Source organism: Pelophylax lessonae, assembly GCF_965119305.1.
Source record: "Pelophylax lessonae genome assembly, chromosome: 2".
Taxonomy (NCBI): Eukaryota; Metazoa; Chordata; class Amphibia; order Anura; family Ranidae; genus Pelophylax; species Pelophylax lessonae.
In genome coordinates, this window is record NC_138769.1 from 375,091,054 (window position 1) to 375,235,232 (window position 144,179).

The 144,179-nt window shown below is 44.7% G+C and overlaps 1 protein-coding gene across 2 annotated transcripts; it reads left to right on the forward strand.

Moving 5' to 3' along the window:
- Positions 1 to 823: 823 nt before the first annotated feature.
- Positions 824 to 120,701, forward strand: DHX40 (DEAH-box helicase 40). 2 transcript variants are annotated; one of them, XM_082247382.1, is made up of 18 exons: positions 824 to 999; positions 16,788 to 16,933; positions 19,706 to 19,825; positions 25,317 to 25,547; positions 26,164 to 26,230; positions 26,807 to 26,938; positions 31,068 to 31,167; positions 35,919 to 36,005; positions 36,093 to 36,275; positions 44,332 to 44,412; positions 65,537 to 65,694; positions 81,460 to 81,574; positions 89,758 to 89,866; positions 108,124 to 108,218; positions 111,089 to 111,158; positions 117,106 to 117,334; positions 119,836 to 119,975; positions 120,571 to 120,701. In XM_082247382.1, the coding sequence occupies exons 1-17, from the start codon at positions 867 to 869 to the stop codon at positions 119,952 to 119,954; spliced, it is 2,175 nt and encodes a 724-aa protein (XP_082103508.1). In that variant the 5' UTR covers positions 824 to 866; the 3' UTR covers positions 119,955 to 119,975; positions 120,571 to 120,701. The 2 variants fall into 2 exon arrangements, with proteins under 2 accessions (XP_082103508.1, XP_082103509.1); XM_082247383.1 differs by having other exon boundaries at positions 119,836 to 119,957.
- Positions 120,702 to 144,179: the final 23,478 nt, after the last annotated feature.

Here is a 144,179-nt window from a genome sequence, read left to right on the forward strand (position 1 = left end):
CCCTCTTCGGCTCTCCCAGCCCCCCCCCCTCCTGTTGAGTGCCCCCACAACAAGCATCTTGCTATGGGGGCACCCGAGCCGAGTTACAGCTCCCTGTGTCTATTCAGACACAGAGTCGTGACCCAGCCCCGCCCCCTCTCTCTCCTGATTGGCTAGCTGACTGACTTTAATTGGCAGCAGCCGGAGCAAATCGCACCACCCTGCTGTCTCACCCAATGAGGGGAGTCCTGGGCAGCTGAGACACTCATGCAACATTGCTGGATAACGATGGGGCTCAGGTAAGTATTAGGGGGGCTGAGGGGGGGGCTGCGGCACACAAAAGGTTTTTTTATCTTAATGCATAGAATACATTAGGATAACAAAACCTTCTGCCTTTACAATCCATTTTAAACAAGTGCTACTGTTTATTGGATTGTAGTTCCTTGTTAATGTATGATATCAAAGTTCATATAATCCCAAACTGTGTGATCATGTGAATAAATATTGGAGCTGAAGCTGTGCATTATAAAGTTCTCTAAATTAACACTGTTCATTTTCACAACTAGACAGGTGTTTGGTAAATGTCTGCCTTATGTTTTCAATTGCTTCAGTTTGGCTAATCTGCTGCTTGATGGGAAGGTTTGTATAACAATAACTGTGCTCTGTTTTCCTGTGGATATGTCGAAATTCACTGAAATGGTGCCTGAGTATGCATACAGCCTGCATGCTGAGAAAGTGCAGGCACAGATAGTGATTCGAATAGCCTGTTATGCCATTTACTGACATTGTCACCCCAAATGTTTCAGAACAGGAAAATGACATCTAAAGGGAGACTGGAGACATCTAAAGGGAGACCTAGTAAAAGCTGCACTGTAGAACAGGCCTACATGCCCCGACTCCCTATTGAAAGATGCAAAGAAAAGCTTGTCAAGGCGGCAAGGGATTCTGCATTCTTTATTGTGACTGGAGACACTGGCAGTGGGAAAACTACACAGCTTCCTCAGTATCTCTACAAAGCAGGTAAATGTTTTCTTGCAATCATTGTATTGTGTATGCCCATGATATCCCATAGCTGTACTGTTGCGCTTAGTATTCTCTTTTAAATATTTATAAATCTTTAGTTTCACAAATACAATTTTGCACGCATTACCTTTGTTTCATACTATTATCACCAATTTACCAATTTATTTTATTATCACCAATTTACCTTTCCTTAGGTTTTTGAGTGCCCCAGGAGCTCTCAAATCTGTGGCATTTAATTTGCGAGATATCTATGTACTCCATAGTTAGGGCTTTGGCAAATCCACAAAATAGGGTTAAATTGTAGATTAATATATAGGAATAGTGACTGCACAAAGTGAATGTTCTCTGAGCTTTGTAAGTATCCGGAAGCTGTGTTTTGAGTTTAACAAGCAGAAGAAAGAACAGCCCCAAAGGAACAGGCTGAGCCCAGGGCCATGTCCTCCCTATACTGTCTAATGAAGGGATTTAATGTTTGGGGTATTCCTATTGCCTGCTTAGCAAATCCATTTCTTTAGTTAGAGTTCTAATGATTCAGGCCAACATGACTCTAGTGGAAGCATCAGTACCGGTTTTTGGACCCCTAGGTAGAATAAAGAGCCAATCTGTTTTTCCTGATGGATTTGGTCCTGCTCAGGTACAGTGGGGATCGAAGGTTTGGGCACCCCAGGTAAAAATTTGTATTAATGTGCATAAAGAAGCTAAGGAAAGAGGGGAAAAAATCTCCAAATTACAGTTTAGACTTTCTTTTTTTTAAATCAGAAAACATCTTTATTGAGAAATTCACAGCACCATCGTAAAACAGCAATATACGGTACAAGCATAAAAACATAAAAGCACCAGTACCTCACAAAATTGCTTACAGAACAAATGCAACACAACCCCTTTAGAGCAGACAACCCCCAACAACCGTGCCTGAAACAGTATCAGTATTATTACAGTCCTCCAATCCACCCCCAGAGCGTCAAGCTATCTTCCCCCGGCAGTCCCAACCTATAGTTACACATTTAAGATAACAAACGGTCCAGGATGAGGTCAGTAGGGGCCATTCCCGGGCAATTCAACCAAGCACCCCAAACTTTAGAGAATTTTTGTGGAGATCTCCTGTGTTGGTAAATAACCTTTTCCATTCTGAGAGTGCCCCCTACCTGTTCTAACCACATCCGATAAGTCGGTGGCTCAGGCGCAGTCCATAGTCGCAATATTAGTAAGCGAGCCTGGAACAGGGCGCGGGAGGCCACCTCACGCAGATATCTGTCTTCCACATGTTGGTCCAGAATGCCTAGAAGGCAGTGTTTAGGATCCCCAGGAATATCTGTTCCCAGGGTACTATTAATAGCAGAGCGCACCTCAGTCCAGTATCTGTGCAGCTTTGGACAGCGCCACATCAGGTGAATCAAGTCACCCACCTCCCTTCGGCAACGACCACACATGTCGTCGTCACGGACACCCATAGAATACAGTTTCAGAGGAGTATGGTGGACCCTAAGTAATATGTATAATTGAGATACCTGATGGGTAATATTTAGAGAACATGTGCGGACTGATTCTAGGGCCTCTTCCCACTGCTCACCCGGGATCTCTCCCACATCGGTGCTCCATTGGTCACAGGCTTTGCTAGGGTATTTTGTATGCGCTCAGCAGGGCAGTATAGCAGCTAGATATGAACCCCTTAGTGTCAGCAAACTGCTGCATGAGATAGAATATAGGAGTAGGTGACATGTGGAGCTGTCCCGTGGCAGCCTGAGCCCGCAGCGCGTGTTGTAACTGTAAGTAGTAAAATTTCTTGTGGTCGGGTAAGGAGAATCGCTCCTGTAACTGCGCAAATGGTAGCAAGACTCCTCCGTTGAGGACGTGCCGCAAATGTGTCACCCCAAAGCCCGCCATCTGTCCGCCTGATCTAATTTGCACAGTTCCGGGTAAGCGCGGTTGCCCCAGATCGGACTAAATTTGGTATATCCCGTCACTTGTTGCATCTGTTTAGTCTTATCCCATATCTTCTGTAAGAGACGGTACGTCGGGTATCGCTGATTGGGTTTGGTGAATAGCTGTGCCTCCAGACCCTCCGGCACCCCAGCAGCCCCTGTAAATTCCTGCATAACTGTTAACGCTGCACCAGTCGGAGTCCCCGACAGCGCGCCCACCAGGTGTTGCAGCTGGGATGCCAGATAGTACAGCCAGGGGTTGGGCAGGGCAAGGCCCCCCCCATCCCTGGGCTTCTGCAGCTGCTCCAAGCGGATCCTAGCCGCCTTTCCCTTCCACAATAGGGATCGGAAGAGGGTATTTACAATACGAAAAGTTTTCAGGGTAATAACAATCGGGGAGTTGTGCAGGAAGTACAACAGCTGTGGCATCAAGATCATTTTTATAAGGTTTACCCGTCCCGCCAGTGACAGCCAAAGCTTAGTCCAGATCCTAATTTTATCCCGGAATCGCGTAAGTAGAGGGCTAATGTTGAGCACACTATATTGATTTGGGTCCGCCGATACCACCACCCCCAGGTATTTAAACTTATCAACCACCGGGACCGGGCATTGAGAGTCCAATGGTTGAGCAGGGTTCGCATCCAAATGCAGCAGCGCCGATTTGGACCAGTTTATGGTGAGGCACGAAAACCTCCCGAATTCAGTGATCTCAGACATAACCGCCCGTAAGGAGCCACCCGTGTCCCCCAAGGTCAAGAGCATGTCATCCGCGTATAGGAGTATTTTGTCCTGGAGAGGACCGTATTTGAATCCCACTATGGAGTCCTTGTGTCTGATAAGCGTCGCAAGGGGTTCGATTGCAAGTGCGAATAACAGAGGGGAAAGCGGGCAACCTTGCCGCGTTCCCCTACCCAGGTTGAAGCCCTCAGATGTCCTACCTCCCTCTCGTATCAAAGCCCGGGGCTGATGGTATAGCAGCCGCACACATGACAGAAACACTGGGCCAAACCCAAACTCCTCCATCACCGCCCACAGATATCCTCATTCCACGCTGTCAAACGCCTTGTTGGCGTCCAAGGACAACGCTCTTTCTCCCACATTATCCGCAGGCGTTTGAATCGCAACGAACAGTCGTCTAAGATTAAGGGCCGTGGACCTATTGGGCATGAAGCCCGCCTGATCCTCATGAATAATATGAGTGATCACCGAGTTCACCCGCCTTGCCGAAACCTTAGCTAGCAATTTGACGTCCGCCTGGAGCAACGAAATGGGTCTGTACGATCCCGGGTCCGTGGGTGACTTCCCGGGTTTAAGCAGAAGCACAATGCTCGCCCTAGACATGGACTCCGGAAGTGCTCTAGCCGCCCGGAACACCTCCAGCAACTTCGGCATCAGCAGCCCCGAGAAGGTTTGATAAACCTCCACGGGGAGGCCATCATCCCCGGACACCTTGGCTCCCGGAAAGAGGGCTAACGCCTCCACCAACTCCTCCACTGTGATGGGTGCCTCAAGCCCCTCCCGTTGTTCGGCCGTGAGTCTCGGGAATGGTATGGTACCCAAATACTCCTGCAATTCCTCTGAAGAGTACGCTACCCTCGTGGAATAAATGTCAGTGTAGAATCTGGTAAGTTCTGCCATAATCTCCTCCTGCCTATTCACCAGCTGCCCTGTTGGTAACCGTAGTGCTCCTATAGGGGGAACCGAGGGGCGCGCCCCCACCAAACGAGACAGCAAGCGGCCCGTCCGCTCCCCCTCTTCGTAAAACGTGGTCTTGCTGAAAAAGCGTTTCTTGTCCACTTTAGAGCGGACTTCCCCCAACCATACCGATTGAGCCGAGGGCCATGCAGCCCTCTTCTCCTCAGTAGGGTCAACAATATAATCCTCCTCTAACCTCCTTGCGTCACCTGCTAACTGTTCCTCAAATTGCTTAGACCCCGTCTGAACCTTCCGGATCTGGGTAATCAACACCCCACGGAGGAAGCACTTGAAGGCATCCCACCTCGCCAGCGCATCCCCGTGATGGTCGTGGATCTCAAAGAACTCCCAGATGGCAGCATCAATGCCGTTGTCTTGTGGGAACAGCTTCAGCCAAAACGCGTTGAACCTCCAGGGGGGCCTAGTTAAGGCCACCCGGGGGCGCACCGCCAACTGAACCACCAGCGGAGAGTGATCAGAGATTCCCCTAAGGGCATATTCCGTTTCCTCAACAGGGAGGGCGGCCCTATTACACACACAAAGATCAATCCTAGACAGGGAGGAGTGCGTTTTAGAAAAACACGAAAACTGAACCACTCCGGGATGCTTAAAACGCCAGGCCTCCGCCCATTCCACCTCCTCCAGGAAGCGTGAAAGGGCAGTGCCCCTGTCAGCCATCGGAGAGGGGGATGGCGGATGCCTATCCCGGGCGGGATCCAAGATACCATTAAAATCCCCCACCACAATCAGCGGGGTGCCCATTTTGTCTAGTGTGAAATTAAGCAGTTCCCTAAGAACGAAAGATGAGAACGGGGGCGGAATGTAAACCACCGCCAACACACATGTAAATTGGAATAGTACAGAATGCAAAAAAACAAATCTCCCCTCAGGGTCCACCTGCACCCCCAGTTCCTGGAAAGCCAGCGCCCGGTGGATCAGAACGCTGACTCCCCTGGAATATGAGGAGTGGGTGGAGTGATATCCCCACCCCACCCAAGAATACCGCAAACAGCTCAGTGTCCCCCTGCAGATGTGTCTCTTGGAGGCCTATGATGGCTGGGTGGTGTTTCTTCAACTGTGTAGCAATCATAGCCCGTTTTACCGGGCACCCAAGGCCACGGACATTCCACGAAATTACAGCCATGACGCAAGAGACATTGTGGGGCCTCGGCCCACCTGTACCTCCACCGTGCAGCAGAGCAGGGAGCGATATCCAGCAACAAAAGTAAAAGAGGCAAGTGGTGCGGAAGCATAGAAGCCAAGGAGTCCGACGTGGGTGAAGATCTCTCAAAAACAAAAATAGGAAGTAGAATGAAAAGTCTCAGTCCAGCAAGGCACAACGGCGCCTCGTCCAAAACTGAACCCGACAGTGTCCGGACAGTCCATTGATGTCCACCCGCCCAAAAACGCACAACAAGCCACACCAGCAGTGTGGGCAGATATAGCAAAATCCAGGTATGCATACCTTACGTAGAGCTTCATCTTCCAAACTGTGAACTGTAAACGTCTCCGGCCGGGTCAATTTGTAATCCAACATGTAGGCACTTGTAGAGGAGAGCAAACCCCCACACTCATCAGGAACCCGTCACGCCACCACCCCAACTCAGTCTCCCGGATCTTCAGGGCGTCTGTGACGGAGAGCGGGCTCGTGCACGTCCAGCCAATTCACCGCATCCGCGGCCGTATCAAAAAAATGTGCCCTTCCTTCAGCCGTGACACGGAGACGAGCAGGATACAGCATGGCGTACACCAGACCCAGGCGGCGGAGCCGTTGCTTTACTTCAATAAATTTTGCTCTTTGCTTCTGTACCTCAGCCGAAAAATCAGGGTAGAAGGACACTCTGACCCCATTGAAACGTATATCCGCCTTTTCCCTGGCCAGTCGTAGGATCTTCTGTCACGGTAATGGAGTATTTTTGCAAGCATTGGCCGGGGGGCATTGCCAGGCAGGGCCCTAGTGGGGACCCGGTGCGCCGTTTCCACAGCAAATAGGGGGGAGAAGGAGGCCCGGTCAAAAGTATCGCACAGCCAAGTCTCAACAAAATCAGTGGGGTCCCGTCCCTCCACCTTCTCCGGGAGCCCCACTATGCAGACATTATTTCTGCGCAGGCGGTTCTCAATATCATCCGTTTTTATTCCTATTAGCCTGAGCCAGCCTGGCCGTTTCCCTGGACTCCGAGAGTAATGTGGGCATCTGATCCTCCAGGTCGCAGATGCGACTTTCAGCAGCAGTGGTTCGTTCCCGCATTTTTTGCAGATCTTGCCGCAAAAGGGCCACCTCCTCCGTGAAACCCCCCAATCTGTCCTTGACAACATTCATGGAAGCAGTGCACTTCTGTACAGCCATCAGGATATGTCCCAAGGTGGGCTGGGACCCCTCCAGCACATCTCCCTCCAGCTCAGTCCCAAACTCAAGTTGCCCAGGTGGTTCCAGAGCTCCCAGGTCCTGCTGTGTGTCCCCCAATGCCTACGCACCCGGGTGGGGTGCAGCCTCCATTGCGCTAGGGCCCGGGATGTCGCATAGTTTCTTTGCGTACAGGAGGATATCGCCCGCACTGTCCTTTCCCCCGGGCGCCCTGTCTTGGGTTTAGTGCCAGTTTCCTTCAACTTATCAGGGCCCCTAGAGGTGGGCTGCGGTGTCCCCCCACCGGCGCCATCTTGGCCGGCCAAGCCAGGGACAGAGCCATCCTTCTGTTTACTCCCACGGGTCATAGCAGCACCCGAGCGGGACATTCAGGGTATAGGGAGGCAGGGCCTGAGCTGTTGAACAGTCCCTGGTGGTCAGTGGGTCGGCAAAGGAGGTCCGCTGCCGACCGGATCCGCGCTGGTACGAGCGGGCGCCTGCCGCAGGAAAGGCCGCGGCTTCGGCCCGCGACTAGGCCGCAACCCGGAACTCAGGCAAAGTCAGTCCGCCACCAAAACTAACGATAGTCCCGTACCTCAGGAGGGTCCGCAGTGGCAGGGATGGCGATCTGGGTCCCAGGGCCTCAAGGATGAGGAAGGATGGCTGAGGATGCTAGTCCGGCGGCGCGGCCTTCCCTCTGCGATCCCTAGCAGCCCCACGCCAGGTGTCAATACGGGGGTAATGCGGGCAACTCGTGCAGCGGCAGGGGGACCCCCCAGGAAGGGTTCGGGTCCAATATGGGGTATGCCGGTCGGGGAAAAGGGCAAAATATCTGGGTAATGAAGGGAGCTAGGTGAGTTGCTGCTACTCACATGCCCGGTCGGCCACGCCCCGCTAGATTAGACATTCTTATAATATGTCAACAAAAGTTAATTTTATTTCCATCATTGACACTTTCAAAATTACAGAAAACATAAAAATGGCGTCTGCAAAAGTTTGGGCACCCTGCAGAATTTATAGCATGCACTGCCCCCTTTGCAAGGCTGAGACCTGCCAGTGTCATGGATTGTTCTCAATCATCGTCTGGGAAGACCAGGTGATGTTAATCTCAAAGGTTTTAAATACCCAGACTCATTCGACCTTGCCCCAACAATCAGCACCATGGGATCTTCTAAGCAGTTGTCTAGAAAACTTAAACTGAAAATGGTTGACGCTCAGAAAGCTGGAGAAGGCTATAAGAAGATAGCAAAGTGTTTTCAGATGTCAATATTCTCTGTTTGGAATGTAATTAAGAAATGGCAGTCATCAGGAACAGTGGAAGTTAAAGCAAGATCTGGAAGACCAAGAAAAATATCAGACAGAACAGCTCGCAGGATTGTGAGGAAAAAAAAATCCAAAACCCACGTTTGACTGCACGATCCCTCCAGAAAGATCTGGCAGACACTGGAGTTGTGGTACACTATTCCACTATAAAGAGATACTTGTACAAATATGGTCTTCATGGAAGAGTCATCAGAAGAAAACCTCTTCTACATCCTCACCACAAAAATCAGCGTTTGAACTTTGCAAATGAACATATAGACAAGCCTGATGCATTTTGGAAACAAGTTCTGTGGACCGATGAGGTTAAAATTGAACTTTTTGGCCGGAATGAGCAAAGGTACGTTTGGAGAAGAAGGGGCACAGAATTTAATGAAAAGAACTTCTGTCCAACTGTTAAGCATGGGGGTGGATCAATCATGCTTTGGGGTTGTATTGAAGCCAGTGGCACAGGGAACATCTCACTAGTAGAAGGAAAAATGGATTCAATAAAATTTCAGCAAATTTTGGATGGTAACTTGATGCCATCTGTGAAAAAGCTGAAGTTAAAGAGAGCTGAAGTTAAAGAGCTTCTACAAATGGATAATGATCCTAAACGCACCTCGAAATCCACGGGGGATTACATCAAGAGGGGTAAACAGAAGGTTTTGCCATGGCCTTCACAATCTCCTGACCTCAACATAATTGAAAATCTATGGATAGACCTTAAAAGAGCAGTGTGTGACAGACAGCCCAGAAATCTCAAAGAACTGGAAGACTTTTGTAAGGAAGAATGGGCAAAGATACCTCAAACAAGAATTGAAAGACTCTTGGCTGGGTATCAAAAGCATTTACAAGCTGTGATACTTGCCAAAGGGGGCAGTACAAGATATTAACTCTGCAGGGTGCCCAAACTTTTGCAGACGCCATTTTTTTGTTTTCTGTTATTTTGAAAGTGTAAATGATTGAAATAAAATCAAACTTTTGTTGACATATTCTAAGAATGTCTAATCTGTAATTTGATGCCTTTTTGGAGATTTTTCCATCTTTCCTTGGCTTCTTTAAGCACATTTAATACAAATTTTTACCTGGGGTGCCCAAACTTTTGATCCCCACTGTAAGTTGAGAATCAAGGTACTAAGTCCAGCCTTTGTAAAAGCACACCTGCCAAGGATGAAACGGAGAAATCAAAAAAAGATGGCAGAATAATTTTTCAAATTTGAAATGGAATTCCGAAGACCTCTTTAGCAAAAACTCCGGGATGGTCTTAACATAACTCTGCCTGAGTACAATTGACAGAACAGCTTCCATCACAAGAAGGCTTAAAGTTGAGAGACTCTGTGGGCCAAAGTTTTTTTGTCAGGGAAAGATGCCAAAGGAAACATGAAATGATCGAATAATATGCTTCTGTAACGAGGCTGTTCAGCACCAGAGGAAGAGGTCTATTCTTCGTGACTGCCTAGAGAAGTTTCACGACCAAAGAGTTTATGGCCCGGTAGGTTGAAGATGACAGTGCTTAAACCTGAACTTTAATGGTGTTGTAGCTCTACTCCAATGTGAACCCTTCTGCTTGGAATAATTCAGAAATGTTTTCCGGATTCTGTTGTGGATACATTTCATATAGCTATTTGTTGCCTTGAATAGCGTGTAACTGGGGTTGAGAAAGCTAACCCTTGAAACCTCTCCCTCTCAACCTACTTAGAGCCCACATCAGCTTCTCAGTACGTTTAACCATAAAGCTCTGCGGCTTGTGACAGAAATAGCCATCATATGAGTAAATCGGCAAGTAAGATCATCAGAAGCCTCTGCACTGAAATCAGAGGCTATTTTGATTCCTTCTAATGCTCAGATAATCAAGTTCCTAGGTAAGTCTGTGGTAAGGGGATATTCATTGTTAGTAGTCCACATTTGCAAAGCCCTAGAGATTGTCATTAAGGCCAAAGAAGGCCTGCAGGCTTCCCCTAAAGAAGTATAAATCCTTTTTAGGTCATAATTGTATTTTCTTCTTTTTTCTAGTGGGAGGATAACCTGCTTAGGCATGGGGTGCCGAGCCGCATCCACTTTGGGAGGTAAATCCCAGGCCTCTGAATCTGATTAACAGAAAGGGTAAAGCTTAGTCAATCTGTTTGAGACTGGGCCTTTTGTTGGCCTTAGCGCTCACCTCTTCTCTCAGCTCTTTGATCTCAAACATAAATGAAAGATGGCAATGTCTTTTTCATGCTTGGAAAGTACTTCCTCCTTCTGTGGGGGATCTTCTGCCTCTTCCTCCCATCCTATGGCCTCTTTGAGCTCTGAGACAAAGGGAGACGCATTAGAAATTTCAAAATGAAATGGCTCAACTACTGGTTCATCTGACCACTAGTCCTCCCCCAAATGATTGCCCGTCGGAGGCTGTGAACAGTATTCCCTTTGAGTGTCTCTCTGCCTATTTTAGGTGAGTAACCCTACATAGGCTCATCCACTGCCTCACAGATAAACTATTGCATGTCAACATTTTCAAATTGCCTATTTGCGGACATTTCCCTTGCAAACAGTAGTTCTGTAGTTCTGCAGCTCTGCATTCTCACAGCCTTTGCTCCAATACATTGTTAAAGCACCTTTGGCACCAATACAGCCTCAAGTCTTTTTGAGTATGATGCTACAAGCTTGGCACACCTATTTTTGGGCAGTTTCTCACATTCTTCTTTGGAGGACCTCTCAAGCTCTATCAGGTTGGATGGGGAGCGTCGATGCACAGCCATTTTCAGATCTCTCCTGAGATGTTCATTCGGGTTCAAGTCTGGGCTCTGCCTGGGCCACTCTAGGACATTCACAGAGTTGTCCCGTAGCCACTCCTTTTTTTTTTTTTTATCTTGGCTGTGTGCTTAGGGTCATTGTCCTGTTGGAAGATGAACCTTCACCCAGTCTGATGTCCAGAGCACTCTGGAGCAGGTTTTCATCAAGGATGTCTCTGTAGATTGCTGCATTCATCTTTCCCTCGATCCCGACTAGTCTCCCTGTTTCTGCAGCTGAAAAACATCCCCACAGCATGGTGCTGCCACCACCATGCTTCACTAGGTATGGTATTGGCCAGGTGATGAGTGGTGCCTGGTTTCCTCCAGACATGATGCTTGCCATTCAGGCCAAAGAGTTTAGTCTTTGCTTCATCAGACCAGAGCATTTTGTCTCATGGTCTGAGAGTCCTTCAGGTGCCTTTGGCAAACTCCAGGCAGGCTTTCATGTGCTTTTACCAAGGAGTGGCTTCTGTCTGGCCACTCTACCATACAGTCCTAATTGGTGGAATGCTGCAGAGATAGTTGTTCTTTTCTTCTCCCCTCTCCACAGAGAAAAGCTGGAGCTCTATCAGAGTAACCATCAGCTTCTTGGTCACCTCCCTGACTAAGGCCCTTCTCCCCCGATCACTCAGTTTGGCCAGGCGGCCTGCTGTAGGAAGAGTCCTGGTGGTTTCAAACTTTTTCCATTTAAGTACGGTGGAGGCCATTGTGCTCATTGGGACCTTCAATGCTGCAGACATTTTTGTGTCCCCTTCCCCAGATCCGTGCCTCGATACAAACCTGTCCCCAGGTCTACAGACAATTCCTGGGACTTCATGGCTTGGTTTGTGCTCTAACATGCACTGTTAACTGTGGAACCTTATAAAGACAGGTGTGTGCCTCTCCAAATCATGTCCAATCAACTGAATTTACCACAGGTGGACTCCAATCAAGTTGTAGAAACATCTCAAGGATGATCAGGGGAAACGGGATGCACCGGAGCTCCATTTTGAGTGTCATGGCAAAAAAAATACTTATGTACATGTGTTTTTTTTTTTTTTACATTTGCAAAGATTTCAAACAAACTTCTTTCATAATGTCATTATGGGGTATTGTTTGTAGAATTTTGAGCGAAATATTGAATTTAATCAATTTTGGAATAAGGCTGTAAAATAACAATGTGGAAAAAGTGAAGTGCTGTGAATACTTTCTGGATGCACTGTACAATGTACACCATAGTTGACATTTTAACATTTTAAGTTATATTCTTATAAAACATTAATCCTCAAATCCATAAAAATACATGACATTCTGGTCATATACTCATCGGACACTTTATTAGGTCCACCTTGCTAGTACTGGGTTGGACCCCCTTTTGCCTTCAGAACTGTCTCAATTCTTCGTGGCATAGATATAACAAGGTGTTAAACATTCCTCAAAGATTTTGGTCCATATTGACAGCGTAGAATCCCGCAGTTGCTGCAGATTTTTCAGCTGCACATCCATGATGCAAATCTCCCGTTCCACCACATCCCAAAGGGGCTCTATTGGATTGAGATCTGGTGACTGTGGGGGCTATTGGAGTACAGTAAACTCATTGTCATGTTCAAGAAGCCAGCGGTGAGATTATTTGAGCTTTGTGACATGGTGCATTATCCTGCTGGAAGTAGTCATTAGAAGATGGGTAAACTGTAGTCCTGAATGGATGGACATGGTCAGCAACAATACCCAGGTAGGCCATGGCATTTAAACAATGCTCAATTGGTACTAAGGGGTCCAAAGTGTGCTTGGAAAATACCCCCCACACCATTACACCTCCACCAGCCTGAACCGTTGATAGAAAGCATGATGGATCCATGCTTTCATGTGGTTTATGCCAAATAATGACCCTACCATCTGAATGTTGGAGCTGAAATCGAGACTCGTCAGACCAGGCTTCTATTGTCCAATTTCAGTAAGCCTGCGTGAATAGAAGCCTCAGTTTCCTGTTCTTTGCTGACAGAAGTGGCACTCAGTGTGGTCTTCTGCTGCTGTAGCCCATCTGCTTCAAGGTTCGATGTGGTATGCGATCAGAGATGGTATTCTTTATACCTTGGTTGTAACAAGTGGTTACTTGAGTACTGTTGCCTTTCTTTCATCTCAAAGCCAGTCTGCCCATTCTCCTCTGACAGCAACAAGGCATTTTCCTCCACACAACTGCCACTCACTGGATATTTTCTCTTTTTTTGACCATTCTCTGTAAACCCTAGAGATGGTTGTGTGTAAATTATTCCAGGAGATCAGCAGTTTTTAAACTCAGACCAGCCCATCTGGCACCAACAACCATGCCATGTTCAAAGTCCCTTAAACCCTCTTTCTTCCCCATTCTAATGCTCGGTTTGAAATTTAACAAGTCATCTTCAGCACATCCTAGATGCCTAAGGGCTCTTTCACATGGGCTTTCCGTGTGAGAGCTCCGCTGCGGTCCTTTTTTTTTTTTTTTTTTTTTTTTTTTTTTTTTCACGGAGCGGATGACATTTGTCATCCCCTCCGTAGGTCCGCATATCATCCCATCCGTTTGCGGATGATATGCGGACCTAATGTAAGTCTATGGGGATTGCGGATGTCAGCGGATGACACCGCTGACATCCGATTTTCCTTCCTTTCCGTTTTTTGAACGGAGGAAAAATAGGGTTCTGTTCCGTTCCAAAAAACGGAACAGAACTGAAAGGAAGAAAATCGGATGTCAGCGGATGGTATTCCGCTGACATCCACAATGCCATTGACTTCCATTATGTCCGTAAATCATCCGCAAAAAAATAGGATGATTTGTGTACATACGGAAAGCCCGTGTGAAAGAGCCCTAAGTGCATTGAGTTGCTGATTAGCAATTTGTGTTAAGCAATTGAACAGGTGAATTTAATAATAAAGTGGCATGTGAGTGTATGTGGCCCATTAACCACTTCTGGACCGGAAGGATTTTCCCCCTTTAGGCCAATTTGTTGGTCAGCTACATATGTTTGGTAAAACAAAATTCCCAATAAGTGTACTTTGATTGGTTTGCGCAAAGTTATCGTGTCTACTAACTACGGGAAAGATTTATGTCATGTTTTGTGTGTGTTTTTTTTTTTTTTTTGTGCGGGACTGCGATATTGCGGTGGACAGATCGGACCCCTAACTGACATTTTTGACACTTTTGGGGGGACCAGTGACATTACTACAGTAATCAGTGCTATAAATATGCACTGTTACTGTAATAATTCCATTGGCAGGGAAGGGGTTAACCCAGGGGCGATCGAAGGGTTACATGTGTAGCGTGTTTCTAACTGTATGGGGGCGTGGCTTGTGAAATGATCAGAGACCGGTGTTCCCACATAGCAGGATCACAGGAGCTCTTTGATCATTCCAGAGAGAACAACGGTCAGCTGTGTTTACAACAGCTGACCGTTGTTCTCTCTCAGCGGGGAACGATCGCGCTCGCCCCCTAGCTGCAGGCAGGCGACTGACATATACCTACGGCAGTTTGCGCAGGAGGACCAGCCTGCCGCAGTATAACTGCAGCGGGCGGTCCTTAAGTGATTAATAAGCCTATAAAAATAACTTTTACAGTACATAAAAAATATATATTTGTGTAGAAGTAACTGTTGTGCTTTCTTCTCTTAAGCTGATTACTGATATCTTTATCATTTATGAACAGGGTATTTCCCAAGCGCCTGCTTGATGGTAAGATCAGGGGGTATTTTGCAATCGTTTTTACACAATGCATTTTTGTAGGTTTAGGAGGCCCCACTTCTTCAGGTTCTGTGAAACACTTAGGAATCCCAACCAAATAAGTGAAGCAACTTACCACTCTAACACAAACCAGGTCATTCCCAGAAGGTTACACTCAATTTCTCTTGGGCAATTATGCCAGGATGCTCTAACTTCATGCATAATTGGCCAAGAGGAAACCAGTCTACTACATTGTTTGAGGTGGTTGTATACTAATCCAAAGTCTCTCTCCCGCCCCCCCGCCCCCCCCCCCCCCCCTTCCCTTAGGGCATATGTGTCAAACACAAGCCCCGCGGGACGAATGCGGCCTGCCAGGCCATTTCATGTGGCCGTCACACCTCTCCTGTAGCTGTGGCCCCCCCCCCCCCCCTCATCTCCACCATACATTGTGTCAGCAGTCAGCAACAGAGAGGAGGACAGGACTCTTCCTACAGATCCTGCACTTATCTAAGGAGCTGCAGCATCCCCTCATCTCCTCCTCCATTGGACTCATGCAGCTGACTCCAGCCCTCCTCTGATTTTACTGTGATGTAACAGTGGGTGGGGGACTCTTGACTTCTGATAGTGAGGGGGATCTTTACATCTGATCTAGATTGGATGAGGTGCTCTGGACATCTAATCTTACAGATACAACCGGCCCTTTGGGGGCAATCATAATGCTGATGCAGCCCTCAGTGAAATTGAGTTTGACACCCCTGCCTTAGGGATTGGGCACAACCTACTGGGAATTAACTGGTTTGTGTTAGCAGAGTGGCAAATTGTTTTTCTTTTTATTTGGATGGGATTTCTTAGTGTTTCCCAGAACCTGAAGAAATGGGACCTCTCAAACCCACAAAACTCATTGTCTAATAACCTTTTAAAAATACCCCCCTGATCGTGCAGGACCTTGGGAAGTACCTCTTCATACAAGCAATTTGCTTAAGGGAGGAAAGCACAACAGTTAACATCGAAGCAAAAATAGTTTACATACTGTAAAATTTATTGAAATGTGTTTTGTAAATGCAAAGTGATGAAAAGGATGCGATAGCCCAAAAGCAAGTAGGCAGCACCTAGAACTTCTTGAACATTAGGAGAAAAATTAAATCCTGAAATAAACTAGTGCACTCAAAATAAATGTACATAAATGATTGTGATGAATATTGACAGAAAAATAATCATATAAAAGACATATATTAAAAAATGTTCTTATAATAGCTATCAATAAATTCACATGAGAATTAATTTAATGGGAAGGAATTACCTGTTGAACTTCACATGAGGATTTTATTTACATCACACTGTTTTACTAGAGACTTTTTTTTATATATATCTTTTTTGCATGTCACTTTATGGCACCATTTACTGTTCACCTCTTTGCATGTTTGATTTATTGATAGCTTTTTTAAGAACATATTTTTATATGTCTTTTATATGATTATTTTTCTGTCAATATTCATCACAATCATTTATGAACATTTATTTAGAGCGCACTAGTTAATTTTCACGATATGTTTATTAATGGGCTGTCTTTTGCCAGAATGTAATTCAGTTTTATGGATCTGAGGATGTTTTAAATTAAAATGCTGACATTTTATCTATTGTGTACATTGTATACTGTATAGATAGGGTATTTGTAAAATTCCATACATGTTTGGTTTTCTATTTTCCTAGGTTATCATGGCAGATATGTACTTGGGCAGAAGTAAGGGTTCATTCCCTAAATATAGGGGTTGATTTTCTAAAGGCTAATAGACAGTTGCACTCAGTCGGGTCACAGAAATATAAACCTGATAGAATATTTAACTCTTCCACATTCTTTCCAATATTTAAAAAAATGATTGGAGCTAGACTTTAGGAGTTTGGAGTAATAAAGCTGAAATCTGTTCTGCAGCATGCTAAGAAGAAACTGTACTGTGGGACTTTGTGCATATAGTATATTGATTTTAATTACTTGTTTTTTGTGGGTAACGGATTAGCTGTACTGTGTTATTACCAGGTCCCATGGAAATAGTCATATAACTCTAATTTTAACTTTATTTAAAGGGTTTGCAGAGCATGGCATTATCGGTATCACACAGCCACGCAGAGTTGCCACCATATCTGTAGCAGAGAGAGTGGCAGAAGAAATGAACTGCTCATTGGGAAGTACTGTAGGTTACCAAGTACGATTTGATGACTGTACATCCCAGGTAAGAACCTGTTATTTCCTTAATGTGTGCTATATAATTGTGCAAAATCTGAACTTCTGACAAACTTCTAAATACACTGTTTAACCACTTCCGGCAGGAGGCCCAGCTGTGCAAAATCATGAACATGTACGTGATTTTTTTGCACTGGTTTTCGGGGATGCGCTGCTCCCGCTGTGATTGAACACCGCGGGAGCCAATCAGCGAGTCAGCCGGCTGCGATGGCCGCCAAGACCCGCCGATTGTTCGGCAGAATGGCGGTCTGCCTTTGTAAACAAGGCAGACCGCTGCTCTGTCAGAGAGGAAAAGAGAGATCTTGTGTTTTAGCTAAGCTGAAACACAGGTCTCTCTTTTCCTCTAGTGCAGGGCTTCCCAAACTTTTTTGGGCCAAGACCCACATCTGAATACAGTTATTTTTCGGGACCCACTTGCTTGCAATTGAATATTGTAAAGTGCTACAGAATTTGTTGGCGCTATATAAATGCAAGTAATAATAATGGATATTTTAAAGGGAGGGGGTTGTTAAATTAAAAATATCAATTTACTACTTTTCAATTTTATTATTGATTACACTTGCCAGATGTTCTAAGTGAGGGGTCAGAAACCTGTGGCATATAAGCCGAGTTATAAGTAATCAGCACCCTCATAGACAGTATAAGGCAGGCAGAGGACCGAAATCAACCACCCCAGGACAGTGATCAGCAGGCTATATGGCACTCACCCTCCTTCCTCTCCCAGTGGTCCAAAGTGAAGGGGAAGCCCCTGTTTGCCCTCTCCAGGGCCCAGCACACCTTACCCAGAATATCCATGATGAGGAGCTCTATGCTGGACTCAGTGTCCTGGCTCTTCTCCTTCAGATCCTCTACTGGGGTCACAGAAGCTGCCATGAGCTCCTGACACTGCCAGCCCACCTGGTCCTCCTATGACACCAAGGCTGCCGCCTCTGCCCGCTATAGCTGAGAGAATCCCGCCGCCAGTCTAGCCACCACCGCTGCTACCAGCAGGACCAAGGAGCTGGCTCTGCACCCCATAAACCTATCCTACATAACAGCCCACATACGTACTTACTGATGCAAGTATCCTCCTCGCGGGAAATGCAGACCAGCCTCCGTAACCTGCGTGGGCAGGGTCCTGAATCCATTGTGACTTGACTACTCTGGCTCTCTGTAATCTGCGCGGGCTCGCACAGCACAATTTAAGTGGGCCCGCTCTCAGTGATTTCTGGCTCAGCGCGATCCACTCAAACGCAGCTCACGACCCACAGTTTGGGAACTCCTGCTCTAGTGCATCCAGCCCCAGTACAGTTAACACTCCCTAGGAGCACACTTAACCCCTTGATTGCCCCTAGTGTTAACCCCTTCCCTGCCAGTGTCATTTATACAGTAACAGTGCATTATTTTAGCACTGATCTCTGTATTGGTGTTACTGGTCCCCAAAAAGTGTCGGTGTCATATTTGTCGCAGTCCCACTAAAAATCGCTGATTGCTTTCATTAGTAGTAAAAACAATAAAAAAAATGTCCATAAATGTATCCCATAGTTTGTATACACTACAACTTTTGCGCAAACCAATCAGTATACACTTATTATGATTTTTTAACAAAAATATGTAGCAGAATACATATTGGCCTAAATTTAAGACTAAATTAGATTTTTTTTAAAAAAATTTTATTCGGAATGTTTTATAGCAAAAAGTAAAAAATATATATTTCTTTTCTTTTTCAAAATTGCAAAAAATAAAAACCGCAGAGGTGATCAAATACCACCAAAAGAAAGCTCTATTTGTGGGGAAAAAATGACAATTTTATTTGGGTACAGCATCGCACAACCGCGCAATTGTCGGTTAAAACATCACAGTGCTGTATCCCAAAAAATGACCTGGTCATTAGGAGCTAAAGGTTACCTTCAGTCAGTCACGGAATTGTTGATTGATTAAAAAGTTAGTGTATGCATAGCCAAAAGTCGTCTGTGGTGTGGTGTTTTTTTTTTTTTTTTTGGCATAGAGTAGGAGAGGGTTAAATCATCTGTCAGATTACTTTTTGCTGTGAAGATTTATTTTCACTTCCTGTCCCAGAGACTCGACAGTGTAAATCTCTACAAAATGAAAGAATCCTCTTAAATAGTTGTCACTAAAAGAGTAGGTGTCCCTATTTTACCTTCTCGCTTCTGGTAATAGCTTTGGCAATTGTCACCAGGACAAATTTATAGGGTGAATCTACCCAACAGGGACACGGAAAGCAGGAAAATCCCAACAAAAATATTAAAGCTGGCTAAACAAAAAAAGTTGAACTGATTCCTTAATAATCACATTCAATGAGGATATGGGAATCCTCCCTGCTGTGTCATTGTATTCTGACAGTGGGACTCCCCTGCCATCAGAATACACTGATCAGTGCTGCAGCTGATTGGCTGCATGCGCTGACTGATAAAAATATACAAACAAGCTGGTTCAGGAGGGGTCGATTAATCGATAGATTGAACTCTCATGAAGGAAAATGGCCATACAAGGATCAAAATTCGGTGGGTTCAGCAGGAACCAGACGAATTTGGATCCAGGTATGGCCAGCTTATTTCTTTGTTTCTCTAATGTCTACATACATTTACAAACTCGACAAAGCTACCTGGTATTTATTGTGTTAGTTTTTATTGCTGTATGGGTTTACTGTAGGTTAGAACACTATACAACAATTTGCTCAGTGAAACAACAAAGAATGTTGTACAAATGTGTGAAGTGACTGCATACATTTTAACACTATAAACCATTTTATATACTATAGAAAACGGACATTATGTACCTGACTGACGGATGTTTATTGCGGCACACTCTAACAGACCCTGATCTCCTAAAATTCAGTACAATTGTTTTGGATGAAGCTCATGAACGAAGTTTAAGTACTGTAAGTATATGTGCATGTCCACACTAACCAGATAGCTGATTTTATTTATTTATTTATTTTTTCTTATATCCAGTACTTTTTCTGTTTTTATATGGTTTGTTATCAAATAATAATAATTGACATGTATGTGCTCTGATGAAAACTACTGTTCAAAAAAACCTTGATTCTGTATACAGTTGTAAATATGCGTGTATATGTACTGTAAGCCTCTATATTTGCTCATGACAGACATGTAGGCTCTCTTTTTTTTCCGTAATAGTAGTAGTAGTAGAACATACCATAACAAAGAAATTCAAAACTGAACTCCATGTATAAATGTAATGAAGATAAAATTCACATCCACCTGCCTGAACTATTACATCTAATGTGTTTCTCCCATAATGGGACTCATTTGTAGCTAATCTTTATAATGTTAACTTAGCTTGTTGCAGCAAGAAAAATTGTTGGGTCCTACAAAAGTGTAACAATGCTTCTTAAGTACAATTTGGTGCAAATGTGGTACCTGTATGTACTTTTTTTATAGTCTTTAAAACGTGTAATAATTTCCCTTGGGGTTAATAAAGTAATCTGAATTTGAATTCTGAGAATTAGAGAAACTCGGCATTCCAGGCCTAGCTTTAGTCGGGTCTAAAGAATTAATTATTTTGCTCAGTCATGCCATTTAAAAGTCCAGTGCCTGAGCCACTAAAGCTCTCCTATTTTAAATGTATATTTATGCAAAGCCTTGTTAAGGTATTTGGATAGATTTGGGAAGGGTTAAATCTCAGTCAAGTTTTTATTGCTATCTGTGTCTCACTGGGGAGGTTTACCCCTCTGTTTGTCCTTGTACTAATTCTAACCAAGAAATGCATGAGGGGGAAATCTGAAATGTTGGAGTTGTTCTTAGAACAAAAGGTAAGGGGAGATTTCCCAATGGGGACACCTATTTCAGGGACAGCTGTCTAAATGAGGAATTGCCTTCACTTTGGAAAATTTTCTTTAACTTCCTGTTGCATCCTGGAGGCAGGTAGTAAATAGAAGTTTCCCCAGTAGTGCACAAACAGCAAAAAAAAAAACTTTGTAGGGTTTTAACCCTTCCCTACTAATTTTAAAAATAAATGTATGGCAATATATGCAAGGCAAATGGAGCGCTTTATGTGTAATACAGTATCAAAAATTGAACGGCAAGCAATTAGTGTGAAAGTAATTTAAACAAAATTACTTTCAGTTGCTTGCCATTTATTTGAAAAGTAAGTACTGTGAACTGTAAACTTTTACATCAACAAAAGCTGTACCCACTGAAAATCTACCATAATTTCTAAACTTGCTTCAGAGATAACATCTCTTGGCCAAACCACAGTTCTTTTTATGAGGCCTTGGAGGACTTGAGGACATGGTCATCTCATTCCCTCTCATGGATGGGCAAAATAGTCACTATCAAAATTATTCTGTTGCCAAGAATATTGTACAGTACTAGTTTCAGACATTACCCATCCTTCTCTTTTCCTCGCACTTAAAGAAATTCCAATCTTGTAGATTTAAATACATTTGGGGGTCTGGTGGCTGAAGAGTGGCCCATAATATGTTATATGCCTTCAAATCTTCTGGCAGTTTGGATGTATCCCACCTTCTGAGATATTACAGACTGGCACAATTGATCGAACTATCACAAATTTACTCCACCTTCTATAAACAGGACTGGATCTAATTAGAATCATAAGAGGGACTCCCACACCCTATAAAACTCCTCATGTGGCTCACATCTAAACATCACAGAGCTATTTTGTGCCCCACCCTATCTCATTCTCTCCACCTATGTATGGGTTATTATTTGCAAAATATCCCATTTGTGAATCTATATACATTTCAGTAAAATCTAAAAAGTAGTGCGCTCAACAAAATAAAAAAAAATAAAAATGCATATATAAATGTACAACAAAAAAACAATGTGGGTAATGTGATAAACATAAACCAAAAGAATAAGTGTCACAAGAATTGTGCAAATAAAGAAGCTCCAATCTTTAGAGTCTCTCAAAGGAATACATAAGTGTGACAGTGCTCTAAACCAGTGGTTCTCAATTCCGGTCCTCGGGACCCACTAACAGGCCAGATTTTAAGTATTACCTTGGGGGATGCAGACTAGAATACCACAATCACTGAGCAGCAAATGAGATCACCTGTGATGTAATTTAGTTATCTTGCAAACCTGGCCTGTTGGTGGGTCCCGAGGACCGGAGTTGAGAACCACTGCTCTAAACTAATGTGAAACCAAGTCTATAAATGGATAGAAGTGATGTCTTCAGACCTTGCAAATGTGAACCAAATAGTCAGTGATACAGAAACTGGTGAAGTGGCCCCTTACCAAATTCCACTTAAAATCAGATAGTGTGGTGACCACAAATTCCACTTGCAGTGATGAAAACGTGTCTGGTGTCACCCAAGTGATAACATAGGCTTCTTACCAGAAATACATGGAGGGTAGGCTTTGAACCATATGTTGGTGTATGGATTCCTATATACAGATGGTGCACAGAACCGACTCAAGCTCATGGGGCATATGAAGCTCTTCCTTTTTACAGGGGCACATCAGGCTCTGATATGTGGATGATAGTATCTGTCACTTGTATAGCTCCCCCAGAAATAGGAAAAATAAAGTGCCAATAGTACATTACCCTTAAAACTCCTTTATTACACAAGAAATAACACTTACATGGCATCAGATGGAAACACGCAAACAATGATTCCTGTTGAAAGACGCGGCCGCCTGCAGTGCAGACTCCGCCCCAATGCGTTTCTCCTCACAAGGCGTCAGCTGGGACCGGAGCAATCAAGACATCACTTCTATCCATTTATTTATAGACTTGGTTACATTAGTTTAGCACTGTCACACTTATGTATTCCTTTGAGAGACTCTAAAGATTGGAGCTTATTTATAGTATTTTCACAATTCTTATGACACTGTCTATTCTTTTGGTTTATGTTTATCACATTACCCACATTGTTATATTGTTGTACATTTATATATGCATTTTTATTTTTTTAATTTTGTTAAGCGCACTACTTTTTATATTTAACCAATTTTCATTTCTAGTGCTACCACAAATATACACAGGTTAGAGCACCTTTCTTTTCACACATACATTTCAGTAGCCCCTCTTATTAATAGCCCCTCTTATTAATAGCCCCTTTTTCCCTTCCATGGCTGTGTTTTTTTTTTTTTTTTTTTTTTAAACCGTGGGATCAGGCATCCCATTACTTTTTTAAATGCTTCAGATGCCTTCCTCAGAAATAGTCCACATGCATCAACAAATAGATGACATCACTTCTAGAACTTTGTTTGAAAACAGATGCATGAGAGATAAAGGTTCCCTGGCCGACAAATTGGCACTGTAATGACTCCTTCAAACGTTACCTTCTAAATTACCCCATCATTTGGTGTTGGTGAAAAATTTGGGAAGGAAAATGTCAGATGAAGATTTGGCTCTGACAGACAGGTTTTACAAAGGCGTTATTCACACTAATTGAGGCGAATTACAAGATCCTATCCTGGTGGTGTTTAGTCCCCTCCAAGATTGCCAAAATCTATCATGAATCCTCTTCCCTTTGTTTCAGGGCAGGTAGACAAGAAGGCACCATGTCCCATGTCTAGTGGGCTTGTCCCAAAGTCAAATGGTTCTGGACAAGAATGTTTACCTCCTCGACCAATCTCAGTGTACCTAAAAATGCGAGAATAGCACTTTTAAATGAACCAATCATGGACATTCCTAGACATGGGCAGCCCTTATTCATTTTTTTTTTTTATATTTTTAGCAGAAAATGTCAATTGCTAGAGCATGGAAAACACTATTTCAAATAGCTGCGACAAAAAAGAACATTTCTTGGATAATTCTCCATGAGAAGCTAGCCAGTACCCTTAGAAAAAAGAAGTCTAGATTTGAAAGGTCTGGAATCCTTGGCTAAGCTATTTGCAATTACACATTGATGATGATGAATATGTTGAGTGTCGGGGCACTGTGATCTGACAGTGTTTTTTTTTTTTTTTTTTTTTTTTTTTTTGTAGATGCCATCATCCTATTGAATTTTGATCACAGATATTACTTTTTTTTTCCTTTTTCCTTTTAGTTGTTAGTACTTTCTTACATTTGTTACAGATGTCTGTTAGTGGACTCATTTAGGGCTTCAGAGGTGTTTAGATCATGCCTACCCTTGCTAGGCTATTTGTAGTTTGGGGTACAGGGTTTTCAGTGCCTTTTACTACCTGTTACATCTAATGTTTTGTCCTGAATTCTGATCCAAATGAATGTAGGCAAATTACAGATTTTGTTAAAATAAACATATTGCAAAAGAAAAATATACCATAATTTCTTTTAAAAATGTTAACTTTAAACTTTGGCTAATATTTTGACTAGAATCAGTGCTTTAGAACACATCAGTAAACTATACTAAATATACATATTGTGGCAGAGCGAGCCCGTGCCACTGTTTTAAAATGGTGGTTTACACTAGAGTTTTGCAAGAAGCAAGCACACTAATGGCACAGGTGTGGGCTGGCTTCATATAAGAGTTAGAGCTCAGAACCCCACCCTCCTTAGGGGGTCAGTGTGTGAAGGGAGCCATGAGAGTTGTTCATATGCACCATGGTGTCCAGGTCAGGACAGACCAAGGCTCGAACCAGAGAGAGTCCATGAGGGACAGAGCAGCTGGGAAGCTGCAAGGAAAGACCCAATGCAGAGGTGCAGCGTCTGTGCATGAACACTGGGATGTGTTTGATGGTCAGGAGGACCAAAAGATACTAATGGTCAGGAGGACCAAGAGGTGCTACTCGGAGCAGTAAAGCTGCAAAAGAGCCAGGAGGCTGAATGTTACATCTTGTTCATATTGATGGTAAGAACCCCCGGCATGGGAAGACATACCTGTATGAGCTTTTGACATTTTTTTAAAGAGGAAGTAAACCCTCCTCTACAAGCTTACCTATAGGTACTGTAAATATCTCCTAAACATGCACCGTTTAGGAGATATTTACCTTACATGCAGCCAGTGACGTCACTGGCGCATGCGCTCTGAAGGAACGGGCGCTGGTGCGTGGGAGTGACGTCACCGCGGCTCCGGCCAATCAGATGGCCGGATGCCGCAATCCCGGAAGACGGGCGACTGGACATGTCGCCCGTCATACAGGTAAGCGGGCGTCACGGCGGGGGCTCGTTCTTAGGTAAGTATTTCATAATGACCTAGTATGCGATGCATACTAGCTCATTATGGGTTTCTCTTTCAGAAAAAAAAAAGTTTCATGGGTTTACAACCTCTTTAAATAAAAGTGGGCTGGAAAGCCCTGAAAACTATTTCTGACGTGGGGTAAACTCACAGTTTTTGGCATTACCACTGAGCGAAAAAACCCCAACATGTCACAATATGTAAATAGGTTACTTGCTTTGCACGCTGATAGAATTCTTATTTGCTTTCATTTTGTAAATAATGTTGAAAGTCATTATGTGTTTTTTTTATTTTTTTTAAGGATATATTATTTGGTCTACTAAGAAAACAGTTCCTATCAAAGAATCCTCCAAAAAGGAAGTACCCTCTCAAAGTTATCGTGATGTCTGCCACATTGGATATTGAACGGCTTTCTGAGTTTTTCAATAACTGCCCAGTAGTCACAATTCCAGGAAAAGTCTTCCCAATTAAAGAGAAATTCCTTAACCTTATCGGCCCACGAGACAAGGACAACACTGCATACATTACAGAGGTGTGTGATTCAGTACTTTTTCCACATAAATAAAAATAGATATATTTAAAAGCGATCTAGTTCAGCCTGCACAGTACAATGACAAAAAATACAGTGTATGATTCCCTTTGATTTACCTAGTCAATAAAATCTTGTAATTTTTACTAATTTTTAAGTTTGCAGCTTTCATTAAAATAAACTGTGATCTAGTGATCATCTATGAAAGTGGTCCTTCTTCAGGCTCTCCCTGTTAGAGGACAACGGTGCTGTGTCCTGTGGCTATAATCCTGCATTTTTATTATGTGGGCTTCTGATGGAGACTACGTGGCAGTTTCAGCACACATGCATGCCATTGTCCACTTTTGTCACCAACAGCAAACCTGCCCTGAGAAATGCCATGCAGCCATCACTGGAGTGCATAAATGTAGACAGGAAGTGACTGAAAAGAGGCTGCAAGATATTGGTAGCATTGATTTGCAATAAAGGATGAAAAAAGTTAAAACCTTTTTAATTAAAAAATGCAAATATTTTATAGCAAAATGCTTTCTGTTCAGCTACGGTTTACATCTGCTTTAATTATGGGGCTTCTTTTGTGTCAGCACTATTTTATATTATGGTCATTTTCTTTTTTTTCTAGACTGTAAAGGTCACAATAGAGACACATTTAAATGAACCTGCTGGGGACATTCTTGTGTTTCTTACAGGTAAGATGATTGAAAAGAACTGCAAAATTGTATATATTTAAATAGATCTGTTTATATGATTTATCCTATAATTGGTAACAAAGTATGGTGCTTTCCCCCTTTTTTGTTGACACAACAGGAAGTGATAGGAAATCTCCCCAAAGCAGGCGAGGACAGCCATAATAACCTTACAGAGATTCTAACTTGTACTATTTTGTGAAAACTACAAAAAAAAAAAATTATACAGTAGTTTTGCACTTGAGGAATGCACTGTGTGACACAATACTGATGTTAATCCTAGCACATTGCACTGCCTGTTTGTTTTTTCACAGAACTTTACTGGAATCACAGTAAAGGGATATTTCTTTAGAGCTCTATTCACCACAGCATCTTTGCGATACAGTGGTTCTCAATGTAACCCACTCCACTGGAAAAAGTACTGCATGGTGTCATTTTTTTTTTTTCAGCGCACACCACCATCACCGCATCTAGTGGGAATGGGTCCCTAAAGTTGATGTACTACCTGTCTCATTGTCAGCTTTTAATAACTCTTATATAATTTTATTGCAGTTACAATAATTGTCCCTTGTTTTTTAGGCCAGTCAGAGATTGAGAAGGCCTGTGACAAGCTATTTGAAAAGGCTGAACGGATTGACTATCGCCATGATGTTTATGACTTTTCAGTGGAAGGCCTGCTAATTTTGCCATTGTATGGCTCCATGCCAACAGGTAACATGTTTTTGTTAACTTTTTTTTTAAAAGCATTATGACAATAAAATGTATTGTATTCTATTAATCAATTTCCTAAACCTAATACTATTGTATGTTCAACCCTGAGAATTCTATTCAGTAATTTAAAGTACACAAACTAGGAAACATGCATGGCTTGCCTATGATAGCTCCTCCTGAGAAAAGTACTTTGTTGTCCTCCTTCAACACTTTGACTTTCTAATTGGCATGCTTCTTCCAGGCCAGTGACTCAGAGTAGGGGTAGATCTGATCTGCGTTTTTTGTTTCAAGTAGTAAGTATTGAAGCGTTTGGATCAGAATGACAGCCAGCGTTTTCAGAAAGAGGTCAGCAATGGCAGCCTTTAGTATTTTTTTTTAATATACTTCCTTTAACTACTTCTGGACCGCCTGCTGCAGTTTTACATCTGTACTTTGACGTTAAATACCAGTATTTTTTTACCCACTTGCCGATCACCCCACGCAGATTTACTGCGGCAGGGCGGCTCAGCTGCGCATAATCACGTAGATCTACGAACGTAATTATGTGCACTCCATCTTGGCGGGGCGCGCACGCTGCCGGAGCCTCGCTCCTGCTGTGATTAGACACACCGGGAGCCAGACTATGGGAGGAGCGGGCTCGATCGCCGCCGGCCTCCCGCAATCTTTGGGAAACTGACAGGAGAGCCACCGGCCTATGTAAACAAAGCAGGCGGCTGAAGCACCGATCTCTGTGTGCCTGTCACAGAGCCCCCCCCCAGTTAGCAAGCACATTTAGGCTTACATTTAACCCCTTGATCATCCCCAGTATTAACATCTTCACTGCCAGTGTCATTTATACAGTAACAGTGCATATTATTTAGCACTGATTACTGTATTAATGTCACTGGTCCCCAAAAAGTGTCAAAGATGTCAGTTAGGGGTCCGATCTGTCCACCACAATGTCGCAGTCCCGCTAAAAATTGCTTATTGTCCAATAAAAAGATTTAAAAAAAATAAATCAAAAATTGCTGATCGCCGCCATTACTAATAAATATAAAGTCTAAAAATCTATCCCATAGTTTGTAAACGCTATAACTTTTGCGCAAACCAATCAAAATACGCTTTTTGGGATTTTTTTTACCAAAAATCTGTAGCAGAATACAAATTGGCCTAAATTGATTAAAAAAAATTGGATTTTTAAAAAAAAATGTTATTGCGAATGTTTTATAGCAGAAAGTAAAAAATTTTGTGTTTTTTTTTTTCTTTTTAAAATTGTCGCTCTTTGTTTATAGCACAAAATCTAAAAACCACAGAGGTGATCAAATACCACTAAAAGAAAGCTCTATTTTGTAGAGAAAAAAGGACATCAATTGTATTTGGATACAGCGTTGCACAACCGCACAATTGTTGGTTAAAGTAACGCAGTGCCGAATCGCATAAGGGGGTAAAATTTTCCAGAGCTGAAGTGGTTAAACTGCGGGCGTTCCGCTTTAACTTAAAAGTGGTCCCAGCGGCGGATTCGCCTCCCGCCGCTTCCCGGTCATTTTTCCTCGCTTACCAGAGCCGTTGGTAGCGGGGAAAACGATCCGGTCCGATGGAGTCCTAGGCAGGAAGTCGAGTGAGGGCAAGCTGGCCTCCACTCAACTCTATGGTCTTGGAGGACTGGAGTGACGTTATACGTCGCTTCCTCCCAACGGCCTTAAAGGACCCTTTTTTTTTTTTCCTTGCAAAAACAAAAATTACTTTTTTGTTTTTAAGTTTAGATGTGAGATCTGAGGTCTTTTTGACCCTAGATCTCACATTAACCACTTAAGCCCCGGAGGATTTGGCTGCTAAAGGACCAGGGGTTTTTTTGCGATTTTTTTACTGCGTGACTTTAACGGACAATTGCGCGGTCGTGCGACGCTGTACCTAAACGAATTTGACGTCCTTTTTTTCCCACAAACAGAGCTTTCTTTTGGTGGTATTTGATCACCTGTGCGATTTTTTGATCACGCGCTATAAACAAAAAAAGAGCGTAAATTTTGCAAAAATAACAATATTTTTCACATTTTTTTATATGAAATTCCCCAAAAAAAAAAGTAAAAATCAAAATTTTTTAACATTTTTCGGCCAATTTGTTTTATGCTACCTATGTTTGGTAAAAAAAAATTGCAAAAAGCGTATTTTGATTGGTTTGCGCAAAAGTTATCGCGTTTACTAACAAAGGGAAAGATTTTTGTCATTTTTGGTGTTTTTTTTTTTTAACGCGTAATGGCGGCGATCTGCGATTTTTTTTTTTTCGGTACTGCGACATTGCGGCAGACAGATCGGACCCTTGACTGACATTTTTGACACTTTTGGGGTTACCAGTGACATTACTGCAGTAATCAGTGCTATACATATGCACGGTTACTGCAAAAATGACACTGGCAGGGAAGGGGTTAACTTTATTGGACAGGGAGGGGTTAAGTGTGTCCTAGGGGCGTGATTCTAACTGTGTAGGGACATTCCTATTGGTGTAAAAGCAAAGATCAACCGTTCTACATAGTAGAACGGACAGATCTTCACTTTTACACAGGGAGAACTGACAGGCAGCTTGTTTACACAAGCTGCTCTGTCTTTCTCCCTTCACAGGAGCGATCGCAGTGTGACTGGCGGACATCGAGTCCGCCGGTCACACGCACGGACTTGCCTGTGAACGAGCCGCGGCGGGCGCGCGCCTCGGCGGGCGCGCGCCCGCCCGCGATAGGCTCGCAAGTCAGTGACAGGCGAGTGACGTACCGATACGTCACTCTGCCTGGCCGGGGCTGACCGCCGCAGTATATAGTCGTGCGGCGGTCGGCAACCGGTTAAAGAGGACCTCTCCTGCTTATTTCTGTTAAGAGATGTTTACATTCCTTGTAAGAGGAATAAAAGTGATCAAAAAACTTTTAGGGAGGGTGTAAAAATAAAAAAGGTAAAATAAATAAGAAAAACATTTTTTTTAAAGTGCCCCGTCACTTCAAGCTCGCGAGCAGAAGCGAACGCATATGCAAGTCATGCCCACATATGTAAACGGTGTTCAAACCCCACACGTGAAGTATCGCTGCGATTGTTAGAACAAGAGCAATAATTCTAGCCATAGACCTCCTCTATAACTCTAAACTGGTAACCTGTAGAAATTTTTAAAGCGCCACCCATGCAGATTTTTAGGTATCAAAGTTTGTCGCCATTCTACAAGCGTGCGCAATTTGGAAGCATGACATGTTAGGTACCAATTTAACATTCTCTTTCACATTATAGAAAATAATTGGGCTAACTTTACTGTTTTTTTTTGTCAGACATGTAGCTAAATACATTTTGGCCAAAATATGACATAAATTGAGTATATTGGATATTTTTTAAAAAACAAAGTTGAATGTCATTTTTTTTCTCAAAATATTTGCTCTTTTTTTTTTATTAATATCGCAAAAAATAAAAAGCGCAGAGGTTATCAAATACCACCAAAAGAAAGCTCTGTTTGTGGAAAAAAAAGACGTAAATTTCGTTTGGGTACAGCATTGCATGACCGCACAATTGTCAGTTACAATCACGCAGTGCCAAGTTGAAAAAAGGGCTTTGGTCTTTGAGCAGCCAAATCCTCCGGGGCTTAAGTGGTTAATTAAAAAAAGTGTATTTTTCCCAAACAATTTGCATTTGTAAGACCGCAACGCAAATACAATGTGACAAAGTATTTCAATGATCTTCATCTTTTTCTCTAGGGTCTCTGCTAAAAAAAAAAAATAAAATGTGTGTGTGTACATATATGTATATGTGTGTGTGTATATATAATTATATATATATATATATATATATATATATATATATATATATATATATATATATATATATATATATATATATTGTATATGTTTGGGGGTTCTAAGTAATTTTCTAGCAAAATATATAGATTTTAACTTGTAAACAACAAGTGTCAGAAAAAGGCCTGGTCTTTAAGTGGTTAAAGAAGAAGTTCTTTTTTAGACATTTTGTCTAATATTTTATTCTAGTATGTTAATACTAGATCTCTTTCATTGACTATGCTATTGTCTGTTCTGTGCCCATGTGAATTGGCAGTACTTCTCAGTGTTGGTAGTATAATATTTGCTGAAATAAAAAATATAGTCATTGTTTTAAATTTGTTTTCCAGATCTGCAAAAAAGAATATTTCTCCCTCCACCTAAAGGGATCAGAAAATGTGTAGTAGCCACAAATATTGCTGCAACATCTGTGACCATTGAAGGGATAAGGTGCAGATTTTTTATATTGTTTTAGTCCTTTGATGTTTGTCTCCAGATTGGACACTGGTACTGGTATGGATGTAGTTTACACCAGTTGCATTTTAGTGAGGCACCACAACCAGGAAAAATAGACACATTCCCATTTATATGTACATTTTACAATGCAGCAGCCCCAGCCCTGCAAAAAGACCAGTAAATTTCACAAAAAGTGTGGACTTGTTTATAGCGGACATCATATGGCCACTGCGAAGAGAGTGCTTTTTTTTTTTTTTTTTCCCCTGCAAAAAAGTGAGCTTGCACTTTAATGTATACCTATACAACTATTTTTTTTTGGCCTCCAGAATATTTTACTGCTGGTGGTTAGGTGACTAGCTACTCCAGTTAGTAATTGAACTCCACACACAATTATTTTAGTTTTGTGTGGTTGCTAGCAAACAGAATTATACTGGCTTATTAAATCGCTCAGGAACCCCTATAGTGAGATATCTTTAACAGAAGTTCCGTGCTGACTACTCTGTCTGTTATCCAACAGTATGATGGCGTTCTGCTTACTCAATGTAGAATGTGAAACCAGTTTAAACAGTCTCAGCTGTGAGGTACTGACACTTCTTTATGACTTTAGCAAGTTATGTGTCACACATATTCCACAAAGAGTTGTCTAGCCACTGTTTTTTTTTTTTTTTTTTTTAAAGAGAAAAAAAGCTAAATATTGATGCATTCCACTGAAAGGTCAGTCTTTAGTAAATGCCACCCAAAACAGACCTCCAGGTTGGGTATCATTTACTAAAGATTGACTTTTTGGTTATAATGACATTATATGTGGTGGCATCATATGCAAATAGTTTCACCGCAGCAGCAGATTTCACTTGCAGGCGCTGTTGCAGCTTCATTTGTGCCTACTTGTTAAAGGAAAACCTGTACTGAGAAACATATACGTATGCTGTCATTGCTGTCCATTTTCTGAATATGCTACTCCACTTGCTTTCATACGGATTCCATAGCTTCAATACCTTGAGTCACTTGTTTAGAACAAATATCCAACATAAGGACTTCTAACTTTTACTAGCTGCTTTTTCACTGTTTTGGAAATTATGTCTTGTACCCACTTGCTTAGCAAGTTTGCACAAAGCATTTGCAAAGTTTTTAGACTGCTTCAAGCTACCCACTTAAAGCTTTTAGGGCAAACTTTAATTCAAGAAGAAGGAAATGCTCTCTACTAAGTAAACTTTATTTTTTTTTGTTCAGCCACTGTTCATAATGTATAGCTATTCTTTCTGAAATATTACTCTAATATTTATTTCAAGACAAAGCTTGTATTTCCACTTCTTCTTACAATGTGGCCTAACCAAGCTACTTACATACTGCCCAGCCACTGTACAATACTTTGTAGCTTTTGCCTTCTGAAGTAATTTACTTATTATTATTTTGGGGATAAAACGAGCCTCGTGTCTCCCTCTCACACTGCGGCCTTACCAAGCTGCTAATATACTCTCCAGCCACTGTACAATATGTATGGCTATTGTCTCCGAAATTGTACTCTCTAATGTTTCTTTCAAGTTAAAATCTGCTTTGTCTCTCCCTCTTACACTGTGGTCCAAAGAAACTGCTTACACACTGTCCAGCAGCTGTACAATATGTGTGGTACTTGTTTTTCAAATGATACATTCTAAACTTTAGTTAAGCATTAAAATAGCTTTGTCTCTCCCCGCCTAATCAAGCTGCTAACCTACTGTCCGGCTACCATTCAATAATTGTAGCTATTGTCTCCCAAACAAAATCTAATACTTCTTTCAATCTAAAAACAGTCTCATCTCTCCCTTTTTTTTATTTTGTAGCCTAACCAAGCTGCTTAAATACTGCTTAACCGCTGAACAATATTCTGGGATAAAAGAAAATACAGAATCTGTATCTGAGACCAGGGAAAATACACTCTTAGAGACAATACAAATTTTGTGTACTACTAAACAACTTTTTATTGCAAGACAAAATCTGCCTTTTCTCTTATTTTGCTTGCTATTAAAGTGCTTGTTTACTATCCTGGGACTAGCCAATTTCTATCCAACACATACCTGAAGATTATTTTTGGAATACCTTGGGAATTAAGAAATAGGTGTGAGTGTGGATAGGAGGAGAAAATTGGATTTTTGACATACCGTAAAATCAATTTTTCTGATGTTCATTGACAGACACGGCTCCTGATATTCTTAACCATTGGGTTATACTGCCCTCTACAGGAGTAGGACACTAGGCAGAAAAAAAGTTTGGCTTTGAACATGGGCAGTCGCAGGGGGTGTACTCCCTCTCTCTGCTATAGGCACTCAGTTTAGTTACAAGCAGTGTCAGGAGAATTACAACTCCACAGAGTGGTGGATGCTGTGTCCGTCAATGAACATCAGAGAAATGGATTTTACGGTAAGTCAAAAATCCCATTTTATCTTTCGTTCATTGACGGACACGGCTCCTGATGATGATAATCATTGGGACATCCCAAAGCAGTGTAAAACACGAGGGGTGGGAACAGCGAAAAATAAATTTCCAAGGCTAAACTGTAGCCAACCAGGAAAAACAGGAGCTCAATTAAACTAACTGGAGCCCACCTGAAAAAAACAATATACCCTCAAAGAGGATCAGGTCCTCTTAAACAGCAGCCTGCAAAACCTTGCGGCCAAAAGAAGCATACGCAGATGGTAACACCTCCGACGACCAGGTGGCCGCCTTGCAAACCTGCGTCACTGATGCCTGATGGAAAGCCCAGGAGGCACTAAGTGCCCTAGTAGAGTGCGCCTCGACAGGGAAAGGAGGAACCTAACCCCTGATGGAATTGGCCTGAATCACCATCTGTCTGATCCATCTGGATATGGTTGCAGAGGAAGCAGATAACCCTTTACGAGGTCCACCCGTGAGCACAAATGGAGAGTCTGACTTCCTAAAAGATGCCGAAGCTGCCAGGTACACCCTAATTGCCCAGACCACATCCAAGGTATGCAAGGCAATTTTTCTTCAGATTTTTAGGCCTGGGACACAGGGAAGGCAACACAATATCTTCATTCAAATGAAAAACAGAGACAACCTTTGGAAGGAACGACGGACCAGGGCGAAGAACCACCTTATCCCTGTGAATCACCAGGTAAGGTGAGCGACAGGATAACACCGCAAGTTCCCGACACCCTGCACGAAGAGGTGATAGCCACCAAAAAGGCCAACTTCTGGGACAGCGTGAGCAGAGGAATCTCTGAAGTTTCTCCAAAAGGAGGCTTCTGGAGAACCGAAAGCACCAAATTGAAATTCCAAGGCTGCAACGGAGCCCACACTGGAGGAACCAATGTCGGACACCTTGAAGTAAGGTACGCACCAGCGAGTGTGTGGCCCAAGGTCGTTGAAATTTAAAGAAGCCTGCCAAAGCCGATGGTACTCAAGGCCAATTTTCTGTTCAACCCCCCCGCGTTGAAAGGAGGTCAAGATCCGAGCCACCGAGAAGGAGCGAGGATGAATCCCAAGAGACTCGCACCACGCAATGTACATCGTCCACGTACGATGGTAGATCTTCCTAGAAGTAGATTTCCTAACTTTCAACAGAGTAGAAGACTCTGACCCTAAGCACACAGCTAAAATAACGGAGTGGCTTCACAACAACTCCATGACTGTTCTTGAATGGCCCAGCCAGAGCCCTGACTTAAACCCAATTGAGCATCTCTGGAGAGACCTAAAAATGGCTGTCCACCAACGTTTACCATCCAACCTGACAGAACTGGAGAGGATCTGCAAGGAGGAATGGCAGAGGATCCCCAAATCCAGGTGTGAAAGACTTGTTGCATCTTTCCCAAAAAGACTCCTGGCTGTATTAGATCAAAAGGGGGCTTCTACTAAATACTGAGCAAAGGGTCTGAATACTTAGGACCATGTGATATTTCAGTTTTTCTTTTTTAATAAATCTGCAACAATGTCAACAATTCTGTGTTTTTCTGTCAGTATGGGGTGCTATGTGTACATTCATGAGGAAGAAGAATGAACTTAAATGATTTTAGCAAATGGCTGCAATATAACAAAGAGTGAAAAATTTAAGGGGGTCTGAATACTTTTCGTACCCACTGTGTGTATATATACACACACACACAAACAACGCATTAAAGTAAAAAACCTTCTGTGCTGCAAAACAATTGCACAGAGCAGGTAAGTATAAAATGTGTGGTATTTTTAATTTAATAAACCTTTTTTGTTTTTTTTTAACACTTTAAAAAATTATTTTACATATCCAAAATATGTGATGCTAGAATACAGTATTGCAGATGCGGTCTGGGAGAATCTTCTGTTTCCATTTTTTTTTTTTCACCCTCCTCCCCTCTTCCATTGGAACCAAACCCAGACACATTCGCTCATCCCCAATGCCCAAATGTCATGCTTACTGTTCCTTCTCACATTGCTAGTCTGAGTCTGCAGACCCACTGATAAAAGTGTACTCTGTGTGGCTGATCTCTTTCCGATGAACATAAAGCCCCCTCTACTGGCTACTCTACAAAACTTTATATTTAATACAAAAATGAAATGAAAGCGTAAGTATGTAAAAATTCATCAGTCAAATAATAAATAATGCCAAATGTGCAAAGTACATTACATACTTTCCCTTTAAAAAAAGGGTAAGACGATTAGGAACTAGGAAATGTTAAGTTCCACCAGAGAACCCATGTATAAACATTTTTTGCTTAATATTTATTTTTCCCTTTAGCTGTTTACTTTAAACGTTTTTTTCCATTTTGTTTCAGGTATGTAATAGACAGTGGATTTGTGAAGCAGTTAAACCACAATCCCAGGGCTGGACTTGATGTTTTAGAAATAGTTCCCATTTCAAAGTAAGCAACAGAAAGAATATACTGTTGGCTAAAATTACATTTTTCTTTCTAAATCTGTAACTCTTGCTCTGATTCCTTTTCCTGAAGAAGTGAAGCTGTGCAGAGAGCAGGGAGAGCGGGCAGGACGGCATCTGGAAAATGCTACCGAATTTACAGCGAGGAGTTCTGGGATAAATGTATGCCAGATCACATGATACCTGAGATTAAACGCACCAGTCTAACATCTGTCATTCTAACCCTTAAATGCCAGGAAGTAAATGATTTTATCAGGTATTCCACAATGTTCACTTTATTTCTTTATTTCACTAATCAAATTATATTAATAAAATAATAAAATAGTACTGCGCTCCTAGGATTTTTAGAGGTAAAACAGGTGCTCCAATTTTCTACTAGTCACAAAGATATATATATATATATATATATATATATATATATATATATATATATATATATATATATATATATATATATATATCTCAATTTAAAACTATGTACTTCAAAATAATACTCAAGTGTGTGTGTGTGTGTGTGTGTGTGTGTGTGTGTATATATATATATATATATATATATATATATATATATATATATATATATATATATATATATATATATATATATATATATATATATATATATATATATATATATATATATATATATATTTAAAAAAAAAAAAGTGCTCCAGTATTTGGTGCAAATTGTGCAAATATACAAACCAAATTATAAATACATAAATAAATTCAACAAAGAATACATAAGGTTCAAACAATTGTGCTGAGTGTCCAACCAATTTCAGACTTAAGTGACTCTTCAAAATATATTTCTTTAAAAAGTGATGTCCTTTAATCGTCTATTAAAATCCTCCACCAGTATTCCAATGATCAGGGGTGTTCTTCAGTGACAACACCTATATGTGTGCGAACTGCTCACCTCCAGCTATAAACAGCAAGGCCTGTGGGTATTGGGAGTTTGATGGCTTGTAATCCTCCTGTGTGTGCTCTGTTTTTCTTGCCCCAGAGTTTGGTGGGGAAATGGGAAACTTTTCACCTTGAAGCTCCAGACTATTAAACAAACCCAATGGCTCCAGATCATATAAGAAAAAGCCATCATGGTGTAGTTAGTATATCACAGATTTTATTATTTATTTCCCCTGATAATTCTCGGTATATAGGACTTCGTCCAGCACAGTATGCACTTCTTATAGTTTTCCATCATACACTGGAGCACTTTTTTTTTTTTTTTTAAACTCTCTATATATATATATATATATATATATATATATATATATATATATATATATATATATATATATATATATATATATATATATATATATATATATATATATATATATATATATATATACACAGACACACACACTTTAGTATTTTGAAGTTAAATTGATATATATCTTTGTGACTAGTAGAAAATTGGAGCACCTGTTTTTACCTCTAAAAACCCTAGGAGCACAGTACTATTTTATTCATTTACACTGTTTGGGTAACCAGTTCAGTATTCGCAGCACCTGGGAAGGTTTTTTTTTTTTATTTTAACAGCTTTATTTATAATCCGATAGCGCGAGAGTCATCTTGCTTTTTACTCGGCTTAATCAAATTATATTGTTTTAGTGTGTTTTTATGAGCATATTTAGCATGTTTCCAGTAGACACTTTGTTGGTGATATTCTCAGCTGGTGTCTTGCCCCTAGTATTTGCCTACAATATCATATGGCTGAATTATTATTATTATTATTATAGCAGTATTTAAACATAATCTTTCATATGGTATACAATGCTCAAGAATGTATAGCATTCCCTTTAGCACTATCATACGCTGCTACACATTTTTTTTTTTTTTTACAATAACTAGTACATGGATCAGTGTCTCATTAAGGCTTACAGTTAATGTTCTGCTCATATTCACACCATGCAATAGTACAGATAATGGAGCAATTTACAGCAGAAGCCTTTTAACCTACCTTTTTTTCTCTATCGCTCATTGACAGACGTAGTCTTCTTGATTCTCAAGAGCTGGGTTATGTTGTCTCCGCAGGAGTAGGACTAGGCAGAAAGACAAAACGTTCTGGCTCCACCTTAGGGGCAGTCCCTGAGGGTATATCCTCCCTCTCTCTGCTACAGGGAATCAGTTTTTTTCTGTCTAGTCAGGAGTAAGGACCTAAGTTCCTTGCTGGGATCTTTTGGTCCTGGCAAGACTTTTTTTCTTTAAGAAAAAGACATTTTTTAGGTAGTTTTCTCCAGTGTTTTTTTCCTGTGAGATCTTCAAGCAAAGATGCCGGACTGGGCGACACTTGTGGTCACCCCAGCCGGCCTACGAGCGCGCGCAGACCATGGCATTGCGCTTGGTCGGCCGCGACATATTCAAGTAAGTATGCGGGGCCGGGCGACGGGCTGGATGTTGAGATCCAGTGGTCACCCCGGTTTCTGCCTACGAGCGCGTGCAGACCAGAGCTCCGCGCTGGGTCGGCCGCGACGGAGTCCCAGTGAAGGGACTGACTTTGCGAGTTAAAAGTCTCGCTTGGACGCCAGGTACCAGAGAGTCGAGGCGTCCACAAACCCCCACCCCGGTGGAGAGGGTATTGTGAAGAGAGGGTGCCTGTCGGTTCGGTATGGTGAGTAAACGTTCCCTTTTTTCCTCGTTATGAGGCAGTATGTATTATGGGCCCCTCCATATATGGTCAGTATATATCTGATACTTACAAGTCCCCCTTGTAATACAGCATGTGTTTGTGGGAAGTGGACTTGGTTTAAGAGCTAACACTCTACCCAGCAGACTGTAACATTACAGCAGACATAGGAGGTATAATCCTACCTTATGTGTAGTGTATCTCTGTAGATCCATATATCACCTCTTAGCAGAGTGCAGGTGGATGTGCTGGGAAGACGATTTCGGCGGTCCGCCGCCATTTTGCCGTAGACCGAATGCATGTATGTCCTCAGGTCACGCCGGCCGCCATGTTTTTGGAGTCTTATGTCTCTTCTATGGGGGCGGCCATGTTTTGTGAGCCCAGCTACCTCGTGGAGGGCTGGGAACGCCGGAAGGCGTACACAGGGGGCGGAGCCACGCCTTCTACCCGGGAAAAAGCAAACCGCTCCTTCCAGTCTGTGTAAGACAGACGCTGACTGCAGTTGGTTGGAAACTGCACTGCATCGGTTGGTGAGCCTTGGGGGTCCCTCTCTCTCTCTCTGGGATCGAGAAGCAGGTACTCTGAGGGGCGCTATTGCGCTAGGGGGAGACACACAAAAAAAAAAAAAAAAAAGAAAAAGTTTTTTTTGTTTTGCTGGCAAAGGTGTCCTGTATTAACATGGACCCTGCCACTCATGTATCTCCTCCGGATCCCCTCGAGGGGTCTGCGGGATCCTCCAGCACCCCATTGACAATTGAATCATTGTCAGCTATTATGGAAACTTTTGTGTCCCGGGTGGAAGTGGCTTGTCAGGGACAGGGCGCAAGAAAGCGACCCCCGCCTAACCCCTTATTATCTGAAACCTCGGATTCAGACTCTGAGCCTATTTCTGCAGTTGCAGGTACTTCATCTGGGATTGGTGTCTCGGGTCCTGTCTCTTCAGACAGTGAGGAGGATGTTTCGGCATCCGCCATAGCCCGAGAGGAAGCGTTGGTAAACGCACTCATTGTATCTGTTCAAGAGACCTTAAGGTTACAGGGTATTCCATCGGAAATAGCTGAAACTGAAATCCCTTTTGGGACTAAAAAACGCATCAAAGTGGCGAAGGTTTTTCCATTGCCCAAATGTTTTGGCAATCCAATCGAAGAAGAATGGTGTCTGCCAAAACGCACTTTTACTATTTCTAAACGCATTGACAGGCGTTATCCGTTTGAGGAAACCCTTATTAAGAAATGGACAGAACCACCTGTGGTGGATTCACCAATTGCTAGATTGAATAAAGCCACGGTTATTCCTTTAGAAGACGCTCCGTCTTTTAAAGATCCAGTGGATCGCAAGATAGAAGCTATGTCTCGCACCATGTTTTCCTTGATTGGATCAGCTTTCAGACCTATAATAGCTATTGGTCTGGTTTCGCAGGCTGTAACTGAATGGACCAAGTGGTTACGCCGGGACTTAGAAGAAGTCCCTCAGGCGGTATCAGATTTGTTGGAACAAATGATACAGGGGTTACAGTTTGTGTGTGATGCGGCGTTAGACGCCACTCCATTAATGGCGCGAGCATCAGTCTCAGCAGTGGTTCTCAGGCGTACACTGTGGCTAAAAGGTTGGTTAGCCGACCAAGGTTCCAAAAAAGCATTGGCTAATATCCCCTTTTCAGGAGAGCGTCTATTTGGAGCCAACTTAGATGAGATCATTAAGGATCTCACCGGTGGAAAGAGCACCTTTTTACCGCAAAATTTTAAAGGTAGAGGAACTCGTCAAAGACGAGGGCCTTCTTTTTCTGCTCACAAGCGGTTTTTTCGTCCAGCGGGTGAAAAAACTAAGTCCTCCAAAGCTCCTGCAGGAGGCGTCAGGGGTCGTTGGTCGGGCAAGCAAAAGCCCGCCCCCTCCAGACCTGAAGATAAACCATCCAAAGCCTGAAGGTGCGCCCCCACCCATAACTGGGGTGGGGGGACGTCTTCGCCGGTTCCCGGATCCATGGCTTTCCAGAATCCCGGACAAATGGGTTTGCGAAGTCATAAGGTCAGGGTACAAGATCGAGTTTCGATCTCTCCCACCGGCGCGATTCTTCCCTTCCAATATCCGACTATCCTCAGATCGTTTAGAAGATCTGCGGAGAGCAGTCACAGATCTACTACAACAAGGAGTGGTAGTCCACGTTCCTTGGACAGAACGGTTTCAAGGGTTTTATTCAAACCTGTTTACAATACCCAGGAAAGAGGGCAAAGTGCGTCCAATTCTGGACTTAAGAGCACTCAATTCTTTCGTCAACATAAGAAGATTCAGAATGGAGTCCATTCGCACGGTAGCAGCCTTCCTGCATCCAGGGGATGTCCTAGCGTCCATAGACATCAAGGACGCCTATCTTCACATTCCCATTTTCGCAGGACATCAGCGGTTTCTACGCTTTTCCGTAGGGGAGAACCACTATCAGTTTGTGGCGTTACCTTTCGGTCTCGCCACGGCTCCGCGGGTCTTCACAAAGGTGTTGGCCCCAATGTTGGCACTTCTGCGCCAAAGAGGTATATCGATCCTTGGTTACCTAGACGATCTTCTGCTTCATGCAGAGTCTCCTCAGACCTTGCTACAAAACATAGAAATTACTATGATTTCTTTACAGGAATTCGGGTGGCTGGTGAACCAGCAAAAGTCATTTCTGGTTCCCACCCAGAGGCTCGAATATCTGGGTCTAATCCTAGACACAGTCAGGACAAGAGTTTTTCTTCCGGTAGGGAAACTCCGAAAGATTCAATCAGCAGTCCAGTTGTTACTGTCCAACAACTGGTCTTCCCTTCGGACTTGCATGAGGGTTCTGGGGTTGATGGTGGCTTCATTCGAAGCAGTCCCATTTGCCCAGTCCCATACCCGAATTCTCCAGCAAGAGATTCTTCTCAGATGGAATCGGAATCCGGAATCCCTGGACAATCAGATACGATTGAGCAAACAGACCAGAGAGTCTCTGGTTTGGTGGCTTCGGTCTCCGATGCTCAGCCAGGGAAAGTCATTTCTGCCAATATATTGGACGATAGTGACCACGGATGCCAGTCTATCCGGATGGGGAGGAATTCTCTGTCAGTTATCTGTCCAGGGACTTTGGTCCCCGGAAGAATCCAGGTTACCGATAAATGTATTGGAACTGAGAGCGATCAGACTTTGTCTGATTCACTGGACCGAGCAGCTCCAGGGCAGCCCGGTTCGGATCCAGTCGGACAATGCCACGGCCGTGGCTTATGTCAATCACCAGGGGGGCACCAAGAGTGTCCGAGCGGCCAAAGAAGTGGCTTGCATTCTTCGCTGGGCGGAACGATTTGTTCCAGCAATCTCTGCGGTGTTCATTCCGGGGGTGGAGAATTGGCAGGCAGATTATCTCAGCCGTCAGACCCTGGATCAGGGGGAATGGTCCCTCCATCCAGACGTTTTCCACCAGTTGTGCCTACGGTGGGGCACCCCGGATGTGGATCTGTTGGCATCACGATTCAACAGGAAAGTTCAGAGATTCGTGGCTCGCTCCCGCGATCCTCTAGCAGAAACCGCAGACGCACTGATCGCCCCGTGGGGGCAATACCAGCTAATATATGCCTTCCCTCCTCTCGCGTTACTGCCAAGACTTGTTCGCAGGATAGAGGAGGAAGGAATCCCAGTAATCCTGGTAGCTCCGGACTGGCCTCGTCGAGCTTGGTACGCCGACATGGTCAGGCTGGTGGCGGACGTCCCGTGGAGACTTCCTCTCAGGGAGGATCTACTGTCTCAGGGACCGATCTTCCATCCTGCTTTACGATCGCTGGCTTTAACGGCCTGGCTATTGAGACCCAGGTGCTGAAGGACAAAGGTTTGTCAGCTTCAGTTATTCCTACTCTAGTTGAAGCAAGGAAAGCGACTTCCAGAAAGATTTATCATCGCACATGGAAGTCCTACATTGCATGGTGTGAACCTTTGGGGTTCCGTCCTCGGTCTTATTCGATTAGTCGAATATTGGCTTTTCTGCAACAAGGGGTTGAGCAGAAACTGGCCTTGAGTACTATCAAGGGTCAGGTCTCAGCATTAGCCATCTTCTTTCAGAAGCCTTTGGCTACTCATTCCTTGGTGCGGAACTTCATCCAGGGGGTGCGACATCTGGCTCCGCCAGTGCACGCGCCGTTACCCCCCTGGGATCTTAATTTAGTGTTGTCGGTTCTTCAGAAACCTCCCTTTGAAGATATTAGGGAGATTCCTCTACCCACGTTGTCCCAGAAGGTGGCCTTCTTGGTGGCTATTACTTCTGCACGCAGGGTGTCAGAACTGGCCGCATTATCTTGTCGTTCACCATATCTGGTGGTTCATAGAGATAAGGTGGTTCTTCGTCCGAATCCATCCTTCCTACCAAAAGTGGTTTCAGAATTTCATCTGAATGAAAAAATTGTATTACCTTCCCTGTGTCCTAAGCCCAGTCATCCTCGGGAGTTTGTTTTACACTCCTTGGATGTGGTCCGGGCGATCAGGGTATACTTGAAAACGACAGACTCGTTTCGCAAGACGGATTCACTTTTTGTGATCCCAGATGGACCCAAAAAGGGGTTGCCTGCATCTGCCGCGACCATTTCCAGATGGATCAGACAGACGGTAGTGCAGGCTTATTCTATTAAGGGTCGGGAGCCCCCGTTCCCTGTTAAGGCGCACTCCACTCGGGCACTTAGTGCGTCATGGGCCTTTCGCCATCAGGCGTCAGTGGTCCAGGTGTGCAAGGCGGCTACCTGGTCGTCGGTGCATACCTTTTCTAAACATTATAAAGTTGATGTAATGGCATCGTCTGATGCCTCGTTTGGCCGCAAGGTTTTGCAGGCCGCAATTTGAGGAGACCAGTGGTCTACCTCGAGGGTTTTTTTCCGTTGGAAAATTTTTTCTTTAGTCTCATTCTTTGTTTATAATGAGCCTTTAAAACTTCTAGTTTGGCACCGGTTGGGCCTTCTAGATTGGATTTGATTTTGTCAATCCCACCCCTCATTTGTGGCACTGCTTCTGGATGTCCCAGCTCTTGAGAATCAAGAAGACTACGTCTGTCAATGAGCGATAGAGAAAAATGGATTTTTGTAAGATCTTACCGTAAAATCCTTTTCTCTTAAGCTCATTGACAGACGTAGTACCCGCCCCTCTATCATTGAGTTGGGTTGGGTTAAATGCTCTGTACTGCTTTAAACAGAACTGATTCCCTGTAGCAGAGAGAGGGAGGATATACCCTCAGGAACTGCCCCTAAGGTGGAGCCAGAACGTTTTGTCTTTCTGCCTAGTCCTACTCCTGCGGAGACAACATAACCCAGCTCTTGAGAATCAAGAAGACTACGTCTGTCAATGAGCTTAAGAGAAAAGGATTTTACGGTAAGATCTTACAAAAATCCATTTTTTTTTTTTTTTTGAGTGTAGCACCCTATACAAACACAGGGCAGGGATAACATACAAACTCCATGCAAATAGCATCCTAATGGTGGTTGAGACCAAAACCCAAAGCAACCGTGCTAACCGCTTCACCTCCATATTGCAGAGTGATGCTGATACAGGTGTATAAAATCACAACAATAGGTTTGCACTGAAGAATTTGGCATTCTTTTGCTATTACTAGTAACATGATTTATCAGAAACAAATTATTGCTACATACAATTCCTAGCAAATACATTTTAGCTGATTTAACTAAATTTTTGTCTGCAGGTTCCCATACTTGGACCCCCCTGAAGAAAGATTTATTTTAGAAGCGCTCAGGAAGCTCTATCAGTGCAGCGCAATTGACCGGTAAACAATCTTTTCTACAGTTTTTCCTAAATAAGAGGAAATCTAACACATTTTTTCTTAACCACTTCAGTCCTTGCACTTTTTAAAAAATTGACTATGATCCTGTTTATTTTGTAGGATAACAAAGTAATAAATACTTTTTTTGGAGCGGAGCCATTCTTTTTGGCAAAATTCTATAGAAAATAGTATTTCTCTTACGTCCTCCGACAGTCGCCGCCTCTTCATATTCGTCACATATGGGGTATTAGACTTTGCTCCGAAGGAGTAGCTAGGCAACAGAATATGTTAACAATAAAGCTTTAACATATCCCACCCTCAAGGGGTGGTCCCCTCAGTCAATACCCTCCTACTTCCTGCAACCATATCTCAGTTTTAATGTCTAGCTTGTCAGGAGTGGCTGGCTCTCTCTGTGCTGGGACTTTCTGTCCCAGACTCTTTCTTCTTTTTAATATTTTGTTTGAGTTTTCTCTCTATCTTTACTTAGCTGTTATTTTTGTCAGCATTAGTTAGTTCTTCGGACGAAGAGGATCATGCGGACTGGGTCTCGGGCTGATCCCCCTGGTCGCAGGTCGTGGGTCAGTGGCTTCCCAGTCTGCCATCGAGCGTTCAGCCAGGTAACGCTCCTGGCACAGTGAACGACCCATCCCTGTTCGGTGCAGGGATGATTGGTGAGGTGGCTACCTCACCGGACGCTGTGCGGTTTCTTAACCTCCATTGTGTGCGTCTTGAATTGCGACTCTCCCTGCCTCATGTGCAGCGGCTTGTTCGCCTGTGCGGGTTCCCCACGCCATGTGAGGTAAGTGTATTTATGTGGGGACCTGTCTGTCTGGGGGGGTCTCAGTCTGGGACTGTGTAACCTGCCTTTAATCACACTGCTTGTCTCCCTATCTCTCGGCTGCATGCTGTGGGCTGCAAGGGGGGGGGGGGGGAGCTGTATGACACTGTGTGTGTCAGGCTGGGAAGTGTGAGAAGCTGTGTGCTGTGGGGCATGTTTTGTCTTGGCATGTTTGGGCATATACAGCGATCGCTGCGGCGATCTAACATGTATCCTTATATTGGGATGTAATGTGTGTGTTTTTATGCACTGTGGAGCGGCGTTTTCGGCGCCAAACGACGCCATTTTACCGGCACCCGCTCCGGCCGCATGGTTTACATGCACGGCGGCCATTTTCTTGTAGCCTCCATAGGCTTACATAGAGCGCCCTGGCAGCATCACTTCCTCTTTCCAGGAACACCGATCGAGGCAGCAGCAGCAGCGGGGTCTCCTCAGGTTTTATCCTTCTGTTCTTGCTATCCATTGCCTGTATTCAGTTTGTATATTCCCTATGGGGGTCTCATTGTGCCTGAGTGTGGTGCGGTGGGCTGCGCTTGCCGCGCTTGCTAAAAGGGGGCAGTTAACCCTTGGTTGTCTGGCATTACAGGGGCAATGGATTCTCAGGAGGGCAAGTTTCCTACAGTATTGGTGGAAAGCCAGGGGACCGCTGTTTCCCCCCCAGGGGGGGATTTAGCCACTATTGTGGCTGGCCTTGCTGCCCAGGTGCAAATGCTGGTGGCTGCTCAATCTACTAAACGGCCCAGAGTTGCTCTGTCCTCTGATTCTGAGGGTGAAGGTGATGGGGCTGTTCTGGCAGGGACCTCCTTATCGGGGTCCCGCTCCTCTCTTGATCTAGTGGGGTCTGAGGTAGAGGCTGAAGTTGAGGGGGTTGATAATTCTCCCCCTGGCTCGCCTGAAGAGCTTGCAATCATGGATGAGTTGATTGCTTCCATTAAGCAGACGCTACGTTTGCAGGACGAAGTGTGTCCCCCCCGCTGCCTTGGCGGCTTATGGGACGCAGAGGAAACGCAGGACGCCACAGGTTTTTCCCTGCAATGCTGATTTTCAGCGCGCTGTTAAGGATCAATGGCGCGATCTGCGCAAGCCTTTTGCGGTACCAAGTAAATTCAAGCTGCGTTATCCTTTCTCGCCTGCCACGGATGAACGGTGGTGTGTGCCTCCGCCAGTGGATCATGCAATTGCGGTTTTGAACAAAGCCACTGCGATTCCTGCAGAGGGTTCCCCTGTTTTCCGTGATGCCACGGATAGGAGACTGGAGTCTCTTGCCCGTCATACTTATTCTGTTACGGGTTCTATGCTTAAGGCTCTGTTTGCTTCTCTCATGGCGGCCCAGGCGATCGCAAGTTGGACGCAGATGCTTAGGCGCGTCCTAGTGGCCGATTCGGCCTCGGCGGCGACCCTGGATATGGTGGATCAGATCCACCAGGGTGTCATGTATCTGTGTGATGCGGACCTGGACCTGATTCCGTTGGCTGCACGTGTGCACAGCGTGGCGGTGTTGTCTCGCCGCCTGGTTTGGTTGAAATGTTGGTCGGTGGACCAATCTTCACGTAAGACCTTAGCCAATCTGCCTTATGATGGGTCTCGCCTTTTTGGGGAGTCCCTGGATGTGTTGATTAAGGGGATCACCGGGGGTAAGAGCACTCTCTTGCCCCATTTCCCCAAGGCTAAGGGGGCTTCTGGGAAGAAGCATGCTAATTTTCGGCCCCCTCAGGGGTCCTTTCGTGCCTTTCGGCCGCACTACAAGGGCAAACCGTTCAAAGGCCAAGGCTCTCAGAAGAAGCCCTGGTCTGGGAAACAGAAGTCCGGCCAATCCGGACCTGCAGCCCATAACAGTTCGGCCTGAAGGGGCGCCCTCACCCAGTTTTGGGGTGGGGGGACGCTTGCTCGGTTTTCTTCAGCCCTGGTTGGCCCGTGTGCGGGACAGATGGGTTCTGGAAATCGTTCGATCTGGTTACAAGATCGAGTTTCTCTCTCGGCCGGAGAGCAGATTTTTTCCCTCAAATCTTCAACTGTCTCCAGAGCGCCTGCGGGATCTGCACCTGGCGGTGCGGGACCTGAGGGCTCAGGGTGTGGTGGTTCCGGTGCCTCATCGGGACAGATTTCGGGGGTTTTATTCCAATCTGTTCACCGTGCCCAGGAAGGAGGGCAAGGTTCGTCCGATTCTGGACTTGAAGGCTCTGAACCGCTCTGTGCGGGTTCGCAAGTTCCGCATGGAATCCCTGCGCTCGGTGGTGGCTGCCCTCGTTCCGGGGGAATTCATGGCCTCCATCGATTTGAAGGATGCGTACCTTCACATCCCCATATTCGAGGGTCATCAGAGATACCTTCGATTTGCCATTGCGGAGGATCACTACCAGTTCGTGGCGTTGCCCTTTGGTCTCGCCTCGGCTCCGCGGGTCTTCACCAAGGTGCTTGCACCGGTTCTGGCATTATTGAGGGCCCAGGGCATTTCTGTCCTGGGGTATCTGGACGACATTCTGGTTCGGTCTGCGACCAGACAGGGTCTGGAGGAGGACCTGTCTGTCACAATGCAAACTCTGCAGGAGTTTGGTTGGACGATAAATGTTCCAAAGTCGACACTGAGTCCGTCGGTTCGTCTCCCCTATCTGGGAATGATACTGGACTCGGTGCAGGCGAAGGTCTTCCTGCCGGAAGACAAACTCAGGACTCTTCAGGAGGAAGTCAGGTCCCTCAGGGACGTTCCACACTCGTCTCTACGGACGTGTATGAGATGTCTGGGATTGATGGTCTCGGCCTTCGAGGCGATTCCTTTCGCGCAGTTTCACACGCGGGGTCTCCAAGCGGAGATCCTGTCCAGGTGGGACGGGCGACCTCAATCTCTGGATCTTCAGATCTCGTTGAGTCATCGCACCAGGGAAAACCTTCTGTGGTGGCTCCAGTCCCCGTTGGTGTCCGGGGGCAAGTCGTTTCGTCCGATCTCGTGGACGGTAATCACCACGGATGCCAGCCTGTCGGGCTGGGGTGGTGTTCTGGGCGTTCTGTCCGCCCAGGGGACCTGGTCGGAGGGGGAGTCTTCCCTCCCGATCAACATTCTGGAATTGCGTGCGATAAGGCTCTGTCTTCATCGCTGGACGGACCGGCTGCAGGGCTGCCCGGTTCGGGTGCAGACGGACAATGCCACGGCGGTGGCCTACATCAACCACCAAGGGGGCACCAGGAGTGCCCGAGCGGCTCGAGAAGTGGCCGACATTCTATCTTGGGCCGAGACTCATGTCCCGGCGATAACGGCGGTTCACATTCCGGGAGTGGAGAACTGGCAGGCGGACTATCTGAGTCGCCAGACCCTGGATCAGGGGGAATGGTCTCTCCACCCGGCTGTCTTCCAGATGTTGTGCGCGAAGTGGGGTCTTCCAGATGTGGACCTGTTCGCGTCTCGCCTCAACTACAAGGTGAAGAGGTTCGTGGCAAGGACGCGCGACCCTCGGGCAGACGCGTCGGACGCGTTAGTGGCCCCGTGGCATCAGTACAGGCTGATGTACGCGTTTCCACCGATTTCAGTTGCTGTCCAGGTTCCTTCGCAGGTTACACTCGGAACGCAGCACGGTGATTCTTGTGGCACCGGACTGGCCTCGCCGGTCCTGGTACGCAGACCTCGTGAATCTGGCGGTCGACGCCCCTTGGCGTCTGCCTCTTCGAGACGATCTACTGTCTCAAGGACCGATTTACCATCCTGCTTTACAGTCGCTGGCTTTGACGGCCTGGCTGTTGAGACCGAGGTCCTGAAGGAGAAGGGTCTCTCTCCAGAGGTCGTTCATACTTTGATCAACGCGAGGAAGTCTTCCTCGGGGAAGGTTTATTACCGTACTTGGAAGGCCTATTTTGCCTGGTGTGAGTCCAGGGGGTTTTCACCCCGCACGTACTCGGTTTCCCGTGTGCTGTCTTTCCTTCAGACGGGTGTCGATCAGCGTTTGGCGCTGGCTACGATAAAGGGTCAGGTGTCTGCGCTGGCCGTTCTGTTTCAACGTCCCGTGGCTTCCAACTCCTTGGTTGGCACCTTTATTCAGGGTGTGCGGCATCTGGTTCCTCCTAGGAGGGATCCTTTGCCCCCTTGGGACTTGAATCTCGTTCTATCTGTGTTACAACGTGCTCCTTTTGAACAGATCAGGGAGATCTCGTTGTCTATGTTGTCCAAAAAGGTCGCCTTTTTGGTGGCGATCACTTCGGCTCGCAGAGTGTCGGAACTGGCGGCTTTGTCCTGCAAGTCTCCGTACCTGGTTGTTCATTTGGATAAGGTGGTCTTGCGACCTAATCCTTCTTTTCTGCCGAAACGAGTTTCGGAATTCCATCTTAACGAGGATATTGTTTTGCCTTCGTTGTGCACGAAGCCTAAACATCCAAAGGAGATGAGATTGCACTCTCTGGATGTTGTTCGGGCGATAAGGGTTTACCTTAAAGCGACTGAGTCTTTTCGTAAGACGGACTCCTTGTTTGTTCTTCCAGAGGGTCCTCGGAAGGGCATGGCGGCTTCGGCCTCTACCATCGCCAAATGGATCAGGCAGACCATTGAACAGGCCTATGCCTTGCAGGGGAAGGTTCCCCCTGTGCCTGTGAAGGCGCACTCTACTAGATCTCTGAGTACGTCTTGGGCCTGCCGTCATGGGGCTTCTGTAGCCCAGGTGTGTAAGGCGGCGACTTGGTCGACCGTGCACACTTTCACAAAATTCTACAAAGTAGATGTTCAGGCATCGGCGGAGGCTTCCTTTGGCCGCAAGGTTCTTAGTGCGGCTGTTCCCTAGGGTCCCTTGTTGGGGACTCCTGGCTGTTGGGATAGTTTTTTTGTATCCCCTGGGTTTTTTGTCTTTTCCTGGGTTGTTGCTCCTGTTGAGCACTTATTTTTGCTGTTGCCCAGCTGGTTTCCTTCCTTTGGTAAGGTTCCTTTCTTTGATGTGGAGACTGCGTTGCCTTTCGGCGCGGATGCGTTTCCCACCCCTCATGTTTGCACTGCTTTGGGACGTCCCCATATGTGACGAATATGAAGAGGCGGCGACTGTCGGAGGACGTAAGAGAAAACGGAATTTTTGTAAAATCTTACCTGTAAAATTCCTTTCTCTGAGTCCTCCGACAGTCGCCGCCCCCGCCCCTCTTTTGGGGTTTGAATGTATACTCTACTGCTATTCCACTAAAACTGAGATATGGTTGCAGGAAGTAGGAGGGTATTGACTGAGGGGACCACCCCTTGAGGGTGGGATATGTTAAAGCTTTATTGTTAACATATTCTGTTGCCTAGCTACTCCTTCGGAGCAAAGTCTAATACCCCATATGTGACGAATATGAAGAGGCGGCGACTGTCGGAGGACTCAGAGAAAGGAATTTTACAGGTAAGATTTTACAAAAATTCCGTTTTTATTTTCTGTGTAATCTTTATATACTCTATATATCAAGGGCCTGTTAACACCATGAGCGGTAGGATGGCGTTGGGCAGCTATTCCAGTGCAGTCCCACCACAAAACAAGGCAAAATGCCTTGTCTCCTACCTGGCCAATTCACACAATCGGTGGTGTGAGCTGGAGAAAAGTATGACATGCAGTACTTTTTTTTTTATTTTTTTTGTTTTGTTTTTCAGCACAGTGCAGTGCAAGTCATCCCTTTACCTCACATCACAGGTTCAATATAACCTAATACAATGTCACAAAAGTGACATTTCAATAAGGTTTGTTTAGAAAAAAAAAAGTCAATGGTGCTATGCACTGCTATTGACGCATCAGCACTGCTGCCATCCTACAGCACACCAGTGGCCACTGGTGGGAACAGGTCTCAATGTAACAGGTAAAATAATAGAAAAAACAGCAGACAAACAGCTAAGGGGAGGAATGCACTTAGGGCTGATTAGTGTGCATATATAGATAGTGTGTGTTTGTATGTGTGTATATATATATAATATAATGTGTGTGATCTGTTTAGATAGGGTGTCAGGGCTTCCAGATGTGCCTGCTGAGGGGAGAAGTATCCCCACTGGCTCCTGTGAGAGGCTTCTCATAGGGCAGTATAGGAAGCCCAATCAGGGGACACATCCCAGCTTGTAACTACCCCAGAAGGCAGATTATGCTGCAAAGGATTCTGGGAGTGGCTATAAGTTTGGAGGGGAAGTGCATGGCACGGTGTCTTTGGCGGGAGCAGAGCCCCAGGAAGGAGAGTACGGCTGTCTCTCCTCCTGTCTGAGGAAGGCGGATGTCTCAGGGTGTCGCCTGAGTGTCCAGAGATTGCTGAGTGAGCTGAGGGGATCCGGTGTGCCGAGAGCCTGCGGAGAGAGGGGTCCAGTCCCAGGAAAGCCTACATAGGTCATGAGTACTGAGGATTGCCCCTGGGGGTCTGCCTGAAGTTAGAGGGGACCGCTCTGGAGGAAGTTCTGGGATCCAGTGTCAGCTAGCTGTAAATGGGGTACCTAGGTTGAGGACCCTGAAACTACAGAGGGGGTACATAGTCAGTGGACCCTGAAGAGTTCGAGGTTAAAGGGCCCTGAATTGTACAGAACGTGCCAGTTACACTGACAGCTATACAGAGTTCTACTATATACTACCTCAAGCTGTGCCAGGCGGGGGAAAGTATTCAGTGACTTTCACAGTGCAACAGTGTCAGGAGTTCTACAGTTCTCAGTCTTGAATCTTCTGGACTATAAATCGGGGATTCAGCACTTCTTCTGTTCTACAAAATATTCTCAGTGTCAGTGAGCGTTGGCTGGTGCCGGCCAACGTCAAGGAAGCGCCAACGGGCATTTCAGAAGTAAAAGTCCCAACTGTAATTAGTTTGTGCCTCAAGGAGTATCCCACTCATTTCCTTCTCCCATCCCCTAAATTCCAATAAAAACCACAAACAAAGATGCCGGAGTTGTCGCTGCTTCAGTTATCACACCCAGGGTCACAGCTCACATGGGCTGGAGAGATTACCGGTACTAATGGCAGACCCACAACAGGTCATAGGCCCGGAAACCTTGCTATATATATATATATATATATATATATATATATATATATATATATATATATATATATATATATATATATATATATATATATATACACAGTATCTCACAAAAGTGAGTAAACGTGTAAATTTGCTGTCCCCTAAAAATAACACAACACACAGCCAATATTGTCTAAACCGCTGTCAACAAAAGTGAGTACACCCCTAAGTGAAAATGTCCAAAGTGTCAATATTGTGTGTGGCCACCATTATTTTCCCGCACTGCCTTAACCCTCTTGGGCATGGAGACCACCAGAGCTTATGGTCTAAGCAATGACAGGCTGACTCCTCACCCCTTCAACCTCTGCAGCAACGCTGGCAGCACTCATACATCTATTTCTCAAAGACAACCTCTGGATATGACTCTGAGCATGTGCACTCAACTTCTTTGGTTGTCCATGGCGAAGCCTGTCCTGTTAAACCACTGCATGGTCTTGGCCACCGTGCTGCAGCTCAGTTTTAGGGTCTTACCAATCGTCTTATAGCCTAGGCCATCTTTATGTAGAGCAACAATTCTTTTTTTTTCAGTTCCCCAGAGAGTTCTTTGCCATGAGGTGCCATGTTGAACCTCCAGTGACCAGTATGAGAGAGTGAGAAGGATGGCTGTGTGTTGAGTTATTTTGAGGGGACAACAATGTGTGTGTGTATGTGTGTGTGTGTGTGTGTGTATATATATATATATATATATATATATATATATATATATATATATATATATATATATATATATATATATATATGTGTGTGTGTGTGTCTCATTCCTCCCCCCCCCCCCCCTCGCCAAAGATAGAAAAAGAAAACACTTTTGGTGGCAATGGCAACTGGTGCACATGCAAAAAGGGTTGGGTATCACGTATTGGTGAAAAAATTTAAGTGGAACTGTGGACAAATCAAGATTGACCTATTTGATGCAGTTTGCCATTAATACAGCAGGAGTCCCCTTTTCCCCATGTATTTTATCTGTTGATCTTGCTTGGGGTTTTTTTTTTTTTTTGCTTCTTGTGATAGGTGGACAACTTTGTTCATTTTGTAGTAAAATTGCACAGCAGGGTAAGCTTCAATGGACATTTAGTTTAAATATAGGATCACACAAATTAACCACTTGCGGACCAGCCGCCGTACTTTTATTGCTGCAGGTCGGCTCTGTCCTGCGAAACTACGTACCTGTACATCGCTTCGTGAGAAAGGTAGTAAGGGTGCGTGCACGCGCCGATTAGCCACAGGGGGAGCCAATCAGCAGGTTCGGCAGACGCGGTGTCCGCCAGGCACCTGTGATTGCTCCCCATGAAGACAGAACGTCGGTCTGCCAATGTAAACACGGCAGGCCGCTGTTCTGTCATAGATGAACACAGGGATCTTGTGTTCCTCCTATTTAGGAACACAGGTCTCTGTGTTCATCCAGCAAGTCTATCCCACACAGTTAGAAAGCACCCCCTAAGGACACACAACCCTTTGATCGCCTTTGGTGTTAACCCCATTCCCTGCCAGTGTCATTATTACAGTAACAGTGCTTATTTTTAGCACTGATTACTGTAGTAATGTCACTTGTCCTCCCAAAAGTGTAAGTTGTGTCCGATCTGTCCGCCGCAATGTCACAGTCCCGCTAAAAATCACTGATCGCAGCCTTTACTAGTATAAAAAATAAATACAAATTAAATAAATCTTTCCCCTAGTTTGTAGATGAGATACCTTTTTGCGCAAACCAATCAATATACACTTTATTGGGATTTTTTTTACCAAAAATATGTAGCAGAATACATATTGGCCTAAAATGATGAAACAATTTGATTTTTAATTTTTTTTTATTATTAAGAGTGTTTTATAGCAGAAAGTAAAAAATAGTTTTTTTTTTTCAGAATTGTCACTCTTTTTTTCGTTTTATAGCACAAAAAATAAAAATCGTAGAGGTGATTAAATACCACCAAAAGAAAGCTCTATTTGTGGGGGAAAAAAGGACATACATTTTATTTGGGTACAGCGTCGCACAACCGTGCAATTGTCAGTTTAAGTAACGCAGTGCCGTATTGCAAAAAAAGGCCTGGTCGTTTTAAGGGAGTCCTTAAGTGGTTAAAGTGCAACTCCAGCCAAGATTTTTAACAGTTGCAGCAACGTGTTTTTGGGTTTGTTTTTATTCTAGTTTTGAATCTAATGAATCAAAGCTGGCAGTTTTAAGCACCCTATTCTTGCTATGTAGTTTGTTCCAGCTCCTTTATTAGAAACACTTGCAGGACAGCTTGCCTGTCTACTAGCAGCACAAATAGGTAGGATTACATTACAGGGGGACTTAGAAAAACAAAACAGCTCTTTTAATGCTATTGACAGACTGCATCATTTGTCATTTTTATTTTTCCCTTAGTTCCACTTTAAAGCCTAGCTCCAGAAAAAAAATGAGATTGAAATTTGTTCATCAATTACCTTACTCCTCAGTCTTGATTCCCAACATCTCTTCCTAAACCATCCTGCAGTGTAATGGACCAAAATCGCAGTTTCTTCTATGAGCAAAGCTAATATCTAACCCTAGGAACCAAGCATTTTCCCCTACTCGTTATCTTCTTGGGCACTAGTCCTATGGACCGTGAAATGACTGTTAATATAATGCAGCATGATGGGTAAAGGAAGTGAGATGTGGTTTTAAAGTCTGTTTTAAATTGATCCTTGGGAGAAACAGAACCAGTGGATGTGTGTATATTGTGTTTATGCCAAATACATAAATCATAGAAGTAACAACCGCACTAAGTTAAAAGTTTTTTTGTAAATATACTATCAAATAAAAAAGACTACTGTATTACAGACACCAATTACCATCATTATTTGGTCAAAAAGACTACAGTATTGCAGACACCAAGAACCATCATTATTTGGTCACTGGTAGTTTTATTTTTTTTTTTTTTTGCAGCCTGCTTTTTACACTACATGTTTGTTTGGTGCTACACTTTCAATTTTGGGTATTTTCTTTTGGCTAGCAGTAGCTAGTCGCATTCAGCTGGACTTGTTCTGTAATGTTTGAATTTTCATTATTCTTCCATGCAGCTTTCTTGGTTTCAATGATAGTCAGGAACATACTCAAACATTTTACCTGTGTGGCTATAAGTGCTGGGGTGTTTTCTCCCTTGCACTCTCACAAGAAGTGAAGAAAGATACTTGAATGAGTGAACATGTCCACTTTAAAATCTGACTAACTATTACAAGGAATAATGTATCCTGGATAAATAAGAAGCTTCTTGTATGTTTGTTTTGCTACCTACCAGATGTCATACTATTACTAGGGTTTATGCTATACAATACAGTATATTGTAGCTTTTCTTGTCAGTGTAAAAAAGGCTTCCATGTTAGTGAACTGAATGAAGCAAGACATGAATACTCCAAAGTTAGCCATTAAAGTAATAATTATCTCCAAAATGGATATGAGCAGTTAGAAAGGATCACTGCAGCCATTTTAAGTTCTGTATTTATAGTTACTCATTACAAATCCCCAATCCATAATGATGAGATATCACCTTCTATTATTTATTAAACTACTGCAGTAATGGCTGAGGGAAGGAAATGCTGTGGTTGTTCTGCAGTGTCATCAGAAGAACGAATTCACAATTTAACTAAGTTAAAACCTCTCTTTATACATAGAACTTGTGATGAGATACATATGTGGGCTGCCATTGCTTAATGCCTGGTAAAAGATGTACCTGAGCAAGATTGCAGCAAGTGAAATCAAAACTTTTTTGATTTGCATACCTGTTATAAGTCAGTGATACAGAAATTACTGATGTTGTTGTGTCAGCATGACAGCCACACAGCTAGTATTTCCAGAAGGAGAGATCAGCAATAGCATTCTACATATTTCTTCCAGCACAAGTGTCCTTTTAATAACATTTGGCCACACAGAACACATTTATTGTTCAAGCTCTTTTAGTAGCAAGAATTATATTGCCTGAAGGTCCACCAAAACAACCCACTCAGTCCTCCAACTGCATGGTTGTTTGTAAAACGATGCATTTTGGTAAGCAACTGCAGCATGTTAACACAAGCCCAACATCACAGACTGTATGGAGCTTGCACAATCAGATTGTATGTTTGGCCAGATTAAGGCTTTTATTCACTTCAGAACAGCTTCTTGCCTTGTATGTATGTGGAAATGCAAAAACAGCTGAAAGCGGTAAATACAGGTCAACTGCCCGGCAATGAATTTTAAATTTATTTTAGATGCATCTCAAATTGATATCAAAAGCCCGCTACATTTGTCTAGTGGACATTGGCCCTAGGGCACATTTAATTTAACCAGATATATAGCTTTTTTTTTTTTTTGCAAGCCATTTAAAACTGAAGCGATAACATGCAAAGTACAATAACCTGTGATTGCATGCAATGCTGGATGTACAGCCACTTTGGGTGATCATTTTTATGTTCATGGGTATTTTGGGTATTTTTTTTTTTTTGACATGCACAGATACCTCCCATCTAACTAGTGTCTCCTGGGGCATTAATGTTTGGGTAACATGGCTTCCCCTATTTTGCACACCTTGTCTACATAGAAGTTCATGTACTTATGTGTGCGTTGTCCGAACTCCATTTGATGTCTGCCCAGATTTTGTCAGATAAGTAATGGATAACTAAGGCAAGCTATCTATAGATGATTCATTTTGCTTTCATGTAACCACGGTTGCAGGAAAGGAAATTGCTCGATTCCCCCATCAACACAGGCGGTGTTGATGAGGGAATCCTTCCCACAGGGAGCCTTCCCTGCTATCAGAACATGATTACTGCTAGCAGCTATAGCCACCGGCAGTAATCGCATGCCAAAAATCCCACAGCCAGTCTCTCACTTCCCTGCTGCACTACTGGCTGTGAATGGTTTGGCTCTGTGTGAAATACCCCTCGCCCCTGCTCCCCCTCTCTTCTGGCAGAAGCGGCTTGAGCCAGTCAATAGCTGCAGAGAGGACTTGCTGTGCAGCCTTTGAGGATCTTGGGATATATAGTCCATAAAAGTGCTGTGCATTGGTGGCTACTTGCTGCAAACTATGGTGCCCACAATTCCCTGCTACAAGGAGGAAGGAAAAAACAGAACGTTTCTGGGGCTTTGAGCTATAGAAAGGGGCAAACAGTGTGAGGAACCCAGTGTGTGGGGACCTGTTCCTGTGCATACTTACACAGAAAGCAGAATCTTTTGTGTGGTGACTGAAGCTGGACCAGATCCATTGAGCTAGATAAAGAAAACTTCAGAAAAATTTCTACTGACCTTGGATAAGTATATGAGCATTTACGTTGTCCAAACTAGAGCCACGGTCTACTGTACAGTTGCATGTATTACACAGATTAGAGAGATCACTTCAGTATGTGTTTTTGACTTTCATCTCATGCCAAGATTATCTATTGCGATAGCTCTCTATTTTCATAAGGACTTGCCTTATGTCACAATTACTTTCAGTGCACCAGTGCAATAACACCGTTAATGTGCTCACAACAAAGACTATGCTTTCTATAGCCCATTGTATGTTAATACCCACTATTAGGTGAGATTGGACTTATTGACTATAAGCGTTAGTATAGAAGTTGTTAATATATGGCTGTTACAGGGTTAAATATTAACCATCTGGTATATGAGGTACATACTTCCATGATGAAAGCTCATATATGCTAGCCCAGGGATTCCCAAACTTTTTTGGGCCGAGACTCACTTCTGAATACAGTTATTTATCGGGACCCACTTGCTTGTAAAGCGCTACGGAATTTGTTGGCGCTATATAAATGCAAATTTTAATAATAATAATGCATATTTTAAAGGGAGGGGGATGTTAAATTTAGAAATATCAATCAATTTATTTTTGAATACACTTAATATTTAAATAAATATAAGGCTATATAGCACTCACCCTCCTTCCTCTCCCAGCGGTCCACAGTGAAGGTGAAGCCCCTGTTTGCCCTCTCCAGGGCCCAGCACACCTCACCCAGTCTCCATGATGAGGAGCTCTATGCTGGTTTTGGTGTCCTGGCTCTTCTCCTTCAGATTCTCTCCTGGGGTCACAGAAGCTGCCATGAACTCCTGACAACGCCAGGCCACCTGGTCCTCCTATGGCACCAAGGCTGCCGTCTCTGTCCACTATAGCTGAGAGAATCCTGCCGCCAGTCTAGCCACCACCGCTGTTGCCAGCAGGACCGAGGAGCTGGCTCTGCACCCCATGAACATATCCTACATAACAGCCCACATACGTACTCACTGATGCAAGTATCCTCCTCATGGGAAATGCAGACCAGCCTCCATAAACTGCATGGGCGGGGTCCTGAATCCATTGCGATTTGACTGTTCTGGCTCTCTGTAATTTGCGCAGGCTCGCACAGCACAATTTAAGCAGGCCTGCTCTCAGTGATTTCCAGCTCATCGCGACCCACTCAAATGCAGCTCGCGACCCACCAGTGGGTCCCGACCCACAGTCTGGGAACTCCTGTGCTAGCGGATATCCACCATGACTAACAATGAGGATTGCCGCATTTGAGCCTCTAGGGGTACCTTTCCTGTATAGTTTTATTGATACCACAACTTTTTAAACTGAGCTGTTGGTTACACCCCTGTGATGGAGGCTCGCATTCTTTAGCTATTGTTTAGCAGTGGAGCCCCATAAAGGGTGATTTAGATGTGGATTATTATTTAGTCATGCTCAGTGGCACTTAGGTGAGTTGTATATTGCTCTAGGAGCTACTAGTTCTTATGATCCCCCCATAACTATAGCCCCAGGTATATCTGATACCCACAGGGTGCATATAGCCCAAGAGGGTGAGTGATACAGGCTTCTTATTTCTAGTCTCTTTTCAGTTACCTATTATCTTTATTAGAATTATAGCGCCTATCCAGTCACAAAAGACACCCAGCTTGGGACAAGAAGCTCCTAGTTACCTAAAGCCCCTTTTTGACTATTCTAGCCAGGTGGCCAAGGCATAAGTGCACTCAGAACCATATAGGATGCACTACACTTTGGCTATTTGGTGCTAAATATTAATAGCAATTTCAGTTCCAAGAATAAAGTGCCTACTTCAATTATTTTGCTATTGTATGTGATGCTGGAACTTTTTGAGGGGTTTTCCCCAATCACCGAATGCTGCATATATCACATGCTTGATCACACATTGTCAAGCGATGCTACAGCTGTCGGTGCCATATACTGTATATGGACGTCTCTAATTGCTCTGACACTACTGTTTTTGCTTTTATGGCAAGTCACTTTTAAGGTATTGTGTGTTATTTAAACTTTCTAGGTTTGCTATTTTGGTTATTTTTGATACAAAATAAAAATCTTTGTATGCCGTACTTGCCTCCTATTTTAGCCATGTGTCGCCAGCAATTCCCATCTTTTGCCTAACTTCGGTATCTATCCTAAAGTTTTCTTTATCTATACCAGGGCTTCCCAAACTTTTTTGGGCCGAGACCCACTTACGAATACAGATTTTTTTTTCGGGACCCTCTTGCTTGTAATTTAATATTGCTACAGAATTTATTGGCGCTATATAAATGCAAATAATAATAATAATTTTGCATATTTTAAAGGGAGGGGGATGTTGAATTAAAAATATCAATTTACTACTTTTCAATTTATTATTGAATACACTTAATTAATGACACAGGTCATGGTAAGGGCATGGCACAGGTGATGGTACAGGCATGGCACAGATGATGGTATAGGCATGGCACAGGTGATGGTACAGGCATGGCACAGGTCATGGTGCAGGAGATGGTATAAGCATGGCACAGGTCATGGCACAGATGATGGTACAGGCATGGCACAGGTCATGGTAAGGGCATGGCACAGGCATGGTACACGATGGTATAGGCATGGCACAGGTCATGGTAAGGGCATGGCACAGGTGATGGTACAGGCACAGGCCATGGTAAGGGCATGTCACAGGTCATGGTAAGGGCATGGTATAGGCATGGCACAGGTGATGGTACAGGCATGGCACAGGTCATGGTACAGGAGATGGTATAAGCATGGCACAGGTCATGGCACAGATGATGGTACAGGCATGGCACAGGTCATGGTAAGGGCATGGCACAGGCATGGCACACATGATGGTATAGGCATGGCACAGGTCATGGTAAGGGCATGGCAAAGGTGATGGTACAGGCACAGGTCATGGTAAGGGCATGGCACAGGTCATGGTAAGGCATGGTATAGGCATGGCACAGGTCATGGTACAGGCATGGCACAGGTCATGGTTCAGGCATGGCACAGGTCATGGTACAGGAGATGGTATAGGCATGGCACAGGTGATGGTACAGGCATGGCACAGTAGGTATAGGCATGGCATAGTATGTACAGGCATGGCACAGCACTGCTACTTTGCCCGGATTGTTACCCACTGCAGCAGCTTCATCGCTGTTCACTTACCTGCTCTCCTGGGCAGTGGGCTGGCTCGCTGACTCGACTCCTGTCCTGTGACTCCACACTCCGAGACGTCCACGGCGCGCTGCTCCTCTCTCTCCGCTCTGACGGCGGCGGGAACCGGTGGGAAGTTGACGGAGTCGGACGGTGAGTGTCTGACGCACTCACTGGCACCGCCCCCAACGACGTCAGCCGGGAACCCCACCCCCCCATAGCCAGCAATACGTCCGGCGCCCCTAGTAGGCTTTTAAATGGTAATTTTCTTTTCCCACTGCTGATCTGACTGCTCTAACGCCAACGACTGCCGGCGACCCACTCAGATGCGGCTTGTGACCCACCAGTGGGTCGCGACCCACAATTTGGGAAGTCCTGATCTATACCATATATATTTGGGTTATAATGGCAACACTAAACCCTGTGAGCTGGCATAAGGGAGAATACAATGTTTGAGCGGGTTTTTGCAATTTTTACCAGATCTGTTGGGCACCAGGAGTGGTGAGCAGAACCAACTGTGCTTGTCCCCTACTGCCTACAGTTAATGCCACTAGAGACTGCCCTTTATTTAGCAGCCCTACAGTCCTGCACTGCATGCAGTTTAACCACATATATAAAGGGCACTTTTACCCCTTTCCTGCCCAGGACAATTTTTAGCTTTCATTGCTGTCACACTTTGAATGACAATTGCCTGGTCATGCAACACTATACCCAAACAATTTTTATAATTTTGTTCACACAACTAGAGCTTTCTTTTGGTGATATTTAATTACCACTGGGTTTTTTATTTTTTTGCTAAATAAAAGAAAAAAAAACTGAAAAGTTTTGAAAAAAAAAAATAGTTTTTCTTTAGTTTGTTATAACATTTTGCAAATAATTGTTCTTTATATAAAGTTAGCCCAAGATGTATTCTGCTACATTTCTTTGGTGAAAATAACCCAAATCAGACTGTTATTTAGTTTGTAGGAAAGTTAGAGTCCACAAACTATGGTATACAGTTCATTCATTCATTCAGTTTGTGATTAGCTGTGATTGGTCAAATCTAATCACATGGTACAGATAAGCTGTGGTTAGCCCTGTCTGTACCATGTGATCAAATTCATCAATCACAGCTAGCTACACAATTGTACACAATGGGTGGCATAAAAAAGAAGCCATCAATTGTGTACAACTGTCATGTGACCTGCTGTGATTGGTCACAGCAATCACATGGTACCAGAAGCAAGCCGGTACACTGATCCATCATCAGCTGTGTCCCGTGGACACAGCCAGTGACCGATCGTTCCACTGCATGGCCCCTTCTGAAAGGACATCATATGATGTCCAGTCAGGATGGGAAAGCCACCGCTCCGCTGTCATTCTACTATAGGCCGGACGGGAAGGTGTTAAAGCCCTTTTTGGGCACTTTGTACCTACAGGTAAGCCTATAATAAGACTTACCTGTAGGTACAGTTAATATCCCTAAACCTGTGCAGTTTAGGAGATATTCACATTGCATGCAGCCGGTGACGTCACCGACTCATGCTCTCTGAAGGGACAGCATACCCGTTCCATCCCTTCAGATTTACGTGCTGCAGTCCATATCTCCCGCACTTATGCACAGGAGTGACGTCGTTGCAGCGCGGCCAATCAGATGGCCAGATAACTGGGATCTGGAAGGAGGACTGGGTGAAGATAGAAGCGCCTGTCAATGGTGATCGTACGGCGCTGGAGGGCTTTGTTTTAACCACTTCCGGTCTGCCCACCGTGTATTTACGTCGCTACTTTGACGTTAAATACCGGTGTTATGGCAACAGCTGCCATAATCCCGGTATTTTTCTACACGGCTGGTGGTCCTCTTTCACATAAAAGTAGTCCCAGAGGTGATTTTTCCCACTTACTGGAGCCGTCAGTAGTGGGGAAAATTATCTGGTCCTCTGAGGTGCTGAGCAGGAAGTCGAGTTAGGGCAAGATGGCCCCCACTCAGCTCTATGGCCTTGGAGGACCGGAGCGGCGTCAGACCTCGCTTTCGCCCAACGGCCTTAAAGGGCCTACTTTTTTTTTTTTTTTTGCTTTTAAATGTAGATGTGAGATCTGAGGTCTTTTTGAGGACCTGTCCTGCCTTTTTCTATTACAAGGGATGTTTACATTACAAAAGTGTTACAAAAGGGACAGTGTAAAACGAGAAAAAAAAAAAACTATTTAAAGCGCCCTGTCCCTCTGAGCTTGCATGCAGAAGTGAACGCATACGCAAGTCGCACCCACATATGTAAATGGTGTTCAAACCACATGTGAGGTATCGCCGTGACCGTAGAGTGAGTAGAGTGAGAGCAATAATTTTAGCACTAGATCTCCTCTGTAACTCTAAACTGGTAACCTGTAAAAAATGATTGCTTATGGAGATTTTAAGTACCAATGTTTGTCGCCATTCCACAAGCGTGCACAATCTTTAAGCATGACATGTTGGGTACCAATTTACTCGGGGTATTATCCTTCACATTATAGAAAAAAATTGGGTTAACTTTACTTTTTTCTTATTTTTTAATTCAAAAAATACTGATTTTAACTTGTAAACAACAAGTGTCAGAAATAGGCTTTGTCCTTAAAGCAGAGTTCCGCCCCCCCCTACAAAAATTAAAAGTCAGCAGCTACACATACTGTAGCTGCTGACTTTTAATATTAGGACACTTACCTGTCCTGGAGTCCAGCGATGTCAGCACCGCTGCCGATGTTTCCATTGGCTGTCGGGTGCTGCCGCCACCATTGCCAGTAAGGGAACCCGGCTGTGAAGCCTTGCAGCTTCAAGGCTGGGTCCCTACTGCGCATGTGGGGGGGGGGGGGGGGCGGCGAGACAGAAAATCGAAAAGTTCCACTTTTGAGAGGAGCTCCACTTTAAGTGGTTAAGGTAAGTGTTTTTTTTTTTTTTTTTGTCTGTGATGCATACTAGCATATTATGCCTTTACCTTGCAGGGTTTTAAAAAAAAAAAGAAAAAATGCTTTATGAAGACGCTAGCACATGCACCACAATGTTAGCTGGGCTAAATCCGCTAATTAGGGCGCCAGGCACAACACCTTCTCCTAGGGATGTATGCATAAAGAGCACTCAAGAATATTTCTTTGGGTTTGTTAATGTCATTATATTGCCAACTGTTTATTGCAGTTAGTCAATTAGTGGTGGAATAGACTCCCTGCAGAGATGGTTCTGGCCAGCTCACTGGATTGCTTTAAAAAAGGTCTGAATTCTTTCCTGGATGTACATAATATAAGTGGGTACTAACATTTATAGATAAAGTTGATCCAGGGAATATCCGATTGCCTCTCGGGGGATCAGGAAGGAATTTTTTTTCTCCTGCTGTAGCAAATTGTATCACGCTTTGCTGGAGTTTTTCCTCTGGATCAACTGCGGGCATAGGATTGTGTATATGGGATTATATGGTTGTGTTTTCTTTACTGTTTTTTGTTTTTTATTGGTTAAACCAGATGGACTTGTGTCTTTTTTCAACCTGACTAACTATATAACTGAATTGCCATATTATAGGCTAGTGTTCACCTTAACCAGTATAACATCTTTAAATGTGTTCAACTGCCTGTTTACTGATTCATGTATTGCCGAACTTTTAAGCGCATTCCTAGTACTTTGAGAACTACAAGGCGCCTACCGCAGTTGCAGACGGAACTTGTAGTGCGTACATTAACTCTGAATGAATGTGGGCGAAGCCCTGCACAGACACGTTGTTTTCAAATGTGAGAGCAGCTGCTAACGATAATTACAGGTAAAACCTGACATGCTGGTTGTACTCAAGTTGATTGATAAACTTGGTACATTCAGCCTGCCTATACACTGTTCAAATCTCAGCTAGTTCCTGCTGAACTGTCTGAGATTCGAACCGTGTATGCCCTCCCTAAGTTTAGGTTAAGTATTACTTGTCACTGTCTTGTAAAATTGGTATGGTGTTCAGTTGAAAATGTTATGGAATTGTGTTCTGTATATGAATAGTGTTACTTTTTTTCATCCAGAAAACACGCTAACTGTAAGTACCCCAAGAACACAGTAGCCCAACTCAATGCTTGTTTAAATCGGTTACACACTTTTCAGCTTCAGCAAAACAAAAAGGTGTTCAATGTCTTAGTGTTTTTCCTTAGATCACACCCTGAATAAAAAAGCCTGTCCCCTTCCAGCACCCTTGCTCTCAGTGTGCAGGCAATGATCTCTCTGCAGACATCAGACATGGTCCTTGCTGGGTCAGAGCTAGAGATCTCTAGTCAGTAGTAAGCATGAGCTTTGCTGATTGGAGAGCTCTAGCTCTGACTCTGCACGTTATGTCAGATCTTTACATAGATAATTTCTTCCTCACCGAAAACAAGGGTTTTTCTCTACAGCTTCCATTAAATACACGGAAAGTGGAAAAAAAAAACTAATTGGGTCACAGAAAGCAACAAGGAACCTGAAAGATTTTCTCCCTTAGGGCTCTTTCACACGGTTGGCTCCGTAGGCGGATCCGTGTTGCTCAGCGGGGATCGATCCGCGATCCCCGCTGAGCCGGGCGGATGACAGCTCCGTCTCCGCTTGCAGAGCGGAGAGGGAGGTGTTCCAGCCCCCGCTGCCCTCTATGGGGGATCGGATGAGAGCGGACCGCTTGTCCGCTCTCATCAGATCTGATCCGCTCCGATTACTGAACGGATTGAAAAATAGGGTTTCCATCCGTCCAGATTTCAAGCACAGGATCGGATGCGGATGGCAGCGGGTGTCAGCGGAGGTGTCTCCGCTGACACCCGCTGCCCTATAGAGCTGCATGGAGGATCCGATCAGATCTGCCTAAAAAACTGACAGGCGGATCTGATCGGATCGCCCGTGTGAAAGAGCCCTTACAAAACTCAAAATGTATTAGCTGATGTTGGACTTCAATATATCATTTTGTAAAAAATTGTATGATGAAATATGTATATTTTTGTTTTTCTTTTTAAGGAGTGGTAATGTCACAAGATTAGGACATTTCCTGATAGAGTTTCCATTATCACCAAATCTTGCATGTGCTGTGATTAAAGCCACCTCTGTGGGGTGTGAAGACCTGCTCCTGCCATTGGCAGCTATGTTATCAGTCGAACACATCTTCATACAGTCAGGTATTTTGAATGCAAACCAACATTCCTCTGACCCTAACTTGCAGTAGGTGATGGATATGGCTATAGATGAACTTTGGGTCCATTACAAATATCATGGATACTTGTGATGAAAGTAAAACAAGTGAAGCCATTCTTTTTGGATTCTATTTTTGCAACATTATGTGTAAGCAGTCTTGAACTGGAGACCTTTGTCTCTATGTTAAAGCCTGCTATTGCAGCTATACAATATTAACTGAAGTTAAAGCATTTGTCAAGTTAGGTATGATTTTTTAATGGCTTTGTGAAATCCTTAATATAAAATGTCCCTGTACTTATTTTACTAATGGATACTTCATTTTGAAGCATGTTCATCTTGGCTACAACTGATACTTCACAGATTTATGATTTTACTGTATGTTTTCTGAAATTGGTGTGAAATGTTGGTTCTGAAATGTGAAAAGAATTTGAACAAGCAAATGCGGTTTTAAATGCAAAGAAATACAAATGTGTACCAGTATTTATTTATTTTTTTTGCAAGGGCACATTTATAAATCATTTTTCAGTTTATTCAGATGGTGCATACAAATCCAAATTACAAAATTACTGTTCAAACCTTCAGAGTTCTAATTTCCTTGCCTATCTACCGTCGCTTTTTTTTTGTCAAATATTAATCATGACAAAAGTACAGAGAACATGGCACACAATAATATTTGCATATATTACAAGGGGTACAACAAGAAAAGCTTATAATACTATATTAACCAAAACTGCATCACCTGGGATGCACATAGGGTCAACAACAGAGCAAAAAAATAAAAAAGTAAATCAAGGCAAATGGAATCAGTTTGTAAAAAAGAAGACCATATAAGTACCCCAGCGAACTATAGGGGTTTCCATACCCTGTTTTTATTTTCGTTTTATTTTTTAAGGTCTAGAACAGGGTTCGACAAATCAAAGGCGCCAGGTTGCAATTGCAACTAGAAATTGCATCCTGGCGCATGGGCTTTAGTCAGCCATATCAGGCATGAGCATAGCTTGCCAGAACTCAGGAGTCGCTAAAGGATTGGCTGCGACGCACGCCAATCACTGGGAATCTCCAGTCAAGTCCCCCCTCCTTGTACCCTATTGGCCATCTCCTTTGTGGTTCCCCTTCTCGCTCAAAGGCAAGGCCCCCCATGTATTCTGAGTGCTGGTTGGATGGGCTGCAGGCTTCTCGCCTGTGATTGGCCTCGGCGGCTGTCAATCATGCAAAGAGTCTCTCTCTTTTGGCTTGGCAGGCTGTTGCTGGTCTGGACGGCCACTGGAACTCAGAGCCTTGTCTGTGGCTGACCTCAGTCATTGCCGGTGGTGTCTTCCTGGGCCTGTTACATAGTGCTGTGTGAGAGGCGCCATCCCAGGGAGAGGTGTGCCCAGTTTAGCTTGGTGTCGGCTCCATTCAGTGCTCCCCTCATCTCCACATACCTAACCCCCTCCTCCCCCAGGCTCCTCAATATTGTCAGGGTGAGGAGAGAAGCCTGTTCTGGGCAGCTGTCAGAGCTCTTCTACATCCTCCTACATGCTACTGTAGTTCCTGCTGGCCCCCCTGTGTGTATATGTCTTTACTGGGAACCTGGCTTGTAGCTGGTCTCTCCCAAGCTAGAGGAGGAGGTTTTGGAATGGAAGGGTCAGGCTGTCATTCACTTGCTAAATCTTGGGTCAGAGCAGGCATCAGCAGTGTGTCCCTGGAAGCAGCCCATGTCCCTGGGGGGGAGGAGGATGGAGTTCTAATATTGATTTGAGACATACTGCTGTTCCCCCTACCCCCCCCCCCCCCACTTAGAGAGCAATGTTTGGACTCTAAGGGGGGTTTGACTATAAAAGGTGTGTTCCCACACCTCAAAAAACTAAATTTTAAAAATGCAGCACAACTTCCCTCTAATTCTACTGTCTGCTGCCCGCTCGTCTACGCTACATTTACTGTGGGCGGGTAGCGCGAGCAGGCTGGGTAACGTCCATTTACATTGTTGCCTTTTGTTCTGTGTACCTGTGCATACACCCCAATCATTGTAGTAGCATGCGCCTATACACATCTAGATCCTGAGAGATCTTTACACAAAAGAGGTAGTTCAATCAGCAATACACATTTATTGAAAGGGTTACATAATATATAAATATATACAAATTACACACTAAACAGTATTTACAACACATGGTTAGTACAGATCTCCTGGCGTATATGATATTTACAAATTACCCACAATAGCCATATTTACAATACCATGTACGTATTGAGCGTGGAGTTAAGTTACCTTTTCACGTCAGGCATGGTGCCTGCCGTGTGTATTCAAACACTAAAGAGATAAAGCATGTATACATTCTAAGTGTGAGATATATAGTCTATATTTACCATCCCCAGTAGCTTCATCCTAGTCTGCTTGCAAGAGCGAGATCTCTCTCCTCACATATTCTAATATAGACCCATATCGCCTTGCTCAGAGCCATTCTGATTGGTGTAGCAATCTTACCCTTCTCCTCCCTTTGGGCGTATATTATTCAGGATTGGGCAAATTGCCCATCCCTGAACCGACGATCACCTTCATTGCATATCTAAAGACTGAGTCTTTGAATTAGAGGGTGAGATAAAGGAATGACCTGTCATGGACGATTGTCAATTATTTTCTGGCCCCGTGATGTCTGGCTAACAGGAACTTAAGTACAGCTTGGTACTATTCTGCATATCAGTTTGTTTTCTAATGCAAATAGCAGGGCTGGCATTTCAAATGGACTTGTTAATCAAGTTACTATTGCCTGCAGACTGAAGTCACACAACTTCATATAATTGATAATCATATATCAACTCAATGTAAGATCAAAACTCAATATCTTGTACATATATATTTACACCCATCTATATACAGTCTCTAATGGGGATTTATACATAACTCCTCCTCAGGCCACAGTAATGGAGATTACACATAAACTCATAAGGCAACATACATAATCCAGCCTGTTCCAAGTTAGGGGCACACGTGGGCACTTTATGCTGTTCTGTGTTGACACTGGCTACAGCTAGAGTTGCCACCTCATCCCTTTAAACCCGGACACATATTAATTACACAGGTTCTGTGGCTGATTAAGGTGGTAATTAAACTCACTTAGTGCCTTACAGTGCCTTGCGAAAGTATTCGGCCCCCTTGAACTTTGCGACCTTTTGCCACATTTCAGGCTTCAAACATAAAGATATAAAACTGTAATTTTTTGTGAAGAATCAACAACAAGTGGGACACAATCATGAAGTGGAACGAAATGTATTGTATATTTAAAAATTTGTTAACAAATAAAAAACTGAAAAATTGGGCGTGCAAAATTATTCAGCCCCTTTACTTTCAGTGCAGCAAACTCTCTCCAGAAGTTCAGTGAGGATCTCTGAATGATCCAATGTTGACCTAAATGACTAATGATGATAAATAGAATCCACCTGTGTGTAATCAAGTCTCCGTATAAATGCACCTGCACTGTGATAGTCTCAGAGGTCCGTTTTAATGCGCAGAGAGCATCATGAAGAACAAGGAACACACCAGGCAGGTCCGAGATACTGTTGTGGAGAAGTTTAAAGCCGGATTTGGATACAAAAAGATTTCCCAAGCTTTAAACATCCCAAGGAGCACTGTGCAAGCGATAATATTGAAATAGGAGTATCAGACCACTGCAAATCTACGAAGACCTGGCCGTCCCTCTAAACTTTCAGCTCGTACAAGGAGAAGACTGATCAGAGATGCAGCCAAGAGGCCCATGATCACTCTGGATGAACTGCAGAGATCTACAGCGGAGGTGGGAGACTCTGCACAAATCTGGGCCTTATGGAAGAGTGGCAAGAAGAAAGCCATTTCTTAAAGATATCCATAAAAAGTGTCGTTTAAAGTTTGCCACAAGCCACCTGGGAGACACACCTAACATGTGGAAGAAGGTGCTCTGGTCAGATGAAACCAAAATCGAACTTTTTGGCAACAATGCAAAACGTTATGTTTGGCGTAAAAGCAACACAGCTCATCACCCTGAACACACCATCCACACTGTCAAACATGGTGGTGGCAGCATCATGGTTTGGGCCTGCTTTTCTTCAGCAGGGACTGGGAAGATGGTTAAAATTGATGGGAAGATGGATGGAGCCAAATACAGGACCATTCTGGAAGAAAACCTGATGAAGTCTGCAAAAGACCTGAGACTGGGACGGAGATTTGTCTTCCAACAAGACAATGATCCAAAACACAAAGCAAAATCTACAATGGAATGGTTCACAAATAAACATATCCAGGTGTTAGAATGACCAAGTCCAAGTCCAGACCTGAATCCAATTGAGAATCTGTGGAAAGAACTGAAAACTGCTGTTCACAAACGCTCTCCATCCAACCTCACTGAGCTCGAGCTGTTTTGCAAGGAGGAATGGGCAAAAATTTCAGTCTCTCAATGTGCAAAACTGATAGAGACCTACCCCAAGTGACTTACAGCTGTAATCGCAGCAAAAGGTGGCGCTTCAAAGTATAACTTAAGGGGGCTGAATAATTTTGCACGCCCAATTTTTCAGTTTTTTATTTGTTAAAGTTTGAAATATCCAATAAATTTCATTCCACTTCATGATTGTGTCCCACTTGTTGATTCTTCACAAAAAATTACAGTTTTATATCTTTATGTTTGAAGCCTGAAATGTGGCAAAAGGTCGCAAAGTTCAAGGGGGCCAAATACTTTCGCAAGGGACTGTATCTGCATTAAATTAGCCAGCCTCAGAACTTGTGTAATTATGTGTTCGGGTTTAAAGGGAGGAGATGGCAACCCTAGCTACAGCGGGATTTTGTCAGCAGGTCCTGGCTAACTCTTAAGAGAGTACCCCTGGGTCCCAGGGGAAGCTGGCAGTCGGTGAATTTTGGAATAATACACCGGACTTCGGTCTAGAAGGTCTAAAGCGAGCGGCAGGTGCAAAAAATCTAAGGAAGAGAACTGGTTTCCTCTCCACATCTCTACCATGTGTTAGGACAATGGGGGAACATCTTGTTGATCCGGGCAGGCGTGTAGTACCATCCTGTTAGGAGCTTGAAACTGTATTCCTGATATCTGGTGCTTAACCCCTTAGCGCCGACAGAACACAAATATGTGGCCTCGGCTTCAGGGGGCTGTACCGGGGTGATGCCTGCAGCTAGAGGCATCATCCTGGTACCGTTGTTTAGAGCCGATGGTCAGCTTTCTTGTAATGACAACTGATGGGGCTGAGCAACTGCTCGATTGTCATTACAAGGCGTGGGAGGGGACATCCCCACTGCCCTCCTGCAGCCTTCGGATCTGGCCACTCGTCCGCTGGACAGCCGAAGATCTGACCAAAGCCGAATTGGGCTCTGATCGGGTCTCCGATGTAAAAACCCAGGAGCGATGTCATGACCTCACTTCCTCCAGGTACTGGAGCTTTAAAATCGCCAGATTTAAAAAAAAAATTAATGAATAGCCAAACTTGGCGCCTTGTGACAGCAATAAAAGTGATCCATTTTTTTTTTAAATATATAGTGTAAAAATTAAATAATTAAGAAAAAAAATAAATGTAAAGCTCCCCGTCCCTCTGTGCTTGCGCGCAGAAGTGAACGAATATGCAAGTTGCGCCAGCATATATTCAAACCACACGTGAGGTAATGCCGTGACCATTAACCACTTAAGCCCCAGAGGATTTGGCTGCTAAAAGACCAGGGTTTTTTTTGCGATTTTTTTTTTTTTTTTTTTTTTTTTTTGATCATGCGCTATAAACAAAAAAAGAGCGTCAATTTTGCAAAAATAACAATATTTTTCACTTTTTTTATATGAAATTCCCCCCCCAAAAAAAAAATGTAAAAATCAAAATTTTTTAACATTTTCGGCCAATTTGTTTTATGCTACATATGTTTGGTAAAAAAAATCGCAAAAAGCGTATTTTGATTGGTTTGCGCAAAAGTTATCGCGTTTACTAACAAAGGGAAAGATTTTTGTCATTTTTGGTGTTTTTTTTTTTTTAACGCGTAATGGCGGTGATCTGCGATTTTTTTTTTTTTTTTTTTTTTTTTTTTTTTTTTGCGGTACTGCGACATTGCGGCGGACAGATCGGACCCTTGACTGACATTTTTGACACTTTTGGGGTTACCAGTGACATTACTGCAGTAATCAGTGCTATACATATGCACTGTTACTGCAAAAATGACACTGGCAGGGAAGGGGTTGACTGTATTGGAGAGGGAGGGGTTAAGTGTGTCCTAGGGGCGTGCTTCTAACTGTAAAGGGACATGGCTATTGGTGTAAAAACAGAGATCAATGGTTCTACATAGTAGAACCGTCTGATCTTCATTTTTACACCAGGGAGAATGACAGTCGGCTTGTTTAAATAAGCCGTCCGCCTTTCTTCCTTCACCGGAGCGATTGTGAGTGACCGGCGGACGATGTCAGTGAATGAGCCGGGGCGGGCGCGCGCCCGCCCGCAATTGGCTCACAAGTCAGTGACAGGCGAGTGACGTACCCCTACGTCACTCTGCCTGGCCGGGACTGACCGCCTCAGTATATAGTCATGCCGCGGTCGGCAAACGGTTAAAGCGAGAACAATAATTCTAGCACAAGACCTCTAACTCTAAACGGGTAACCGCAAAAATGTTTTGAAGCGTCGCCTATGGAGAGTTTTAAGTACTAAAGTTTGTTGCTATTCCACGTGTGTGCGCAATTTTAAAGCATGACATGTTCGGTATCTATTTTCTCGGCGTAACATTAACTTTCACATTATACAAAAAATTGGGCTATTTTTACTTTTTTTTTTTTTATTCATGAAAGTGTATTTCTTCCCAAAAATTGCATTTGAAAGACAGCTGTGCAAATACCGTGTGACATAAAATATTGCAAGGGTCGCCATTTTATTCTCTAGGGTCTCTGCTAAAAAAATATTTATAATGTTTGGGGGTTCAAAGTTACTTTCTACCAAAAAAATGCTGATTTTAACTTGTAAGCAACATATGTAGTAAAATGGCTTAGGCTCCAAGGGGTTAAGGAGGTTTTATACATAAACTGGAGAATTCTCTCCACCTGTTTGTCAGAAAGGTGGATTCCAAGGTCTTGCTCCCATTTGGAAATCTATGGCAGCTTGAAATCCATCGAAGTAGAGAGGAGCAAATGATAGATCAGTGAGATTGCATGTCTCAAATGGGAACTTTCAGTACAAAGAAGTTCAAATGGGTTAAGTTGACAAGCGTTGCTAGGCTGGAGAAAGGGATCGTAAAAAGTGTGCAAGTTTATTTTTATGCCAGAAGGAGAGTCCAGAGTACAGCGGGTCAGTGAGGATCTGCTTCTTGGAAACCCAGCATCTGACTGAAATGAAATGTCTAGCCTGGAGTCTACCACTGTTTTTTGAGGGGAGGAATCTGGAGTCTGACAGACTAGGACTGAAAGCAGGATTCCCTATTATGTGAGAAAGTGGAGAAGGCCCGGAGAATGTTTTGTGTGTTAAAGAGTGCAAACACTCCTGGTTTCACCCACTGTGGGTGGAAATGCACTGCCGTGGGAATATTAGTATGAAACCATGGCAAAGATTTTAAGGGCAAATCAGCCGCTGCCTCCAACTGTAGGGTTTGTCAATACCTGTAGATCCGTAAAACAATCATTTCTCTATCGCTCATTGACAGACGTAGTCCTCGGTGATACAGCACCTTCGGGTTATGTTGCCTCCACAGGAGCAGGACTAGACAGGAAATTAAAAAGCTCTGGCCACACCCTAGGGGCAGTCCCAGAGGGTATATCCTCTCTCTCTCTGCCTCAGCAAATCAGTTATTTTCTGTCTAGTTAGGAGTAACTACCTAGATACCTTGCTGGGATCTTCGGTCCTGGCAAGATTTTTTTCTTAAAAGATTGTTTAGACAGCTTTTTTTCTCCAGTGTTCCTGTGAGATCTTCAAGCAAGAAAGCTGAACTGGGCGACGGGCTGGATGTTGAGATCCGGTGGTCACCCCAGTTCAGCCTACGAGCGCGTGCAGGCCATAGCTCCGCGCTGGGTCGGCCGCGACAAAGTCCCATTAAGGGACTGACCCCGCGAGTTAAACGTCTCGCTGAAACGCCAAAGACCATGAGTCACGGCGTCCATATCGGTCGACAGCCCTCCCGCCCCGGTGGAGAGGGGTACTGTCAGGAGTTGGTGCCCGCCTGGTTCCGGTATGGTGAGTAGTATGTTCCCCCTTTTCCCCTGACGGGTCTTGTGGTGAACGCGGGCCCCTCTCTGTATGGTAAGATAGAGTCCCCCTCTATCCTATAACATGACACAGATCCCCCTACTTTGAGTGTGATTTTATGTGCAAAAAGCCAGGAGGTTTGGTTTGGGAGCTAACCATCTATTGTATACATGTTTAAAAGATTGTAATCAGTGGCATTCTGGGAATCTTACTGTGATAAGAATAAGGTACCTACCAGTCAGAAGCCACGGACATGTAGACTGCCTTCCTAAATCAGATATCCAGCTATAAGCAGGCCTTCCGAACGGCCATGCGGTCCGCCAGGGCCGGTACCGCCAACCACGCCAAATCCCCATGCAGAGAGAGTGTTGTGTGCCCTGCAGCACACCGCTATTCAGTACAGGCCGCCGCCATTTTTTTTGCTGGATTGCACGAGCCGCCATTTTGGCGTAGCCTCGTGTTTCCAGCATGGGGGCGGCCATGTTTGAGGTGATCCAAACACCTCGTGGAGCTAGGGGAGGCGCCGGAAGGCGTGCAGAGGGGCGGAGCCGCCTCCTTTCTTCCTGGGCAGCCAGCCAAAAGACTTCCTGTTTGTCAAGACAGCGCTGTAACCTGTTGCAGTTAAACTCTGAGCATCAAGTGGTGAGCCTGGGGGTCTATCTCTCTCTCTCGATCGATAGGGATCCCTAGCAGGTAACACTAAGGGGTTTTTGTGGCGCTGGGGGTCTGAAAAAAAAAAAAAAAAAAAAAAAGTTTTTTATTTTTGAATTATATTATCCAGGAAGTGACTGGAATTATCATGGACCCTGCCACACATATTCCCCCACCTGTTTCCCTCGAGGGGGCCACGGGACCCGCCGGTGCACAGAGTGTAGAGGCATTTACAGCAATTTTAGGAGTCTATGGTGGCTCGGGTGGAGGCGGCCTGTCAGGGACGGGGGTCAAGGAAGCGACCCCCGTCTACCCCTATACTATCTGACACCTCTGACTCAGATTCAGAGATGGTCACTGCAGTTGCAGGTCCCTCTGCAAGGGCTGTTACCTCAGGTAAAGCTCCCTCAGACAGTGAGGAGGACATTTCTTCTCCCGCTATAATTCAGGAAGAAGCATTGGTGGACGCACTAGTTGTGGCAGTGCAGGAAACCTTAAAACTTGAGGTTTTACCGGCAGAGGCAACTGAAACAGAGATTCCTTTTGGTACCAACAAGCCCATCAAAACGGTGAAGGTTTTTCCTGTACCCAAGTGTTTTGGTAATAAGATTAAAGGAGAATGGGAGCATTCTAAACGTACCTTTACTATTTCCAAGCGTATTGCTAGACGCTATCCGTTTGAGGAATCCATCATTAAGAAATGGACGGTACCACCAGTGGTGGATCCACCTATTTCCAGGCTGAATAAAGCCACGGTTATCCCAGTGGAGGACACTTCGTCCTTTAAGGATCCGGTGGATCGAAAGATGGAAGCAGAGTCCCGCACCATCTTCTCTCTGATAGGGTCAGCATTTAGACCAGTAATTGTTATTGGTCTAGTTTCCCAGACACTTACGGAATGGGCGAGAATGGTACGCCAAGACCTTAGGGGAAAAGATATTCCCCAGGAGACATCTGATTTGATGGAACAGATTATACAAGGGCTACAGTTTATCTGTGACGCAGCCTTGGACACTACTCCCCTATTAGGGCATGCATCTATGTCAGCGGTTATCCTCAGACGTGTGCTGTGGTTAAAATGCTGGTCAGCTGACCTAGGTTCCAAAAAGACCTTGACAAATCTCCCCTTTCAGGGGAATCGTCTATTTGGGGCCACCCTAGATGGAATCATCAAGGATGCCACTGGGGGCAAGAGCACTTTTTTGCCACAGGCTGCTAAAGCTAAGGGACCTCGCAACAAGCGAGGACCTTTCTTTACCGCCCATAAAGGGCGCCCGACTGGAACAAGCGGGAAAGGCAAGACTCCTCCAGGAGGGTTCAAGAAGGGCTGGTCGGACAAACAGAGGACCAACCCAGCCAAACCCGAAGCAAAGGAGTACACAGCCTGAAGGTGCGCCCCCACCCGGTTTCAGGGTGGGGGGACGTTTTCACCGGTATTCAGGACATTAGATCGAGCATCAACCACTACTACCGGTGCGATTCTTCCCTTCCAACATTTAAGTACTACAGGAAGCGGTAGTTACCGTTCCCTGAATGGATCTTTTCCTTTACCTTTTCCTAAGATTAGTCCCTATGCCTCACAGGAATCGGATCTGGTTGACCAGACAGGCCAAGAAGCCTCTAGTCGGGTGACTTCGGTCCCTGAGGTTCAACCAGAAAAGATCACCCTTCCTGATAACAATCGGGTATCTGATAAATGTGTGGGAACAGAAAACGACCAGACTTTCTCGGATGGTCGGGGCCAGATACCTCTAGGGACGCCTGGTTCAGATCCAATCAGCGCCAGTGGTCCTAGAAATTCTAGGCTGGCCTCGTCAAGCCGGCCTGGCCGACTTGGACATGCTAGTCGCAGACGTTCCGTGGGAACTTCGTCTCAGGGAGTGTCTGTGGTCTCAAGGACCAATTTACCATCGTGCTTTACAGTCGCTGGTTTTAATGGCCTGGCCATTGAGACCCAAGTACTGAAGGACAGAGGTTTGTCTACTTCAGTCATTCCTACCCTTATTAAAGCAAGGAAAGCGACTTCCAGCAAGGTCTATTATCACACATGGAAGACTTATATTGCGTGGTGCGAATCTTTAGGATTTCCTCCACGTACCTATTCGGTGACTCGAATATTGGCTTTTTTGCAACAAGGGGTTGAGCAGAAGCTAGCCTTGAGCACCATCAAGGGTCAAGTTTCAGCATTAGCAATCTTCTTTCAGAAACCTTTAGCTACCAAGTCCTTGGTGCGGAATTTCATCCAGGGGGTGCGGCACCTGGCTCCACCAGTCCGCGCGCCCTTACCGCCCTGGGATCTTAATTTAGTTTTGTCGGTTCTACAGAAACCTCCCTTTGAAAACATCAGGGAGATTCCCTTGCTTACTTTATCCCAGAAGGTGGCCTTCTTGGTGGCTATCACTTCTGCTCGCAGGGTGTCAGAACTGGCTGCATTATCATGCCAGTCCCCATACCTAGTGATTCATAGGGATAAGGTAGTACTTCATCCTAAGCCATCTTTTCTTCCTAAGGTGGTTTCAGATTTTCATCTGAATGAAGATATTGTACTACCTTCCTTGTGTCCTCAGCCCAAGCATCATCGGGAACATGCGTTGCATTCCTTAGATGTGGTTCGGGCAATCAGGGTATACCTGAAAGCTACGGAATCATTCCGTAAGACGGATTCACTTTTTGTGATCACGGATGGCCCCAGAAAGGGTTTGCCTGCATCTGCCGCGACCATTGCCAAATGGATCAGACAGACGGTGGTACAGGCTTATTCTATTAAGGGTCAGAGTCCCCCGTTCCCTGTTAGGGCGCACTCCACTCGAGCGCTCAGTACTTCCTGGGCCTTTCGCCATCAGGCGTCAGTGGTCCAGGTATGTAAGGCGGCCACCTGGTCGTCGGTACATACCTTTACAAAATTCTATAAAATTGATGTGACGGCATCGGCGGATGCCTCATTTGGCCGCAAGGTTTTGCAGGCCGCAATTTGAGGAGACCGGTGGTCTACCTCGAGGGTTTTTTTCTGTTTGAAAAAAAAAAAAAAAAATTTCTCTTTTTTGTTGAGTCTCATTATTAAGGATGAGCATTGTAAACTTCTAGTTGGCACCGGTTGGGCCTTCTAGATTGGGATTTGATTTTCATTTTCCCACCCCTCATTTGTGATACTGCTCTGGGACGTCCCGAAGGTGCTGCATCACCGAGGACTACGTCTGTCAATGAGCGATAGAGAAAAATGGATTTTTGTAAATTCTTACCGTAAAATCCTTTTCTCTTAGCTCATTGACAGACGTAGTCCCCGCCCCTCTATTTTTTGAGTTGGGTTGGGTTAAAATCTCTAAAGACTGCTTTTTGACATAACTGATTTGCTGAGGCAGAGAGAGAGAGGATATACCCTCTGGGACTGCCCCTAGGGTGTGGCCAGAGCTTTTTAAGTTCCTGTCTAGTCCTGCTCCTGTGGAGGCAACATAACCCGAAGGTGCTGTATCACCGAGGACTACGTCTGTCAATGAGCTAAGAGAAAAGGATTTTACGGTAAGAATTTACACAAATCCATTTTTTTCCTATCTTTTTTCCATACAATTTCTTCTTTGCGTCACTTAAATAATATGTAATTGCATTTAGTTTGCTCAAGCACTGCATATCAGTATACTATGACAACAGTGGGCAATGCTTGTCCAGTGGATGTTGAAACAGCCACTTGTAGTCTCTATTGGAAGTTAAGTTGGAAGTTAAGGAGCACAATTGGAGGAGGGGGGGAGACCAAATATTTTTACCCTATAATGAGAAGTGTCCTTCGTGGCAGGATCAGCAGGTAATTTTTTAATAAAAGCTGCAGATTTAAAACTAATGAAAATGATCTCTGAATCTACATTAACATACAGTTAGGTCCATATATATTTGGACACAGGCACAATTTTATTTTTTTCAGGTATTTTCTAAAACATATTCATGCTATAGTTCTATAATGGATATCGGCTGAAAGTGCACACTCTCAGGTTTAATTTGAAGGTATGTACAGCCAAATCAGAGGAAGGTTTAGGAATTGCAGCTCTTAAGAAAAGTAACCCCCCCTCTTTTTCAAGGGACCATAAGTAATTGGACAATTGAATCAAAAGCTATTTCATGGCAAGGTGTGGGCTACTCCTTTAATATTTCTTCATCAATTAAGCAGGTAAAAGGTCTGGAGTTGATTCTAAGTGTGGTATTTTGATTTTGGAATCTATTGCTGTGAACCTACATCATGCGTTCAAAGGAGCTGTCCATTCAAGTGAAAAAGGCCATTGTAAGGCTTCAAAAATGAAAAAAAAAAACGATCAAAGAGATAGCAGCAACAATAGGAGTTGCCATATAAACAGTTTGGCACATTCTCAGGAAAGAAGAACACACTGGTGAGCTCAGCAGCATAAAAAGGTCTGGATGCCTATTGAAGACGACTGTGGTGGATGATTGCAGGATCCTCTCTATGGTAAAGAAAAACCCATTCACAACATCCAGACAAGTGGACACTCTCCAGGAGGTGGGCGTATCATTGTCAAAGTCTACAATCAAGAGAAGACTTCACGAGAACAAATACAGAGGGTTCACCACAAGGTGCAAACCATTCATAAGCCTGAACAATAGAAAAGCCAGATTAGACTTTGCCAAAAAACATCTAAAAAAAGCCAGAGAGGTTCTGGAAAAGCATTCTTAGGACGGATAAAACTAAGATTAATCTGTACCAGAATGATGAGAAGAAAAAAGTGGGGAGAAGGCATGGAACAGCTCATGATCCAAACCACACAACGTCATCTGTAAAACATGGTGGAGGCAGTGTGAATGCACGGGCATGCATGGCTTCCAGTGGCACTGGGTCATTGGTTCTTTTAGTGATGAGGGTAGAGAAGGCTATACTGTCAGCCCAGATTTAGCCAAATGCAGCAAAGTTGATTGGTCGGCGCTTCACAGTACAAATGGACAATGATCCAAACACACTGCAAAAGCAACCCAGGAGCCTTTGAAGGCAAAATGGAATATTCTGCAATGGCCGACTCAATCACCTGATCTCAGAGCCAGTTTACGGCATAGAAAAACTGTCCGGATGCGTTCCAGGTGCTTTTCTGCATGTGCGTTTTTGTTGCATTCCAGTGTGTTTTGATGCAGTCCAGTGCATTTTTCCCCCCTCTTTTTTTCTTAACCCTAAATAAGGACATGTGCTTTCCAGTGCGTTTTTGATGCGTTTTACAGCGTTCCAGTAAAGTCCAGTTTAAGAAAAATGCAGAATGTTATACTTTTTTTTTTTTTTTTTTACTGGAACTGCAAGCACTGGTGTGAACTATGCTATTGGAAACCATATAACCTTCTTTCTACACGTTTTGTATGAAAATTGTGCTTGTGTCCAAATATATATGGACCTAACTGTACTAAAGCTTTATGACATTTTAATGAGTGGGTTATTTAACCGCTTGCCGACTGCGCACAGTATATTTACTGCGGCAGTCGGCCCCGGCCAGGCAGAGTGACGTAGGTCTACGTCGCTCGCCTGTCACTCCTTCCAGAGCCAATAGCGGGCGGGCGCGCGCCCGCCGAGGCGCGCGCCCGCCTCGGCTCGTTCACGGAGGAGTGCGGGAGTGTGACTGGCGGACCCGATGTCCGCCGGTCACACTACGATCGCCGCTACAGCGGGAGAAAGACAGAGCGGCTTGTGTAAACAAGCCACCTGTCAGTTCTCCCTGTGTAAAAGTGAAGATCAAACAGTTCTACTATGTAGAACTGTTGATCTTTGTTTTTACACTAGTAGACCTGTCCCTGCACAGTTAGAATCACGCCCCTAGGACACACTTAACCCCTCCCTGTCCAATACTGTTAACCCCTTCCCTGCCAGTGTCATTTTTGCAGTAACAGTGCATATATATAGCACTGATTACTGCAGTAATGTCACTGGTACCCCCAAAAGTGTCAAAAATGTCAGTCAAGGGTCCGATCTGTCCGCCGCAATGTCGCAGTACCGCAAAAAAAATCGCAGATCGCCGCCATTACTCGTTAAAAAAAAAAACACCAAAAATGACAAAAATCTTTCCCTTTGTTAGTAAACGCGATAACTTTTGCGCAAACCAATCAAAATACGCTTTTTGCGATTTTTTTTTTACCAAACATAGGTAGCGTAAAACAAATTGGCCGAAAATTTTAAAAAATTTTGATTTTTACATTTTTTTTTGGGGGAATTTCATATAAAAAAAAGTGAAAAATATTGTTGTTTTTGCAAAAATTTCGCTCTTTTTTTGTTTATAGCGCGTGATCAAAAAATCGCACAGGTGATCAAATACCACCAAAAGAAAGCTCTGTTTGTGGGAAAAAAAGGACGTGAAATTCGTTTAGGTACAGCGTCGCACGACCGCGCGATTGTCCGTTAAAGTCACGCAGTTAAAAATCGCAAAATAACCCCTGGTCTTTTAGCAGGAAAATCCTCCGGTGGTAAAGTGGTTAAATTAGCCCTTATGACATTTTGGGCATTTTCTGTGATACAAACTTTTGTGATCTTCATAATGTCCTGAGAGTCTCTAACATAGAGATTGGTATATTGTTTGTGTGTGCCAATTAACTATATACCTATATACTTTCAAGGTTCATTGTGCAGAAGAGGAACACAAACTTGCAGAAATTCAGGAAACTGACTAAGGAGCTTCTGTAGAATTAAAGCAGGGAAATGTAACAAGTGTGGGGACTCTCCTGAAAGCCTAGATATTTAAACCACTGAGACTTTTCCACTAAAACCCAACTGTCTAGACTGAGTAATGCTATGTTTATGGTGTGTATTATTGTACGCCATTACATTTGCAAAAACCGTGTAGAGAAAAATGCTACAGCTTGTGGTCTGGATTTAATTTGCCATTCATATACACTGTCTCTCAAACAGCCAGTACCTGTATGCAAAGTAGATGCTGGCAGTCATTCTAATTGCTTTTTTTTTTTCTCTCTAGGGATGTCTCAGAAACAAAAGGAATTTGACAATAGTCATGAAAGGTTATCCAGCATGGCTGGAGGAGGGAATGATTTTGCCACTCTGCTGTACATTTTTGAACACTGCAAATCTATGTGAGTGATATCCAAGAGATACTATGATTTTGTAATCATTTTTCAATATTTATTTATTATAGACACTTATTTAGGAATGATCATTTATGCAAAACTTTACATAATATACATTTACATCAGTCCCTGCCCTCAAGGAGCTTAAGGTCCCTATCTCACATGCATGCATGCATACATACACACATATACTTGGGCCATTTTTTAAATTTAGACAGAAGTCAAATTAAGGTGGTGTTCTACTGGCGCAGCTGTGCTGAATAGTGATTACTACGGCAGCCTGTTTTTTCGTAGGCATCAACCGATATACAGGGGTGTTGCTGGGATTTTAAAAGACCTGCAACACCTTTGAGCATGCCAAGGAGAGTAATATTGTGGTGTGCTGTTGTAAACCGTGGTTGTGGCCAAATTGTTTCATAAGTGGGAGGGGTAAATAAAAGCCTACTCACTGTATGCCACGGTATTCATATGTCACATTCCTTGTGTAGCACTGTTCCCAAGAGTAGTTGCATGTTCTTCTGTGCTGCCTTCACCCTGTGAGCGTCCCAGCCCTTCTGACTCTCCAGGTTTAGACATGTTTGTATATACCTTTACCACTTAAGGAACGGAAGGTTTTACCCCCTTAATGACCAGGCCATTGTTTTTAAAAAAAAAAAAAGGCACTGAGTTATTTTAACTGACAATTGCGCTGTCCTGCGACACTGTACCTAAATAAAATTGATGTTCTTTTTCCCACAAATAGAGCTTTCTTTTGGTGGTATTTGATCACCTCTGCGATTTTTTTATTTTTTTGCGCTATAAACAAAAAAAGAGTGACAACTCTGGGAAAAAAAAAAAAAACAATTTTTTACTCTCTTCTATAAAATATATTCCCAATAAAAAAAAAAAAAATTAAAAATCTATTTTTTTTTTTTTTTTTTATCATTTTAGGCCAATATGTATTCTGCTACATATTTTTGGTAAAAAAAAAAAATCCCAATAATTGTATATTGATTGGTTTGCGCAAAAGTTATCATATCTACAAACTAGGGGAAAGATTTATGTAATTTTAATTTTTTATTTATTTATTTTTATTTTTTTACTAGTAATGGCGGCAATCAGCAATTTTTTACAGGACTGCGACATTGCGGCAAGCAGATAGGACACTTAACTGACACTTTTTGGGGGACCAGTGACATTACTACAGTAATCAGTGCAAAAATATGCACTGTTACTGTACTTAATGACACTGGCAGGGAAGGGGTTAACACCAGGGGCGATCAAAGGGTTAAATGCATCCCTAGGGGATGCTTTCTAACTGTGTGGGGAATGGACTTGCTGGATGAACACAGAGACCCGTGTTCCTAAATAGGAGGAACACAGGATCCCTGTGGTCATCACTGACAGAACAGCGGTCTGCCGTGTTTACATCGGTAGACTGCCATTCTGTCTCCAAGGGGAGCAATCACGGGTGCCCGGTGGACATCGCATTCGCCGGACCCGCTGATTGGATTCCCCTGTGGCCAATTGGCACCTGCACGCCCCCACTAGCTGTCTCACAAAGAGACGTACAGGTACGTTGTTTCGCGGGAAAGAGCCGGCCTGCCACTTTAAAAGTATGGCGGCTGGTCGGCAAGTGGTTAAATAACGCTCTGACACAAAACGAATTGGCTTTAGCTCTTTAGATTTACTTGCTCAAGGAAAGAAGACTCGGACAGGGATATTTGTCAACCAGGTCCCAGATAAACCACCAGGACTCAGTTGAAATAATACTAACAACAGTTAAATGACCATTAACAGTAACAAGTAGATAACACCAATATACACAATATCAAGCAATACGTTAATGGATCTCTCAGTAAAGCTATTGATTGCTATGAGGAATACTCCTGCTAAAGGGAAACTCCAGGCCGGCCTATAATACCTGTGTCCTAATGAGGCTGAGGTCATCTGTATACCAGTAGCATGTCCCTTTTAGGAGCAAAAGAATAGCAGTGTTCGGTATTATTCAATGCAGGGTAGTTGTTTGATGAGTTGCAATCCTATTAGAGATCCAATTGTAGGGTGTTTGTCTACAGTGTTCAAACATTTAATAGTGGCTGATAACTGGGTTATGAGCAAGTGCTCTCTCTCACAATTCCTGCTGGTCTTCTAGTGAATCTGGACTTCTGTGTTTACAAGTGATAGTGGTGAGCAGGGAGCAAAGGGCCTAAGATAAAGGTGGTTTAACTGAGTTCTACAAAGTTCCAGCTGAAAAAAAGCCCTGGTGTATATACCCTTTCTCCTCCTGTCTATACATTACTATGATTTTGATTGAAAGACTCCCTTTTCCATGTAGCATCTGATTCATTCTGAGATTTGACCGAAGGATGTGACCTACAGGGATGCTGTTTCCTCGTTGCTCAATATTTAAAAACCGCAACTAAGCAGATCAAACTATTGTAGTGTTTTGTAAGACCTTCCTTGGAAGCTTTGTAATACTAAGAATGCTGTTTGCATGGTGCAAGAGCTGATCTGTAAAGTGCTTGTAACATCCGTTGTATAGCTGTATTCCCTCTGTGTCCTCTGTAGAAAAAGCTGTCTTTAGGCTTCTTTCACACGGAGCGGACTGTATTGCGATCCATCACCGGCACTTTTTTTTTTTTCACGGACACGGATGACATTTGTGTCATCCGGTCCGTATATCTGCATATCATCCCATCCGTTTGCGGATGATATATGGACATAATGCATGTCTATGGGATTGCGGATGTCAGCGGATGACACCGCTGACATCCGATTTTGCGTCCTTTCCGTTTTTTAAACGGAAAAATAGGGTTCTGTTCCATTCCAAAAAACGGAACTGAACTGAAAGGACGCAAATCGGATGGTCATCCGCTGACATCCGCAATCTCATTGACATGCATTATGTCTGTATATCTCCCGCAAACGGATGGGGTGATATACAGACATACGGAACGCCCGTGTGAAAGGGGCCTTTAGGTTTATAGTTGTACATAAAAGAAAGGAAGTAATCCTTTTCTTCAGGAATAGTCTGGGTTTACATGGCTGCCAGAATGCACAGAAATCAATGTAGCTTTCTAAAAAAAGAAGTATAACCTATGAGGGAGAATAATATTTAAAGTGAAGCTCTGCTTTATTTAACCACTTTAAGACTGGAGCATTTTGCTTCTCAATGACCAGGCCACTTTTCCCAACTTGGCACTGCGTGACTTTAACTGACAATTGCGCGGTCATGCAATGCTGTACCCAAACAAAATTTACGTCCTTTGTTTCCCACAAACAGAGCTTCCTTTTGGTGGTATTTGATCACCTCTGCACTTTTTATTTTTTGCAATATTAATAAAAAAAGAGCGAAAACATTTTTTCATACACTTTTAGACCAAAAGATTTTACCCCCCTTCCTGACCAGGCCATATTTTGCGATTCGGCACTGCGTTACTTTAACAGACAATTGCGTGGTCGTGCGACACTGTACCCAAATGGAATTGATGTCCTTTTTTTTCCCCCACAAACAGAGCTTTCTTTTTGTGGTATTTGATCACCTGTGCGATTTTTTTTTTTTTTTTTTTTTTTTTTAATTTATGAAAAAAAGAGCGACAATTTTGGGGAAAAAAAAAATGTTTTTCACATTCTGCTATATATCATTCCCCCCCAAAAAAAAGTAAAAAATCGAAATTTTTTAACATTTTAGGCCAATTTGTTTTCTGCTACATATTTTTGGTAAAAAAAAAATCACAATAAGCGTATTTTGATTGGTTTGCGCAAAAGTTAACGCGTTTACTAACTACGGGAAAGATTTGTAATTTTTTTTTTTCTTTTTTTACTAGTAATGGTGGCGATCTGCGTTTTTTTTTTTTTTTTTGCGGGACTGTGACATTGCGGCGGACAGATCGGACCCTAACTTACATTTTTGACACTTTTGGGGGGGGGGGGGGGGGGGCAGTGACATTACTACAGTAATCAGTGCTAAAAATATGCACTGTTACTGTAATGACACTGGCAGGGAAGGGGTTAACACTGTTGGTGACGAAGGGGTTAAATGTATGCCTCATGCTTACTGACGTGTGTGGGGGGAGGGGGTTGTGTGACAGACACAGATCGCAGGTCCAGCTATGCTGAATCCTGTGATCTGTCCCTGCCTATCACAGAGAAGATCCGCCCGCTTTTAACACAAGCAGGCGGATTTCCTCAGTCTTCTCCGATGGTCGGGGAAAAGAGACGGTGATCACGGTCTCTCCTCCGGCCCGACTCCTGCTGTGTCTAATCACAGCGGGAGCAAGCCGCAGAGACAGGCAGGAGTCCAGTGACGTAGGTCTACGTCGCTGGACCCAGGGCTGCCACTGTGCCACAGTAGCAGCACAGTGAGCAGTCAGAAAGTGGTTAAAGGGTAACTCCACTTTCTTTGGGGGAAAAAAATAAAAAATAATGTACAGTGCCTTAAAGTATTCATACCCCTTGAAATTTTCCACATTTTGTCATGTTACAACCAAAAACGTAATTGTGTTTTATTGGGATTTTATGTAATAGACCAACACAAAGTGGCACATAATTGTGAAGTGAAAGGAAATCGATTAAATGGTTTTAAAACATTTTTACAAATATCTGAAAAGTGTGGCATACATTTGTATTTAGCCCCCTTGACACCCCTAACTAAAATCTAGTGGAACTAAATGCCTTCAGAAATCACCTAATTAGAAAATAGAGCTGTTCTGTGAAGTCCTCAGAGGTTTGTTAGAGAACCTTAGTGAACAAATCGCATCATGAAGGCCAAGGAAAACACCAGACAGGTCAGGGATAAAGTTGTGAAGCCTAAAGCAGGGTTAGGTTATAAAAAAAATCCCAAGCTTTGAACATCTCACAGAGCACTGTTTAATCCATTATCCGAAAATGGAAAGAGTATGGCACAACTGCAAACCTACCAAGACATGGTCGTCTACCTAAACTGAAAGGCCGGGCGAGGAGAGCATTAATCAGAGAAGCAGCCAAGAGGCCCATGGTAACTCTGGAGGAGCTGCAGAGATCCACAGCTCAGGTGGGAGAATCTCTTCACAGGACAACTATTAGTGGTGCACTGCACAAATCGGACCTTTTTATAGAAGAGTGGCAAGAAGAAATCCATTGTTGAAAGAAAGCCATAAGAAGTGCAGTTTGCAAGAAGACGGGGGGGGGGGGCAGCCAACATGGAAGAAGGTGCTCTGGTCAGAGGAGACCAAAATTGAACTTTTTGGCCTAAAAGCAAAATGCTATGTGTGGCGGAAAAGAATACTGCACATAACCCTGAACTCACCATCCCCACCGTGAAACATGGTGGTGGCAGCATCATGTTGTGGGGATGCTTTTCTTCAGCAGGGACAGGGGAACTGGTCAGAGTTGATGGGAAGATGGATGGATCCAAATACAGCTCAATCCTGGAAGAAAACCTGTTAGTCTGCAAAAGACTTGAGACTGGGCAGAGGTTTGCCTTCCAGCAGGACAGCGACCCTAAACATACAGCCAGACTTACAAATGGAAAGGTTTAGATCAAATTGTAACCTGACAAAATGTGGAAAATGTCAAGGGGTATGATTACTTTTTTAAGACACTGTAGCATATTCAATGGCGACACAAGTCCTATTGTAATTGAATCCTAATAAAAATGACTCTTTTTTTTTTTTTCAATCTGCAGTGTGTGCTGTCATTTTCTGTAAAATGCAATGCAATATGGCTAACTGGAGTTGTTTTGTACACACAATGTGTACAGAACATCCCCCAGAAACATGTCCTGCTTGTGTAATTGACTCACTGATTTTCCCAGACGTCTTCGCTAAGATGCAAGTCAGATTTTTGGCATCCCCTGCAACAAAAATGTCATTGTTAGTGAGATACTTCCAGTAGGAAATCAGGTCTGAAGGGATGCAGACCCTGCAATTTTCCTCAGAGCCCTGCAGGTGCAGCAGCTGATTGATATATATGAAACCACTCCCATACAGATTCACCTTTCACATGGACACAAACAGCTATTTCTTCAGAATAACAAAAGGTAGGAATCTGCAACAAAATGTGTTAAAATCCTTGCAATGTACATTGATTACCTAGAGGTAAATATATTTTTCTCAACAAAAGTGGAGTTCTTTAAAATGTCACACAACCTTCCCCAGCTGTTCCTACTTACCCATTTCTTACTACTTGTCCTTCCCACTGTTACTTTCACCTGTAGAACTAAGGCCTACCATATCATAGGAAGTTAAACTGTTCATCAAAATAAAGTTATACTGCACATCAGAATTTGAAAACCTTACTAAAGCTGGCTTGTTGACCTCATCAAATGTCAGACTTGAAAGCCGAACAAAGTTAATCTACCACAATGAATTGTTTGTATGTAATATTATTCATTAACTGGTCAGGTTTGAAACTTGGCATACTTTATCAGTTCTCTTCTTTGCATGTGCATACCAGATAACATGAAAAAGTGAGATATGTATTAGGAGTATGGCATGCAAAACAACATTCAGTAGTAATGTTGTGTAGTGAAAAGCTTTTTCTGTCTTTTAGGTCTTTACTATGTATCTGCATTCGTGTTGGATGCACTTGTTGTCCTGTAAGAGGACACTAAAGTGGGGTACACACTATAAGAAAATTGGGCGAACGATCATCTGATTTTTCCTCATTGTTTCACAGCAAATCGGAAACCGATGAACGAAAATTGGTACGAAAATTATCGTACGACAAAGGATTTTTTTTTCGTTTGTTGTTTCTGATCATGCGCAGTCTTTCTTTTCTGATTTTTCTTGTACAAAAATTCTACAAAAACAGTACATATTAAACGAAAATTGTTAGTTTTTTTCCGTAAAAATTTTGGAGTTTATCCCTTCTTCATACGAAAATTCAGAATTGGCTGTCGAAAGTTGTGTACACACTATACTAAAATCGAATGAAAATTCTTTGGATGAAAATGTTCCCCCGATTTTTTTCTTGTAGTGTGTACTAGCCTTAAGTCTGTCACATTACCAGTACATGAGCTATAAATACTTCTCCATCCATTTATTTTAATTATAGTAATGAGTAAGCTGCTCACACCCGCTGTTAAGGGATTTGCAGCATTCTTTATGCAGTTCATAAAAGAGTAAAGAAACTTCTGGTATTCACACCAAAAAAATACAACCCTCTGGGTGATCAACGTACATTGCAAGGATTTTATAAACCTTTGTTGCAGATTCCTACCTCTTGTTGTTCTGAAGAAATAGCCTGTGTACGGGGGGGGGGGGGGGGGTGCGTTCTGTACACAGATACTCTAGGTAGCCATATTGCATTGCGTTACAGAAAATTATAGCACTGCAAATCAAATGACAGGGTCATTTACATGCCAAATCGTACTACATTATTTAGTCTTCTCTGATCATAAACACAGTGCGCTTGCAGGCACCAAATCGCATGATACCGCAGTACCATGCAGATTGGTGCAGTGTGTTTTGAAAAAGTAGAGCTTGTACAGTTTTTCCCACATTCTATTGTGTTTTGCAGGCCAAATAAATGAATGGGCTGTCAAGACACACCACATGAGAACATACACAATTCACTATACTGTGCACTACCCTGAATCCAAAGAACTGCCTTTGGTTCCTCTCTGATCTCTCCTCTCTCTGTTGTCTGCACGAGTCATGGACAGAACTGTAAGCCCACATCTCAGGAGTCAATCTGCTCCCCCCCCCCCCCCCCCAACACACAACAGGGGACTCATACATTTAACTGTTTTTTTTTTTTTTTAATTTTCTATAAGCCTGGGGAAGGGTGTGTGTGGGGGGGGGGGGGGGTCCCTTCCCTCCAATCAGCTATCAGATTTTATGGAGTTGTGCACTCTTGCTCTGCATTGTATGTGACATCAGATACCTGCCTCCCTGTTCCCTGGTGTTCAGAAATTCTGTGTAAAATGTGTGGTTTGGAAGACTGTAGAGAAGAGAGCGATGCAGATGAACAGATACAACTCGTAGGAGGATTTGTTTAACCTCTGTGTATTCCCCAAGGCTGGTCACTTCACTAGGTATATTTAAGGGTTTACAACTACTTTTAACGCTTTTAACTTATGGTGCTAAAATTTTAAGTTAATTTCCAACCAATAACACTCTGCACTGCATTTGTGTAATTTTAAAATAGTTTAGGAATGCTGACTGTTTCTTTTTTTATTGATAAATGAACGTTGCAAAGTATAAATACAGGTTTTACTTTGATAGTGATAATCCTGCTTCGTGGTGTCACAAAAATTCAATTCACTGGAGAGCTGTAAAAACTGCATTCAGTGTGGAAAAGCAGTTAAGAGACATTACAAATAAGCTTAAAGAGGTATGTTCTGTAATTTCTTATAATGTATATTCAGTGTATAGTTTCTTCTTTACCTGTGGGGGGATTCTTAAGACACACCTCTCATGCATTCCAAATATTCTTTAACTTGAAATTTCTTAAGAGGGAATGTATATTGATTAAAAAACAATGAATAAATAAATACTGCTTATATGTATGACATTTTGCTTATGAATATTTTATGCTTTTCTCCAGCCAGCAATGGAGCTAAAAGTTCACTTTCTCTGTTTTCTCCTTGCATCTTGTTCAGATAGATAGTTCGGCAGCTGAAGCTGAAATTTTCACTCAGAAGTGAAAGAATCAGAGAGTCATTGTATTTTCTCCCCTGTTCAAGATATAGGACAGTCTGAAGTTGTATATAAAGTAAGAAAAAAAAAATCCCAAACCAAAATAGTTTTGAAGAATGCATGTACAGTAAAACTATATACTGTGTATATATAGTATTTGGGTTGTGGTTCCTTTAAGGGGAACTATGAGAATACATTTTTAATACTCCGGGGTTCTAACTCATGCAGGGTGAAGTGTTCTGGGGTCGTTCGGTCGGAGAGGAGAGAACTGATTTTACAGTACTCTCTAGGTTGGTCATCATTTGGGACCCACAATTCAGAGACTATGAGTGGCAAAGAGCCTGCAAACCCCGATTACAGGGATTTTGGATCCGAAAAGGTAAACCTGCATGCAGGGAAGGCCTGAAAGGAAACCAAAAGAAGTCCAAGTCCGCACCTGTTGGTGCGGTGGAGTAGAATAGTTCCCCATTTTACTATATATTTTTTTATCGTACATCACGGGGACACAAAGCAGCCATAAAAATTACTATCTGGGTTATACGCCACCTATAGGTGAATGGACATTGACAACTAAAAAGACAGCCCCTCTCCTATATAACCCCTCCCATACAGGAAGTACCTCCGTTTTTTCGCCAGTGTCTTAGAGGTGATGGTCTTAGTTGGAGAAGCTCTCCATAATTTAAGATTGTGCTACAGTCCTGTATAAGATCTTGCAGGATCCAAGGGGATTGGCAATCTGTCTTTCCATCCGAAAGTGGAAGACTAAAAGGTAGAGGAAGACTGCAAGTTATTGTCTGTAATGCAACGCTCTTGGGCTCTGGACCCTGGGATCCAGACCCAAAGGCGATCCGGCAGGGTGCCCTACAGGTCCAAGGGAGTGGCCCCAAGATTATAGGGGGACCCGGTCCTTGAAGGTCCACAAGTGACAGGACCTCTCGTAATGGGTGAAGATTGGATTCTAGCTATATGCAGAGTCCTGCAGTAGGATTGGTAAGTTTACTTTAAATATGATGCACTGTTATCTATGAAATTTAACAGATACCGGGTGTCATGTTTTTTTGTCTCTACTAGAGGGCAATGATGTGTATTCAGCTGTTGTATGCATATCTTGGATGCCTCACATTTTTTTCTGCACAAGCCAACCCCCCTGAAGCCTGGCGCGCAGCGCTTCCAATATATCCCGCCCGTGCATCCGCTTACCCTCTGTGGCTCAGATTGCAGGGACCACCTTTGGTGGCCATTCCCTGCCTTGCTATAGGACTGCAGGGGCACGCACAAGTACGACCCTATTTCTCTTTCGTTCATTGACGGACACAACGCTCCATAAGTCATAACTACTGGGTATTATTGCCTCCTCCAGGAGTAGGACTAGGCAGAACAAAAAACACCTGGCTACGCCCATGGGCCGTCCTCAGCTTGGTATATAACCCCTCTCTCTGCTCTAGGTAATCAGTTTTAATCTGTATTAGGAGTAAGGACCTAGGCTCCCGGTTGGGTCACTGGTCCTAGCAATTTCTTCTCCTTCCTTACATCTTTTTTGTTTTTTCCTGGGAGATCTACAATCAACTGCTGGGCTGGGCAATGGGCTGGATAATCTAGATCCAGTGGTTCCCCCAGCCCAGCCAGCGGGCACCTGCAGACCACAGCTAGGCGCTAGGTAGGCCGCGCCATAGCCTCATGGACAGAGGCTGGCCTGCGAGTTAAACGTCTCGCAGGGTCCCATTTGACCGGGCTTGGGTCTGAGTCACAGCCGTCCCTTGGCCGACAGCTCCCCTACTTCAGTGGTGAAGATTCTGTCGGGAGCGTTACCCTCACCATGGAAGGGTAAGTAGAGTCCCCTCCTCTCCCCTTTTGGTGTTTTTTTGGGGTGGACACGGGTAACCTCCAGGGACGGTCGGACCTGTCTGGCGGCCATGTTTGTGTAGCACGATGATGTCACAGGGCCCATTTTCCCTTAGTCCGGGAGACGCTGGAGACGACCGAAGCCTCAGGATGCTGAGGCTCCTTCTCTTCCTCTTTCCCCCCTCAGTTTTCTCTTCCTGTGCCCGGGACATATGAATAGGGATGGCGTCCATGATGATGCTGGGTTTGAATTTTTGGTGCTCCTCCGGTCAGTAGGGGGAGTCCTTGGGTGTCCCTGTTATCTCTCTCTGCTGATAGGTACCCTGAGCCTTAAAGGGAAACTTTAGTGGTGCCAAAAGATCGTTTTTGTACTGCAAGGTCTTCCTTTCCTTATGGAGCCTCAGGGTCACATCTCCCCCACTGACCCCCTCATGGAGGTGGCAGGTCTCTCGGAACCTCAGCTTCCCATGGTTGCATTGACAGCGTTTGTGATCCCCAAACATTTTGCTGTACATTACCCTTTTGAAGTGTTTTTTTTTTTTTAAAGTGGACTAGTCTATCAGTGGTGGACCCTCCTGTTTCCAGGTTGAATAAAGCAACCATGATCCTAGTAGAGGAATCCCTGTCCTTTACGACCCGGCTGACAGTAAAGCGGATGCTGTGGCACGCAGCATGTTTACTATGGCTGGTTCGGCATTGCAGGCATTCTCAGACCCTAACTGAATGGGTCAAGGTTTTGCACCAGGGCCTGGGGGGTGAGCAGGTCCCTGCTGTTTATGTTGATTTAGTGGACGAGTTGGTCCATGGGCTGCAGTTTATTTGTTTATCTGTTTCAGCGGTGGTGATTAGGCGCGTGCTGTGGCTTAATTGGTCCACAGACCAAGCCTCCAATAAAGCTCTCATTGATCTGCCCTTTCAAGGCGATCGCCTGTCTGGGTCTACCCTGGATGACATCATTAAGGGTCTCACAGGGGGGAAGATTACCTTCCTGCCACAGAAAAGGAAAGGGAAGGAGCCTCGTCGCAGACGGGGGGGGGGGGGGGGGCCCCTCCTTCTCAGCCCATATAAAATTTTGTGCTCCTGGGACGGAGAATAAGGGAAATGGATCTTCTTTCAAATAGATAGGTACGGGGGGACTCTGTACTAGAAAATAACACAGCCCTATCCCCAAAAAAATTTAGACTAGAACAAAGTCCCCAGCACTCTTCACATAGAAGAGATGAGGAAGAGGGGATTTTAAAGTGCCTACCTTCTCAAGAAGACCAATACCATTACTCCTCCACAAAAAAATAATAAAAACAAAATTCAATTTTTTAATCCACCAAATGTTTAAAAATCATTTTCAATGAGGTGAGAACATTATAACAGACATATATGATCATCCCAGATAGGAGAATGCGTAAACAAAAACATATGGATCTGGATCATAAGGCTTTTGTGCCCACATCTAGGGCTTCTTCAGGATCCACATATCTGATGATCAAAAAACGAATAAACAGCAAACCTAATATATTGTAAATATCATGAAAAAGATAACAAAAACAGAACCAGTTAGATAAAGTATGTAAATAAATTAATGTTTAATCATAGCAAATACAAAGAAGAATGAAAGGGGCAAAGAGCAGAAGAAAAATAAAATAGATATTATTATTTAAAAAAATATTAATCCATAGGATAATGTTAAAAGATAACATGCAGACATTGGTCGGGGGGAAATGGGGACAGCGGGAGATCGAAAAAGAAAAAAAAGATAATGAAAGAAGAAATTTGAAATTAAGGAGTGTGTATGTATGTATATATGTATGTGTGTGTGTATGTATGTATGTGTGTGTGTGTGTATGTATATGTATATATGTGTATATATATATATATATATATATATATATATATATATATATATATATATATATATATATATATATATATATATATATATATATATATATAATCGACCGATATCATTTTTTAAAACTGACTGCACTTTATGATAAAAGTGCTGCAGTAGTGGACTCACACACTGCAATATGTTACTGCAGTGCAGTCAGTGAAACAGCTAGAAAAAAGCTAGGCAACAGCTACACAAAATACACATACACAGTGGATTAGATGGACTGGAGTCAGTAAAAGAGGACTACCTCTGCAGTAAGGCACTGACTGCAACTAATGCAGTGCAGTCAGTGCAAAACTGCTAGAAAAAGAGCAAGGCAACAGCTATACAATGGCACAGTGGATTGGACTGGACTGGAGTCAGTGGAGGACTACCCTCAACTAATGCAGTGCAGTCAGTGCAAAACTGCTAGAAAAAGAGCAAGGCAACAGCTACACAATGTCACAGTGGATTGGACTAGACTGAGTTAGTGGAGGACTACCCTCTGCAGTAAGGCACTGACTGCAATGAATGCAGTGCAGTCAGTGCAAAACTGCTAGAAAAAGAGCAAGGCAACAGCTACATAATGCCACAGTGGATTGGACTGGACTGGAGTCAGTGGAGGACTATCCTCTGCAGTTAGGCACTGACTGCAACTAATGCAGTGCAGTCAGTGCAAAACTGCTAGAAAAAGAGCAAGGCAACAGCTACACTATGTCACAGTGGATTGGACTGGACTGGAGTCAGTGGGGGTCTACCCTCTGCAGTAAGGCACTGACTGCCACTAATGCAGTGCAGTCAGTGCAAGACTGCTAGAAAAAGAGCAAGGCAACAGCTACACAATGTCACAGTGGATTGGATTGGATTGGACTGGACTGGAGTCAGTGGAGGACTACCCTCTGCAGTAAGGCACTGACTGCAACTAATGTGTGCAACATACAGAATTATGTCACGAAAATATCAGCAATATCCGTAAATCAAAAGCCGATTCCGATATATCGGGGAAAGTCCATATCGGCCCTCGATATATCGGCTTTGCCGATAATCGATCGATCCCTAATAAATATATATATATATATATACAGTATATACATACATAAATAAGTGATCTACCGATATTTTGGCCATTGCATATCGGTATCGGCCTAGCACTGCACGACCCCAAACCCCTCCTCTGCACTTAAAAGCATTCAAAACACCAAGTTTGGCTGTTTTGAATGCTGTCATATTTTTGAATCTGGCGCCAGTACCCAGAAGTGATGTCATGACATCACTTCATTGCTTATATCTTTAATAATGTACATATGTGAGTGGCATATTCAATAAAATTTGTAAACTGAATTATGCTATGTGACATAATTTTACCCTCAAATGAGCAATATTTGGAATATCGGCCAGTTCCGGGCCAATACAGATATATCGGCAAAAGTCAATATCTGCCCTCGATATATCGGCCTTGCCGATAATCGGTCGATCCCTAATATATATACCTCACATATGGATAGACAAAAGATATAATCCAATATCTGCCTCAAAAAGTCCAGATCACAACCAGAATGAATGTATTCACAAATGTATAAAAATCTTTTAAAATCATGTAAGGATGTACCAGTGAGAGATCACCATCTACAAACAAATGTGAAGAGATTTTTATAATATATATATATATATATATATACCAGAAACCTCCATTTGAGAATATTTGGTAGATTCCCTTGTCCATGTTGTCCCAGAAGGTGACATTCTTGGTGGCTATTAGCTCGGCCCGCAGAGTATCGGAATTGGCGACATTATACTGTCGCAGTCCCTAAAAAAAAAAAAAAAAGTAAAAATCCAAATTTTTTAACATTTTAGGCCAATTTGTTTTCTGCTACATATGTTTGGTAAAAAAAAAAAAAAATCGCAAAAAGCGTATTTTGATTGGTTTGCGCAAAAGTTATTGCGTTTACTAACTAAGGGAAAGATTTGTCATTTTTATTATTTTTTTTTTTTTTTTTAACGAGTAATGGTGGCGATCTGCGATTTATTTTTTTTTTCTGCGGGACTGCAACATTGCGGCGGACAGATCGGACCCTTGACTGACATTTTTGACACTTTTAGGGGTACCAGTGACATTACTACAGTAATCAGTGCTATACTTATACACTGTTACTGTAAAAATGACACTGGGAGGGAAGGGGTTAACTTTATTGGAGAGGGAGGGGTTAAGTGTGTCCCTAGGGGTGTGCTTCTAACTGTGATTGGATTTGGCTTTGTGTGTAACAGCAGAGATCAACGGTCCTACATAGCAGGACCGTATGATCTGTGCTGTTACACAGGGGAGAATGACAGGCAGCTGTGTTTACATTAGCCGCCTGCCTTTCTCCCGGTGTAACCGACAATTGCGAGTGACCGGCGGACATCGGGTCCGCCGGTCACTTGCGCGGGGGGGGGGGGGTCCGTGAGCGAGCCTCCGGCGGCGCGCGCTCGCTCCCTAGAGCCTCACAGGCTAGTGACGTACCCATACGTCACTTTGCCTGTGAGGGGCTGACTGCCGCCGTATATAGTCGTGCGGCAGTCGGCAAGTGGTTAGAGCCCTGCAGCTGCTACAGCTGATAATTATGAAACCACTCACATTTGACCCACTCAGCACAGAGGAACAAACAATGATTTCTTCAGAATAACAAAAGGTAGGAATCTGTAACAAAGTTTGTTAAAATCCCTGCAATGTACAGAGATTACCCAGAGGGGAATATTTTTTTCTCCACAAAAGTGGAGTTACACTTTAAATTACTTCCCCTAGAGATTTCTGAAGTCTTTTTCTTCATTAGGCTCATTACGCCCTCCACAAAACTCTCAGGCTTTTCCCTTAAATCCTCTTTTAGAGCAGATAGTGTATGCTGATTGGGATCACCCTGATAGGGTTTTATTTCCCCCAAAAGGTTCTCTCTGTTGTATCATATGGAGGAAAAATTCACAAAGAAATGAAGTATGCCTACAGTTGATGCTGCCATTATTTTTGTAAACAGAAATGTAACCTGTCCTGTAGATAATGCCCAGGTTTTTAACGCTCTAGTGGATAAGAAATTGGAATCTTCAGTAAAAGCTTATTTTGCTATTGCTGGGTCTGCAATACAACCGGCAGTGGCAGCTATAGGAGTTTCAGGCTTTGAAAGACCGTATTAAGCAAGTGACCATGAGTGTTCCTACTCAGGGGGTGTCTGCTGAAGATTTAGCAGATTTACCATTTGCTTTGTGTTCTGCAGTAGATGCTCTTAAGGACTCCATACAGCACATGTCACAGTTTGCTCTTCTATCAGTTCATATGCGCAGAATCCTGTGGCTAAAGAATTGGTCTGCGGAATGGCCATGTAAAAAGCTACTAGCTGGCTTTCCCTTTTATGGGGAATGCCTATTTGGTGACGATCTGGATAAATGGATATATCCAAAAGATTTTGGGGGGGGGGGGGGGGTAGAGTGCATTTTTACCAGTTAAGAGAAGTAAACGTCCTTCTTTTAAGGTGTCTAATGCTCAGGTTCCCAGTACTTCTAATCCCAGGCAGTTTTGACAGCCTAAGCCATCTGGATCTAGAGCAAAACCTCCAGGGCAAGGGAAAAGGAAACCCTGAATCCAGAGGCCTACCAAGCCTACCTCTAAATCTACCTTAATAAGGGATACCCCACTTAGTCGGTTAAGGGGAAGGCTACTACAGTTCTCGGATGCCTGGGTAGAAGTGATTCAGGACAGCTGGGTTGTTTCCACAGCCTCGTCTGGGTACAAACTAGAATTCCAGGTGTTTCCTCATCCTTCGTTTGTACCGCAGATCCTCTAAAAAGATCTGGCTCTGGACCATCTGAGGTCACAAGCAGTGATTACAGAGGTTTCGGAAGACGAGACATTTGGGAGCTTCTATTCAGACCTTTTTTTAGTCCCCAAACTAAATGGAGATGTGAGACCTTTTTTGGATCTCAAAGCCCTGAACCAGCTTTAAACATTTGCACTTTTCAAATGGAGTCCATTCGCTCAGTCATGGCTTCTCTGCAAAGAGGAGAATTTCTAGCATCCATTGACATCAAAGATGCATACCTTCACGTGCCAATTTTTGTAAGGCCCATCAAAGGTTTCTGCGGTTTGCAGAAGACTGTCATTTTCAGTTTGTAGCTTTGCCCTTTGGGCTAGCCACAGCTCCACGAGTGTTCACAAAAACTGTAGCTCCAGTATTGGCTATTCTAAGATCTCAAGGGATAGCAGTTGTAGGATATCTGGACGATCTATTACTCATAGATCAGTCAGCTTCTACTTTAAGGCAGAATGTTTTTCCGGGCAGTTCAGTTCTTAGAACGTCTGGGTTGGATTCTGAATTTAGCAAAGTCAGCGTTTTCAGCCGGTTCAGAGTCTAAAGTATCTGGGTCTCCTTGTGGACACAGTACAGGCAAAAGTGTTTTTGCCGCCAAGAAAGGTCGTATCCCTGAAGCATCTGGTCTGGATCATAAGCGGAAAGAAGTATCCTGTACGTCTTTGCATGAGGTTGCTAGGGAAGATGGTGTCCTCATTCGAAGCAGTTCCTTATGCCTAATTCCATACCAGGCCATTACAGAACAACATTCTGTCAGCCTGGAGAAAAAAGATCCAGTCCCTAGATTGTTACATGTCTTTATCACCAAGGGTACGACAGAGTCTAGGTTGGTGGTTGGTAGCCAGGAATTTGGAGAGTGGGAAATCCTTTCTTCCAGTAGTCTGGAAGGTAGTGAATACAGATGCCAGTCTCTCCAGCTGGGGAGCAGTTCCTGAGGAAGCCACTGCCCAAGGGAAATGGTCCTGGTTAGAAAGGAGCTTCCCCATCAATATCCTGGAAATTCAAGCAGTTTGTCTGGCTTTAAGGTTCTGGACTACCAGACTACGGCATTGCCCCGTCAGGGTCCAATCTGACAGTGCCATGGCTGTGGCCTATATTAACCATCAGGGGGGCACCAAGAGTCAGTCAGCCCAGAAGGAGGTGGATCACATCCTATCCTGGGCGGAGAAATTTGTCGCCAGCAGATGTTTCCAGGGCAATGGTCCTTGCATCCCAAGCTCTTTGCATTGATTTGTCAATGCTTGGGGGTTCCAGACATAGATCTGTTGGCGTCCAGGTTCAACAACCAGTTGGACAAATTTGGGTCCAGGACCAGAGATCCGCTTGCAGTCGGAGTGGATGCCTTGGTGACTCCCTGGGTGCAGTTCTCCCGGATCTATGCCCTTCCCCTGGTCCAGCTGCTGCTATGACTTCTGCGCAAGATGAAGGGAAACCAGTAATCCTGATGGCTCCAGCTTGGCCCAGGAGGATTTGGTATGCGTCTAAGGCTGTCTGTGGGAAGGCCATGGGTCCTCCCACTGCATCTGGACCTGCTCTCTAAAGGGTCTGATATTCCAACCTGCTTTACAATCACTAAATTTGACAGTTTGGCTATTGAAGCCAGGATTTTGAGGGAGCGGTGTATATCTGGTCCTGCAGTCTCTACTGTGATAAATGCTAGGAAACCAGTCTATAGGAACATTTTATTATAGAGTATGAAATTCTTACATTTCCGTGTGTGAGGCCAGGAAGTGGCATTCCCCTAAATATATAATCGGGAGAATTCTAGCTTTCTTGCAGTAGGGGTAGATATTAGGCTAGCCTTAGGCTAAAGATCAGATTTCAGCCTTATCAGTCTTATTTCAAAGATCAATTGCTTCGCATTCCCTGGTTCGAGCCTTTATACAAGGGGTGCTGCGTATGCTTCCACCAGTTAGGCCACCGTTGTGTCCTTGGGATTTACATTTAGTCCTGGCGGTACTACAGAAACAACCCTTTGAGCCCATTCAGCATATTCCTCTGGTTCTTCTGACAAGAAAGTTAGACTTTTTGGTTGTAGAAACTTCAGCTAGAAGGGTGTCAGAATTAGCGGCTGTTTCTTGTAAGGAGCCATTTTTGATCTTGCACCAAGATAGGGTGAGTCTACATCCACACCCAGGTTTTTTTGCCCAAGGTGGTGTCCGCTTTTCATTTGAATCAAGACTTTACACTGCCTTCCTTCTTTCCAGATCCTCAAACCGCAGAGGAAAAGTTGTTACATTCTCTCGATGTAGTGCATGCATTTAAAGCGGAGTTCCGGGCACAAAATCGATCTTTTCTCTTACGTCCTCCGACAGTCGCCGCCTCTTCATATTCGTCACAATGGGGTTATGACCTTTGCTCCGTAGGAGTAGCTAGGCAACAGAATATGTCAATATTAAGGCTTTTAACATATCCCACCCCCAGGGGGTGGTCCCCTCAGTCAATACCCTCCTACTTCCTGTATCCATACCTCAGTTTCAATGTCTAGCTTGTCAGGAGTAGCTGGATGTCTCTATGCTGGGGCATTTTGTCTCAGCCTTTTCTCTTTTTTTGATTTTATTTTGAGTTTTTTTCTCTCTCTTTACTTAGCTGTTACTTTTGTCAGCATTAGTTAGTCCTTCTGATGAAGAGGATCATGCGGGCTGGGTCTCAGGTTGTGGGTCAGTGGCTTCCCAGCCTGCCATCGAGCGTTCAGTCAGGTATTTTTCCTGGCATAATGAACGACCCATCCCTGTTCGCTGCAGGGATGCTATGGTGAGGTGGCTACCTCACTGGACGCCTTGCGGTATCGCTCCGCAGTTCTCCTGCGTCCTGGCTGCGACTCTCCCTGTCCCATGTGCAGTGGCTTGATCGCTTGTGCGGGTTCCCCACGCCAGTTAGAAGGGAAGTGTATCTGTGTGGGGACCTGTCTGTTTGGGGGGTGTCAGTCTGGGACTGTGTAACCCTGCCCCTGTTCACACTGTTGGACTCCCTATCTGTCTTAGCTGCACTCTGTGGAATGCAAGGAGGGGGGCTATGCTGCACTGTCTCTATGTCAGATTGTGTGCTGTCTTTTACTGTGTGACTGGCTGTGTGCTGCGGGGCATGATGTGGATCATGTTGTGCATACTTGCGGCGACCGCTGCTGCGGTCCGCCATTGTTTTTTACTGTACTGCATGTGTCCTGGTGTTTCACTGTGGGCGGGAGCGGCGTTTTCGGCGCCAAGCGCCGCCATTTTGGCGGCGATCGCTCCGGCCTCATGCTGACACTGCAGGCGGCCATTTTCTTGTAGCCCTCCATAGGCTTCAATAGAGCGCCCTGTATTGCATCACTTCCTCTTCTCCTGGGCGCACCGATCGAGGCAGCAGCAGCAGCAGCGGTGGTCTCTGCAGGTTTTATCCTCTCTGTCCTGAATCCTTGCCTGAGTTCGTGCTTTTCCCTGTGGGGGTCGGCTTGTGCTGGTGTGTGAGTGCGGTGGGCTGCGCTGACCGCGCTTTTAAAGGGGCAGTTGCCCTTTATTCTCCTGCAAAATTTTTTTGGGGACATGGATTCTCAGGAAAGCAAATTTCCTCTCACTTTGGTGGGAAGCCAGGGGGCTGCTGCTTCCCCCCAGGGGGTGATTTGGCTGCTGTTGTGGCTAACCTTGCTCAGGTGCAAATGCTGGTGATGGGTGATGGTGATGGGGCTGCTATGGCTGGGGTCTCCTTATCGGGGTCCCGTTCCTCCCTGGATCTTGTGGGATCAGAAGTGGAGGCTGAGGTGGAAGGGGTTGAGAATTCTCCCCCTGGCTCGTCTGAAGAGCTTGCACTCATGGATGAGTTGGTTGCTTCTATCAAACACTGCATTTGCAGGATGAGCCATGTCCTCCTGCTGTTTTAGCCTCCTATGGGACGCAGCGGAGACGCAGGTCTTCACAGGTTTTTCCTTGCACTGATGATTTTCAGCACGCTGTTAGCGAACAGTGGCGCAATCTGCGGAAGCCTTTTGCTGTGCCAAGTAGGTTCAAGCTGCGTTATCCTTTCACGCCCGCTACTGATGAACGTTGGTGCGTGCCACCTCCGGTGGATCACGCGGTAGCGGTTTTGAATAAGTCTACTGCGATTCCTGCTGAGGATACGCCGGTGTTCCGGGATGCCACGGACAGGAGACTGGAGTCTCTTACCCGTCATACCTATTTGGTTACCGGTTCTATGCTCAAAGCTATTTTTGCTTCACTTATGGCAGCTCAGGCTGTCGCAAATTGGACGCAGGTGCTTAGGCGCGTCCTGGTGGCTGACTCTGCCCCTCCAGAGACGTTGGCTATGGTGGATCAAATCCATCAGGGTGTCATGTATTTGTGTGATGCGGACTTGGATATAGTTCCGTTGGCTGCACGTGTGCAGTGTGGCGGTGTTGTCACGCCGCCTGATTTGGCTGAAGTGTTGGTCTGTGGACCAGTCTTCGCGCAAGACCTTGGCTAATCTACCCTATAACGGATCTCGACTTTTTGGAGATTCCTTGGATACACTGATTAAAGGGATCACGGGTGGTAAGAGCACGCTCTTGCCCCAATCCCACAAGGCTAAGGCGGCTCCTGGTAAGAAGACCGCTTCTTTTCGGCCCTCTCAGGGTTCCTTTCGTGCCTTTCGGTCGCACTATAAGGGTAAGCCGTTCAAAGGCCAAGGCTCCCAGAAGAAGCCGTGGACAGGTAAGCAGAAGTCCGGCCAGTCCGGATCCGCTGCCCACAACAGTGCGGCCTGAAGGGGCGCCCTCACCCGGTTCTGGGGTGGGGGGACGCTTGCTCGGTTTTCTTCAACCCTGGCTGGCCCGTGTTTGGGACAGGTGGGTTCAGGAAATCGTTCGATCTGGCTACAAGATCGAGTTTCTCTCTCGGCCGGAGAGCAGATTTTTTCCCTCAAATCTTCAACTGTCTCCGGAGCGTTTGCGGGATCTGCACCTGGCGGTGCGGGACCTGCGGGCTCAGGGGGTAGTGGTTCCAGTACCTCATCGGGACAGATTTCGGGGGTTCTATTCCAATCTGTTCACCGTGCCCAGGAAGGAGGGCAAGGTGCGTCCGATTCTGGACTTGAAGGCTCTGAACCGCTTTGTGCGGGTTCGCAAGTTCCGCATGGAATCCTTGCGGTCGGTGGTGGCTGCCCTGATCCCGGGGGAGTTCATGGCCTCCATCGACTTGAAGGATGCGTATCTTCACATCCCCATTTTCGAGGGTCACCAGAGGTACCTTCGATTCGCCATTGCGGAGGATCATTACCAATTCGTGGCGCTGCCTTTTGGGCTCGCTTCGGCTCCACGGGTGTTCACCGGTTCTGGCTTTGTTGAGAGCCCAGGGCATCTCTGTCCTGGGGTATCTGGACGACATTCTGGTTCGGTCTGCGACCAACCAGGGTCTGGTTTCAGCCCTGTCCGTCACGATGCAAACTCTGCAGGAGTTTGGTTGGACGATAAACTTTCCAAAATCGACGCTGTGCCCGTCGGTTCGTCTTCCCTACCTGGGGATGATTCTGGACTCGGTCCAGGCGAAGGTCTTCCTCCTGGAAGACAAACTCAGGTCTCTTCAGGAAGAAGTCAGGTCCCTCAGGGACGTTCCGTGCTCGTCCATCTGGACGTGCATGCGCTGTTTGGGATTATTGGTCTCAGCTTTCGAGGCGATTCCCTTCGCCCAGTTTCACACGCGGGGTCTCCAAGCGGAGATCCTGTCCAGGTGGGACGGGCGACCGCAATCTCTGGAACTCCAGATTTCATTGAGTCATCGCACCAGAAGGGATCTTCTGTGGTGGCTCCAGTCCCCGACGGTGTCGGGGGGGCAAGTCTTTTCGTCCTCTCTCATGGACGGTGGTCACCACGGATGCCAGCCTGTCGGGCTGGGGTGGTGTTCTGGGCGTTCTGTCCGCCCAGGGAACTTGGTTGGTGGAGGAATCCTCCCTTTCGATCAACATTCTGGAACTACGAGCGATAAATCTCTGCCTTCGACGTTGGACGGACAGGCTGCAGGGCCGTCCGGTTCGGGTGCAGACGGACAATGCCACAGCGGTGGCCTACATCAACCGTCAAGGGGGCACCAGGAGTGCCCGGGCGGCTCGGGAGGTGGCCGACATTCTGTCTTGGGCCGAGACACACGTCCCGGCGATAACGGCAGTTCACATTCCGGGGGTGGAGAACTGGCAGGCGGATTATCTGAGTCGCCAGACCCTGGACCAGGGGAAATGGTCACTTCACCCGGATGTCTTCCAGATGTTGTGCGCGAAGTGGGGTCTGAAATGTGGACCTGTTCGCGTCTCGTCTGAACAACAAGGTGAAAAGGTTCGTGGCGCGGACACGCGATCCTCGGGCAGACGCGTCAGACGCGTTGGTAGCTCCGTGGCATCAGTACCGACTGCTGTACGCATTCCCACCGATTCAACTGCTGTCCAGGTTCCTTCGCAGGTTGACCTCGGAACCGCACACGGTGATTCTTGTGGCACCGGACTGGCCTCGCCGGTCCTGGTACGCAGACCTCGTGAATCTGGTGGTCGACGCCCCGTGGCGTCTGCCTCTTTGAGAAGATCTCCTGTCTCAAGGACCGATATTCCATCCTGCTTTACAGTCGCTGGCTTTGACGGCCTGGCTGTTGAAAGCGAGGTCCTGAAGGATAGGAGTCTCTCCCCTGAGGTCATTCGCACTTTGATCAACGCGAGGAAGTCTTCCTCGGGGAAGGTCTATTACCATACTTGGAAGGCCTATTTTGCCTGGTGTGAGTCCAGGGGGCATTCCCCTCGCACGTACTCGGTGTCTAGGGTGTTGTCCTTCCTTCAAACGGGTGTTGACCAGCGTTTGGCGCTGGCTACGATCAAGGGTCAGGTGTCTGCGTTGGCCGTTCTTTTTCAACGTCCTGTGGCATCTAACTCCTTGGTTAGCACTTTCGTCCAAGGGGTGCGACATCTGGTCCCTCCTAGGAGGGAACCCCTGCCTCCTTGGGACTTGAATCTTGTTCTGTCCGTGTTACAACATGCTCCCTTTGAACAGATCAGAAAGATCTCGTTGTCCATGTTGTCCAAGAAGGTTGCCTTTTTGGTGGCGATCACTTCGGCTCGCCGGGTGTCGGAGCTGGCAGCTTTGTCCTGCAGGTCTCCGTATCTGGTCGTTCACTTGGATAAGGTGGTCTTGCGACCTAATCCTTCTTTTCTTCCGAAGAGGATTTCAGGTTTTCACCTCAATGAGGATATTGTCCTACCTTCGCTCTGCGCGAAGCCCAAGCATCCGAAGGAGGTGGATTTGCACTCCCTGGATGTTGTTCGGGCGATCAGGGTTTACCTGAAATCGACTGAATCCTTTCGCAAATCGGATTCCTTATTTGTCCTTCCAGAGGGTCCTCGGAAGGGCATGGCGGAGTCGGCTTCTACCATCGCCAAATGGATCAGACAGACCATTGAACAGACATATGCTTTGAAGGAAAAAGTTCCTCCTATGCCTGTGAAGGCGCACTCTACCAGGTCTCTGAGTACGTGGCCTGTCATCATCGGGCTTCTGTGGCCCAGGTGTGTAAGGCGGCGACTTGGTCATCCGTTCACACCTTCTCGAAGTTCTACAAGGTGGATGTTCAGGCATCGGCTGATGCTTCCTTTGGCCGCAAGTTTTGGGCCCTTGGCTGTTTGGGATATAATTTTATCCCTAGGTTATTTGTTTTTTCCTGGGTTGTTGCTCCTGTTGAGCACCTTTTTTCATGCTGCCCAGCTGGTTTCCTTCCCTTGGTAAGGTTCCTTTCTCTGATGTGGAGACGGCGTTGCCTTTGGGCGTGACTGCGTTTCCCACCCCTCATGTTTGCACTGCTTTGGGACGTCCCCATTGTGACGAATATGAAGAGGCGGCGACTGTCGGAGGACGTAAGAGAAAACTGAATTTTTGTAAAATCTTACCTGTAAAATTCCTTTCTCTGAGTCCTCCGACAGTCGCCGCCCCCGCCCCTCTTTTGGGGTTTGGTTGTATACTCTACTGCTATTCCACTGAAACTGAGGTATGGATACAGGAAGTAGGAGGGTATTGACTGAGGGGACCACCCCCTGGGGGTGGGATATGTTAAAAGCCTTAATATTGACATATTCTGTTGCCTAGCTACTCCTACGGAGCAAAGGTCATAACCCCATTGTGACGAATATGAAGAGGCGGCGACTGTCGGAGGACTCAGAGAAAGGAATTTTACAGGTAAGATTTTACAAAAATTCCGTTTTTTTTTGTGCCCGTCCGCTAGTTCTCCATCACCTGAAAAGGAATTGGATAGTTAGGTTCTTTTTTTTTTTTTTTTTTTACTCACCTTGTAATTGAAGATAGAAAATACTCACCTCAGGGTACTTCCTCCCTCAGCGCCGCGGCTCCGCCGTCACTTCCTGTCTCGCGATGATTCCTGGGAGCTGAACGTCATCGCTCCCAGGAATTAATGCGACGGCACCGGCCCCCGCTCGTCACTTCCGGGGCGACGCCGCATTCCCCTGCTAAACAGCTTCTGGGCATGCCCAGAAGCTGTGGAGGAATGCGGCGCCGCACCGGAAGTGACGAGAGGGGTCGGTGCAGGCGCATTCTGGGAGAAGAGGATGCGGAAGAAGATGCAGAAGAGGACCGGCTTCAGCTGCCCACAAGAGAGATGGCAACGCTGTGGAAGAAATTTGAGTGAGTATTTCATCTTGCAGGTAAGTGCGAACCGGGACAGATCAGTGGCTAGCCATTGTGGAATGTACTAGCCCTGACTGTCCCAGGGGTATGTTTATTGAAAAATGGTTTCTGTGCCCGGAACTCCGCTTTAAGGTCTATTTGAAGATTTCAGCTCAGATTCGGAAGACCGATTTTTTTGTTTGTGCTGCCAGTAGGGCCCAGGAAAGGGCAGGCAGTATCTAGGTCTACGATTTCTCAGTGAATTTGCCAGGTTATTATCCAGGTGTATGGTTTAAAGGGGACTGTTCCACCTTTTCGGGTAAAGGCACACTTTACCAGAAGAGTAGGTGCTTCATGGGCAGTTCGCCATCAAGCTTCTATGGCTCAGATTTGCAGGGCCCCTACTTGGTCTTCAGTACTTGCATTCACTAGATTTTATCAGGTGGATGTTAGGGTCTGAGAGGATTCTGCATTAGGCCGCAGTGTGCTGCAGGCAGCTATGTAGATCTTTTCAGTCTGATGGCGGTTTTCATGTGTCCCGTGATGTACAGTAAAGAAAATTTGGATTTTTCTTACAGCTTAACTGTAAAATATTTTTCTTGGAGTACATCACGGGACACAGAGGTCCCTCCCCTCTTTTTTCTGGGAAGTGTATTGCTTGCTACAAAACTGAGGTACTTCCTGTATGGGAGGAGTTATATAGAGGGGGAATTCTTGTCTTTTTAGTTGCCAGTGTCCATTCACCTATAGGTGGCGTATTAACAAGATAGTAATTATTGTTATGGCTGCTCTGTGATGTACTCCAAGAAAATGATTTTACAGGTAAGCTGTAGGAAAAATCCAATTATTTTTCATGTTACAATATCTCCTCTAATATACCCTCCTAAATAATATAACCCCCCTAAAGCATGCACTGATCACCCCATACTTTAAATGCCCTAACTGGATTTCACCAACCTGAACTACTTAAGACCTTTCTCTTTGCTTCCTTTCACCTCTAAACTTTTAGCTTATTCTACAACCATCTGAGCTCCTACCTCACTGAAAACAACCTTCTTGTCCCCTTACAGCCTGCCTGGCTTTCACTTGCAGCACAAACACTGCCCTACTAAAACTCACTAATAAGTTACTAACTTTTAAAACCAAAACCAACGACTACTACTCCATATATCAGACCTCTCTGGGGCCTTTGATACTGCTGACCACCCGCTCCTTCTCAATAAACTCAAATCCCTTCGCTGCCAAGATTCTGTTTCTTCCCATTTCTCCTGCTATCTATCACAGTGCTCCTTTAGTTTTACCTACAAAGCCTGGTACAGGAAAAAAAAACTGACCGCTGTGGTTGGAGCCACTGTACTAACCATCCGACATTAGTACAGTGATCCCCCCCCCCCCCCCCCGCTGATCTGTTGTGTTTTGGCAGGGGGATTGCCCCCCCCCCCCAAAATAATTTGATCAGCGCTGGTTTTCCAGCATGCTCACCCGACAGAAGCCGGCTTCTGTCAGAACAGACTGGCATACACACGGGCCGAATGTCAAACAGTTAATCATTTTTTTTTTTAACCTGGCCAATGTCTCCTGACATTCGGCCTGTGTGTACCCTTCTTACTCTGTCTCCTCCTCTCCACATCCTCTTTCTGTAGGGGGTACCCAACAACTATTAGTCCCTCCCCTCACGCCAAGGTAATAGTATAATTCTAGACTCTGACCTGTCCTTTTGGCCCTAAATCCAATCGCTGTCAAAAGCTTGTAGACTTCACCCATGTTATGAATAAATCACTCATAGCGCTTGTTTATTTATTTAGATGAAGGACTTTCCCTTTGAAAGAATTGACCTTCCAAGGAATGAAATGATCACCCAATGCCTTTGTGCTGGTTTCTTTTCCAATGTTGCCAGAAGGTAGGTCAGATATTCTCTATTTATTATAAAAGAAACCGGTCCAAAAAAGAAAATGCCTTCATTGCCCAAAGCAATTAAAGGCTGGAATTTGGTTGCTATAGGCATTACATACATTTTTCCTTTCACACGACTTTTATACAAATGACCAATTTTTGACTGCACGTAAGCTTACGTCACTTGGCCTGTCAATGAGAAGATAACTGCTTACTTGTACTCACCAGTTGTTTTTTTATTATTATTTTTTTTTTTTTTAAACGCTGGAAAACTAAGCATAGTGTGGATATTTAAGGTGTTCAAGTAGGATCAGTATAACATAAACTGGTAGCTTTTGCAGTGGATTCCTTTTTTGTTACGAAACGTCAGATCTCCCTGTCCATTACTATGGTGGAATTGGATAGATTTCAAGAGTTTTCTACTTTTAAAATTAACTTGAGCAAATCTAAGATCTCTCCCATTAATCTACCTGATGTAGAGAAGCAAATCTTAGAAAGCTCCTTCCCCTTTCATTGGAAAGACCACTATATAACATATTTTGCTCGTTCATTAACGGCCGAACTGGAGCAGCTGTACTCAGCAAATTTTCCAAGTCTCTTTCAGAAAGGTAAAAGAATCTGGGAGGTTGGAATAAGATCCATTTTACAAGGTTAGGGAGGGTTAACATCCTCAGTTACTTTTTTCTGCCTATATTTTATTTCTGCCTTCAAATGCTTCCAATTATATATTCCTAAATTGTACTTGCATAAGATTTGTATATGTAAAATTTTATGGGGGGGGGGGCAAAAAATCTAGGATTTTTCACGTTACTCTGTCGGTGAAAGGGGGATGGAGGCTTAGGCCTCCATGATGTTCATTTACACTATAAAGCAAATGCCCTGGCTTGTATTGTAGACTGGAATGTGTGGGTTGGGAAAAAGCTTTGGGTTGCTCTGGGGAAAAAATGCTTGCTGAAAGATACCTAGCACATGCTGCTTGGCTGATGAATCGCTTTAGTGGCCTCTCTGATTGATTATACATCTCCGCTATCATTGGCTGCTGTAAGGGTTTATGATTAAAGGAGTTGTAAAGTCAGAAGTTTTTTTTTCATCTGAATGCATTCAGATAAAAAGCCTTTTGTGCGCAGCAGTTGCCCCGGCACTCCTTGATATTTACCTGAGGCCCATCTCAATCCAGCGATGTCCACGAGTCCCTTGGCCATCTGGGACTCTCCCTCCTAATTGGCTGAGACACAGCAGCAGCGCATTTGGCTCCCGCAGATGTCAGTCAGCTAGCCAATCAGGAGAGAGAGCAGAGGGGGGGCGAACAGCAGCTCTGTGTCTACATGGACACACTGAGCTGCAGCTGTGGGGGCACTCGACAGGAGGAAGGGGCCAGGAGCAGCGAAGAGGGACCCGAGAAGAGGAGGATCCGGGCTGCTCTGTGCAAAATCATTGCACAAGGAGGTAAGTATAACACGTTTATTATTTAAAAAAAAAAACACAAGACTTTACAATCACTTTTAAGCTAATAGAGGTGGTACTTTGGCCCCATCCTCGTCTCCACTATTACCACCAAGTGTTCTCTCCTGGGGAATGCATGGATTTCTTTAGCAGCTGGGGAGGTTGTGTAATTCCAATTTCTTAAAGGTTCTTGTTTGAGAATCTTGGAATCCTTGTGAGGGGAGTGGGGACCTTCTGTCCTGACTATGTGGAGACATAGCCAACTGCTTGCCTTTTCAGAGTAGTTTAGATCTTACAGGATCATGGATAAGGAGCATAACCCTGCTCTGAGACCCCTTTCAGCTGCTTTAGAGACTACTCCCTAGTTGCCTTGTTCTAAGCTGTTGTCAGGACGGTATAGGTTTCCAGCAAAATTGGCTCTGGTATATCTTTTAGTCCGTGCAGGATGTTGGAGGGGTTGTGGTCAATGGGATGCATTTGTACATCTGTGATGGGAGTCTCCTTATTAGGCCTTTCTAACAAGAGGTGAGGGCGTTAATAGCAAAAGCTTTACAACACAACCTCCAAGAGGACCTCCTTGTAGTCCTGTTTCATGACATTCTGATGTCATACAGAACATTTAAGAGGTCTCCAGTTCCTCCTCTTTTAAATACTCCCAAGGCCTGATCCCATTATTGCACACACAAAGCAAAGCCCAAGCAATAAAATAATGGCTCACTAAAGTCCAAAACACTATGGAGTTTGAGGAATGGATATATAAAATGCAGGACTGTTATTAAAAAGTCAAAAAACTACTTGGATTATTTTACTACAACTGTGGCTTACAAGGAAATCAGTGGGTCTTAAATAGTATTTTACTGACTAAATAGGATGCATATGGTTATTAGTTGGGGATGTGTGACAACAGTAGGGAGTTTTTTCTGTTTGTCTTTTTTTTCAATGTTTTGTCTATGTAATGGTAGTTGCGTTTCTATGACCCATATAAGAGAGAATGTTACTTGATATCTTGTTGTTTTCATACAATGCTGTAAGCACAATATATGGTTGTATGCCGTGATGTGACACGTGTGTTGCATTAGACTAAGTGCTTGTCCTATGAAACCTTGTTCTTGATCTCTGTATAAATCAATGAAAAAAGATTTTGACCAAAAAATTAATTCAGGATGTAAAAAGCTAATTCTGATGTCTGTATAATAAATGTATATTTTATATTATAATGTATATTTTATAGTATTGAATGCTTTTTCATTTTAGCTATCCAGCTTACCTAGTAGGGCATTGGGAACAATGACAATGGCTAGACTGTTGTGGCCTATATCGACCAATTTGATATTCGTTTCTGCAGTTCGATAAAGGGAAAAGTGATTTTTGGTTGTGTTTTTTTTTTTTCCATTTTGTTTAGTCTTTTATTGTGCGAACATTTTGTTTGTATAGGTCAGTAGGAAGAACGTTCTGCACAATGGATGGAAATGGCAGTGCAGTGCACATCCACCCTTCATCAGCTGTAAGTATTTTGAGTATTTGCAAGGTCTTGATTACAAAAAATGCAATCTTTATCAGGTTACAAGAGGTTATAAAAAGTCTCATCAGTGACAACACGTAACAATAAACAAAGGCACAAAGATCAAATAAAGCATCTTTTGGTTATTAGAGCAAATCGGGGATCAACAAATCTTGTTCAAGGGCAGAAGCTCCTCAAATGTGATTCGTGGGCAGAAGCTCCTTAAAGTCCATTATCCCAGTGCCAAAAAAAGGATTGATGGAGGGTCAGTAGGAAGAGGGAAAGGGTAAAGGGATAGATGGTTTAGATTTTGCGCCATAACAGTTCAGTTGTTGTTTACCATGCTGAAATAAATTTAGGCTGGCCATACATATAGAATTATCTTATTCAACTGTATAGTCCAAGAGCCTGCCTGGTTACATACAAATTTAAAGTGTTTCAATTTTGCCTCATATTATATGGTTTTGGTAAATCTAAAGGAAAATTGTTTAATGTATGGGCAACCTAAATGTAGCGGCCGTGAGCTTTCTGCTAGCGCCGGTAACTGTGGCAGGAGCGCGCAGAGCGTGCGCTCTTGGCACAGCTGTATTGACACTAATGAACGCAAATATGCGGCCGCTCAATGCCAAGGCCACATATTTGCGTGCGGCCGGCGACAAAGGGTTAAAAAACCTACTTTAAGAACCCCAACTATTATATAAAATAGGCAAACATGAAGAAAAAAAATCAGTTGAGGTTTATGTTCTAGTTTGATGCAACAACTATAAAATAGATACTGTACACTCCCAGCCTTAACTATACAGTATAATATATGGAGCATGTTTTTGAGCTAATTTTGTCCCCCTTAGGCCTTCAACTCCAAGCTGAAGTCTGAAACATAATTTCATCAGAAAAAGGGTTCTCCAAGCTAGCCAAGTCTTGCTCCATTCCTTCTTCCCAGTGAAGGGGCGGGATACCCCTCTCCACAGAGTACGGGGCTGCAAGCTGGAATTTGGGAATCTGCCTCCTCCCCACTTCATGCTTTCAAATTTTCCACTATTCTCACCAAGATTGGCAGAGTTTCCTGCAGCTGCTCACCAGCTCTTTTTGCAGGGGGTCATTGCTCTAGTTCTACTGTACACTGTAATAATTTAAGTTAAAAAAATTATATTAAGGACAGGTATGTCTGGAAGTAAGGCCATTCCTCCTTTTGTCTGTTTTGTGCAAAATACTTCCATGTGCGCCTTGCTGCAAAAACAAGTAAGTTGGGGCAGTCCCTTTCTGTTTTTCTACTTGAACTTGTTTATAGTTCTCAAATCAAATAGAGGTGTTCATCAACGCTATCTGGTTTTGTTGTGGAGGAACAACATTAGCAAATTGTCCCCCTTCATGCTGGCCTGTTAACCTCTCAATTCATGCCTACATTAGGGTCTTGTGTCTGATGGTAGTCTCCTTTTGAAAGGCAGTACGATACATCAAGTTGCACCTCAACATTTTGACAGCATGGGAGAAACAGACTGGGTGCTTGGACCACCCCACGTGCCTGACCTGCAAAGCCAGATTCCCACTGACCTGGTGGATTTTCCATGCAGTGCTGGAGAGGAAACCCCTTTCCTCAAAGATGTGGAAATCTTTCACAATGGATACCAGCCTGTCGGGCTAGAAAGGAGTCCTGGGTGCCCTCTCGATGCAGGATACTTGATAAGCAATTTAAGCCTGGCTTCACATAAACATCCTGTAACTCTGGTGATTCCGTTGTCTCCTAATCACTGGACACCTGTTATTCCAGCCCTGTCCACTGTCTACACCCTAGGTGTGGAAATTTTTCAGGCGTGCAGTTTTAGTCGTCAGTTGGGGGGGGGGGGGGGGGGAATGGGTTCTCCATTTAAAAGTGTTTCATTCTCCTTGCTGGGGGGGGGGTTCACAAGACATGGAGCTTATGGTGTCCAGATCAAACAACAAACTGGATGGGACAGCTTTTCCTGTCCCCAACCCCTGTTTTCTTCCTTATGCAACAATTTACGGACACCAAGGGATTCATATCAGGCTGCTATGCCTCTCTTCTGGGATCTTTCCTGGAAAGGTATCTGAGCCAGGCTTGTGACCGCTGGAGCATGGATGTGGGAGAGATCCCGGGGGAACAGTGGGAGGAGGCCTTGGAGGCAGTTCGTAGCTGCTCTCTCAATGCCTCACACCAGGTGTTGCAGCTTTACATCCTGCTAAGAGTGCATCACACTCCCCTGAAACTTTGCCATGGGTCTTCGTGGCGATGACCTCTGTGGACGATGCCGCAGAGAGGTGGGGGACTTGGTTCACTTGATGTGGAGATGTCCAAAGCTGCACAGATACTGGTCCACGGTGCTATCTGCCATTAATGGAACTCTGGGGGTGGATATCCCTAGGGATCCCAGACGGTGCATTTTGGGGATACTGGAAGCGGTAGTGGAAGATAAGTTTCTGCGAGAGGCAGCTATTCGGGCACTTTTTCAGGCCCGTTTACTGATCCTGAGACACTGGATAGCGCAGGAGCCACCTACATATAGGATGTGGCTGGAACAGATGGCTTCTACTTTACGTATGGAGAAGATTATCTACCAGCATAGGGGGGTGCCTCAGAAATTTTCTAAGGTATGGGGTGTGTGGCTGAACAGCCCGGGCATGGCCCCTGATGATCTTATTCTGGAACGTTTGTTAATGTAATGTTTTAAAATGTTTTGTGTTTATCGCACTGTACTTAACCGTGATAACCTTGGGGGAAATATGGCATGGTGTGGATGGTGTATTGTTTATGGTTTGAAGCTGCCATCCGACAGTTTTTCTTTCTGATTGTCATGGTGTGAATTTTTCTCAATAAAGCTTTTCTTGATTTAAAAAACAACAAACTGGACAGGTTTGTCAATAGGTCCATAGGCCCACTAGTCTTCTCAGTGGACACCCTGCTCCGTGGGACCAGTTCTACCTAACCTATGCCTTTTCATCCTCTACAGCTTCTCCCTTGTCTGCTCCGCAGGATCGAGATGGAGGGCATTCCCTTACTTCTTGTTGCACTGAACCGGCCCAGGAGGACATATAATTCTCCATGGACCCAGCCAGTTTTTCCAGACCACTTGTCCCAAGAGCCAGTCCACCACCCTTCTTCTCGATCTTTAGCTTTAATGACTAAGCAGGTACAGTTTAGGTCCTGAGGGAGAGGGGCTTATTGGATTTAGTCTTCCCTACCTCCATAAAGCCTGGAAAGTCGACCTCTCAGAGAGTCTATCATCACACACCTCTTTTGGTTGCATCCTGTCCTTTCCATAGTCTTGTCTAGATCAGTATTTTGCCTTTAGTACCATCAAGCATTGGCTGCACTGTTTCAGAAACCATTGGTCTCTCATTCCTCAGACTTCTGTGCAGGGTATCGCACATGTCTCCCCTTGTGCATTCCCCTGTAACTCTGTGTGACTTTAACCTGGTTATTTTAGCCCTTCAGAGGTGGCCCTTCAAACCTCTTGGTGATATTTTTTTTATCTGACCTTTTGAAGGTTACCTTCCTCGTTGCTATCTCCTCAGCACAGAGGTTCTCTGAGTTAGTGACCTTATCCTGTAAAGAGTCTTCATTAGTGTTACACAAAGACAAGGTCCTCCCTGAGGCTGAAAGCCTCTTTTCTCATAAAGTGGTTTCCTCCTTTCACCTCAACCAGGACATTGTCTTTCTTTCCTTATATCCTGCTCCAAAACATCCCAAGGAAAATCCACTTCAGTGTCTTGACATGGTATGCATTGTGGGAGTTTTGGCTACAGGGTCTTTTAGGCAATAAGATTCCCTCTTTGTTCTTTCTTAGGGTTCCTGCAAATGGCTCCCTGCTTCTCATTCCACTACTGCAAGGTGCATTAGATAAGTAATAATTCTAATAGATATGGTTCCTCTCTCCTCTGTTAAGGTGCACTCTGCCATATCTATTAGAGTTTCAACGTTTTTTAGCATCAGTTGTCTGTTTCTCCGATTTTCAAGGGTGCCACCTGGCCTTCACATTTTTATAGTGGATTTAAACTGTAACTGAACACCAAAAATCGAAAACTCTATTTAATTCATTTTTGTCATTCAAACAAAACTCACCCATATATCCATATCTTTGAGCATTTCTGGCTTAAGTAAAAGCAGATGATTCATGTAGCATTTACTTCCTGCAATCCATTTGCCCTTAGGCCAAGCATGCAGGCAGGAGGGTGTGCTTAGCTGAGAGAGCCCCTGAGAAGGGAAAAAAATGCCCATGAAGACTCCTGAGATATATGACATAATTTTGGACTAGGCCAGATATTGGGAAGCAACTGAAGAAACTTAACAAAAAAAGGTTTAAAACAAGTAAATATAATATACTTATCTATTTACTAATGCTGGCAGCATAAGTAATAAAAATAGTTAATCTTGATTAAAAAAAAGTTTAGTTACAAGGTGCTACAATCTGCTGTGAACCCTTCTTGACCCAGTTGTTAGATTGGCTCGTGGGCATTTGTTTTGTTTTTTGCCCACTCAGATGGACTGCTTTTGGATGTCTTATTGTTAAAGACTCAAGATCCTGGTCCCCTGTAATGTACGACTAGGAAATAGATATGATGACTTGACAAAAAAATCAGTTTCTTTTTTTATGCAGGAAGCTAAAAAAAACTTCTGTATGCAGCTTCCCCTGCGACCCCCCTATAAATATTTACCTGAGCCTGGTCTCAATCCAGTGATATGCACAAGAGCCACTGCTCTCTTGCTCGGCACTGGCTTAGATACAGCAGTGGGAGCCATTGGCTCCCACTGTCAATCAGAGCCAGTGATAAGGGATTGAGGGGGGGGAAGCCCCACTTTTTGGGGAGATTTACTAAAACTGGAGCACTCAGAATCTGGTGCACCTGTACATGGTAACCAAACAGCTTCTACATGCAGCTTATTCAATTAAGCTTTGATAATAAAACCTGGAAAATGCTTGGTTTCTTTGCAGAGTTGCACCAGATTTTGCACACTACAGTTTTAGCAAATAACCCCCTATTATGGACACACAGAGCTCAACTCAAGCACACACGCATGCCCCCAAAGCAGCGGCTTGCTACGGTGGCACTAGGCGGGGGGAGCCAGGACAGCCAGCAGGGGACCCGAGAATAGGAGGATCAGGGCTGCTCTGGGCAAAACCATTGCACAGAGCAGGTAAGTATAACATGTTTATTTAATGGGGAACAAAAAAAGCTAAGCTCTACAATCACTTTAAAGACCTTGTAACTTCTATTAATCTTGTGTCCTGTACTCCCAATAGGCAGATTTTACTGGGTAAGTCAAACATCCCATTTTCCATGGGATTAATGTGAAAATGTAAACTGTATTAGCTCTCCAAAATATGACATTACTCTCCCTACCATTGTTTTTCTTTATGCTTCAAAATGTCACTGTCATCTTTGTTCAGACCCAGAACACTATAATGAACAAAGTCATCATGATGGAAAGGAGGGGACATAGACTAATACCAAATACTTCCTCTTGACTGTAGCAGAGACTTCATATGACAAAATATTTCATCCTGACTGTAGCAGACTATTAATACAATTTTTCTAGAATGCACTGCTCAGGCAGGCCTAAAACACTGAACCTGGCTTCAGATGAAAGGTGATGAAATAAGTCAGTCTTTTGAAAAATGATACTTTTGATTCTCTTGCTCAAAATAGTATTCAAGAAAAAAGTTACTGCTAGGTGCAATTTAAGTATTCCTAATCATAATGTGGTTTGCAATTTCCAAGGCAGCGTGCACACTATTACTTATGCAAATAATGTTATTATTGCTATAGTAGTCTTTTAATTACGGTACATCTGTGGGATGATGAGAAAAAAAACAATATAATAACGCTTTTTGGTTAAAGCATGTTCGAACAGAAGTGTACCAACCATTGCCCACAATTGTGATTTCTTTTGTGAATTCTTATATATTCTTATATTTTTTCTTTTAAATCTTAGTTATTTGGCCAGGAAACCAACTTGGAGTGGATTTTGTTCCATAGTGTTTTGGTGACATCTAAGATATTTGTCAGGACCGTGTGTTCTATCCGATATGAATGGGTTAAAGACTTGCTTCCAAAATTGCATGATATTGATGCTTATGAATTGAGCAACGTGGCCAGAGAAGAAGTGACTGAAGAGGAATTAGCTAAATGGAATTCAAGAGAAAAAGCACAGCAACTTAATGGTAAGCTCACTTCATAATTTAACACACACTTGTAAATTTAGAACAGTAATTGATGACCCAAATCTCGAATACTATTTTACTTTAGTTTTTGGGTACCTTTTTCTCAACTCCATGTCTGAAGGAAGTGCCTTGTTGCCCACAACATATGTATTGATTCCTGATGTCATTGTTTTTAGTGCGGTGTTCCCCCAAAAAGGTCAATATTGACCCAAAAGGAAAGATGGTAGCATTCAAAGAGTTCATGTCTGGGGGACAACAGTTAATCATCTATTTATAGAAGGTTGATTTGGCTCCACGCCAATTTCAAGTCTAGAGATGAGTTTGGGCATGTTCGAGTTCGTACAGGCCCGATCCCGCCAGGAAGTTGACACTCCACTAATCACAGGCAGTGAGACATTTCCTGATTTGTGCAGCTGCAGATTGGGAAATGTCTCACTGCCTGTGATTAGCAGAGTGCAGTTTCAGCTTCCTGGCGGAATCGGGCACGTACAAACTCCAAACATGCTTGAGCTCATCCCTGCTCAAGTCCTTGAGATAAGGTTTTCTAACAGCGAGAGTTTCTGAGGTTTGGACAGCCTGTTGCCAGTAACCGTCGCCTTGAGCTGTGTGTTGTTACTGATCTTTTATTAGTGTGCTTTGCTTTGTGTGTCTTTCTACTCTCCCCCTTCCTATAATGATATGTGTATTAGGGATCCACCGATCCGACTTTTTTGGACCCGATACCGATATCTGGCGTTGTGAAATCGCTCATACCGGAACTGATCCGGAGCTACACACAAAGCAAGCGGCTGCAGTACAGAGCAAAGCCGCTGCTTCATGTGTGTGGCTCCTCCATTCACTGGCGGAGTGCATCTGATATCACTCCGCCTGTGAGCCGTACCTATGCAGGAATTAGTGGCTCCCATCCCATACTACTACTGCACCTAGTAAGGGATGGCTGAGCCGTTACTTAGCAAAAACCGGATCGGCCAGTGGATCGGTCAAAGTTACCGATCCATCTAAAATGGCCATATCGGCGCCAATGTCCGATCCGAATATCGGATCGGTGCATCCCTAATATGTATGTGTTCACTTCCTATACTAAAGCAGGCCATACAATGAGCGAATATCAGCAAGTTCTGTATGAGCAGCCAAAAGTCACTCAGTGGACGGCCCTCCCTGTTACCTCCCAGCTCAACATCCATCAATTGAAAAATAAAAGGAGCCTGACTGAAATTTGTTGGCCAACCAGCACCTGCATCTAATCAGATGTAGGCACTGTTTGGATATTTTGACAGCTGCTTTGGCCGGCTGTCAAAATACACTAGCCAATACAGAAGAGGAATTTGTTAAACTTTTTCTATTCAGCATTGTAATAACCATAATGGCAGCTGCAAATGCCCACATGAAATGTAAAGGGAATTCACAAAAAAAATGTATAATGTGTTTTAAATATGCATTTTGATGCGCCTGTTCAGCACCATACAAATTATTGTTCCTTACCACTTTGATTAAAGGTGCATCAACTTATTGCTTCTAAAAGTAATGTAGCCCCCCCAAACATCAGCAAAATGACTGCCACTCTTGTCAATATCTTTTCTCATCAGTTCCTGTACATAATTGCTGGCAGTGCATGCAAGATATTTAAATACCAGTTGTTTTTTATATAGCATTACTTGATTCACTGTGAATAATAATGTAAGGATGTGTCCTGAAAGTAGCTATCTGTGGTGAGTTTCAACAGTTCGCCCTTGGGATCTTATCATTATCTAAAAATATATACAATTAGAATATAGCTCCTTTAGAAAATAATTAAATTGCATCATAGTGTATAACATTACTGTGTGTATCAAAATGCCAGCACTATCTCACAGGTAACGATGGCAGAAGAATCTCTGAATACTGTGGCTTTACACCCATTTTTTTCCCCCAAAGCAGAGGAGTTTGAGAATCTGACACATTATATACATTGGCAGTGCCTTTAATGAGTTGAGCTCTTTGGACGTGTCTGGTACGTCCAAGATCTCTAGTGGTTAAAAAAAAACAGTTTAAGGCTACGGATGCAGTGGTAAGCTTGTTATCAGTGGGCATGCTTTTTAAAGGATAAGTGTGTTTTCACATAAATTACTTTCACCTTGCCTGCTTGCCCACCCAGACCTAAAGTAAATCACCCTCACCTTCCCCCCTCCATATGTATCTTTACTCTAATCTCATATCCTCATTTACATACAGGCAGTGCAGGGTCCTTAAATCTGTAGGGATTAGTTGCGCATGTGCAGCTAGCGCAAAGAAGATTTTAACAAAAGCTATAAACATTGTGCTGCATTATGGCTGTGGGGTGAATGCATGTATGCATCTGGCTGAACTTGGGGCCAGAGTGGTCAAACAGAATTAATGCGCTTTTCCTGCATCCGTTAAAAAAAACAGACAACTACCATAAGTTTTTGTTTGCCTGCAGTAAACCCACATTTTCTTTCCCTCTGTTTGCCAAGTGTTGCAAGTGTTTCTGGTATCTGTTACAGATGGATTGGAAGCCTCATTGAAGAAGATGCAAAAAAGAAATGATGATCAGTCAATATCTGATGCAAGAACACGCTTTCTTCAGCGCAAACAGCAGAAGAGTCAGAATACAAACATTTAGCAGGTGGACAGAAGCTGACAAGTATGCATTCTTGGCAATCTTTCTCTTTTAGGTTTCTGATTTAGCTTAAAGGATGACCATCAGCCTGGGTTCACACTGGTGCAATGCAGACACCGTTTTTGATTTGCACAGGAATTGCACCGCATTCTTGTTCACATCACATGCGATGTCTGGGTATTGCGATTTTCTCTATATATTTTGTATGGCTGATATCGCATCCACACCAAAACTGGGTAGGACCCTCTTTTCCCCCGCACCTGAATCGCATTGCATGGAGGTTCACACCGCATTTTTTTGGCAATCTGTTTCAGGGTGTCATTGAGATAACATTGACCCCCATAGCAGATCGCATGGACGCCGTGCGATTGCTTTGAGTTGCGATGCGGAGAAAAGCAGTGAATCTTGTTTGTTTCCCGCATCGCATAAGTGTGATCAGGACCTTAGTAAAGCATATGTGCACTTTTTAAGTCACATTTGAGAAAAAGCCACTATATTCGCTCATTTTATGTTCCCATTGTTTTTTTATAAATATGCTCTGTTTTTATTCACAATATTTGTATTTTTTTTATATAAAGTATATATTTTTAATAAATTAATATTTGTACTTTTTTTGCAGGCCTGATGAAGTGGAAGGTTGTGGCCTCCAAAACACGTTGGATGAATCACATCATGTTAAAGAAAGATTAAAGAATTTTGGATTGCTGGTCCTGGTGTATCCATATGCTTTGAACTAGTGATGGTGATAGGGAGTGACTGATTCATGTAAATAAAAGTCAGATGTTCTCAGCTCAGCTGTCAGTCCCTTGCAATTAGCTGTTTCAGTATAAGAAGCCACTATAGACATTCTTTGTTGTGTCAATGGGCTTCAATTCCATTAGAAGAAGGCAAAGAACTCCAGCTGTGTTGCTTGATGATATATATATTGGCGTTGATTTATTAAAGGCAAATAGGCTGTTCATTTTGCAAGGGAATTTGCCCCAGAGCTTTCACTTTGCAAAGAATACCCAATCACGTGCAAGGAAAATAATAATAATAAAAAAAAAAAATACATGATTTTGCTTGCACATAGTTGGATGATGGAAGTCATTAGAGCTTTAGCTTAGTCACTAAACTCTGGGGCAAATTGAAAAATGAACAGCCTATTTGCCTTTAGTAAACCAATCCTAATATGTTGCTAGTTCATTCCCAGGGAATGTGTAAAAACGATATGAACTACCTGTGAAGGGACAATAGTGAGACATGGATTTATTATATTTTCTGTTAAGTACAAGCCATATTGTTGTGAATGTCCTAAAATGAGCTTGTGCTTTGGCTGTACTGGGCTTAGTAACAGGATTATTAAACAGGATCAACTTTAAGCAGGAAGCACTTGCCTTCCCTAGTGCACCCCAGCTTCCCACCATCTAGTTCCTGGTCACCAAAAACATTCCTGGTGCTTCCTGGTATAGGGTAACATGTGACTTGTATGCCATGTTACAAGACGCTGCCAAATTGGAGTTACTGGAAATGCCAAGGCACAGAGTAATATTAAAGTGATTGTAAACCCTTACATATATATTCCCAGGGAAGTCGCTACCCTCAGGTGATACAAAGAGAGGAAACAAATTCTCCTACAAAAGTTGTATGGGTCTATCTGCAGTCTTCTCTTCTCTACATCCCTTCAAATTGCTGAATTTAAAAGCTTGTCTGAGTTCAGAAAAAATGGGGCTGAGAGCTAAAGTCACACTCTGCAGAGCTCAGTGAGGAGAGCTCTGAGAGCCGATTGAAGGGAAGGGACACAGCAAACCGGAACAGAGCTGAGGCTGTCAATCAGCGAGCAATCCCTCCCCTGTCACCATTTTCCTCTTGGTGTCAGTGATTCATGCAGATAGCAGAGGAACAAAGCAGCAGCTAGAAATGACACAGTCTTTCTAATTGAGACAAGTACACACTCTAGAAGGATATGCTTTGTTCATAATTCATATCTGAGGTTTACAACCACTTTAAGTCCTAGTATTAGAGTGCCTTTTGTATTTGGGTTCCTTCACCTAATTCCATAGTGCTTTTAAGAAAGTAGAAAAAGGACTATGAACAATGAAGTCTATCATTGGAAAATATAAGTCATTATTTGGTGTTAAAACCTTGCTATAAGATCACTTTCAGGACTAGTATGCAGCCTAGTGGATACAGGCTGTAACAGTTGCCACTGAGGCTTTTCCCAGAAGCATCTTGACATCTTTATTCCCTTTTAGGTTTCAAGATGTTGAGTGGCTGTAAATTCTAGAGGGATGGTTTTTCATTCTCTCCTTGGGCAAAACAAAGCAGGTTTTTAGGTCTAGGGACAAACTGAGCTGTGTCAGTGTCTAAAAAACAATATAGCCTAATTGGTCATTGTCAACAACAGCTGCTGCATTTTGAAAAATGCTATGCAAACCTAAAAATAAGCATATAAGACATAATCTGCTCAACCATACTCTGCAAAGTAATTGAAGTCAAGGTCATATGCTTCGTCTTAAGCTAATTTTGTTAGCTTAAGGCTTGGTTCACATTGGGGTGACCTGTCAGGCGACTTGGTCCCCTAACATGTTGTGCCCCATTCAGTGCAATGGAGTCATTTTAATCGGAGCAACCCAAGTCACTCCGACTTGGAAAAATGTTCCTGCACTACTTGGGGGCCACTTCAGAGCGACTTGCATTGACTTCTGCTAAGGAAGTAGTTTGCAAGCCGCGACGAAGTGAACCGAGACTTATAGCAACCAGTATTTATAGTCCGTCATGGCATTCGAGCCTGACAATTTTTATTTTTTTATAAATTCCAATAAACTTAGGCTAGCAATACACTGGTAGAGATTTGACCTGTTCACCAGGGACTGGCCAAATTTCACCAAATTTTAATCAGTGTGTGGCAGTCCCTGCATTTGACGGGGGGGGGGGGGGGGGGGTTTATTTCCATCTACCTCATCTGCATTTTCAATTAAAGAAAAAAAAAAACTGACTGTGTATGGCCAGCTTTAGATCTAAGACTTACAGAAAAATATTGTATTGTATCTGAATTTTGTGTGTACTTGTTAAAGTTCTGTCAAAAATGAATTTGTTTTATTTTACATAGACTTTTAGAGAAAAAAATATTGTATCTAAATTGAATGCATAGTTTCAAAATTGTTTTTTTTTTTAATATTTATATAAAACAAGTAAAAAAACTAGCTAGGGCCCATTCACACTGTTATGATTTAGTAAGGGATGCACCCAAAATGGTGCATGTACCATTTTTTGGCAGCACAGCGACTGCATGACTGTTGGCAAGGTGTGTTGGGATGCTGTTTGAAATGAATGGCTTTGCATTGCCCCAATACATGTAACGTGAAATGCTGCACATCTCATCTGTTGTGAGTTGGCCCTTAGTGTTTTAACCTTTAAACATAACTGAAGTGTTGACATTTTGAATGTCACAAAATGGTTTACAATCCATGTTATCCACTTGACCTCAGGAAGATTTTATTTACCCCCTTAATGACCAGAGTATTTGTTTGCTATTCAGCACTGCACTACTTTAACCACTTCCAGACCGCCTACTGTATATATACGTCGGTACTTTGATGGCTGCCATAACCCCAGTATTTTTTTAAACAGTGAGGGGTCCGCTTTAACAAAAAGGTGGTCACCGTGGCAGATTACCCGTGGGATCATCTTTATGGGCAGCAGGAGAGGTGCCTCCCCTTCCACTGCTTCCGGGTCGTTTTCAACGCTTACCGGAGCCGTCTGTAGTGGGGAAAACAATCTGGTCCTCTCTCCTTAGGCAGGAAGTCGAGTGAGGGCAAGATGGCCCCCGCTCGACTTTATGGCCTTGGAGGACCGGAGCAACGTAATAGGTCGCTTTCTCCCAATGGCCTTAAAGGGCCCATTTTGTTTTCATCATTTATTTTTTTTGCTTTTTAGTATAGATGTGAGAACTGAGGTCTTTATGACCCCAGATCTCACTCACATTAAAGAGGTCCTGTCCTACTTATTTCTATTACAAGGGATGTTTACATTCCTTGTAATAGGAATAAAAGTGATCAAAAAAAATGTTTAAAGGGACAGTGTAAAAATAAGATAAAATAAATGGGGGAAAAAAAATATTAAAGCACCCCGTCCCTGTTAGCTCGCGCGCAGTAGCAAGTCGCGCCCACATATATAAACTGTGTTCAAACCACACGTGAGGTATCGCCACGATCGTTGGAGCAATAATTCTAGCCCTAGACCTTCTCTGTAGTGCTAAACTGGTAACCTCGATCAAAAAAGCAAAGGGATTTCCAGTCACTACTTACCAACCAGCCAGCAACCAGCCAAATTAACCTGTCTAACAGTATGCGTTAAAAACAGGGGTTTAGTTGCACACATTTGCAAATACATGCGTAAGCTGCAGGCCGCGCCAAGGCACCCTGATATCTGCAGTCCCTAACTCTACCTTTCAAGAGTCTCCACAATGGGAGCACATGCATTCTGATGAGATAGATGGACAGGTGACTGGAGGGAGCCCACCCCTCCTTAAAGGCACAGGGTCACGCTGAACGCCCAGCACATAGCACAATGGCAGCAAAGGTGTCAGTGCGTTGCCTGACCAATATAAATGTTATACGATATTGCAAAAAGTGGTCACCTCCCCCACCTATAACTGGTCTTAATAGTAAGGAGCACTGGAAGGGCAAATGCAGATCAAAAAAGCAAAGGGATTTCCAGTCACTACTTACCAACCAGCCAAATTAACCTGTCTAACAGTATGCGTTAAAAACAGGGGTTTAGTTGCACACATTTACAAATACATGCGTAAGCTGCAGGCCGCGACGAGGCACCCTGATGTCTGCAGTCCCTAACTCTACCTTTTAAAGAGTCTCCACAATGGGAGCACATGCATTCTGATGAGATAGACTGGTAACCTGTAGACATTTTTAAAGTGTCGCCTATGGAGATTTTTAAGTACCAATGTTTGTCGCCATTCCACGAGCGTGCGCAATTTTGAAGCATGACATGTTGGGTATCTTTACTCAGTGTAAAATTATCTTTCACATTATAGAAAAAAATTGGGCAAACTGTTTTCTTATTTTTTAAATCAAAAAAAGTGTATTTTTTTTTTGTAAGAATGCTGCGCAAATATGGTGTGATAAAAAAAATATTGCAACAATCTCCATTTTATTTTCTAGGGTCTCTGCTAAAAAAAATATATATAATGTTTGGGGGTTCTAAGTAATTTTCTAGCAAAAAAAAAAAAAACATTTAAACTTGTAAACAAGAAGTGTAAGAAATTGGCCTGGTCCTTAAGTGGTTAACTGGCAATTGCAACACTGTACACAAATTAATTATTATTTTTTCACACATTTTTATTGTTTGCAATTTAAATGAAAAAAGATGGAAGATTTGAAAAAAAACAAAAACAAAACATTTTTTACTTAATGCTATATTACCTATTCAATAAAAATTGTTAAATTAAATTTCCTTATGAATTTAGGCCAAAATGTATTCTGCGACATTTCTTTGGTAAAAAAAAAAAATCCCAATTAGTGTGTGTTATTTGGCTTGCCTGAAAGTTATAGCATCTGGTATAGATACTGGAATTTCTATGTATTTATTTTTTAAACTAGTAATGGTGGTGATCAGCAACTTAAAGTGGAACTATGATAGTGTGGCGGCAAATCTGACACTGGCTGATGCTGGTTGGGGTGTACATTAACTGACACTTATCTCAATAGTGACACTAATACAGTGCTAATACTATACACTGTCACTGTACTAATGACACTGGCTGGGTGAGGGTTAACATCTAGAAGTGATCAAAGGATTAAATGTGTGCCTAACAATTACGTGTGTGTGTGTGTGTATGTTATGTGCCACTTTTACTAAGCGATCTTGCTGTTTTTTTTATTCCCTGCTTTGCAGGGAATAATAAAACAGCAAGATCGCCTGTCAGTTTTCAAAGCTCCCTCCCCTTAATGACGGAGCTGATCAGCATGTCCCATCTATCAATTATTGGTCAGGGCCCACTGATTGACTTGTGCTGTGACAAATCACAGCACAGCCAGACCGCGAGTGCCTGGCGCATGCCCCCTACCCAAAAAGGCTAATCACATATCAGATACGTGATCCAGAGCAGAACGGCCGCCCTGCAGCACTATATCTGTGTGGGTTGATCAGCAAGCTAATTCTACATTATTATTTAAACAAACTACTCCACTGGAGCTGCATTAATAATCTCTTATAAGGTGCCGGCGGTCGGCTTTCTGATGATGATAACCGATGCGGCTCAGCAGCCATTATCATAAGGAGAGGAAGGGGACGACTCACCCCCCCCCTTCTACCTCTCTGCCCAGGTCTCCAGAGCGACCAGCTGGCACGTCTGCCGGCTGGTCGGAGTCCCGAACTAAGCCGGATTCGGCTTCGATCGGGTCTCTGACATCACATCCGGTTTACTCAGCTGCCAATGGTACTGATTTTAAAAAAAAATGACAATATTCAAAAATGCAAATTTTAGTGTTTTTGAAAAATGTGAGTGCAAAGGAGGGATTTAGGGTCTTTTAGACCCCATATCCCTCCATAAAGAGTACCTGTAATTGCCTATTGCTGTTACAAGGGATGTTTACATTCTTTGTGACAGCAGTAAAAGTGATCAGATTTTTTTTCTTTTTTAACCAGTTTTGGACCGGAAAGACTTGCCCCCTTAATGACCAGGCCATTTTTTGGGATACGGCACTGCGTTACTTTAACGAACAATTGCGCGGTCCTGCGACGTTGTACATAAGTAAAATTCTTTTTTTAACTGCTTGCCGACCGCCGCACGACTATTTACTGCGGCGGTCAGCCCCGTACAGGCAAAGTGACGTAGGAATACGTCACTAGCTTGTGAGCCTCTAGGGGGCGAGCGCGCGCTGCCGGAGGCGCGCTCCCGCCCCCGCTCGTTCCCTAACAAGTCTGCTCGTGTGACCAGCGGACCCCATGTCCGCCGGTCACTCGCAATCTAATGTAAACAAAGCCACCTGTCATTCTCCCTGGTGTAACTGCAGAGATCATACGGTCCTGCTATGTAGGATCATATATCTCTGTGGTTACACGAAAAGCCATGCCCCTTTACAGTTAGAAACACGCCCCTAGGGACACATTTAACCCCTGCCTCTCCAATAACATTAACCCCTTCCCTGCCAGTGTAATTTTTACAGTAATAGTGCATATGTATAGCACTGATTACTGTAGTAATGTCACTGGTACCCCCAAAAGTGTAAAAAATGTCAGTCAAGGGTCCGATCTGTCCGCCGCAATGTCGCAGTCCCGCAAACAAAAATGGCAGATCGCCGCCATTACTCGTTAAAAAAAAAAAAACACCAAAAATGACAGAAATCTTTCCCTTAGTAAACGCAATAACTTTTGCGCAAACCAATCAAAATGCGCTTATTGCGATTTTTTTTTTTTTACCAAACATATGTAGCAGAAAACAAATTGGCCAAAAATGTTTAAAAATTTGATTTTTTACATTTTTTTTGGGGGGGGGGGGAATTTCATATAAAAAAAAAATGTGAAAAATATTGTTATTTTTTCAAAATTTTCGCTTTTTTTTGTTTATAGCGCAAAAAGTAAAAATCGCACAGGTGATCAAATACCACCAAAACAAAAGTTCTGTTTGTGGGAAAAAAAGGACGTTAATTTAATTTGGGTACAGCGTCGCACTACCGCGCAATTGTCCGTTTAAAGTCACGCAGTGCCGAATCGCAAAATAGGGCCTGGTCAGGAAGGGGGTAAAATCTTCCGGGGCTTAAGTGGTTAAAAGCGCCACCGTCCCCGTGTGCTCGTGCACCAAAGAAAAGCATAAGTTGTGCCCGCAAATGTAAGCAATGTTAAATTCACACATGTGAGGTATCCCCATGCTCATCAGAGCGAGAGCAATAATTCTAGCAAAAGACCTCCTCAGTAACTCTAAATTGGTAACCGTTAAAATTTTTTAAAGCGTCGCCTATGGAGATTTGTAAGTACCGTAGTTTGTCGCCATTCCACGAGTGTGCGTAATTTTAAAGCATAACATGTTAGTTATCTATTTACTTGGCGTGAAACTATCTAAAAAAGACATAAGTGGTGAAGAATGTGGCAAATTCATGTACCTGTCTAACACTTGAATTTGGCTCATGCTGTGTCCCTTTTAGATTGCACGCTAGACACCAATTTTTCTGTCTGTATGCCAAAAGAGAGTTGGTCTTATTTAGCGCCACTTTTACATGAGGCACCTTCAATGCGACACAATGTAAAAGTGTCGCATTTTAGACCTATCTGAAATTGGTGCACGAGTTCCTGTCAGAACCAAAAGTGTTTCAAATGCTTCATAAATTTGGCACAATACATCAGCAAGAGGGTTTAAAAAAAAAAATAAAAAGATTGGGGGAATTCAATAAAGCTTTCTGGTGATGCAGCTTTATTGAATTCTCCCCATTATCCTTTTTATAAAAATACTGTTTTCACTTTTTTTTCTTTTTTTTTTTGTCATACTTTCATAAGTTTGCACTGCTAACCTCATGCAGCCCTTCTTTGTTTGCATGCACTCCAGCATCTACCACATAGAATTTGTTTAGAATGGTTCTCCTGGTAGTGATAACAACGACCCATGCCTGAGCAATGTGTATTGAGTATTGTAGTTTCCACAGGGAAAAATGTGACAGGGTTACAAAGCAGGGTGACAATTAGGACACAGGAACAGAGTGTTGTCCCCCCTCTAACAGAAATGCATACACAGTTACCTTAATGGCAGGATCAACCAATATTGTTTTAATGAAAGCTAAGGTGATATTTTAGAGATGTTTATATATATATTTATTTTTTACTTTTTATATATACTTTAATGTGCAGAGGTAGAACGCTATTTTATACTATTGTAAGGATTTGAGTACTAAATTACCATAAGACTGTGCACCCCTCAACCCGTGGTTGCAGGAAAGAAAATTGCATCATCTATGCCCAGCCTGTGAATGAAAATTGTGATAAACCATGTACAAGAACACTACATTTAAGGAAAAAATATCGTGAAACATAAATATTTAACTCATTAATTAAATAAGGCAAGTTTTTTTTACTGAATTGGCTACTTTTGAGATAAATACTCCATGAAATATTTTAGGGAAAAAATTAATGCGGTATTTAACTCTTACTGAATTGACCCCAGGAGATAGAGACCAAGAAATAGGCAGATAATATACACTGCTCCAAAAAATTAAAGGAACAATTTTTAATCAGCGTATAGAATCAAGTCAGTTAAACTCCTGGGATGTTGATCTGGTCAGTTAAGTAACAGAGGGGGTTGTTAATCAGTTTCAGCTGCTTTGGTGTTAATGAAATCAACAGGTGCACTAGATGATCTCCAAAAAAAGATGGTTTTACAGGTGGAGGCTACTGCCATTTTTTTCCCTAATAATTTTTTCTGTTTTTCACTAGTTTTGCATTTAGCTAGGGTCAGTGTCACTACTGGTAGCATGAGGCAATACCTGGACCCTATAGAGGTTGCACAGGCAGTCCAACTCCTCCAGGATGGCACATTACATCAATACGTGCCATTGCCAGAAAGTTTGCTGGGTCTCTCACCGCAGTCTCAAGAGCATGGAGGAGATTCCAGGAGACAGGCAGTTACTCTAGGAGATCTGGACAGGGTCATAGAGGGTCCTTAACCCATCAGCAGGATTGGTATATTCTCCTTTTTGCAAGGAGGAACAGGATGAACAACACTGCCAGAGCCCTACAAAATGACCTCCAGCAGGCCACTGGTGTGAATGACTCGGACAGTCTGCCACTGGCGCCTTGTGCTTTTCACAGATTAGAGCAAGTTCACCCTGAGCACATGCACAGACGTGAAAGGGTCTGGAGAAGCTTTGGAAAACGTTATGCTGCCTGTAATATCATTCAGCATGACCAGTTTGGTGGTGGGTCAGTGATGGTCTGGGGAGGCATATCCATGGAGGGACACAGACTTCTACAGGCACCCTGACTGCCATTCGGTATCGGGAATAAAAAACCTTGGACCCATTGTCAGACCTTACGCTGGTGCAGTGGGTCCTGGGTTCCTCCTGGTGTATGACCATGCCAGCCTTGTGACGAGAGTATGCAGCCAGTTCCTTGAGGATGAAGTATTTGATACCATTGAATGGCCTCCATGCTCGCATGACCTAAATCCAATAGAATACCTCTGGTACGTTATGTTTCGGTCCATCCAACGCTGCTAGGTTGCACCTCAGTCTGTTCAGGAGCTCAGTGATGCCCTGGTCCAGATCTGGGAAAAAATACCCTAGGACACCATCTGCCATCTCATTAGGAACATGCCCCGACATTGTCAGACATGCATACAAGTACGTGGGGACCATACAAACTACTGAGTACCATTTTGAGTTGCTGCAATCAAATTTCAGTAAAATGGACTAGCCTGCTGCATCATTCTTTCACTTTGATTTTCGGTAGTCTTTGAGTTCAGCCGTCTGTAGGTTAATGATTTTCATTTCCATCAAACAATGTGGCATCCTTTCGTTCCTAACACATTACCCAGTCCATATCAGTATAGATATCCAGTATGATATTTTTCCCCATTGAGATCTGATGTGTTTTCAAAGTATTCCTTTCGGCTCCATTCACACCTGAGCATATCGTTTTCATATCATGGCGTTTTTCAGGCGTTTTTTTGCAGGGGATTGGAGGTGGGCATTGACATGTAACAAAAAACGCTTAATCTGCCAAAAAAAGAAGTTCATGTACTTTTTTGAGCTTCAGGCATTGTGCTTCAGGTGACTAAATGCTCATAATGCGTTTTGAGACTTCAGAGATGAGCATTTTACGAGCTAAAAAATGTTCAGGTGTGAACAGGGCCTTCATTTTTTTGAGCAGTGTAATTCTGTGTAAACAGTCCAAGTAAGTTAATTTTCTCTCCTGAATATCACTTCCTCACCACCTGTCAAACCCCTCTGCAAGTATAAACGAGCCCTTACTATGTGAAAAGGCTTCAAGATGTGGAGTGGTTCATAGTAGGCATAGAATGCAGGAGCGACCAGGACTAGTGACTGGTGAGATGCCAGGGTTGCAGTGCTCAAGGCAGGCAATAACAGAGTCTGTTCTCCAAGCAAAGTTCAGGACAAGCGGCAATCAGTGGCATAATCTGTATCCAGGCAGAGTTCAGGGCAAGTGGCAATCAGCAGCGCAGTTCAAATCCAGATACTGTATGGGTCAGGGCAGACAACAATCCATAACAAAATCTATTATCCGGGCAAAGTGTCAAGGAGGTGGTGATCAGTAGCATAATCCATTATCCAGACAAAGGGTCAAGGCTGGTGCTAATCAATAGCATATCTGCTATGCAGGCAAGGGTCAGGAGCTTAGGCAATCCAGATGCAAGTACAGAAGCCAAGAAGCAAATGATATCACAAGCCTAGAGGCTTAGGTCTGTGATGTTCAAGTGCCAAAGCTCTGTTGGTCATTTGGGGTAGAGAAGATCGAACAAGCAACACCAAGCTGCAGCCTGGAAATAATGCCTGTCACCATTGGCCAGTAAAAGCGGAAGCGCTTTGCAGGGCCAATTGCCCAGCAACTTCCATAATTCAGGCAGGGGAACAGATGGTAACTGATGGGGGAGAGACCGTAGGACCAGCTTCAGAGAGAAATACAGTAGGAGCTTGTCTTATGTTCCTAACAGTAACGTAAAGTGCATCCAGAAAGTATTCACAGTGCTTCAATTTTTCCACATTTTATGTTTCAGCCTTTTCCAAAATAGTTTAAATTCATTATTTCTTTTTCGTTCATTGATGGACACAGCTCCTGATCTTCTTAACCATTGGGTTATACTGCCAAAGGACACTAGGCAGAAAAAAGTCTGGCTTCGCCTATAGGCAGTCCCAGGGGGTATACTCCCTCTCTCTGCTATAGGTTTCTTTCTGCCTAGTCAGAAGCAAGGACCTAGTTCCTTGCTGGTATCTCTGGTCCTGTCAATTTTTTCTTTTTAGATAGATTTTTTTTTTCTCCTGGATCTTTTTCCTGTGAGATCTGCAATCCACTGCCAGCAAATGTGCCCAGACCTCAGCTCTGTGCTAGGTCGGCTGTGACATAGCCCCACCGGACAGGGGCTAGCCGGCGAGTTAATCGCCTCACGAGGTCACAAACAACAGAGTCTCGGCCCGAGTCGCAGTGTTCCTCCTGGCTGACAGCCCCCCCATTTAGATGAAAAAGGAGGTTCTATCTGGAGCGGTGCCCGCCTGGTTCCTGGTATGGTAAGTGACTGTCCCCCCTCTCTCCCTGGAGGGTTTTGGGGTGGACGTGGGCCCCTCCATGGGACGGTTGGACACTTGGGTTCTCTTCCTTCCCGTTAGGCACCCCCCTCTGGTGGTCCCTGTGGGCCATATCGCCCCCCATCCTTTACTGAGGCTGGGGCTGTGGGGTGGCCTGATCCACTGCCTGGGGTGGGGGCAGGGTGCTGTGCTGCCGATGGGGATGGGGGGGTGCCCCACTAGCGACCGGGCAATTGGCTGTGGGGGGGCTGTACCTGGTGGGGGCTCCTGCCAGAGCCCCCATTCCTGCATGTCCCATTTTCTGAGACCTAGGGATCCCTGGGAGCCTCATGGTGCCACACGGGTCCGCTATGTTGCTGTAGCCTGTGTGCTCAATGCACGGCAGCCATGTTTGTGTAGTCCGGCGGCCATTTTGCGGTGGTTTGCCATTGAAAATAGTGGCGGCCATGACAGTGGAGCTTTGTGGGTGGAGATTTTGGTGGTGGGAGCCCCTGGTGCCGACTCCTAGACCTTTTCACTTCCTGATCGCCGTTCGTGCAGTGCAGATTCTCCTTGTAGCTGCGGTGCCTGGTTTCTCTTACGTCCTCCGACAGTCGCCGCCTCTTCATATTCGTCACATATGGGGTATTAGACTTTGCTTCGAAGGAGTAGCTAGGCAACAGAATATGTTAACAATAAAGCTTTAACATATCCCACCCTCAAGGGGTGGTCCCCTCAGTCAATACCCTCCTACTTCCTGCAACCATATCTCAGTTTTCATGTCTAGCTTGTCAGGAGTGGCTGGCTCTCTCTGTGCTGGGACTTTCTGTCCCAGACTCTTTCTTCTTTTTAATATTTTGTTTGAGTTTTTCTCTCTACCTTTCACTAGCTGTTATTTTGTCAGCGTTAGTTCTTCGGACGAAGAGGATCATGCGGACTGGGTCTCGGGCTGATCCCCCTGGTCGCAGGTCGTGGGTCAGTGGCTTCCCAGTCTGCCATCGAGCGTTCAGCCAGGTAACCCTCCTGGCACAGTGAACGACCCATCCCTGTTCGGTGCAGGGATGATTGGTGAGGTGGCTACCTCACCGGACGCTGTGCGGTTTCTTAACCTCCATTGTGTGCGTCTTGAATTGCGACTCTCCCTGCCTCATGTGCAGCGGCTTGTTCGCCTGTGCGGGTTCCCCACGCCATGTGAGGTAAGTGTATTTATGTGGGGACCTGTCTGTCTGGGGGGGTATCAGTCTGGGACTGTGTAACCTGCCTTTAATCACACTGCTTGTCTCCCTATCTCTCGGCTGCATGCTGTGTGCTGCAAGGGGGGGGGGGGAGCTGTATGACACTGTGTGTGTCAGGCTGGGCAGTGTGAGAAGCTGTGTGCTGTGGGGCATGTTTTTTCTTGGCATGTTTGGGCATATACAGCGATCGCTGCGGCGATCTAACATGTATCCTTATATAGGGATGTAATGTGTGTGTTTTTATGCACTGTGGAGCGGCGTTTTCGGCGCCAAACGACGCCATTTTGCCGGCGCCCGCTCCGGCCGCATGGTTTACATGCACGGCGGCCATTTTCTTGTAGCCTCCATAGGCTTACATAGAGCGCCCTGGCAGCATCACTTCCTCTTTCCAGGAACACCGATCGAGGCAGCAGCAGAAGCGAGGGTCTCCTCAGGTTTTATCCTTCTGTTCTTGCTATCCATTGCCTGTGTTCAGTTTGTATATTCCCTGTGGGGGTCTCATTGTGCCTGAGTGTGGTGCGGTGGGCTGCGCTTGCCGCGCTTGCTAAAAAGGGGCAGTTAACCCTTGGTTGTCTGGCATTACAGGGGCAATGGATTCTCAGGAGGGCAAATTTCCTACAGTATTGGTGGAAAGCCAGGGGACTGCTGTTTCCCCCCCAGGGGGGGATTTAGCCACTATTGTGGCTGGCCTTGCTGCCCAGGTGCAAATGCTGGTGGCTGCTCAATCTACTAAACGGCCCAGAGTTGCTCTGTCCTCTGATTCTGAGGGTGAAGGTGATGGGGCTGTTCTGGCAGGGACCTCCTTATCGGGGTCCCGCTCCTCTCTTGATCTAGTGGGGTCTGAGGTGGAGGCTGAAGTTGAGGGGGTTGATAATTCTCCCCCTGGCTCGCCTGAAGAGCTTGCAATCATGGATGAGTTGATTGCTTCCATTAAGCAGACGCTACGTTTGCAGGACGAAGTGTGTCCCCCCGCTGCCTTGGCGGCTTATGGGACGCAGAGGAAACGCAGGACGCCGCAGGTTTTTCCCTGCAATGCTGATTTTCAGCGCGCTGTTAAGGATCAATGGCGCGATCTGCGCAAGCCTTTTGCGGTACCAAGTAAATTCAAGCTGCGTTATCCTTTCTCGCCTGCCACTGATGAACGGTGGTGCGTGCCTCCGCCAGTGGATCATGCAATTGCGGTTTTGAACAAAGCCACTGCGATTCCTGCAGAGGGTTCCCCTGTTTTCCGTGATGCCACGGATAGGAGACTGGAGTCTCTTGCCCGTCATACTTATTCTGTTACGGGTTCTATGCTTAAGGCTCTGTTTGCTTCTCTCATGGCGGCCCAGGCGATCGCAAGTTGGACGCAGATGCTTAGGCGCGTCCTAGTGGCCGATTCGGCCTCGGCGGCGACCCTGGATATGGTGGATCAGATCCACCAGGGTGTCATGTATCTGTGTGATGCGGACCTGGACCTGATTCCGTTGGCTGCACGTGTGCACAGCGTGGCGGTGTTGTCTCGCCGCCTGGTTTGGTTGAAATGTTGGTCGGTGGACCAATCTTCACGTAAGACCTTAGCCAATCTGCCTTATGATGGGTCTCGCCTTTTTGGGGAGTCCCTGGATGTGTTGATTAAGGGGATCACCGGGGGTAAGAGCACTCTCTTGCCCCATTTCCCCAAGGCTAAGGGGGCTTCTGGGAAGAAGCATGCTAATTTTCGGCCCCCTCAGGGGTCCTTTCGTGCCTTTCGGCCGCACTACAAGGGCAAACCGTTCAAAGGCCAAGGCTCTCAGAAGAAGCCCTGGTCTGGGAAACAGAAGTCCGGCCAATCCGGACCTGCAGCCCATAACAGTTCGGCCTGAAGGGGCGCCCTCACCCAGTTTTGGGGTGGGGGGACGCTTGCTCGGTTTTCTTCAGCCCTGGTTGGCCCGTGTGCGGGACAGATGGGTTCTGGAAATCGTTCGATCTGGTTACAAGATCGAGTTTCTCTCTCGGCCGGAGAGCAGATTTTTTCCCTCAAATCTTCAACTGTCTCCAGAGCGCCTGCGGGATCTGCACCTGGCGGTGCGGGACCTGAGGGCTCAGGGAGTGGTGGTTCCGGTGCCTCATCGGGACAGATTTCGGGGGTTTTATTCCAATCTGTTCACCGTGCCCAGGAAGGAGGGCAAGGTTCGTCCGATTCTGGACTTGAAGGCTCTGAACCGCTCTGTGCGGGTTCGCAAGTTCCGCATGGAATCCCTGCGGTCGGTGGTGGCTGCCCTGGTTCCGGGGGAATTCATGGCCTCCATCGATTTGAAGGATGCGTACCTTCACATCCCCATATTCGAGGGTCATCAGAGGTACCTTCGATTTGCCATTGCGGAGGATCACTACCAGTTCGTGGCGTTGCCCTTTGGTCTCGCCTCGGCTCCGCGGGTCTTCACCAAGGTGCTTGCACCGGTTCTGGCATTATTGAGGGCCCAGGGCATTTCTGTCCTGGGGTATCTGGACGACATTCTGGTTCGGTCTGCGACCAGACAGGGTCTGGAGGAGGACCTGTCTGTCACAATGCAAACTCTGCAGGAGTTTGGTTGGACGATAAATGTTCCAAAGTCGACACTGAGTCCGTCGGTTCGTCTCCCCTATCTGGGAATGATACTGGCCTCGGTGCAGGCGAAGGTCTTCCTGCCGGCAGACAAACTCGGGACTCTTCAGGAGGAAGTCAGGTTCCTCAGGGACGGTCCGACCTCGTCTCTGCGGACGTGTATGAGATGTCTGGGATTGATGGTCTCGGCCTTCGAGGCGATTCCTTTCGCGCAGTTTCACACGCGGGGTCTCCAAGCGGAGATCCTGTCCAGGTGGGACGGGCGACCTCAATCTCTGGATCTTCAGATCTCGTTGAGTCATCGCACCAGGGAAAACCTTCTGTGGTGGCTCCAGTCCCCGTTGGTGTCCGGGGGCAAGTCGTTTCGTCCGATCTCGTGGACGGTAATCACCACGGATGCCAGCCTATCGGGCTGGGGTGGAGTTCTGGGCGTTCTGTCCGCCCAGGGGACCTGGTCGGAGGGGGGAGTCTTCCCTTCCGATCAACATTCTGGAATTGCGTGCGATAAGGCTCTGTCTTCATCGCTGGACGGACCGGCTGCAGGGTTGCCCGGTTCGGGTGCAGACGGACAATGCCACGGCGGTGGCCTACATCAACCACCAAGGGGGCACCAGGAGTGCCCGAGCGGCTCGAAAAGTGGCCGACATTCTGTCTTGGGCCGAGACTCATGTCCCGGCGATAACGGCGGTTCACATTCCGGGAGTGGAGAACTGGCAGGCGGACTATCTGAGTCGCCAGACCCTGGATCAGGGGGAATGGTCTCTCCACCCGGCTGTCTTCCAGATGTTGTGCGCGAAGTGGGGTCTTCCAGATGTGGACCTGTTCGCGTCTCGCCTCAACTACAAGGTGAAGAGGTTCGTGGCAAGGACGCGCGACCCTCGGGCAGACGCGTCGGACGCGTTAGTGGCCCCGTGGCATCAGTACAGGCTGATGTACGCGTTTCCACCGATTCAGTTGCTGTCCAGGTTCCTTCGCAGGTTACACTCGGAACGCAGCACGGTGATTCTTGTGGCACCGGACTGGCCTCGCCGGTCCTGGTACGCAGACCTCGTGAATCTGGCGGTCGACGCCCCTTGGCGTCTGCCTCTTCGAGACGATCTACTGTCTCAAGGACCGATTTACCATCCTGCTTTACAGTCGCTGGCTTTGACGGCCTGGCTGTTGAGACCGAGGTCCTGAAGGAGAAGGGTCTCTCTCCAGAGGTCGTTCATACTTTGATCAACGCGAGGAAGTCTTCCTCGGGGAAGGTTTATTACCGTACTTGGAAGGCCTATTTTGCCTGGTGTGAGTCCTGGGGGTTTTCACCCCGCACGTACTCGGTTTCCCGTGTGCTGTCTTTCCTTCAGACGGGTGTCGATCAGCGTTTGGCGCTGGCTACGATAAAGGGTCAGGTGTCTGCGCTGGCCGTTCTGTTTCAACGTCCCGTGGCTTCCAACTCCTTGGTTGACACTTTTATTCAGGGTGTGCGGCATCTGGTTCCTCCTAGGAGGGATCCTTTGCCCCCTTGGGACTTGAATCTCATTCTATCTGTGTTACAACGTGCTCCTTTTGAACAGATCAGGGAGGTCTCGTTGTCTATGTTGTCCAAAAAGGTCGCCTTTTTGGTGGCGATCACTTCGGCTCGCAGAGTGTCGGAACTGGCGGCTTTGTCCTGCAAGTCTCCGTACCTGGTTGTTCATTTGGATAAGGTGGTCTTGCGACCTAATCCTTCTTTTCTGCCGAAACGAGTTTCGGAATTCCATCTTAATGAGGATATTGTTTTGCCTTCGTTGTGCACGAAGCCTAAACATCCAAAGGAGGTGAGATTGCACTCTCTGGATGTTGTTTGGGCGATAAGGGTTTACCTTAAATCGACTGAGTCTTTTCGTAAGACGGACTCCTTGTTTGTTCTTCCAGAGGGTCCTCGGAAGGGCATGGCGGCTTCGGCCTCTACCATCGCCAAATGGATCAGGCAGACCATTGAACAGGCCTATGCTTTGCAAGGGAAGGTTCCCCCTGTGCCTGTGAAGGCGCACTCTACTAGATCTCTGAGTACGTCTTGGGCCTGTCGTCATGGGGCTTCTGTAGCCCAGGTGTGTAAGGCGGCGACTTGGTCGACCGTGCACACTTTCACAAAATTCTACAAAGTAGATGTTCAGGCATCGGCGGATGCTTCCTTTGGCCGCAAGGTTCTTAGTGCGGCTGTTCCCTAGGGTCCCTTGTTGGGGACTCCTGGCTGTTGGGATAGTTTTTTGTATCCCCTGGTTTTTTTGTCTTTTCCTGGGTTGTTGCTCCTGTTGAGCACTTATTTTTGCTGTTGCCCAGCTGGTTTCCTTCCTTTGGTAAGGTTCCTTTCTTTGATGAGGAGACTGCGTTGCCTTTCGGCGCGGATGCGTTTCCCACCCCTCATGTTTGCACTGCTTTGGGACGTCCCCATATGTGACGAATATGAAGAGGCGGCGACTGTCGGAGGACGTAAGAGAAAACGGAATTTTTGTAAAATCTTACCTGTAAAATTCCTTTCTCTGAGTCCTCCGACAGTCGCCGCCCCCGCCCCTCTTTTGGGGTTTGAATGTATACTCTACTGCTATTCCACTAAAACTGAGATATGGTTGCAGGAAGTAGGAGGGTATTGACTGAGGGGACCACCCCTTGAGGATGGGATATGTTAAAGCTTTATTGTTAACATATTCTGTTGCCTAGCTACTCCTTCGGAGCAAAGTCTAATACCCCATATGTGACGAATATGAAGAGGCGGCGACTGTCGGAGGACTCAGAGAAAGGAATTTTACAGGTAAGATTTTACAAAATTTCCGTTTTCTTCAGGGTGGTGAGTCTGGTGGGGTCCCCTCCCTCTCTATTAGGAATTGGTGCTCTGTGGCTGGCAACTGGGTGGGCTGCCAGCGCAGTGGGGGTTGTCCCCTAACAGTGTTTACACTTTTTTTGTGGGGGTCCCCCTGGTGACTCATGGAGTCTTTGGAGCACATCTCCCCACCTGATCCCCTGTCTGAGGCTTTCGGGCCCCCCGGGTCCCGTCCATCTATCGATGCACTGACGGCGGTCCTGGAGTCCTTGACGGATCTTCCCTTTCAAGGAGAGCACCTGTTGGTGCTATACTGGATGACGACATTGAAGGTCAACAAGATCGAGTTTTGTTCTTACCCTCCAGTAAGGTTCTTCCTTCCAATGTGCGACTGTCCCCGGGCTGCTTACAGGCTCTTTTTGGGGCGGTGCAAGACCTTTTACTTTAAAGGGTGATGGTCCTGGTTCTGACTTTGGAACCTTTTCAGGGGTTTTACTCAAACCTGTTTACAGTCCCCAGGAAGGAAGGCAAGGTGTGTCCAATTTTCAACCTCAAGGCGCTTAACTGCTTTGCGTGGGTTCAGAATGGAGTCCATTCACACGGTGGTGGCTTCCCTGCATCAGGGAAATTTTTCTTGCCTCCATCGCCCCCATCGATATCAAGGATGCTTACCTTCACATTCCAATATGTGTCAGTCTCCAGCACTTCCTCCGCTTTGCCGTGGGAGAAGGAGCATTATCAGTTTGTGGTGTTACCCTTTGGTCTTGCTTCTGCTCCTTGGGTCTTCAAAAAAGTCTTGGCCCTGGTGCTAGAATTGTTATACCAATGGGGGATTGCGGTACTTGGCTACTTGGACGACCACCTTCATTGAGCGGAGTCTCCTACTGCTCTGGTGGAAAACCTGGAAATCGCCATAGGAGCTTGAAGGTGTTTGGCTGGATTCTGAATTTTTAGAAGTCTGCTCTGGTTCCGTCCACAAAACTGGGCTATCTGGGTCTGACTCTGGACTCGGCCTTAGCCAGAGTGCTCCTTCCTCAGGACAAACTCCAGAAACTGCAGGCTGTATTTCGTCTCCTGCTGTCCAGCAGATGGTAATCCCTCCGGACTTGCATGCGGGTGCTGGGCCTGTTGGTGTCTACCTTCGAGGTGGTTCAGTTTGCACAGTTCCACCATATGAGGTCCCTGCAAGGGAGATTCTGGCCAAATGGGACAAGAATCCGCAGTCTCTGGACAATCTGATCCGGGGAATGAAAGAGTCCCTGATATGGTGGCTTTGTTCTTCGGGGCTTTGGCTTGGGCAAATCCTTCCACCCCTTTAATCGGACAGTGGTCACCAACGATGGCAGCCTATCCGGCTGAAGAGGCGTCCTCTGCAAAATTTCTGCTCAAGGGTCTGGTCACTGGAAGAGTCCAGATTACCGATAAAAGTCTTGGTACTTCGAGGGATCAGACTGTGTCTGGAATATTGGATGGATCCTCTTCAGGGATGTCCAGTGCGCATTCAATCAGACAATGCCACGGCCGTGGCTTATGTCAATTACCAGGGGGGCACAAGAAGTGTCTTGGCGGCTCTGGAGGTAGCCGGCATTCTAAGGTGGGCAGAATGGTTTGTTCCAGGCCTCTCCGCCATACACATTCCTAGGGTGGAAAACTGGCAGACGGATTACCTCAGTCGGCAGGTGTTGGATCAAGGTGAGTGGTCCCTTCATCCGGAGGGGTTTTATCAGACGTGTCCTGGCTCAACTGAAAGGTGCAGAGGTTTGTGGCTCGGTCACAGGATCCTCTGGCGGATGACACAAATGCGCTGGTGGCCCCGTGGGGTTAGTATTGTCTGATTTACGCCTTCCCTCCTCTGAAGCGTCTGCCATTGCTTCTATGCAAGATCGAGACAGAAGGGATTCTTGTCATCTTAGTGGCCCCGGACTGGCCTCGGTACACCGATCTGGTGCGGCTGGTCGCCGATGTATCTTGAAAGCTTCCTCTTAGGGAAGATCTGCTGTCCCAAGGACCAATCCTCCATCCTGCTTTACAGTCGCTGGCTTTGATGGCTTGGCTGTTGAACGCCAGGTGCTTATAGATGGAGGTTTGTCGATGATTCCAACGCTGTAAAAAGCTAGGAAATCTACCTCCGGGGAAGATCTACCATCGTTCGTGGAAGACGCACATTGCGTGGTGCGAGTCTCTTGGGGTTCATCCTCGCTTTTTTTTTCGATGGCTCGGATCTTGACCTTCCTTCATGGGGGGTTGAGCAAAAACTGGCCTTGAGTACTATCAAGGGTGAGGTCTTGGCCTTAGCTGTCTTCTTTCAACGGCCCTTGACCACATTCTCCTTGGTGCGTACTTTTCTTCAGGGAGTTAGGCACTTGACCCCTCCAGTGCAGTCTTGGTTACCGCCTTGGGACCTCAATTTGGTGCTCTCAGTTCTCCTTTTAAGAAACTTCAGAAGATTCCCCTGCTTACGGTGTCCCTGAAGGTGGGCTTTTTGGGGGCTTTCACCTCTGTGCACAGGGTATCGTAGGGCCGGCCTTAGGTGTTCAGGCGCCCTGTGCGAGCTAATCCTGTGGCGCGACCCCCCCCCCCCCCACTGCGCGCATTTTCTTGCACCTTTTTTGCACTTTATTTTACTTTTCTTTTTTATGATCACTTATAACTTAGCCCCCTTTACATCAGAGACCCCCCACACAAAGCCCCCCTCACATCAGAGACCCCACACACAAAGCCCCACTTACATCAGAGACCCCCCACACACATCAGAGACCCCCCCACACAGACCCCCTCACATCATAGACCCCCACACAAAGCCCCCCTAAGATTAGAGACCCCCTACACACACACAAAGCCCCCCTCACATCAGAGACCCCACACTCAGAGCCCCCTTACATCAGAGACCCCCCACACAAAGCCCCCTCACATCAGAGACCCCCCACACAAAGCTCCCCTACACACACAAAGCCCCCTTACATCAGAGAGCCCCCCCACACAGAGAGCCCCCCTTACATCACAGACCCCCCACGCAAAGCCCCCTTACATCAGACCCCCCTGGAGCCCCCCACATCACATACCCCCCACACAAAGCCCCCTTACATCAGAGCCCCCCCCACATCAGAGAGCCCCCCTTACATCACAAAGCCCCCTTACATCAGACCCCCCCATGGAGCCCCCCACATCAGAGAGCCCCCCTTACATCACAAAGCCCCCTTACATCAGACCCCCCCACAGAGCCCCCCACATCAGAGAGCCCCCCTTACATCACAGACCCCCCCCTCACACAGAGCTCCCCACAAAAAGCCCCCCCTTCCTTTTTTTAAAGGAGAGAGTCCTCACTTACCTTCCGCTCTCTGCAGCTTTTTTTTTCTTTAAACTTCCCGCCCACACATCCCCGGGAGTGTGGGCGGGGCGGGAGGAGGAGGAGAAGGGGCGAGGAGGAGCTGACGATCTCTCCTCTGGCGTCAGTGCAGGGAGGGAGGAGAGATCGTCAGCGTGGAAGGATCGGAGCGGAGGCTGAGCTGTGTGTGATGCACAGCTCGCCTCACTGCATCAGTAGGGTGACCGAGGCACAGCCGCACAGCGGGAGGTAAGCGGCGGCCGTGGCCTGTGTTAACCCTGTCCAGGCCGCGGTCGCCGCTCACCTCCCGCTGTGCGGCCTGAATCACCTGGTCTTCTGCGAGCTGTGATGGCCGCACTGCGCCCTCGTTGCCCATGGCGCCCTGTGCGGCCGCACGGCTCGCACACCCCAAAGGCCGGCCCGGGGTGTCGGAATTGGCAGCGTTACCCTGTATTACTTGGTGGTTCACAGTAATAAGGTGGTTCTTCGCCCCCTGTCCGTCATTCCTTCCTCAGGTTCTCTCTGCTTTTCATTTGAATGAAGATATTGTGTTGCCTTCCCTATGTCCCAGGCCAAAACATCTGAAGGAAATTTCTTTGCATGCCTTGGATGTGGTCCAGGTGATTAGGGTGTACCTGGCAGCTACGGAGTCTTTTAGGAAATCAGACTCACGATTTGTGTTCACGGATGGGCCTCGGAAAGGGTTGTCCGCTTCTTCTGCGACCATTATCAGATAGATCAGACAGACAGTGGTTCAGGCCTATTCCATCAAGGGTCAGGTTCCTCCTTTACCTATCAAGGCACATTCTAGTCAGACGCTCAGTGCCTCCTTGGCCTTCCGTCATCAGGTATCAGTGACGCCGGTTTGCAATGTGGCCACCTGGTGATGGGTGCACACTTTCACAAAGTTCTATAAGGTGGATGTGTTGGCATCCGTGGATGCTTCCTTTGGCCGCAAAGTTTTGCAGGCAGCTGTTAAGAGGACCTGGTCCTCTTTGAGGGTGTATTGTTCTTTTCAGGTGGCCTCTGGTTGCTTTTGTTGAGCTCCTATTTACCTGGTTGGCTATAGTTTAGTCTTGGGAATTTATTTTTTTGCTGTTCCCACCACTCATGTTTAACACTGCTTTGGGATGTCCCAATGGTTAAGAAGATCTGGAGCTGTGTCAGTCAATGAACGAAAGAGAAAATAGGATTTTTGACTTACTGTAAAATCCATTTCTCTGATGGACACAGCACCCACCCCCTCTGTGGAGTTGTAATTCTTCTGACACTGCTTGTAACAAAACTGAGGACCTATAGCAGAAAAAGGGAGTATACCCCCTGGGACTGCCCATAGGCGTAGCCAGACTTTTTTTCTGCCTATTGTCCTACCCCTGTAGGGGGCAGTATAACCAAAAGTCAAAATCCCATTTTTCCTCAAAATTCTACAAACAATACTCCATAATAAAAACGTGGCAGAAGTTTATTTGGAATCTTTGCAAATTTCTTAAAAATAAAAACAAAAAAAAAATCACATGTACATGTATTCACTGCTCAATACTTTTTCGAAGCATCTTTGTCAGCAATTAGCGCAATATTTTTTTCTACACTTTTTTTATACAGCACAGTGTTTGTGCCGTGCAATTTGGCCCCTTGTTTAACCTAAAAAACCTGTCTGATCCTGCCAGTTTCTACCCTCCCCCCTGTAAACTGACCACAGTATAACATGGCTGCTGAGCCCTGACATCGTGGTCAGTTTGCATGCCTCCCTCATCTGTAGCTCTCCTGCCTGCTCTCCACTGTCGTCCTCTTTCCCCTTGCCTCCCTGCCTATCAGCTAGTGACAGTGCCTGCCCTCCCCACTCCTGTTGCTGAAATAACATCTACATTTTTATACTATCCTCTCTGTCTCCTAAAGCTTTGTGCCCCTGTGTGTGTGATTTAAAAAAAAAAAATCCTATCTATACCTGCTTTCAGAGCGCTGCTCCGTGCTAACGTGACCGGCCGCCTGTGTCCTTCCAGCTGACGCCAGCGGGGGATTCTCGGCCCCTCCCGCTGCAGCTGTCAGACTGGGCGAAGAGAGAGGCAGCCGGTCACATGAGCGCAGAGCTATAG

Bases quoted from the DNA above. Each gene is read 5' to 3' on its own strand.
- DHX40 (XM_082247382.1), top strand. From the start codon at position 867: ATGCCCCGACTCCCTATTGAAAGATGCAAAGAAAAGCTTGTCAAGGCG. The intron at 36,006-36,092 runs GTAAGCAACAGA...CTTTTCCTGAAG, and splicing joins GAAATAGTTCCCATTTCAAA to AAGTGAAGCTGTGCAGAGAG. The intron at 65,695-81,459 runs GTATTTTGAATG...TTTTCTCTCTAG, and splicing joins ACACATCTTCATACAGTCAG to GGATGTCTCAGAAACAAAAG.